This window comes from Glossina fuscipes, unplaced genomic scaffold (genome assembly GCF_014805625.2).
Source record: "Glossina fuscipes isolate IAEA_lab_2018 unplaced genomic scaffold, Yale_Gfus_2 3, whole genome shotgun sequence".
Taxonomy (NCBI): Eukaryota; Metazoa; Arthropoda; class Insecta; order Diptera; family Glossinidae; genus Glossina; species Glossina fuscipes.
In genome coordinates this window covers 13,895,538-14,036,960 of record NW_023998417.1, presented here as the reverse complement: position 1 = coordinate 14,036,960, position 141,423 = coordinate 13,895,538, and the positions used below count along the sequence as shown (strand labels likewise).

General features: G+C 34.5%; 17 protein-coding genes across 23 annotated transcripts in view; 8 read left to right on the top strand and 9 right to left on the bottom strand.

Moving 5' to 3' along the window:
• Positions 1 to 2,316, bottom strand: part of LOC119634829 — a 6,024-nt gene extending 3,708 nt beyond the window's left edge. Inside the window, exons 1-5 of the mRNA XM_038029229.1 lie at positions 2,036 to 2,316; positions 1,646 to 1,966; positions 1,405 to 1,582; positions 235 to 1,341; positions 86 to 179 (exon numbers count right to left, since the gene is read on the bottom strand). Of these exons, the coding sequence (XP_037885157.1) occupies positions 86 to 179; positions 235 to 1,341; positions 1,405 to 1,582; positions 1,646 to 1,966; positions 2,036 to 2,220 (1,885 nt within the window). The 5' untranslated portion in view covers positions 2,221 to 2,316. The remainder of the gene's footprint in view (positions 1 to 85; positions 180 to 234; positions 1,342 to 1,404; positions 1,583 to 1,645; positions 1,967 to 2,035) is intronic.
• A 180-nt stretch (positions 2,317 to 2,496) lies between these two features.
• LOC119634830 (uncharacterized protein F21D5.5) lies at positions 2,497 to 4,206 on the top strand. The gene is made up of 2 exons (XM_038029230.1): positions 2,497 to 3,671; positions 3,721 to 4,206. The coding sequence occupies exons 1-2, from the start codon at positions 2,606 to 2,608 to the stop codon at positions 4,161 to 4,163; spliced, it is 1,509 nt and encodes a 502-aa protein (XP_037885158.1). The 5' UTR covers positions 2,497 to 2,605; the 3' UTR covers positions 4,164 to 4,206.
• On the bottom strand, positions 4,098 to 5,037 carry LOC119634831 (ADP-ribosylation factor-like protein 2). Its single transcript, XM_038029231.1, has 3 exons — positions 4,819 to 5,037; positions 4,409 to 4,763; positions 4,098 to 4,358 (listed from the first exon to the last, which is right to left on the bottom strand). The coding sequence occupies exons 1-3, from the start codon at positions 4,881 to 4,883 to the stop codon at positions 4,224 to 4,226; spliced, it is 555 nt and encodes a 184-aa protein (XP_037885159.1). The 5' UTR covers positions 4,884 to 5,037; the 3' UTR covers positions 4,098 to 4,223.
• A 552-nt stretch (positions 5,038 to 5,589) lies between these two features.
• Positions 5,590 to 6,447, top strand: LOC119634925 (cytochrome c oxidase subunit 7A, mitochondrial). The gene is made up of 2 exons (XM_038029360.1): positions 5,590 to 5,748; positions 5,907 to 6,447. The coding sequence occupies exons 1-2, from the start codon at positions 5,731 to 5,733 to the stop codon at positions 6,153 to 6,155; spliced, it is 267 nt and encodes an 88-aa protein (XP_037885288.1). The 5' UTR covers positions 5,590 to 5,730; the 3' UTR covers positions 6,156 to 6,447.
• Positions 6,448 to 6,616: 169 nt separating this feature from the next.
• LOC119634679 (probable Dol-P-Man:Man(7)GlcNAc(2)-PP-Dol alpha-1,6-mannosyltransferase) lies at positions 6,617 to 9,561 on the bottom strand. 2 transcript variants are annotated; one of them, XM_038028974.1, is made up of 8 exons: positions 9,148 to 9,561; positions 8,959 to 9,091; positions 8,715 to 8,888; positions 8,496 to 8,649; positions 8,300 to 8,444; positions 7,977 to 8,203; positions 7,679 to 7,924; positions 6,617 to 7,617 (listed from the first exon to the last, which is right to left on the bottom strand). In XM_038028974.1, exons 1-8 carry the CDS (start codon positions 9,271 to 9,273, stop codon positions 6,684 to 6,686), a joined length of 2,139 nt encoding a protein of 712 aa, XP_037884902.1. In that variant the 5' UTR covers positions 9,274 to 9,561; the 3' UTR covers positions 6,617 to 6,683. The 2 variants fall into 2 exon arrangements, with proteins under 2 accessions (XP_037884902.1, XP_037884903.1); XM_038028975.1 differs by lacking the exon at positions 9,148 to 9,561 and having other exon boundaries at positions 6,643 to 7,617; positions 8,963 to 9,051.
• Positions 9,562 to 27,360: 17,799 nt separating this feature from the next.
• LOC119634757 (paired box pox-meso protein) lies at positions 27,361 to 54,084 on the top strand. Its single transcript, XM_038029106.1, has 2 exons — positions 27,361 to 28,066; positions 52,986 to 54,084. Exons 1-2 carry the CDS (start codon positions 28,054 to 28,056, stop codon positions 54,068 to 54,070), a joined length of 1,098 nt encoding a protein of 365 aa, XP_037885034.1. The 5' UTR covers positions 27,361 to 28,053; the 3' UTR covers positions 54,071 to 54,084.
• Positions 48,087 to 49,695, bottom strand: LOC119634759. Its single transcript, XM_038029109.1, has 3 exons — positions 49,562 to 49,695; positions 48,402 to 48,492; positions 48,087 to 48,340 (listed from the first exon to the last, which is right to left on the bottom strand). Exons 1-3 carry the CDS (start codon positions 49,655 to 49,657, stop codon positions 48,189 to 48,191), a joined length of 339 nt encoding a protein of 112 aa, XP_037885037.1. The 5' UTR covers positions 49,658 to 49,695; the 3' UTR covers positions 48,087 to 48,188.
• A 1,823-nt stretch (positions 54,085 to 55,907) lies between the features above and the next one.
• On the bottom strand, positions 55,908 to 59,335 carry LOC119634758 (high affinity copper uptake protein 1). Its single transcript, XM_038029108.1, has 2 exons — positions 58,935 to 59,335; positions 55,908 to 56,460 (listed from the first exon to the last, which is right to left on the bottom strand). Exons 1-2 carry the CDS (start codon positions 58,998 to 59,000, stop codon positions 55,987 to 55,989), a joined length of 540 nt encoding a protein of 179 aa, XP_037885036.1. The 5' UTR covers positions 59,001 to 59,335; the 3' UTR covers positions 55,908 to 55,986.
• A 5,949-nt stretch (positions 59,336 to 65,284) lies between these two features.
• LOC119634686 (4-hydroxybenzoate polyprenyltransferase, mitochondrial) lies at positions 65,285 to 66,948 on the top strand. Of its 2 annotated transcripts, none has more exons than XM_038028986.1 (3): positions 65,285 to 65,562; positions 65,676 to 66,662; positions 66,715 to 66,948. In XM_038028986.1, the coding sequence occupies exons 2-3, from the start codon at positions 65,697 to 65,699 to the stop codon at positions 66,931 to 66,933; spliced, it is 1,185 nt and encodes a 394-aa protein (XP_037884914.1). In that variant the 5' UTR covers positions 65,285 to 65,562; positions 65,676 to 65,696; the 3' UTR covers positions 66,934 to 66,948. The 2 variants fall into 2 exon arrangements, with proteins under 2 accessions (XP_037884914.1, XP_037884915.1); XM_038028987.1 differs by having other exon boundaries at positions 65,664 to 66,662.
• An 860-nt stretch (positions 66,949 to 67,808) lies between these two features.
• Positions 67,809 to 69,332, top strand: LOC119634685 (eukaryotic initiation factor 4A-III). The gene is made up of 3 exons (XM_038028985.1): positions 67,809 to 68,067; positions 68,122 to 68,680; positions 68,748 to 69,332. Exons 1-3 carry the CDS (start codon positions 67,932 to 67,934, stop codon positions 69,253 to 69,255), a joined length of 1,203 nt encoding a protein of 400 aa, XP_037884913.1. The 5' UTR covers positions 67,809 to 67,931; the 3' UTR covers positions 69,256 to 69,332.
• Positions 69,333 to 71,039: 1,707 nt separating this feature from the next.
• Positions 71,040 to 74,298, bottom strand: LOC119634684. The gene is made up of 3 exons (XM_038028984.1): positions 74,112 to 74,298; positions 72,623 to 73,426; positions 71,040 to 72,562 (listed from the first exon to the last, which is right to left on the bottom strand). Exons 1-3 carry the CDS (start codon positions 74,131 to 74,133, stop codon positions 72,027 to 72,029), a joined length of 1,362 nt encoding a protein of 453 aa, XP_037884912.1. The 5' UTR covers positions 74,134 to 74,298; the 3' UTR covers positions 71,040 to 72,026.
• A 1,318-nt stretch (positions 74,299 to 75,616) lies between these two features.
• Positions 75,617 to 90,422, top strand: LOC119634678. Of its 5 annotated transcripts, XM_038028970.1 has the most exons (7): positions 77,630 to 78,493; positions 78,561 to 78,566; positions 84,372 to 84,782; positions 86,943 to 88,636; positions 88,703 to 89,715; positions 89,789 to 89,890; positions 89,966 to 90,422. In XM_038028970.1, the coding sequence occupies exons 3-7, from the start codon at positions 84,570 to 84,572 to the stop codon at positions 90,241 to 90,243; spliced, it is 3,300 nt and encodes a 1,099-aa protein (XP_037884898.1). In that variant the 5' UTR covers positions 77,630 to 78,493; positions 78,561 to 78,566; positions 84,372 to 84,569; the 3' UTR covers positions 90,244 to 90,422. The 5 variants fall into 5 exon arrangements, with proteins under 5 accessions (XP_037884896.1, XP_037884899.1, XP_037884901.1 ...); XM_038028968.1 differs by lacking the exons at positions 77,630 to 78,493; positions 78,561 to 78,566 and adding an exon at positions 75,617 to 75,915; XM_038028971.1 differs by lacking the exons at positions 77,630 to 78,493; positions 78,561 to 78,566 and adding an exon at positions 75,617 to 75,981.
• A 5,337-nt stretch (positions 90,423 to 95,759) lies between these two features.
• Positions 95,760 to 103,256, bottom strand: LOC119634924 (cadherin-23). Its single transcript, XM_038029359.1, has 15 exons — positions 102,957 to 103,256; positions 102,721 to 102,872; positions 102,436 to 102,654; positions 101,886 to 102,365; positions 101,219 to 101,787; positions 100,076 to 100,871; positions 99,848 to 100,010; positions 98,887 to 99,787; positions 98,620 to 98,804; positions 98,148 to 98,560; positions 97,831 to 97,963; positions 96,879 to 97,776; positions 96,425 to 96,819; positions 96,196 to 96,337; positions 95,760 to 96,078 (listed from the first exon to the last, which is right to left on the bottom strand). The coding sequence occupies exons 1-15, from the start codon at positions 103,213 to 103,215 to the stop codon at positions 95,889 to 95,891; spliced, it is 5,895 nt and encodes a 1,964-aa protein (XP_037885287.1). The 5' UTR covers positions 103,216 to 103,256; the 3' UTR covers positions 95,760 to 95,888.
• A 9,355-nt stretch (positions 103,257 to 112,611) lies between these two features.
• LOC119634952 (protein Cep78 homolog) lies at positions 112,612 to 116,538 on the top strand. Its single transcript, XM_038029397.1, has 7 exons — positions 112,612 to 112,897; positions 112,984 to 113,171; positions 113,841 to 114,017; positions 114,129 to 114,303; positions 114,358 to 114,805; positions 114,883 to 115,252; positions 115,791 to 116,538. Exons 1-7 carry the CDS (start codon positions 112,612 to 112,614, stop codon positions 116,295 to 116,297), a joined length of 2,151 nt encoding a protein of 716 aa, XP_037885325.1. The 3' UTR covers positions 116,298 to 116,538.
• Positions 116,539 to 117,645: 1,107 nt separating this feature from the next.
• On the bottom strand, positions 117,646 to 118,564 carry LOC119634743 (histone H4). The gene is made up of 3 exons (XM_038029086.1): positions 118,474 to 118,564; positions 118,083 to 118,323; positions 117,646 to 118,013 (listed from the first exon to the last, which is right to left on the bottom strand). Exons 2-3 carry the CDS (start codon positions 118,260 to 118,262, stop codon positions 117,882 to 117,884), a joined length of 312 nt encoding a protein of 103 aa, XP_037885014.1. The 5' UTR covers positions 118,263 to 118,323; positions 118,474 to 118,564; the 3' UTR covers positions 117,646 to 117,881.
• A 1,049-nt stretch (positions 118,565 to 119,613) lies between these two features.
• Positions 119,614 to 125,095, bottom strand: LOC119634445 (protein polybromo-1). Its single transcript, XM_038028637.1, has 2 exons — positions 120,881 to 125,095; positions 119,614 to 120,823 (listed from the first exon to the last, which is right to left on the bottom strand). Exons 1-2 carry the CDS (start codon positions 124,950 to 124,952, stop codon positions 119,880 to 119,882), a joined length of 5,016 nt encoding a protein of 1,671 aa, XP_037884565.1. The 5' UTR covers positions 124,953 to 125,095; the 3' UTR covers positions 119,614 to 119,879.
• Positions 125,096 to 125,677: 582 nt separating this feature from the next.
• LOC119634446 (activin receptor type-2A) lies at positions 125,678 to 137,877 on the top strand. The gene is made up of 9 exons (XM_038028638.1): positions 125,678 to 126,524; positions 131,848 to 132,048; positions 132,881 to 133,054; positions 134,767 to 134,912; positions 134,987 to 135,172; positions 135,276 to 135,615; positions 135,683 to 135,885; positions 135,961 to 136,053; positions 136,517 to 137,877. Exons 1-9 carry the CDS (start codon positions 126,488 to 126,490, stop codon positions 136,694 to 136,696), a joined length of 1,560 nt encoding a protein of 519 aa, XP_037884566.1. The 5' UTR covers positions 125,678 to 126,487; the 3' UTR covers positions 136,697 to 137,877.
• Positions 137,878 to 141,423: the final 3,546 nt, after the last annotated feature.

Sequence of the window (141,423 nt, the reverse complement as noted above, 5' to 3'; positions counted from 1 at the left end):
AATGTCCGTCTACTATTACTACTTTGAATAATCATAATGAAACGATTTGATTTAACCTTCAAAAAATTAAAAAAAGTTTATTTACCTTGCGCTTCATCATCCGAATCAATGTTTTGAGTACGTATTTCAATCCCAGATTCGTACAGCCCAGGAGTGCGGTCCACAAGCCAATTTGCTGACTGAAGAAAAAATTCCTAATAAAATGAAAAACGTTCGTTTAAGTTACCCACGAACCTTATCAGCACGGATATGCTCTAAATTATCCGGTTCCAAAGCCAAGCACCAATGTCTATCATTCAGTAACTCTTCTATAAGTTGTGAAACTAAATTCAAATTATTAGAATGAACCGATTTTTCCTCGACCATTCCTAACCAAAGTATCACCAATATAATCGCATTCATAGCTTCGTTATTGTGAGTTAACATCTCCATGAGATAGTCCATTAACAGTTGATTCAAAATCTCTGTTCTACCCAAAATGCCACAAATGCTTTGTAAAATACTAACACAGCGCGTCGAGGTTAAATTCTTAAATTTGCGCCAACATAATTGTGAGTGGCTTTCAAAATCAAAATTAGAAGATATACGGTTCAAAAAATATTCATCCTCATCCTCCAAAAAATCAAAAGACATTTGCAAAGCTAGGGCTTCCAACAGACATGCGCAAAATATTTCCATGTGTCTAGGCACAGTCAGCAGCGAATACAACCTTTTTGGCGTTAGACTATTAAAAAAGCCTTTGACAAACGAAAATTCGGCAAACTGTTCATTGTCATCACATCGACTTATAATACGTGGCATTTTCGTTAAATGTGCTTCAAAAAGAAGCTCAGCATTTTCGTCAAATAGTTCTTTAATACCATAAGTATTCTGCATTTCATCTATGCTTTGCCTGCAAAGATGTCTGATAGAGTAGTCTAGATCTTCCGTCAACGCTAAAACACTCTCTAATATTATAATAATGTTATCTTTTAAGTTATGGGCACATCTCCGCATTAGTAAGCAGCACATATTCGCATATTCTCCGCGTATTCTTATCGAGGTGTGTGAGCGCAAAACCACCATTGCTTTGAAAATGAATTGCAATTTACTAGAGGATACTTGAATCCAAATTTGCGAACGTCCTTCGTTTTGAAGTTCTTTTAGTTGAACTTCTGGCTGTGCAGGAACTTTTTTAGCCGCCAATTTATTAAGCAATGAATGGTGTCCATTAAGTTGGTTAGATAAAGCAATCGCGAGCAACTCTTTAAATGCTGCAGCGTCATGACTGACGTGAATTAAATTTTCAGTTGTTTCTTCAAAAACTACGGTTAATATGCGACCTAAAGCTTTTATAGAGACCTAAAACGATTGAAATGTAAGAGGACAGGCAAACGTACGCAATACATAACAACTTCTACTAACCACTTTTATGATTTCGTTCAACTTTTCATCGCCCAGTGCCATTTTATACAAAATAGTTACAACTTTTGGTAGAAATATAAATATCGTATTGGCCACTTGATTGCGCATAACAACGTCCATTTGATCAGCGTCGTCGTAAACGTAGAAGACAACCATTAAACATTCCAAAGCTATAATACTATCTTAAAAACGCTAAGTAGCACATGAACAACTTAAATAATAATGTATTTGAAATGCTTACACTAGCTGTTTGTATTTCTCGTATTCAATAAATTCCACTAACGTGAGCAGAGTTTGTCCTAAAATAACTATGCATTCTTTAGAATAAAATTGTTCTAATACATCGGAAGTCGAGCGCTTTAAACAGGCGATAATACATTTAATGGCCGCAAGTTTGATTTCCTCAGACAAATCGGGCCGAATAGATGTTTGTGGCCAATGCCTTATTTGCTTTAAGGTGACAACTAGCACTGTACGAATAGCAGACAATTGTTTTAAATAAGTCTTGGATAAGACCATTGTAATGCATTCCAAACAGGCTGTCCGCAGGTCCTGATCATCGCTACAAGTATGTCAAAATGTTTATTTTTATATTAGGCCAATGTAGTCGCCATGCAAAATTTGCACTAACTTGCTCAGTTCATCCAATTTTATTACTAATGGAATCAAAACTTGTGCGTCAAACAAATTTATGCAAATCCAATTACTTTTCTCCATCTCATTTTCCAAAGTTTTGAGATTTGATATAGTAGGAGACCTCAAGAAACTTTCCAACGCCGGCTTAATCCTTAACACATATGATTCTATCGAAGACATTGCCAATTCAGCTTTGAACACTTTCAAAATAGAAGGTGCGCCAACCCACACACTTAACGTTCAAAATTGATGCTCTATCAAAAAATTTCACCGTGTATAAGAATCTGTAATCTGTAAGGCACACTTTGCGCGGTTTGATGTGTTAAATCGTAAATAAAGAACATATGTTTTTTCTTTCGTACGAAATGCAAAAAGTGATGCAGCTTTTCGCTACAAATGTATCATATGAGCATGCCTGTGAGTAAATAACGAGCTGGCTAAAAATTTTTAATTTGAATGAAAACATTTTGGGAAAAATTACTGCGTTTGTTCTACGGCAAGACTAAGATAATTACTTTTTATAAAGATAATTGATATTTAAAAACTTGGTTGATTTGTAACAAATATGGCTCACACTACGGCAAAAGTGTTAAATCGAATTTGTCTGTTAAAACCATTAGGAGCGGATCATCAAATAATCCATCTCGTCTCAGGCGAAAATGTGCTAGGTCGCAGTAGGGAAACCGGTGTACGTGATACTAAATGTTCTAAAAAACAATTGAAATTAGATGTAGATATGATTGAAGCTCGCATAAAATTAAAAATTTTGGGTGTCAACCCAAGCGGGGTGAACGGGTTCATGGCCACAAAAAATACCGAATGTGTTTTGGAGAATGGAGATGTATTAGATATGGTTTATGGAAGGCACTCGTTTAAAATAATGTTTAAACCACCACCTGAAGTAAAACGAAAATTCGTCGCAGACGATTCTTGGATTTCCTTAGACGACGGTCAACTATTAGTATTTACTAGTAAAGGTGTGGAAGCTTCGACGAAAATAGCCGCTTATGACGTCGACGGAACAATCATTAAAACCAAATCCGGTTTAGTATTTCCAAAATCATCTGACGACTGGATGCTTAACTATGACGACGAACCCAAGAAATTAAAACAGTTTTTTAATAATGGCTTCAAAATATGCTTTTTCACTAATCAAGGCGGTATAGCGAAAGGAAAAGTAAACATAAGTGAATTTAAGGCAAAAATGCAATCAATTGTTCATAAATTGGATGTACCCGTCCAAATATTCGTAGCTACTGGCGAAGGTTATTATAGGAAACCATTGCCTGGGATGTGGGAATATCTACAAAAGGAAGCGAACGAAGGTGTGGGCATTGATAAAGCTCAAAGTTTTTTTGTAGGAGATGCAGCCGGGCGACCTGAAGTTGCCAAAGGTGTACATAAAAGGCGCAAAGATCATTCATTGGCTGATCGTTTGTTTGCTAAAAATGTAAATATAACTTTTTATACGCCTGAAGAACATTTCTTGGGAAGCAAACAAGAGCATTGGCTTAGACCTGAATTCGAGCCTACGAAGTATGATGAAAATTGTTCCCTTTTCAGTCCCCCAAATACAAAATTACCTATAACCCCTTGCGAAATGATCATAATGTTTGGTTTGCCGGGTTCAGGTAACTTATGCCTACAATATTTACACATCGCTAACATGTTTCCTTTTAGGGAAATCATACTTTTGTGAAAACCATTTGATACCTATGGGTTACATCATAGCGAACGCAGACACCTTAAGAGGCACAAAAGCTTGTTTTGAAGCCTGTGAACGTGCTCTCCGCAACGCAAAATCTTGTGTTGTGGACAACACTAATATTGATGCTGAGTCGCGAAAGAAATTTATTGAACTGGCCAAAAATTATAACACTCCATGCCGTTGTTTTATGATGAGTACGTCCATAGCACATATTAAACACAACTTAGCATACCGTCACCTAACCGATAAAAAACACTCTAAAATAAACGATATGATATTCAATACAATGAAAAAAAAGTGTACGGTACCTAGTAAGACGGAAGGCTTCGTCGAAATTGTTACGGTAAACTTAAAACTTAAATTCGATAGTGACTACAATGAATCGCTGTATAAATTGTATTTGTTGGAGAAGTAATAAAAACCGAAAGAACGTATACATGGAATTATATGAAGTTCAATTGTGAATAGTACTACTTTAGTCCAAGGTAAAAATCCGCTTAGCTATGTCATCTATGAGCCAATCTACGGCTCCAAGCAGCTTTTCGCCGGTTACAGCGCTAACTCCAAGTACGAGCCAGTGATGTGTAGTGATATTATCCAATTGTAGAGCCTTCAATAACATTGTATTTTATTGCATGAGTGCAGTACTTAATATGTTACCTCTTTAATTTCGTTAGCGGTTAGGGATCCAGGTAAATCTTGCTTATTAGCTAAAACTAATAACGTCGCACCTGCCAAACGTTCTTCTTGCAATAAAATATCCATTTCGTGTTTGCACGTCTCCAAGCGCATACGATCAGCACTGTCAACTACCCACACTAAACCGTCCGTGCATTCAAAGTAATTGCGCCAATAGGATCTTAATGATTTTTGACCTCCAACATCCCACATATTCAGAGTGTAGCCATTGTGCTCCAAGGTTTTAATATTAAATCCCAAAGTAGGAGAAATAGTATCGATCGGCTCTCCATTGAAACGTTTAAGTATTGTTGTCTTACCGGCATTATCCAAACCTCTGGATACAGCCATAAAGAATGAACAGATTTTACTTTAGCCAAGTATATACTCACAGCAACAATATACGCATTTCTTTTTCTTTTTGTCTCATTTTTTTCAATACGGTCAGAAATCCCATAATGCAGTAAAATTTCTTCGTTCAATATTTTATAATGAAAATCCTGTTCAACTATAAATATAATATAAAAACCAAGGAATTTTTAAATATTTTCGATTTAATGCAAATGTTCCCAATTTACGCTAATTTTTTATGTACGTCCAGTGTTGCCACGAAATTAATGTTATTTTTATGAAGTAAATCACACTGTCTTGTAAAATTGAAAGATTTGAAAGATTGATCTCTAAATAGTTATAACGAATATAAGAACTAATTCAAATTTTTTTTTTTTATTATGATGCGAATTGTGCGGCGTTTTCAGAATTATTTATCAACTTGAATATTGAATAACAATTCCTCACATTTAGGAATTTTGCTTAAGGATCTTACTTAGAAATATGCTCTCGAAAATGTGAATTTTTCCGATAAAACTGCTGCAACCGATGGTTCGTTTCCTGTACATTGTACAAACTCTGTCTAGATATGATGTGTCTACAATCGAATTCATTCGATAACCGAAATTTTTCTGGGTGATAATCACCTATGGCGCACAAACTTTAAAATCTATAGTTCTATGAAGTGTCTTCCTCATTTACTTCTCGCAATATGAAAAGCATAGGAAAATGAAAGAGTTAAAATGGGAAATTAAAAAAATCCAAAAAATTTTCATACGCATTCCCTTTGAAATAAAAATATTTGGTCGCCTTACTTATGGGATTAATTTTGGAGAATATTTGGAAACTCTAAAATTCTCCAGCACGTAGAAAACACTTTTTGGAATTTTCATTCTGCAAAAAATCAGAAATTAAAATACTTTTGAGATCATTGATTAAAATATTAACATAAGAATAAGCATAAATACGCAAGAATGTTGAATTTTTCCAGGGTAAGCATAAAAGCTCTTTTAAATATTTTTTTTTATTTTTTATATCAACATTGAATTTACATTTAAATGGATATTATTGGTGCCGGTTATGTAATATATAGTAAATAAATGTGGAATTAATAGTGACGAAAATCTATAATATTGGATCTTTTTTATAGGTCGTTGTACGAAGCTTTAGTAATTCGAGTAATCGCTTTGCTGTTGCGAAAGGTGAAATTGAGAAAGGTTACTTTGAAATTAAAAAGATTCAGGAGCATTTCCAGAAGAAGGATGGTAAGCCAGTCTTTTTGAAAGGCTCTGCCATGGATCAAGTACTATATCGCATCACTATGGCTCTCAGCTTGGTGGGCATAGGTGGTATGGGAAAATTGTTCTATGAACTTGCTGTGCCTCAACCCCCGGAATAAATGTCAATATTTATACGCCAAAGAAATGGAAACTTCAACTAGCAATATAGTTCTACATAACTGAATTTTCTGTTCAAACCGAAGAAAAATTATTTGATAACATCCTTCGTATTCCCTTTTAGATATGCTTTTCGTTATATTATTGCAGAATTTTCTTTCTTTTTTGAATCTTTCCTTTTTCCTATAAAGTATAAATATAAGCTTAATATTAATTTGCGTTATTTCCAACTAAAAAAAAAGAATATGAAAATAAATACACAAACACTATTGCTATTGTTGTGATCAAATCAGATTTCGTGTGTATGTATACATATATATATATATATATATATATATATATTGCGTATAGCGGAGAAGGGTTTGGCGAATCCTCAAATTTACTTGTGATTTTATGTGTAATAAAAAGGATGTACAAAGGGGTAGGATAAATTTAAATAATGTTTATTTACCCTAATGTCAAGGACTTAAAAACTAAACGATTCTTTAAATTAGGTGTATTTAATAGAAATTCAAATAGATTTAGTTTCCTTAACTTTCTTCCTCAATTTCATCGATAATCATTTTTAGACATGCTTTCCTTGAAATTTTATCCAAGTTGCATAATTGCGATAGGTCCATCGAAGATATTTCTTCAATTATTTGTTTCATATGTTCTGTTTTCATCGTAGCTTCCATAGACTGTTGTGCTGTTAAAGACTTCTCTTCCATTGTTTCCAAATCACCTTTCTTCGTTTGTCGACCTTTGGAGCGATAATATTCTTCAATTATAGCGCGTAGTTTAAGCTTTGTTGTTTTAGCTTTACGAGTCGCTTCGCCAACATCCTCAAAATTAATTTGATTCGTATCGAACGACTTTTGCTTAGCGAGTCGAAATTCTTTACGAGAATCCACTCCTCCAGTGTTCCCATCATCGAGTGGTGTACTCAATTTCTTTCTGATTGGCTTCTTGTGTTTAATATCTTTTAAATGCTTATAAATGTCGGTTCGGATTCCTTTTCTCTGGTGGACTAAGCTTTCTAGATTATCCACTTCTCGGCTCAGCGTCTCAACATAATCAGATCTATTGTGCATTGTTCCCTTTAACTTTTCATATTCACTATTACGCGCTTTATCTGTTTTAGTTTCTGTACGCTCTTTTCGCAAAGAAATTCCTTCATCATTAGAAATTTGTTCCTGAGAATTATGCAGTTCAATTTCCTCTGAAGGTGCGTTGTCTTCTTCAATTGGATTACCAAAATCGTAAAATTTTCTTCTTACAATTAGTAAGCAAGGCCTCGTCTTAATGCGCACTGGTGTAAACGAGTTATATTGGATACCGATACTATGAAAACATTCGACAAACTCCAATGTCTCAAAATCCTCCTGCAGATGGGTATTGTGTTTATTCTTAGCTTCTACCAATAAATGCGAAAATGGACTTAATTCCACGCGCGTGTAATTCAAGTACTCGTTCTTACAATACCTACATGTAAATTAAAAATTCGATATATTTAACATGTTGTTTGCATAATGGAAAGTGTTACCGCCAATTTGTACGCATTTGCAAGAAGCGAGACACTCCGCTTTGGGCCGCGAGATTCGCTATATGAACGGTGACATTCGAAAACTCTGGCTCTAGAGAATGTAAGCGGCTTAAAGCTGCACCTCCAGGATAATTCGTACTTGACACTGTTAATAAAAACAATGTCATGAGGATATTTAACAATAAATGTCCGCCCGCACAAAATGCCAAAAATTTGTGTATCAGGGATTTTGAAGCATTTAACCAACTAAAATCTAGAAATGCTTATTTAGGGCCTTAATTATTTCAGTTCAACTTACAAGCGGGCACAGGTTGCGGCTGCCGTAAGATTAAAAACTGGAAGAACATAGATTATAAAACGCAATTCCTTATGTGGCATTATAGAATAAATGAGTACGTAACCAAGCGCAGCAAATGTTAAAGGTCTGACGCGAGGCTCCATAATCAAACCAAAGGGAACAAACATCAATGAACAACTCATAGATCTTGGTAAAGCTGAATAAAAATACCATAAAAATGGCGAAGTCTGTGGTTCGTTATTTTAAAAATAGGTTAAGGAAAAATCAGGTGATGTTTATTACAATCTCTATCTAAGTTCTAATGATATTTTCGAAAAGGATACGCCCCAATTTGAACTTTTATTCAAAACTGTATTATACCACAGAACTTCACCCTCAGGCCAAAGGACGCGTTGCCAAAAGAAAGAATCGATGACAACGGATGTGATTAAAACTAAAACAGCCGTCGGCGTAGCAATTTTTAATATTCTAAAATGAAAGAAATTAAATTTTCCCGATTAAAGTGATCTACTAGCAAACCTCTGTACAGTGAGTCTTTTAAAGACTACATCAATCAACAACAGAAGTCCCAAAAATATCGAGAGCTCAGAACGAAATATTAATATTGCGACACCAGAATAGATAATAAAGGGCTTCGTTTGACGAGCTATCCAGCAAGTCAGAGCGTAAATGACTTTAATTGTAAAAAATAAAATGATTATAATGACTTTATTCATTCATAAGGATGTTGTAAATTACCTATAGGCAGCACCATAATGTTTGGCAAAGTTCTGCTCATGTAGAACATTAGATGAAATTGCGTTAAAGTTATTAAATTCAACCACAAGCTTACATGCGAACCATAAAGATTGCAGACTACTTGTCTCCATTTACTCCAAGCAACTGATACGATCAGGGCTAACATTGCACGCACTATTATTACAAATGCAAAACAGACTACTTAAGTGTTTTATTTGTATTAAATTTTAAAAATTTATTTTACCTACATATTGGGTCCAGAATTTGTTAATTTGTAACGTTTCGAAAAGCATCACAAACGGACTGGAAAGTATAGCTATGAATAAGGGTCCCAAGAATGTGCGTGGAACGACACCGGGAAATTCGTGATGATCATACTATTCAATGAAAAACTAACTTTAAAAACGATAACAGTACTAAAAGAATCCCTTACCTGTGTAAAATTATGTCTTAAATATAAAATATCATGCATAGCCTGCAAATTGAAACTTTCCTCCACTTTAGTAAATGGAGTATAGCAAAGATGTAAAGTTGCCGTTAAAAATAACAGTAAATCCATATTCGAAAATGCAAAGAATATAATGGAATTTGCTTAATACTCCAGAATGTTTTTACAAAGATTGCGTAATATTTTTTGATATTGTATCTATTTTTATCCAACTTTTCCACGCTTTCAGTCCAATACGACGAGCCAAAGATAGCCAAAAATAAATGGAAATTTCTCGTAAGCATTGAATGAATCTAACGCCGTCGACTTTGCGAGTTTATTGACACATGCTTCTTATTTTCGGTAGGCGGCTTTTATCAAAAGTTGATTTATTTTACTTTACATTATTAATTGCAAGTAAATATATAAACATATTTTTAGCCCACGTATAATCAGTTTCTTTTACTACCTCTTCTTCTTTTTTTGAAAACGTTCAGGGAATCAACAACAACAGTGTTATATTGCAAAATGTTGAGGGCCTTAACAAAATCAAGCATCGGGCTGAACACAATGAAGCTTCATTTGTATTCCCACATCGGAGGGAGGCATTTAGTTTTTAAATTTTGCAACTAATTTAATATATTATATATATACATATGTATATATAGACTGCATTGCAAGATGAAAAAAAATGCTTATGAAAAAAAAGCGATAAAAAAAATTAATGTAAAGATATATAAATAAGCTTTTCGATTGCTTAGTGGAATAAAGGGTTAAGAAAAGAGAAACAAAGGAAGGACCAAGGAGGTGTACTTCACTGACGCAGCTAAACAAAGCAAAAGAATCGCTTCAACCTTTTTGATTTGAAAAGCGGATTTTAAATTGAAAGCAGATCATCCTTTTCGTTTTGCTTTCATTTCATATAGGATATTGTGTATTATAAATTAAAATTCAAATCGTATATATTGACATAGCAGATTTTTTTTCAAACCTTTTTACATGGAAAGTGGCGTAAAAAAATTTGGGGAAATGTGAACTTTTTGCTCACCTACCGTCACAAATTATACAAAAAACGATTACGTGGAACGGAGATCGGATATTTAACACAGTAACATACAGACCGAATTATTATTTTGGATCTATTTATTGGACTTATTTTTTTGTACGCATGACTATATGCGGAGGAGAATATATCAAGTGAATGGAGGTTCGCTCTACTTTATGATCAAGTAAAATTATTGCACCGGTCTTCTTCTTGCTGCTCATATTAGCTTCGTGTTTCGAAATACTACTCATCATCAAACCTTTGTCCAAGAATATTAAAAACAGTAAATTTTTTTTTAAACCACAGCAAGTAAGTAAATTATATTCGGTGTTGACCGAGCGTTTTATACCCATCCACTATCCTTATCCCTTAAAAAAGCGGACCGAGAACAAAAAAACGGAGAACATACCTAAATTCCATTCCATCCGAAGGTTTTCGTATCATTTCAATATGGTTCTCACCATACATTTCCAAGCCAAATTCTATCCGTGTCGAGCATAGAAAATCTTTTCCTAAATTTTACGTATAATTGTTTTTCGCTTCTTCACTTTTATTTCACTCATTTTATACTTATACTAAATGGAAGCAGTTTGTATATACGATGGGCATATATATTCATTTATGCGCTTTTTCAGAGCGTTTACAACACCCAGAAGAAAACTTCAGCGATTTAAAGAGATCCATATATGCCTGGTCGTTACTAAACCCTGAACTGATCTAAGCGTATTTGTTTACCCGTCACGAAATAGCGCCAGCCAGAAGCTAAAAAAATTTTTAATTTTTCACTCATTCAATCTTTCGAATGCATCTAACTTTACAAAACGACTTGCTTTAAGCAAGAAAAGTTTGCGAAAAACCTTCAGAACAGATTCGCCCAAAGTTAAGTAAATGCTTCATAATCAGATAAATTCGACAAATTTGTGTGAAGTTGTGGGCATCGAACACTCGTCCCTAAATGATTATAAATTTTATACTTGATTATATTCTAGTCTCTCCTTTGAGTCGATATGTGACTTATTTTGTTGAGAGACATGTAATAAACGTGAAAAAAACGAATTGTTTCGATAACAAATATGATGAAAAGAATTCTCGGCCAGAAAAGGGAAGGAGATCACCTCGGTGGGTTTTTGTATGATCATCCCAGAAGTGATGCTAGACTTATTTATGTATGCTATAGATACCTTAAAGATAAAAAAAAAACTTGCTTTTTATTTTTGAATTACAATACCAAGTAGCCGAACTTTTGACTGCCATCTGATAAAATAAACCAAAACATCTTTGTGTTTTATTTCAATATTAAAGGAAAATCAAAAATTGTCTGCTAACGAAAATATTAAAATTTATTAACTATCGGGAAACGTTAATTCTACAGCAGATCAATGCTAAATATCCTGAAGGTGAGTAAAGAGAAATATATATGCATATGTTTGTACGTATTGACATTAGACGTTTATAGCCCGCGTTGCGAGCTAGTCTCAGTCAACAGCACTTAAAAATTATTCGGTACTACGTTGGTCCGGCAGGTGGAGGTCCTCTAACTAAAAAATCTCTCGGGGTATCACCAAAGATATTACGTTTACAAAAGCATTTCCAGAAAAAGAACGACGTGCCTGTGTTCCTGAAGGGTGGCAAAAACGATGTTATACTTTATTACACAACATTGGGATTGGCTGGGCTCGGTTTAATCATGAATTTCGCTTTTTACATTGGTTACATTATCGACTAGGCTGTTCGCGAAAAAGCCAATGGCAAAAATGTCTTTTGTATTCGAATGAAATTTATTTGAAAATAAACCTGTCCCTTATTTATTATATATTAATGATTGAAAAGGGACTTTCAAGTTCCGCTTTTGAAGAGATCAAAAAAATTTTGGCGATTAAAACAATTCGAAACCTCGGCAATTCGAAAGCTTCCAAAAAATTTTTTTTTACCCAGAAGAAGTGCGTGCATGCATTTAGGAAAAGCACAAAAACTTGCCAAGGTCATGCGTAATTTAAATAATTATTCCCGATGGTGTGGGTAAGAAGGATATCCCGCAGTATACGATTCATTATATAATGATTTCTGATAAAAGTTATTCTTTCTTTTTATCGTACAAGTACGCGTTGCGGAGTCTACGGCGTGCATATCCCTTACTGTTACGAACGGAGAGACAAATTTAAAATAACCAGCGCCAAGATCTAACAGTAGAGCTGTTCAGGTTCCAGTGTTTCTTCGATATCTTGCGCGAAATTTTTTAGACGTGTGTACGCCGCGTACACACACGTAAAATAAAGTGTTAATAGCAGCGGTGGCGGCGGTCTTAAGTTCATTTAATGATTTCGCGGGAGCATTACAAATTTAAATGTTGCGTAACGTTGTAATATTTGAAAGTGTATTTTTTACAAAAAATGAAAAGAAAATTGAAACGACTATATACACATATGCACAAATATAGGTAAATGAAAACGTTGAGTATGAAATGAAATAACTTTAAAAATTTTTGCGCTTTCGTATTCATCTCACTTCATTTTGTATGTCGGTATTTTAAGTTATTTTTGCATGCATACGAATGTAATGTGCGAGTGAGCGAGTGCTCGTCTATAAAGATGAATATTTTAATGAATGTTTTTATTTTGATCATTTTAGGTGAACAAGTATGCAATCCTCATCACCACACTTACCAATCTTTGAAATTTTCATAAATATATGTTGCACATAGGTCCGACAGTCGGTTCTATGAAAATTTTCCAAACGGTTACTAGGAATTCTTTCTTGGCCTAAATGATTTCTTAAATATTCGAGAATATGATATAGAAAGATAATCATGGACGCGAGAAAATTTTAAATTGTTGAAAAACACACTTTGAACACGACTTTCCAAAACGGCTTGCAGCCACAATAACTAACAAGACAGAAAAATCAATCAATCAATGCACCTCGCGGGCGACGCTACAGTGTTGCAATTTATTAATATTTCTCTCAAAATTTATTTTCTTTCCATGTTTGAAACTTGCTTAAATTTTATTATTCTATCACTATATCTTTCACCCAAAAGAGGAGAACGTTCACTTAAGCCGTTATAGCCGTCTTAAGCTTGTCATGTATAATTTTAAATTTCCAATTCGCCCTTAAAGGTAATAAAGGATCAACGAGGTAGAATAAGTAACGGATCGTGGCAAACTTTCTTCATAGTATAGGCCGATATTCCACGGTGAAAGGAAGAATGGAAGAAGTATTGTTTAAAAGTTTGCGTAAGTAAAAATGCATGTATATATATGTATGCTTTACATATTCATAGAGACGATCAATATGCATGGATTAATGTACGTTTCAGAACTGCATTCGGAAGAACAAAGTTTATTTATTTTAACTTAAAATAAACAATAATCTGACAAAAAAGTTACATAAATAAAAGAGACATATTCCGCTCGATTTATAATACTTTTTAAAGCCGCTACCGCGAAATATTGCTGCTCTTTGATTCAATTTTTTTACTTATGTTCTTGTTTGTGATATATGCTACTTTCGTTGTTCTGTTTGCAACATGTCGAAGCTCAGTGCAGCGGATGAATAGATTCTTTAAAAACTATTGTATACAAAGCACAATATGTAAAGGGTAAAGTGTTTATCCTCCAACTGGACATGTGATCTAATGCGTTCGCATGTATGGCTGATGGCAATTTCCATGTATTTCGAAAATGTGTACTCACGATATTAATTATTTAACTGATAGGCAAAGTAAACGGCAAAGCTCGAGATAAGGTGCGATTTGTATTCGATTATCTTAAGTACCTACAGATAGACGATTGGCTGGATTGCAAAGCAGTCATTGCAGAAGTTCCGCTAAGATAATTTTTGGCTTTTATTTCGGTAAGAACGAACAATATGCCTAGAAATTATTAGATACAATCAATCTGGAACATAGTTGACAAGTGAAAAGATGGCCCTGTTCCGCCTACTACCACGTTCACCTACCAACAAATTATAACTTACCATCTATATCAAGTATTGATCTGAAATTCAGTACAACTTCTTACGAGGGCCATCTAATATTTTAACAGAAAAATAGAAAAATCGGTGTGTAATCCACTTATGAATGCGCTGACAATAGCTAATAGACCGTAATTTGTGACCTATAAAATACTTTTGGATAAAATCTTTTGCAAGTTTTTGTTCGGATCGCTCAAGAGGTAAACGCGAAAAAAATAATTGACGAGTTTTACGCATCAAGTTATGTAATAGGTTATTACTCTTAACAATGCGTTCATAATATTTGATCCAGGTTGACTTGAAAGCGATGCGAATGCATAAAATTTGCTGAAGTTGACACTGTTTCTTTATCAAATTGCAGAGCTTAGCAACTTGAAAAAGGATACGAAAAAAAATTACAACATAGCCCTTTAATGAATGGGGCCTTACATGTGATATCTGAAACTTATATCCGAGTTTTATAAATAAACAAAAAAATATTTTGTGCAACCTTTGATGGCGAGTGTGTGGTAAAAGCGCAGAACTAATGGCTCTAACGTGAGGCGCTCAGAAACCCTCTTTCCATGCCATGGCAAATCATCAGTCATACAGCCAAAAAGAAAGATTGTCGAGCATTTGTTGAAATGAGAAAACAAAAAAACAAAAAAAAAAAAAGGAGAAGAAAACAGCAAAAGAAGCAAAAGAAAACAAAACTAAACGGAATCTCTTTCTAGCAATCTGAACTAAATAATAGAGCAGCGGTGAAATAAGTTTACTTCACGTTCGATGCACTTGAATGAATGAACGCTTCAACGGAATTCTGATTTGTGGTTGCATATGTTTTGTATACGCCTGAACCAGGAATAGCACTGGAAAAGGCAGTTGTGGCAACTCATACCAATGCAATACGCACAACGCATACATGTGGATACGTAACGAAGCTCGATTATGCAGACGTAGCTCGTTGCCAGAATTTTTCACGTGAAATTTTTCTCATAAAGTTATTATTAAAATAAAAGAAAACAATATTTGTTTTCATTCTTGAAACAAAAAACAAAAGAAAAGGCTTCACCTTCTTTCTGAATATATTTTCCGTTGTCGTACGTTTTTTAAAATTATGTTCTTAATTTAAATTGATTTTAATTTCCAACAATCATTTACGTCATATTTTAGTTAATGTAACATATATGCGTGTGTGTGTGTTTGTGTGTGTGTGAAGGGTTCTTGTTTCTTTTGACGTTATAGGCATCTTTTTTGCTTTTTGAGTTATTATATGTAATTTGGCGGAGTTAGGCCAACCGTAACATGTTTTATTATATACGCAATTTTCACTTTGGACTCAATCACTGTGTGAGTACGTGAGCACTTTAATCTTATAAAAAAAGAACATCTACGCTGACAGACATTTTGTGAATTTCTGTTTTGATTTTTCATTACACGATGCATGTAGTGACATAGGCCAGGAGTGGCGAATTTCGCGTTTCATGTGGTCGCTTTTACCTAACTATCTCCCTTTGCTTTGGCTTCTTCTGTCATTCATTTCGTATAAGAGACACGTATGCTTCATTTTATTCACATCATTACTGTGACTGTCTGGCCTGTCGGCCAATGTTGACCAAGCGACGCTCATCCGCCGCTCTCGGTCCCTTGGCTATCTCTGCTGTAGACAGGCAAGTACTCGTTTAAATATTTCACAGTCTATAAGAAATAATAAGTTTGCGACATATGCTTGTTCTCATTAAAATTGCTCCTCTCTATAGGGAACGCTAAAGATAAACTTCTAGAACACCGTTAGTAAATGCATGAAATTATTTTAATTGAGACTTTGTTTTGAAGAACTTGTCATAAGTAAATAAGTGTTACATCACAATATTACATCTAGTTTAAAGATAAATTACCGTTATTTTACAATCTTAGGGGTCTTTGAATGTACATACAGTGAAGAGGTGCTTTTTTCTCGCTAAAGTGAATAAAAAAATTGAAGAAATTAATTAGTAATCGATACAAAGGAAGGAATTGAGTACAACTGTTGGTACAAAATAGAACTCGCGTGACTTGGACAAAGTATTCAAATATTTGGAGAAGAACATTAAGCTAATAAATTATACTTTAAGCCGAAAAACTTCTACAATTGAAATAAGATAAACTTTCCACTTCAACTTCTTCACTACTACGATGAAAGCACTTCTCTGTGTTGTACTATTGTCTTTGACATCTCTGTAGAGTTTCATGTCAATATACTTAGTTGCTGTTGAGTTACACGTGTATCTGTCAACATCCAAGAATGAGTTTTTCAATGTTCACTACGTCTGCTAATTCAGTCTATCAGGATGTTAAGCAAAAAACATCATTGCCGTAGATGGGACGCCTTCGAACTATACGTAGGCGCGAAAGCGATCGTTCAATCGCTCGAATATCGTGCAAAAGGCGCCAAAGTCGCTCAAAAATCGCGGGGATATTAACAGTTTTCTTCGCGTTACCGTGACGCGATGCACTACGAATTCCTTCCGATACACAGCACATACTGTTAATGAGGAACGCAATTTGAATTTTGTGAAGGCGCTGAAGGCAATGACAGCGATTTGGACGAATGCATAAAGATTTTTCATTTTATAAACAAGACCAGTTTATTTTTTTTGGTCGCAGGAAACAGGAAAACGTGAAAACATTGTTTCCTTTAACCCTTTCTGGAGAGTAAACCCATTCTCCTTATTTATTTTTATTTTTTGCGAACACACAAACAAGCAGTAGCATCACAATCATTTCAGTTTCAAAATGAATTGATCTAATTGGAACGAAGTTTTAGTAGGTTCAGGCGCATCGACCTGCAAGGGGCTGGACAGGGACCAGACGGAGAGAAAAATTGGTAGAAATTGCATACAAATGCGTAAGACACATGCAGTAGAGCGTAACTATATGTGGCGCTGGCTCTTCTGTGTAAAGTAGAGCAATGTGTGTTTGTGAGAGCACAATTCAACGGAAAACTTTCCAAAAAGCATAAAATCAGTAGAAAGAGCGCCTTAATTGGTCAGTTACGAGGGCGACAAAGCATGCATTCCAAGAAATAATAGCCAGATGGCGTTATCCTTCGACGGGGGCCGCAACATTATCTGGTATCGAGTTCGAGAGGTGATCTTTTTGGAAATTCTATCTACTGAAGTTTTAGACGTACGATAAATCAATTTTTTGCTTTCATTCGAAATCAACGACTCCTTACACATTTACGTTCCTGCCAAGCAATCTCCCCACGTTGTGCCTTTGAGTCACTTTTGAACTTTCTTGGGAGTTTTTTCCTGGTACGCTCCTTTACAAAGAAGGGCGGTTATAGTTGTGCTTGAAGTTTCCGCTGTTTACGTGTCCGTCCATAGATGTATAATTATCTGATTTATGCTACTTGGACAGTTGCGCAACTTGTTTACGCCTTCATAGCCGCTCAAAGGTAAATATTAAGTTTACCTCCATTTCTTACAAATTTTGTGCAGGCGCAGTTGCCAATAATGGGATGGTAAAAATCGATCAGATTATCATCTTCCACGGTAGTGCACGAATTTTTCCCAACGCTTTACGCCTTGCTCTTGCATTTTATACATTCTTGCCAAATCTCAAATTCAGTTTATAGACATCAAAAGTAACTGAGTTTTTATGCGAGCAAGCTTTTCTTACCCAAGAGTCCGCTTATTTACGTTATTCTTCATATGGAAATCGAGATTATCAACCGATATCTGAACGTGTTGTTCCGTTCGAAATGTTAAACTTTGTTAAGCTTTTTGTGAAGCATATTGCGCTTTAAATGTGAACACAATATAAAATTTCATTTAAAGATTTTTTTGCTTGTGTACACAGTAGACCACCCATAAAGCGTAATTTGAAGTTGAAGAAGTTGCGTCAACATCGAGAAATCAGTTTGTTTTGGTAAAGTGTAAATATTCATGCATACGTAGCAAAGTTTACAGCGCACAGCAAAACTGTTGCTAAACTGCTTCTTATTTATGGTTTTCCGATGCTTCTCAAATGCAAACGCTTTCCAGTTATCACGAAAGTTGATAGGTAATCGCATGACTTTGCGAATTAAACGCGATTCGCAGGAAAACCCTATAAGCTAAAGAGGGCATATTCTCTAAGCTATAAATCCCGTCCAGTGGAACGGTAAGCAAAAGAAAACACGGGTTAAATGGCACCAGACTCAAAATGCAAGCACAAGTAAACAATGCTTCTTTCGCATAAAAGATATAAGAGAGATGAAAGGCAGCTAAACGTGATAAGAAGTTCAGAATAAAAGCCGAAAACCGGAAAAATGATCTATTTCGACATTTTCTTCGAATGGGAAATTTCGAAAGCTAAGAATAGTCCGTAGCAGAATAAATCTCTTCAGCATATAGCTGCAGAAAGTGCGCTAATTAGTTCTCTTAAATCGGCAATAATTTCGTCGTTGGCTCCATATTAATTTGTAAATCATTACTCTCCGCCTTCAAGACTTGAAGACTTTCTTTTAGTAACATAATTCGCTCTGACCTATGAAACTATTCGAAATTTGCTTCTCCTAGAAGGACTTCGCAATTTTGTTATGTTCATCTAAATAGCAAAAAAAAAAAGAGACAACAAAAACGTATTTCAGAGATGGGTAATGAAAATCAAATTTGTGCGTGGATTAACTAGCACCACGTTCAACGTCGCTTCCAAGCTAAGAAGTAAAGTAAGTTGAAAAAAGTCGATATTTACATGCAGTCACTGCTAGTGTTAGTTCAAAGAGAAGTCGAAAATGTTTCGTCACAAACTGTATGCGCCAAAGAAACGTTTAACTAATTATCATGAAAGAAAACAATAACAATAATAATCATTAAATAAGAAAATAAAAGCTTGAATGAAAATTGACAAGAAATAATAATGGCTTTCTTTGCAAAGGCCGCCGAAAGAAAGAAACGTTGGCAACGCGCTTTCTTATTGTTCTGTTGTAGCCAGCCCTACGTAAGCAGAAAATTTTCCTTTTATCAAAAAAATCCCATGAAACCACTTATATAAAATTACAATTATGTATATGTTAAAGGAAAAATTAATTGAATTAACTACGAGGAGGAAATATTCAAAAGTCTTCAAGAAGCTGCAGCCACAGGGCAACGTTGGATCACATTGTAAGAACACTTGCGATCGAAATTTTTAACGGGCAAAGTTGAAATTTTTCGGACCAGTTTTTCAGTTATACAACCAAACATGTCATGGGGACCCGCGCATTCATTTACTGCACCCTCTCTTTAAGTCCCGATCAAAAATTTTGCATCACCAGATTTTTAATTTTGCCAATGTCCACATCATTCATGTAAGGAGGAGCTAAGGAGGCAAGTCAACTATCCTTTTTCTAAATCAGGGCATTTATGTACTGCAAATCTTAACTGATGCCCGAAAGTTGGTTTGCAAACATAAAGCCTAGGCTCGTGGGCTATTAAAATAATTGTTTCAACATAGCCACGACAGAGAAAGGGTTAGAAGTTGTTAACAACTGACTTCAAATTACGCGTCGCAAGTCAACGATGAGGATGGGTTTATGATGCTTGTTAAAGTGATAAATTTGAACTTGGACTCATCAAAGCGAGCAGTGAAAGGAAAATAATTCTCTTATCGCAGAATCACTTGCTGTGTTACTCTACGTCAAGTGCCGTCAGTTAATCGACTAAGCTTTGATTTAATGAATGAATTTTTTTCTTAATGAATTCGCTAAAAGTATGAAGACGCGCCTCTTTCAAATTAAATCGTTTAACAAATGGTATGAAAAAAAAGCACTAAGCCATGAAATTAATGGTGCGTTGACTACGACCAACTAAATATTTGAGCGAATAACGAAAGCATTTTTGGGTTAATCCAAATGATCGTGTGTGCGTTTCAAAAATGCCTAAATACCTGAATGAATAAAAGAAATGAACTCAAGTGAATCAATGAATGAATTTTGCTCTCCTCACAGATTGGTGAATTTATTTTTTGATCTACAATACTTTGCCTTTTTTTCAAAGTGTTCTTCTTTACGCTGCAAACTCCTGACCGGAATTCTTGTAAATTTCAATCTTCAACTTACAGCACAAGCAAATCGGCAACGGTTTCGATGGTTTCACAAACCAAATGCATTTTGAGGTAAACTTCAGATCTTATATTATATAATGAAAGTTCATATAGCTCCCAAAGTAATTTTCTCAGGAAGTAGGGATAATACAAAATAAAAACACGAGTTAATTCGATATACGCATAAGTTGTATTAGTCCCTCTCAAATTGAGTGCAAAATATGAAGGCTCGTTTTTTTTTTTTTTTTTTTTTAAATAATTATCCCGGATAGCAATTATTTTCATAAATTTAAGACTCGACAAAAACAATAACAAATTGGTTGACATGCCTTTGAAGAAGCCGAATGAAATGTTCTTCTCCCATAAAAAATATTTAAAAAAAAAAAAAGCCCAAAATAAGTAACAAAAGGACAAGCATAACAAATTAATATTATTTTTATTGTGTTAAACGACATATTTTGGATTTGTATCTTTTTGAAAATGAAGGAAAGAAGAGCTGCATATGTCTCCATGCATAACGTGAGTGCTCGTATACTGAAAATTGAGTTGGAGGAAGCACTTAAAATAACAAAATGCGCGTGTACTGCTCCAGTCTCAAAGAAAGCAAAACGCGTACACTCGTACGTACATGCATTATTCGCCTTGTTATGTATGCTTTGTTCACACATTGCTTATATTTATATTTTTCCAAACATATATATATATATGTATGTGTATCTGTGGGTATAATATGTATGCATATACATTAATATATATTTCTATATATATAGTGTAGATATGTATATACGTATACATATATGTATTCATACATACACATTAATATATGTATCCTTCAAGCTCTTCCATAATGTGCAGATTGCGCAAAGTCCACATCACCAGGTGGACAATATACTCCGATAAAATGATAGTATATTAACTTTCTTACTTCACGTTCCACAACTGTGCCTCACCCTGATTTTGGGTTGAGTGTCGGGATTCGCAACAGGTCTATTTGCAACCCTAAGATGTTAATATTAACTTTTTTTAACGCCCCTTTTGTTAGAATGTTGTTTACACTTTTAGGTTTAGCTGCAATAATGGTTTTCAGTTTTTGTTTGCTTCCTTGACGTTGCGTCATAAAATTTCTTCCTTTCATCATCATATTGACGGAGATGACAATTACGTGAAAATATTTCTCGCGATTATAATGGCTTTTGGATAATACTTTCTGAATTAAATGAATTAATCATAAACATCAATTCTTGCTCCGAATCAGCCAAAGACCGAAGCCTTATATTAAATTGCTTTGATGTCGAGGTCGTTGTCTTTTTTTTCAAAGTTTAGTTATGGACACTGTTAGGGAAACTTCTCATGAATTGTCATCCTGCCTTAGATTGCGCAACTCTGAACTTTTTCATAAGAAATCGTTGTCGATGGTCGATAACAGCTGTCTCTTCGAGCTCTTGAAGGCTACTACAATTTTTTGCGATAACCATTTGCTTTCATTACTTGAAGTGGAACAACTTGGAATTAAAATGTTATCATCAATTGTGGGCGTATTAGTAAACGGATCGAGACCATGGTTAGAACACACTCTCTATTCTCTAATAACTAAAAGTTATTTTAATTTCAGATCAATGATTGCTATAACTTCTTATTTCTGAACGGATATATCTTAAAGAGTATTTTAGTGATTACTGTATTTCCAGGTATATGAGCATGAAAATCATCGACTCAAGTCAATTCTGGTTCTCTTATGTTAACTTGGATTGTACATGTTTTTAAAAACCTTTATTTATCCATGCACATCTATGTACGTATGTAAGTATTGTATATAATATGTAAGTAATATTGCATTAAAGTATTTCAGATAAGGTTCGGACTCACACTTGTGAGTACATGTAAATGTAAAACTATCCTTTAATATTCTGCTTTAGTGTTTAGCAGGCGTGCTAGACATGCGGAAGCGTCAAATTGTCTACGCACGCTTATCTGCTTATCTTCGCACAAGAAACTAAATGGGCGTAAAGGAGTCACTTGAAAACTATGACAGAAGAATTCACATATACTCATAAAGTTACCGATGAGCACTCTATTACGTTGCATAACATCGAATGCCTGCACTTACTAACCTTTTCTATTTCTCTTTAAAGAAGACTTTGCGTTAGCGTCATCACATGTTCCTTTTAACGATGATTTATAATAATTGTAAACTAAAACCGCTTAAGTGGCTGTGAATCCTGACACCTTATACTCGCACAGACGCACACCTAAATGCACACCTACACACCAATATATATATATATATATATATATATAGGTTTATGAAAACCACATAATTGTATGACTTGTACTTATACTCTTTTCTTCCCAAGTTTTTACAGTGGGTTTTTTAAAAATTTTTTTTTCCCCATTTCTGATATTCTTTTGCAAGTAGCTGTGTTACTCGAAACATGTGTTTTGCTTTATTACTCTTTCCAAAAAAAGAAAAAAGAAAACTCTTTATATGCTATTTTTTATATCATCTTCATTGCTTTTCCTTTTCATTGCATTATTTTACGAATTGTTGGTTCTGCTCTTACACTAACAATCCCCCAGGAGCTTAATGGTCCATTAAATGTCTGCCTGAATTTTAGGTTTTATTTATGCAAGAGGAAGAAAAGGAAACACTTGCACTTGCATAACTTGAAATTGCAAAATTTTTTTTCAAACCATAAATAAATAACCGAATAATTTTACAGCAGGAGCAAAAGAGTCCGAAAAAGAATTTCATTCTTCGAAACCAAAAATATACAGATATATTAAATACAATAGCTATGCAACTAATTAAGTATCCAATGTACTCTATTTTTTATAAAGAGAAGATTATAAAAACGCCAACAACAGAACTTCGAGCGTCAAGGAAATGCGATGTGACCAGCGCATAGATGCATAATGATTGCATAATGATTGCAAACACTTTGATGAAGCCATCGCTATCTGTAATTTCTTTGGCGTTTAACGATATGATTTTTACCCTGAATTTCTTATACACTCTTATAAACAGATGGTTTCTTCTCTGCCCTAAACTACCCTAACCTACTCCTTTGGAAAATGATTTTTCGAGAGAAACGCGTCTTAAGTTTTACAATTGCATTGTCGACATTCATTGCAATGGCCGGCAACTTCAGGACCTTTCACATTCTTTGTGTCCCGCTTTTAGCGCTTTCGTTTTTAGCCATTTAGCTGTGTCGACCTCGTTAACGATGGCGAGTAAACTTGTGAAACTCTATCTAAACTAAATTGTGAGGAAACGACTCGACAAAATGACAAAAATATTTTCTAAAATACATTGTAATTCCGGGTGGACGGATCATGACGTATATGTTCCATTATAAATACTGCGGTTAACAGATTAATACATGAATTCATTCACAACTAACACATCAAAATTTGTATTGGGCGCTTCCAAATTCTTGGCACTAGCACTGACTCCTTTCGAATTTTTCTCGTCCTCGTATATTTGCTTGAAAAACTCTATAATGTTTCGTCCATCCATCTGTCCGTTTATGTGCTTGTCTGTCACTTGTTGGTTATATACAGTGAACTTCGCTCACGATCACTCATTGGGCAATTTGTGGCAGACAATAATCTAGAATTTTAAGCAAATTCATGGAAACCTTGAGAAAAATTGTGATATTATGGATATCAAGAAATTTTTCACTAACAATTAATAGGTGACATTGGATTAACACTTGGTAAATATTTTTTTCATACATTGTAAGAGTTTAGGCAATAGGCGCCTAAAGCGGAGCTCAATTCTGGCGAAGAAGATGTTTTTTCCATTTGCTCAGAAAATCTTATTATTATTATTATTCAAGATTAAGTATTTATAAGTTTTGGACCTGTAATCAAATTCGCTCACCCATATTATTATGCATAACGCTTATTATATTAATGCGAATGCACCTAATCGTGTACATTCGAATACCTACAACAACAACAAAAATTAGAGATCTTTCATAATTAAAGGCTACCAAGCGTAACATGACGGCTCAGTGACATCGGAAATGCAGCACCACCAACAATACCGTCTTGCTGTAATATCTATACATAGTTACATGGATTCACGTACAAATAAATCTACATCTATATATATATGTGTATTTATATATACATGCAATCATTTTACATATTTACATACTCTATACATTGTCCTATGAATTTTGCATTGAAAGTTTGTAACGCTTCGAGCCACTTCGTTTAAAATGACTTAATTATCACAAAGTAACGCAGTAAAACTGAAACTATTAATGCGCGCGCAACTGCAATAACATAAATACTAACATATTTATCTTAAGAGCAATGAAATTAAATTTTTATTTTTTATTTTTTTTCGTATATTAATGAAATTAAAATTTCTCCTAATTACATACATAGCTATGATACAAGAACAATTCGCTCGTTCATTACATATTTTCAGTTCAATCAATATTTTTATTGACAAATAATTTCTGTCCCGCCTATAAGTAAACATTTCATTTATTGACACAATGCCGTCACAGATCCTCATGCAAGAGATCGCATAGAAGTCATGACATATCGCACACATGCATACAAGCGTACACATAAATAAAAAGTGCTTTACGGATACGCTCGCTGGCTTTAGATTGGCCATTCATGCATTCAAAAATTAACTCCGCCCGGTTGAAATTTTGTTGTGTGCCTGCAGTTTACCATTCAATCAACAGCTAAATCATAAAGATGTGTGCAAGATATGGATATATAACGTATATGAGTGAGCATTGTTAGTAAATAAATGCGAGCAATATGAGAGAGGTAGTAGCGAGTAATAAGATATATGTGCTTGTGTGTGCAATATGAATGTAAATGCATTCAACTATTCAGAGTAATTTATATGATTTAAGAAAAGCCTCTAAACACATCTATGTATGTGTGTGCGCTAGCCTCTTAACACGAATCCTTTACATACCCTACCATTAGGCCAAAGAAGTAAAATTTTTAACAAATAATAATAAAAAATATATATATATTTAATTTATCTAACGTACATATAATACGAGGTGTGTGTAAAGCAACATTAAACGCTCAAGTGATAAAAATTCGTATATTAATTTTATTCGTCTAAAACATGAATAGACCTTTGAAGGTCACTTATGTTATCGCTGCTATCGGACTTATTGTTTTTTCGATTAGAAGAAGAACAATTTTCAATGAAAGTTATAGAGTAGTGGTCTTGACGTTTTTATTAAAGTGGTCTCGGATAAGTCTATTTGTCTTATTTTTCTGAATCCTTTTGCTTTGCTCAACGCTGCACAAACTGATTCAGCAAGAGAAAGAGAAACTAGACGAAAGTCTGAATTTCTTTCTTTAGTGGAATTTTAATCAACGAATTTGAAAATAAATTTCATATCCACGTAAAAGTCATGAGTTAAACAAAGACATGAGACAAAGACAAAAGATCTTCGTCTTCTCTTTACATTGCGATGATGAGATGCATATCGAATATTCTCCTTAAAATGATGAGAGCGTTTTCTTTATTTTTGGACCAAGAAAAAAATCACCCCGAAGCATATGTTGTCATTTATTCAATATTTTAAGAATGCGGCGCTTTCTTTAGAAATTATCTGTCAAATGCTTTCAGATCGTTTTAATCTTGTGGCCGGCTTGAACGAACAGTATCTACTAAAGGGCTAAAAATAGTTTACCCGTGCAAGCGGATATGTTACTTAAATACAATCATCTAATGCTACATTATTCATATTAAGACTTGAGGGACATTACAAAATGCACATGTTCTTGGCAAGCGAAGGGAATTAGATTTAATTATATGTGTTCACGGCAAAGTTGAGCAGAAGTTAGGTTGATGAGAGTCCCATAGAAGTTTTATATTTGTTACGGGATCATGCCAGGTAACTAGCTAGGTAAAAAGTGAAATTTTCGCGTCAATTTAATATACAACTTTGCCAACTCCTGGCATATAATCGATGAAGCTGACATAAAAGCAAAAGTGGGAATAGGAAGTCAAATGATTCGCTTCCATAGGTCGATTGGAAGCAGACATCATCGATACAAAAGCCTTGCTCTTTAAATGTACAACATTTTTAATAAAAAAGGAGGTAAGGAACCTAAATAACTAATAAAAAAACTTTTGAGGAACGCTATATGTCTACAATCCATTTTTCCATAGTCGCGTCAAAATTAACCTACGCGGACTTATTTTCCTTGTGGTGATGGCAGAAAATGTAAATGAATGAAAGTTACCGTGGACCATGGACAATATACCATGCTTTCTACTTGGAATATTATTGTTACGTAAGCTTAGCTGGATCTGCAGTTTCACGCAGTGATCATTTCGCTTGTGGATAGTAAGCCTAGTCAATGTTATCTTCGAAGAAGGGGAGTGAGTGAAAGATTAGATTGACAGTTTCTCTTGCCCAGAGGTTCACTAAAGGAATTCGTTTACAAAAAAAATATCCACTTTATTACAGTTACATTGACTCGCCGAACTTCCAAGCGAGTCATCCATTGAAAACGCGAAAAATATTAGGCGAAACGTTTCAGTATTAAGGTGTCTATCCTATTACGCTTGTCAATTGTAAATTTGATCATTTTTATACATTTTCCGATATTCTCTTCGCGTAACGTATTGGGCGATTTTCTCAAGTGGCTCATTTTGCTCTCATCGACCCCGGCCTCTGTTTGTTTCATATAAGATAAAATATCAAAGCTATTCATTTTGTTGTTAAGATTTTCACTTGCTCTCTCTCTTATGTGAGTACAAAAAACATTCTCATATTCGTTTTTACGCATACTATGATAAAAATAACGCCATTAAGGGCTCCCATACACATGAACACATCAAACAAGTATCTTGAATGCGATCAGCCAAACAGAAGGAACCATATAACTCATACATTCGCGTGAACACGGATACAAATAAGCATTGATGTGGTGCAAAGCACCGCAATACATTCAAGAGTTACTTGTATTGCGTAGCGTAGCATCGCACAGTGAGTTGAATTTTAAATGCTAGCTGATCTTAAACGACGACAACAAGCAGATGCATGAGATTTTCGTACGTGTACGTGAATGTCTGACTGGGTGGCGTTGGTTACGGTTTGTATGGGTTACTGATCGATCAACATCAATGCTAACAGAGCGCGATCGCTACGCCTTAAATTAGTCGCAACAAGTACGGTTGACGAACAACAACAAGTCGGAACGGCAAGACAAGAGCGCAGGGCCTTGAAATTAAATAAATAAATACATAGAATGTAAATAAATTAAGTAAACGTTCTAAGCTAATTAAATAAAAAATGTGCACGCAACGGGATTTAAAGTACATATGGCAAAATTTTCCTTAGAACGAAATCTTTTTTTAATAAAATGATATTTTTTCTCGCGATATATAATAAAATCTATTACCAATCATTCGTTATATGGCATAAAAGCAAACCTACGAAGTAGAAAATATTCGTAAACTTCTTAGAACTAACTCAGTTGAAACACATCTTTAACCCGAACAACAATCTAACATAACGCTATCTGGCAACAAAAAAAAAATGGTTAACTAATCAAAAGTTTAATGATCAAGTGTGATCTAGATTCCAACAGAGTAAACGAACTGTAACAGGTGTTAAAAAGAAACCCCTAAAGTAGTATTTTTCAACTGCGAAAAATTATTACAAAATTTCAATTTGTGAAATTCAACTCGACGCACCTGTAAGAAAATTGTTGTTCCTCCGCTCGAAATATTCAAAGTGCCGCTGTGTTAGATGTTCTGTGACTTCAGGGTTTCAATTATAGCTTCGAGATTTACTTTGTTGCCCGTAACGTGAGCTGTTTGCAAACCTTGCGATAATTAGATCGGTGGCAATCCATCAACGATGATGGATCCAGGTTGGTATTTAACTTTTTAAATAAAATAAATAAGAGGTTTTCCTAATTAAACTTAAACTTAAAGAAAAACTCTGTTACCAAATTGTCACGGGCCGTATGGCGGTGGGCGAGGTAAAAGTTTGCCTGGAATTTAATAACGATTATATTGTTATATGCACTGGGATTATTTCTTCTTCTTTTTTTCAAGTGAGCATCGACAATGCTCTCCTGTCTATGCCGTATATAGCTGCGAAGCTATTATTAATTATGCAAAATGTGTTTGATTAACAGAGCGAAAGACTGCCTTGAATTAGGACATTGTTTGTCCATTAGAGAGGTATTAAACTCTCTTGAATAGCATTAGTGTAAATAAATCGTCCTTATGATTTCGTAAGCACATCATAAATCGCTGTGCTTAGTTAATATTGGACTCTCACACACACAAAACAATTTAACTTCATTCATAACGTGTTTCCGAAACTTTGAATCATTCTGTAAAGCTTGTAGTGCAAGTATTGTAAGTGCAAAAATTACTACGCTCTAGCGTCCATTGTGAAGCGAGCACTTTATTGAGCATATATCGTAGTCTCTTCGTAACATACGTAACGATTAAAAATGGCTTCCATATTCCGTATGCGTTAATGATTGGGCATTCAATTATCTGTCTTCACGTATACGCAATGTAAAACATAGGCAAAAGTTTCTCTATAAACCTTAAAAGATTAAACGTTCACAGGCAGCCAACATGTTCTCTTCCGTGCTGTCGTCTTATAGAAAAGAACACCTTTTGAAGTGAGACAACGCGCTAAAGGGATTAGGAATGAAAAAAGGAAAAATGGTAGCGCTTCACAGGACACTCCGCTCAAGTTTATGAGTTAAAAGACAGATTTTAGTTTCGTCAAAAACTTCTACTACAACTAGTATCAGAGACACTTTAGTTAGAGCTATGAGAACAAAGACTATTCTAATTCTATAGCAAAGCACTCGGTAGACTTTTTCATCATCTCTTAACAATCGAATTCATCAAAACGGTTTAGTTGAAACAATCGTAAGTTCTATAAACGAGGTCAAGAGTCTTATAGAGGGAGAAAGAAGCAAGTTTTCAAAAGGAGTTTATTCTCTTTAGCAATGTTTTGAAGTTGCAATCGTAATTTTAACGTCAGGATCCTGCTCTCCATGCTGATCGAAAGCGATACGTAGCTTCTAGAAATTGTGAGATAAGCTAATAATAATTAAAATATCTTAACTTTGCTTGGAGAGTATAAGATTTTCAATCTTTACTGTAATTCGTTTAAGCATAGTGACATATAACTCGCGGTATTTCTCAGCATTTTTTTTTTCGCAATCTTTGATAAAACGCATTATTGTGTATTCGTCCACCTAACCGGGGAGAGGTCTATCTACTATTTAGTATACCGTTTTGAATTATATTGCATCAGCGAATAGTTGATGCCGAAGACGGTTATTTCATTTTTTGTTCGACGAAAGTTGTTTTCGCTTACTGTAGATAACTTCAATTGTCCACGATCGGCGCCTTGAATTCAATACAAACTAAACCGTCGGCTTCTGGCAAAATAAAGTATAAAAAAAAAAAAACATAAGAATATAAAACTATTCATTGCAATGATATATGTGAAGTGCTCGGAGCATATTAAATAAAGTCATCAAGAAAGGACAACACGAATCTTTAATACATTTCAACGCGTTTAATATTTTTCAATAAAACCGTAACGGTTTGCACAACCTCTTGGGGCTTGAACTTTCTTACAGCAATCTTTTGAGGCGACCGAAAAAATTAGTAGATGCGTAGAAAGGCATGCATGTCTAGACTCCAAGGCACAAATTAGCCCAGCTTACGTATACACGTCTTAAACTTCCGATATACGTTTTAGTCAACCATTGAAACGTTCACGATTCCTCAGCGTGACGCTTTTATTACATTTCATTATAATTCTCTCTCTGGATATTGATTTTAGTATAAACTCACGTATCTGAAATAAAAATTCAGTTTTCACACGAACACACACACAAAAGGGCCTGTAGTATAAATTTGCAGAAACCGAGCACAGGAATAAAAAATATTGGGCCATAAATTTCGTGGCGCCTGCATTGCAGTCAGTACAAGCAAACAAGATTTTGCTAAGAAAAATGAATTTGACTCGACTCAAGCACTGACTTCCTTCTGGAAATTAAAACCACAACCAGGTCTATAGTTTTCATTGCCCACCGTATGAAGTTTTGTACTCTTTTTCATTCTCATATTTAACGATTGATATTTGAAAAGAAGTTAATGAGAAAAACTTATTATATCTCAAATACATTAGCGACAGTCGGTCGTCTTTTACTTCTTTGGAAGTATTGAATGTGTTCTGGATGATAAACGGCGCGGGGTGATTCCGAAAAGTTTCAATTTTTCAAGATCGAATTTATGGGACAGTCGAACATACAACAACCACAACAACAACAAGGTTAAAATGTATTCATACCACTCTTTAGATGGTCATTTATTCACTTCATGCTCATAAGCAATAGCCTTTCAATCTAAATATCAGAAGAGGAGTATATGAACTGTGACGGTTGCTGGTACCTTCTTGCAAGAATGTATTCTAAGAGGTTTTAAAACATATCTTTCTTATGGTGGGAGTAAACTACAATTTTTTCACTTCTTTTTTTTTTTTTTCTTTCATACGTTGAAGTAATCCTTTAACGCATAGATCCTGTACTAAGTATGCGCTCTAAAAGTAACCCTATACAATACGAGTACATACGGGTGAATGATGCGTATATACAGTTTGTATGTTTTTCCATTAGCATATGCATACATTGGCGCGACTTTATCAAGTATTTGTAGTTTTTTCCATTTCTTTTCTGCACAAGATTTTTGTGTTCAGCTATAAAAATACAGAAATACAGAAATCTATACGGAGTTAATAGTAACACAGCCATAAAACCTTATATTTTAACTTTTGTCCATTTATATCTATATATACGTGCAAGTTGGCTGTGCTTACAAGCCAATATCTATAAATGTACGATGTATGTTATATGCAACTGTATTCGAATGCATAGGTCAGAAAATGTATGCGTTTGTTTGCCCACTGCATACACTATACTTGATTAATGATTGACTACCGAAGTAGAGTGTGTTTGTCGTAGGAATAAAAAAAAAAAAAAAAGAAAAGAAAATGTACATAAATGCACACGCATACACTCGCACATCATGTACAACATGTTAATGGCCACTACAGAACTTTAGTCACGCATTTTTATTTCTGTTTCTCTCATATTTTGTTATTTGGCGACTCAGCTTCATTAAAGTATGTTGCTGGCGGTTCTAATTACAAAAGCCCCATACGTGCATGTACCGTGTGTATAATGGCCATACAGTATTGTAGACTGCGTTTGTGTGTATGTGTGTGTGTGTGTGTGTGCACAATACTTTTTACAAACACTATCATTTATAAAAAGTTTATTATTTCCTGAAGAGTTGAGCAGGGATTGTATTCAATATTTTTTTTCCCATATCATAAGACGACTTCAATTTGTCTTAAGCTATTGATGTCACACATTATTATTGAAATATAATCCACTTTTGGTTGCGGGTTTTATAAGCTCTTTGACACGCAGATTTAAGTAGAAAACAAGTCTTCATTGTTTTATTATTTCTTTGGCTGCTTGAGAATTTCAGCAAATAACGGTTTGATAATCGGATCTAACTGAAAAATGTCATACCAGTTAACACTTCAACAAATGATTTTAAAGATAACTAAAGATTACCGACGGACTTTTTTAAATCCTTAAACAACTGATAGAAATGATGAATCTTGTCTTATAATGGCGCGATTCCACGCGTACTATTTAAGCTCAAGGATCCACACTTTCTTTGTTTTTCAGCCTTGTGCTTTACCAAATTCGTCAATAAGTTTTTTACAACAAACGGATAAGAATGCTTTTAATACTGACTTCGCCAACAATACGCACACAAACTTCAAAGCGTTGTGCAAACTGAAAAACGCAGAGAAAACTGTATGAACTCTATAAAGATTTCGAAAATTTCAATTAATGTTTAGAGCCTTACATTTACTAAAATAGATATCGTTTAAGAGAAATTTTTGCAAAATTATATTAAAATCAAATAAAATACTTTTTAACTTAATTTTAATATTTTTGTTTAAATTTAGAAAATATTTAAGAGTTTATTTAGTTTATTTGAAAAATACGTACACACAGACATATCATAAAATGTAACCACTAGCTATTCATAAACAGAAGTAAGCGACAACATTTTTGTCTGTCAACAAAAATTAATGACATAATAAATCAATGTAACAGGCAATGAGTGCGACAAATACAGACGATCGTGCAGTTATGGCGACAATAGTTGCAAACACGAATATCCAAAATTTTTGACTTGGAACGTCAACTATGTAAAGAAAACAACATAACCGGCCAATCGCATGGAACGCAGCACATCACCAACCTCGAGCGATTCATCATCGAGCCATGTATAAAATTTATTAGTAAATATGTAACATTTGGAGACAGAGGCGCTTGGTATCAGAGATTTCAAAATTATTTTTGATGCGTTTTACATCTTAAACTTACTTGGCAATGGGCTCATGCCTTTATATCTCAGATCCGATTGTCCGTTTCTCGGTGTATGTAGGGCAAGAAAGGTTTTTCTTTAAGGACTGCCTTCACATCAAATTGAATATTCAACGGCATGGTATGTTGCGTTTTCTTGTTGCAACCCCACCTTCAATATTTCCAATTGGAATAAATTGCGAGATACTTCCCTACTAATCAATTCAAACGATAATCGGCAGAACGAAAAATTCGGTTCAATTAGAGACATATCTTCTTAAAAGGTTCAGGTCAAAACTTTGCGAACTTTTGAAAAATGCGATCATTTTTTGCTTTGACGTGACGTTAGCATAGTTAGTGGTATTGTTACGTAATTAATGAATTTGGGCGAGTTGTAAAAGCATCATGTGCAGCTTAGATCGGTATCTACTACACCGAGTTGAACTGTTCAAGCAATGGTATTTATTGCGGGCGAATTTGGGAATGCTTGAAGCCTACCTTCGAAACCGATCTATGCAAGTCATTGCGTATTGCCAAGACGGAAAAAGCTCTGTTTTGACTGACGACACAAACGAAATCTGAAATCTAGTCTGCCTAGAGTTGGCAAAGTATGCAATTGTAGTTATGGTAATCACTTATACGATGCGGCGGCAACTTATAGTGCATGTGTTGACACTTGTATGTGACACTAATGGGTATGAATGGATTCTCTTCTTGTCATTCTATGTAAACGTGGTGGTGTTGTAAAAGGAAGCACATGTCACGCATACGAGCAACTATTGCTTTATAAGTCATCACAGGGTAGCGCATCTTTCGCTCCTCTTTTTGCCGTAACAGTAACAGAAGAACGTAGATTTAATGCGGAAGTCTTCTTAACCGCTGGGAATTAAGGGTTAATGAAAAAGAGCGAATTCGAATAAAAGTTCAAGAGGAGTTGCTCTTTACACGTACACTCTTAATCCCCAAATCTCTAAGCATTGATGAACTCATAAATATTCCATAACTAGAAGAAGCATTTGAATATTCGAGAGAAACCCCCCTTTTGAGATTGCAAGCACTGAATAGATAGATAGACGTTCATAAATAACGATTTGACATCATGGTATTTGTTTTCTTTTTGACATTGCATTCGAAAAGGAAAGGGTGGAAGACATCAAAAAAACAAAAAAAAAAACGCGTGCCATGGAGCCTTATTTACTTTGTAATGAATCTATTAGAATCTCATTAAAGCTAATAAGACAAACGCGATGTGAATAGAGAACACAACCGAAAACATGCATTTACAGCAATCGTACACTTGTCAATGTCATCATGAGTTCTTTACAAGAAGTTAAGGAAATTATTTGATATTGAGACACTTTTATTGCCCGATTCGGCTCGTATTTTATTCACCCACCAACAAAAGATATACTGCTATATACTGACCGTAACCGACAATAAATCCAAAATGCGAAACTACAGAAAATTCCTCCCCACTAAATGTAAGAAAAAGTTCAAAAACAAGGAACGCTCGTTATAATGATAATAATATTTTGATATAAACTTGTGATCGATCTAATCTCACCGAAGCTTTGTACGCGTTGCGCATATATATTATATCAGAAAGCAGAGGAGAGTAAAACCGATTTCCGTTTCCCTTCGTTTATAAAATTTATTAAATTTCAGGATGAAGTGAACAAACAGTTCTCTGCCGCAATCACTGTGACAACGACTAGTAGCAAGTCTGTAGGTCTTTTAGGAAGATTGATGTTAATTTCTTGTAATAGTTAAGTGAAGAGATGCATTCACATAAGGTTTCTTTTCATTTTTTTTCTTGTTTTTTTTCTTTTAAATTAGAGATATTGAGATCTTCGTACTCATTAGATGTGATCCAACTTCATATTCTTGTCGCGTGTGGCATGTAGGCTTCATGTAAAACAGACAAATTACTATGAAATTAGACATTTATAATATGCGAGTGGGATTACCTCGGATTGTGTTTATGTTCTAAAAAATGAATTTAAGTAATTTATTCTACAATAAATGTGTGCTTAGTTAAAACTCCATTATATTTATAGCAGCCACAGCAGCAAAGGGGCACACTACTACACATTACTACATACCACTACGTACTGTGCAGTACTAAGATATCTGTTTAACTGAAAATTCTACAAGTGATTACAGCCAAATCCTGCGTTCCATCCTTCCGCTTGTTGCCGATGAGCAACAAAGTTGCACGAATTCAAAGACGAAAACTTGCTCGATTGATTAGTATTGTTAAGAATATCCGCCTAGAGTGCGCCTATTAATTGCATACGTTATCCTTGTTATCCAATTTGTTTTTGTTTTTTGAACTACAATCCGATTGTGATCCTTGTAACTGGCACAACCATCGAGAAATCGGTCGGATCGAATGTTAGCGACAAGTACATGCCACAATTGCAAGGTGAACTTCACTTTCCTTTACTTAACAACAACATCAGCATCTAAGAATGATCACAAGCCGAGCACTGTGTTTCTTGCTGTAAGATTAAATGTTTTTAAGTTCGAAGCATTCCCCCTCTTTTTTTTATATATATTATATATTTCTTATAATTTTCCTCTGTAACAAAAATTCATTGACCTACAGTTTTGTCAGTTTATTGTATGAGCATTATTATTATTATTATTATTATTATTATTATTATTATTATTATATTTGCTCGTTTTCATAATTCAATATATAATGTAATATAATCCCTTGTTCTTTTCAATATGAACTTTTCATCGATTATCTGCTATACGCTGATAATTTTTCGCTTCCTGCAATTGATGGCCAGCTTATGCATAGACCATCCAATAATAAAATGCTTATTTCGTTGCATTTGAAGCAACTTCACAACAAAACCGAAACCAAATTATGTGATGATAGCAGACGTTTCAATTCAGATTTATTTATAAAATTTGTTATCATGACCCGTTAAACATTATCGAGACCCTGGAACTCTCTACGCCTTATATTTATATGCAAATATTCATTGCGTGTAGGTTGAGAGTATGTAATGAAATACAATTATAATTGTTAGTAAAGGCATATGAAGTGAACTAAGAGGCACTATGAAATAGAGACACGGAGACGAACGGAGACACAAGCAGAACAAAAGAACGTCCAAGACGGCGAAGAAGCAAAGGGAAAGAAGAAACAAATTCCAGAAGATATTTTAACATCGAAAATAATAACTATTTAACTAATATCTCCTTCTCAAGTTTAAATATGTTAAATACGTTTGTAGTTTTGCCATTTTATGAACCTTCATTTGTACGTCTGTTTGAAGCTGTCTTCTCAGCGCAAGGATAAATTTAGCTATAGGGTTGTAATGGATTGAGCACGATATGGGAAAAGCTTCAATTTTTAGGTCACTTCAAGGTTATACTCCTAACATCTTTGCATTGCGTACCTTGTGCAGATAAACCGAATATTCTTTGTATGTAAACAAATCGAATGTTTGTGCTCCAATGTTCATATCTTTTAAGGTATTTTTTTTGGTCTTTATTATTATTAAGACGTATTCAGAAATAAGATATAAAAATGCGTATGTGATAGAAGGCCCAGTAAATGAGGTGGATGTACTATTATCAACGCGAGCAACGACTTAAGTATGTTCTGTTTCCCTCTGTCTACTAAAATCCTGATTGCGTCCGCAATACGTAATCTAAGAAAGCGAGTTTCCTCGCAAAAATTTGCCAATGACTGTTGTCAGATTGGCGTGCAACATATAGCTTTTCTCTCTTGTTTTCGAAATTAGTATTTTTCACTTAATCTTTTTTTTGATTTCATTAATAAGTTGCATTTTATTTTTTATGTAATTATTGCATGTTTTTATTTTTTTTCAATTCATTTTAACGCATTTTCTCAACGAAAGCGCCATCCTATGTGGCCGCCCGTTATGTGTACCCAAGCAGTACTTCTCATTTAATAGTGCATTTTTAATGGGCGAATTTCATTTAATTTGTGTAGAGCACTCGAATTTGCACGATATGCAAAAATTGATTTAGAAGTAATTAGTGTAGTGGAACAAAGCCGATGAGTGCTCTACAGTTGAAAGATTTAATTGAAAAAACTCGATTTAAATTACGCTCTTCATCGATTTTCTTTGATTTATTGTAGATGCAATAAGTCGATTAGTAGGTCCGATTATTTTCAAGAACTGCAGCGGAACGTGGACACTTCAATTCTAATTATAAGTATACCGCCTTCTGCAATCTGTATGCTTGAATATAAGAGCGCGTATCAGTACCGCATTCCAGTACCCACGCATTTCGTCGTAGGTTTCGAAGGACAGTTTAAATAGAAAGCCAAGGCCATCGTTGCGCACACTTTCACTTGGGACGTCTAAGCAATGGGCGCTAAAGATTGATCAAAAAAGCTCAAACACGGGTATCTAAGATTCGCCTCGAAGAAGATGACTACGGTTTGCTTTTTTACTTTATTAAGTTTGTATAAAATTTTGCATTGTTGCTCTGACATACACCTATAGATGCGTATATGAAAGCGATGTTTAAAAATACATACGCATCAGTTTATTGTACGTTTTCGTGTTCTTTTCTTTCCCTTACACAACGGCCAAAGATTTGTCTTCATAAGAAGAAGAAGAAGAAGAAGATTATAAATATTCAGCCTTAAAGATTTTGCCTGCAATTGCTTGACGAGATTTCTGGTTGATTTTCCCTTGAATTTTTATTCTTGATTTAATACATAATATAAAGCATATCCATATGTACGAATGAATATACGTTGCAAACAAAATACATTTTATATAAATTAATGGTGGAAATTATATGTTTGTTTATATTATTTTTCTGTCGTCGTCTCTTGATGATGAATTTATATCTGTATGTGCATACTTATGTAATTTAGTTAAAATTAATTAAACAGCACAGTTGACTTGATTTGTGCCTAAGCGCGTCACTGCATTCTTATTTAGCTAAATATGCTTAACGCGAAAAACAATTTGATTGAAAACCGATCTTTGGTTCCCAAAAAACGAAAAATTTGACGAAAAACTAAATTTATAAAAGTAAATAGCTTTGGAGGAACCTTTGCTAAAAAACGCAAAGCTTTTTAAAAAACGCAAGAAACAATAATTCAATATACGAACTGTTCAAGAATATTCACCATTTCCTCGATATTTTACGATATTCATGAAAACTAACATGTGAACATTTTACTAAAACCTTTCGGAGATTCAAACCTTCTTGGTGTTCTAAAATATAGCCTGATTCCAAACTTTTTAGAGCAAAATGCAAAGGATAATTATTGTCTTCGAAATCTTGCTTGCACTCGGAATTATTCCTAACAAAACAAAATGGAAATTGTGTGCTCTTTAGATAACGGTAATTGCTGCATATCTATGTACGAGTATGTTATGTCCCTATCTTTCGTTTTATCGATTTACATCCCATATCATGCGTGTACAAGAAACTGCACTAAAGTCCTTTGCGTGCGCTGCCTGAAACTATTGTTGCATGCTCCGCCTTGCCTATGTATGATTTTCGGCAGAAAATTATCAACACTTTTGCTAATGGATGCGAAGACCATTGTGGTTTTAATCCTAAGCGTGAGAGTGAGAGAGAGAGAGAGAGAGAGAGAGAGAGAGAGAGGTTATAAACACAAAGTTAATAAACATTCGCTTTCAACGAATAGTGAAGTAGAGAGGCCAAGTCGCATCTTAATCGAGAATGTGAACGCTTGCTAAGAACCCAATGGGTGGGTTCGGTAGGGTTTTCAATAGAGCCGAATGCCTTGGCTTTAAGATTTCAGTCTTAGAATTTCTTCTTCTTCTACGAGTCAGCAAGTGAACAACAGATGATTAACTGAGTTGAGTAAAAAAAAGTCTTCGAATTTAATTCTCTTGCTAATGCCCGCACTTTACAGGGTCTGCGCGTGCATTAACGCAATACATATATTTGACGAATTTGAATTCTAACGCTTGTAACATTCGGCATATCCCTATAAATATGTAACACGATCAGATGCCCTGATCTAATACGATTTTCTATATTCGTATTTCATTGGTGGCTATGTTGAAAGCAAATTCCTTTCAAGTAAGTAAAATGAATTTTACCCAAACAATTTTTCTAAAAAATTCAAAATCGTCTTAGAATCTCAAAATCACATATGAAATGTCAGTTTAGTTTGTGTTTTGCTCTGTACAATTTGGTTAGACTTTAGATAGACTTCCTTTGCAATGCAATTAGTAAAAGAAATGGACGTTCATTCAGAATTGAAATGCGAGAATTAATGTATTTTCAAGTAATTTTTAGTTTTGTTCGCTTGGATTTAATTAACATTTTATACATTACACGCTACATTTATAAACGAATGTGTAAAAGAAAAGAAGAATTTTTACATTTATTTCATTTAAATAAAATAAATGCATACATTGTCTTACATAAGGCCTTCTTATCTTCTTTACGATTGTCTTTTTTTATATATTTATTTGTATAATAAAAGTACATATGGGTAGTATTGCACCCCTCAATTCATTCCACATTTTATTACGTATATCCCAAGAAGCCTATTTAAGGTGTTTCTACAAATAAGTTGCGGACGAACGTTTGATGCACTTTCCAGAAGATCAAGCTTGTCGCTCAAGAGGGCTACCTTGACCGAGTTATGTAGATTACCAAGCAAAGAATTTTCTAAAGTTTTTCAGAGTCAAAAAATTTTGTAATGACGTATATAAAACGCTCTACTTGCGCAACACTTGTAGCGCAAATGGATAAAGGGCTTTCCAAATCGACATTTGCACACACATCCTTCACAAAGAAAGTATAATAAAACACTAAAGACATTATGAGGGCGTGAGTATGAGTGTAATCTGTATTATAATTTAGACTATACATCTGAGGAAATAAAGAATGCCATTAGAACCTATATGTAGAGAATGAAATACAAATGAGTTGCATTAGCGTTGATAGGCGTTCACATTTTTACAAACATTTGCAATATCTTATTGTAAAGCTTAGGCATTATACTTTCACTCACAAGCATTGCTAGGGTGAAATCTATCAAAACATCTTGCTTATTTAGAACCGAAAATGTTATATTCTTGATGAATGAACTTTAGACGATTTCTTAATCTCCGTCGATATTAAAATAAGTTTCAGATTATCTTTGATTTCAAAAAGCAGCTCAACATATCGATAGCAGATCGATGCCTGTGTGTATAGGGTGTTCCAAAATTTCCGCAAAATTTGAAATTAATAGAAAGCAGATTTTTTTTTTTAATTTAAATTTGTTTATTGAAACATTATTGATATAGGATAGGGTTGTGTGTGGAACAGCACATAGGGCAAATGGCCTCGACCAGGCACCAACGCACTCTTTTAGTAGCATTTTGGTCATTGAAACGAGAGCGTACATGACTGAGAAATGTCTTATGCACGTTGAAACCACATGTCGTTCCCATCAATATTACTCAAGCAGAAATTAATGGGTTATCATAGCGGGACTTCGAGCACTAGTAAGAGTGATTGATTGACCAGTGCCGCTTTCGAGAAGCTATGGCCAAACTTTCATTGTTTTTGAAAAAGGCATTTATTGTGGAAAACAGGCACGCCGATCTGATAACTCTGCGTTTGGCAGAACGAGCTGCAACAAGGCATCCTGTTCAACTCTTGCAACAAGAGCCAAAAATTGCATTTTCAGCCAATTCGTGTCGCCGCTTTTAAAGCCTCGGAACCAAGATACAATATAGAGAAACGTTCGTGCACTTAAAGATCCGCTCAACTCAATTATCAATAGTTTGAAATATTCTTTTCTAAGAGAGGTCTATACGGGGTGCAATAAATCATTGAATTATTTATTAATTGTTTAATGCCTGCATTCTTATCTTATAATCAAGCCATTATTCTCTTATTTCTTTCATCTCCAGGCAAATACTGTTCGTACATGAAAACTTTAAAAGAGTATTATTGCCTTTATCAGTAGGACGTTTTTTCAATGTATTTTCGGGTGTAATTGTATTTTTAAAAACTTTTCCATCATCTACAAAAAATGAACAAATAACTTTACTTGGAAAAATAAGCATAGAACGGCAAGTGTTGATGAATTTGAATGTCAAACCTCGTATGTGAAATATGTCTGTTTGATTATGTAAATAATTTGTAAAATTAATTAAGCATATGATTAAATCAGTATACATATTACGTGTTGAACACGCACGTACACGCACGCACACGCGCATGTAAATCTATATACACGCATTTATACATATATATATATATATATATATGTATATTCTTTTTTAAAAACAAAAATCAATCCTACAATTTCATCTATTTTCTAAATGAATCGTTAAATATTTACTGAGTTTAGAATTGAAAGAAATTACAATAAAATTTATGACACAGCTTTCCTTTAAATAGAAGAAATAAAATCTAAAATTTTTTGTGATTCTTCTACACGTACATATATATATATATATATATTGATGACTTATAAAAGTTGAGGAAGGTGTACGATTGTGTGATAAAATATTACACTTTAGCAGATTGAACGATCAAAAGAGAGTGAAAGTGAATTAAATGTCCGAACATAACCTCAAAATTATCAAAATAGTAATTAGATGCACTCCTTTACAGAGTATTCCTTTTTTGATGTGTGGTTATCGTTTTAGTTTTCCATTCTTTTCTTTTCATCGAAAGAAGTCCAGTAAGCAAGGAAGAAGGTCAAGCCTGCGACGAAAAGATAGATAAAAAGATGTCTTTTTTTACGAATCCTAGAAAAGAAGAAGAACAAGAATCCGATCATGTTGCTTTCTGCAATAAATTTCTGGTACTTTCTGACTTTTTCAAACTAAAATTACATACATCAGTGATAGGAAATGAGAAGTCAACGAGTCCGGATGCAGGACATAAATAAGCGTAACAAGATTACACGTACAATGCAAGCAATTCAAAGCAAGGACTATCACTTTTCACCCTTAGATTCTAAATTAATCTCATATGCTCTCAAATGCTCGGGGACGGCGGACAAACGCACATACACATAAGCAGGGATTACTGTATGTAACGCATACAAAGGCAAAAAATTTATGTCATAGAAAAAAAAAAAAAAAAAAAGCAAAGAAAAAAGTGCTCCCAGACGTAATATTTTCGCTGTTCCTATATTCGCAATATCAACTAAACAAAATTCTAAAATTAATTATAAAAAATTAGTTGCAGTTTTTGTTTTTGTTCTATTGTTGCTTTTATTGTTGTTGTTGTTGTTTTTCGGTTTCTAATCTATTTAGTTTCAATACGATATTTATAATAAATAAATTGGTTCTAGTTAGTTAACAATTGTTAATTGCCTTTGTAATTGGTTTCGAACGCATCAGCGATTTTGTGAACTTGCATTTCTATTAAAAAAAAAAAAAAAAAAAAAAAAAAAATGTTAAAATATTTTTTCACACAGACACACACACATATACATATATAATATGCATATTTTGTATTTGTCTTATATAGAAATTTGCTGAAATATGATTATTATAATTATTGTCGTTTTTAAAAATTTTTAATGTTAGTTTCATTTAAATATAAGAAAAAAGTGCTTTCAAATGTTAAACATGATCGTTTGTATAATTTCTGGTCGGTTTTAAATCAAAGCTTCAATTTCTTGGAAACATGATGGCGGGTTACGCATTTCTTGTAAATTGTTTTTCCTTTTCGCTTGCATTTGTTTATCGCATGTCGTCTACATATGTATTATCTATACATATATGAGCGTTTGTTGTGTTTCCTTGCAAATCGAGATTTATGTTGACGAGAAGTGTATTAAGTTTGATACGACGATTGCAACGTGAAGAACTTATGCAAATCAACGGCTCAACCGAAGATTCACATAAGACGAGTCCAAGCATAGACGGCGGCTGGGCGTAGTATGCATGCAAGTAATGAGCACAAGGGAAGCAAGCAACAACATAGTCAACTATAACGAGCAAATCTAGAATTACATCTTAGAGAACCATTCGGCTCAGCTACCCCATTATGAATCGGATTCTTCATAATCCGTCTTCACTTAAAACGTAAACATGGCCAATGAAAATATGGATAAGCTATGCGTGACGTTCAACATAGACGACTGCTGCTAATCTAAAAAATATTGACTTTTCCGAAAGTCAAAATTTATGTATTGATCTCATTTGTACAATCGATCCCTTGACATTTGAAACTAATTAATCTTCTCTTGTTTTCGGAAATAGTTTAGACTGGCTAATATGTATATACACCCGTGCGTGTGTCCATTACTTTGCGCTTTACATTATTTTCTTTAAAAACAAATTATAAAGTAATTCCGTTCAGAAATGTATTTGGATTGAGTGACAACAACGGTGTAAGCACAAGTTGCGACCTCTGCCGAACATGGTATTCATACATCTTTGTTACACTGTACTGTTGACGTCCATTTCATTTGAACAATGATAGTCTTTGTCTTCGTCAATTTCCCAGAATTTATAGTTTATAATTTCGCTTTTTAAAGACAATATTAATTAGCCTTTTAATGGCAATCTTCTCTATGAGATTTACATAAGTTCTACTAGATTTAATGGCTGCATTAGGCGTTCGCTTATAAACTACATTGAAGAATGAAGCTTTAGGAAATGCATTTACAGATAAAGTTCGTACGCGTTCGTAGAAAAAATTTAAAAACATTCTCTCGGTCGAACTATAAAGAAAATGTTATCGATGGGCCGTACATATTGGTACGAGAGACTGCGATTTTTTTTTTAAATCCGAACACTTTTCCATTCCCAAAACAGAAAGCAAGACTCGAAACTATCCGATAAGTGTAGTCCATATGTCAAACTTTAAAGATGCAATTTTCAACCGTCGGCTAGCTGAGCTTAGCCACAAACTTCCTAGCAAGAAAATAATCGATGCGAAAGAAGTGAGATGCAATTACCGTTTTTGAAAGATGATACGAGCAATTGATTATTACTAATCACTAATCATTGAAAACGGAACGGCATGTGCGGAGGGATTAAAAGGCGCTGCGTCTTACCATTTTGTTCTCCACAAACTTGACCGTCCTGGTGGATATGCACTCGCAATAGACGATGAAACCAAATAAATTAAAGCCCCTTAGAGAGAGAGAGAGAGAGAGAAAGAGAGAGAAAGAGAGATCATATCTTCCACAAAGCTTTCACAGAATGCTTTGTAGTCATATTACCATTAGTTTAGAAATTTGTGTTCGTTATATTTATGGCTGTGTGTGCTAAGAGCCCTCATAGACTTTGAATTTCCGATTAAGGCTGTTAAAAATGCCGGATAATACTTTTCCCTTTTTCGTCCAAGCAACTCAAATTACTAAATAAATAGTCATGTCCGGATGCATAAGTATGCCTTTTGGAAGAGCAAGCACATCCTAATAAAAAATCCCTTAAAAGAATTGGAACAAATCATTTGGCAAACAAAGCTGGCGATTACAAATTAGAAGAAAATATCTACGACTTTCTATAAATATTAATGAAAATTAAGCGTTTAGTAAATTTAAAAAAAATATATATATGTACACTTTTATTTAAAATATCGGATTTCCAGTGCGTGTTCTATGCACATACTCATGCATGCGTATATGGGTACATGCGTATCACACAACACACAACACACAACACACATCACACCAGCATACATCAAGGTTTATTTGCCAAACACAGGATTAATATTTGATTTGCATTAAGCTTAAGTAAATTTTATAAACCTTAAACAGAAAAGCAAAAAAAAAAATAATAAATAAATAAAAGAATTGAAAAACAATATATTCGGATCTAGCAAGATCAAGAATAAACAGAACATAAAATCAAGTGTAAAAGGCCAAAAAACCCTTGAAGCTATTAATGGCAAAATGCTTCTTGAGAAAACATAAAGAAATACCGGCGGCTTTCAATAGTGTTTGTTTAAAGTTTAAACAAAACACAATGAAAAGGGATTTTTTATGCTGCCTTCTTACAACAGCTAACGATGAACGATATATTAACAGCGTCATTTTGCTTGTAACAGCAACAGCAAGCGAGGAAACGCATATCGATCGTCGACTTAAGATGACTTTCGCAATATTGCAGAAGATACGCAAAGTGAAAAGGTTAAGTTTTTCACTTTTGCCCTTAATTTAAAAAATTGACGAAATAAATTTGAAATTGCTCTCATTGTAAATGTATGTGTAAAATAGAAGGAAACCAATCGATACATTGCTGTGTAGTGAAAAGAATTGAAAAATGTCGATCTCATCTTCGACGATGGTAGGTGATCAAAATTCACTGCAATGTGAATATAACTTGTTTACAACTTGCTTTTCAACTGGTAATGGTAATGGTGTGTGCTCAACTTAAAAACTTCACAGTGGCTTGTTTACACCACTAATAAGTGCACTTATACATACACATAAACAACAATGGTGGTAAAGAACACTTAATTTATCATTGACTTACTGCTTCACATTTCTTGCTTATACATATATATATATATATATATGTGTGTGTCTATAACGCCGTCTACCAACTGGTTAAATTAACACTTGAACATGCCCAACATCAATGTCAATTATTTAATTATAGCTACTGTTCACAGGTACATGTTTAGCGCTGCGGCGGATTTTATTAGATTTTCCTTCAATTAGTTCTTACCTCTGCATGGAAGTATATTAAATAGATGCATGCATTCGTAACATATATATAACAGTTATAAGGCAGCATTCAAACTTAAACTGGTTTGAATTATAGGGAGTTTGGATAGAAGAACTCTTCGGCTACAATATGAAAACTGATCTGACAAATATTTATTCGACTTTATTGTGAAATTTAACTTACATAGCGGAGCGAAATAACTGATTAATGATACTTGAACTTGAGAATTCTCTATAAACCTTGAAGACCTTGAAAAAGCCTGTGGGATGTTTAGCGCGATAATTTAACGCATTGTCGAACCATCCAAGTTTTACCAGAAAACTCCTTTGTTAATATCAAACAAAACTAACGCAACGTAATATTCATAAGAAGACGGTAATAAAAATGTGTTTTATTTTTTTCTTTTGTACGAATGACCTTTGACGAATGACCAAGAAGTGAGAAACCGATAAGCATTATGTCTTCATCGACTAAGCATTCCCTATAGCTTTAACGAAATAAAATCTATACCGAGCTGAGATTTAAAGCAACTTGGCGGTGAGACGCGATTTTTAGCGACCCGGCCACTCATGCTCTAAAGCACAGACATCTTTCATCAACAAAACTTATACCCAGCTACATGCATCCAGTTAACGGCTGTACCTAATTTTCGTTCTCCAAGAGCTCTTTACTGGCACAATGGTATGGCGTAATGAGAAAACTTTAACCCAAAATTATATTCGAACAATATTTTGCTCGCAAATGGATAATAGCTAGCGTATGAAGAAAAATATTTTTTTCTTAATTGGTAGGAAGTATCACCATGATAGCAAGCAACGGACCTTAGATCTTAAATGAATATGCAAATAAGCTCGTGTTGTGATCAGTTTTAAAAAATGTTTCATATGTAGGATGCAATTAGTTCTATACGGAAAGAAGGTATTTGCTCAACCTATGAAAAGGTGTTTTTTTCTGATTGTGGGCGAGTTAATGAACTGATCAGGCATTTAAAAGTTCGTTTATTCTAGGACGTAGAAGTCATATAAAGAATTTCGTGAAAACCTTTATAGACATTTAATAAAAAAGTTTGAATTTGAAATGTTTATACCGCGCGAGTCCGAGTACAACTCATTTCCGTAACATTTTCCGTTTCTTTCGCGATGTTTCGAGTAAGATTTAACTTCCATGCCGCGTGACTTTAAGAACATGTCCTTGATTGGCCTTAAGCCTTTAACTGGACGAGAGGACAAACTAGATAACGAAATTAGTTTATCACGTTCTGCGCTCTCCGACAGATATTTACGTGTAAGCCCACACGCATTTCTTAAACTTATTTATTTTGTCTGCACCTCTTCACAATGGCTAGAGACGGGTTTATTGATGTTTGCTAATACATTAACACACACTACTGGTAGTGATAGTGATACATACCGGTTTCGCTGATAGATTTCATTAAATAATTTTCATGCTTTCGCTACGATTTCCCTAAATTGGTCCCACATTTATGCGATCAAAGATTTCAAATCAATTGCAATTTATTTCGTATTAAAACAAATAATTTCTTGAAAATTTCTCGCGCAATCATCTCTAATACCGAAATATTGCCGTCGCTCTAATAGCTAGAAGCATTCATAAATAAATATAAAAATGTATTCTCAAATGCACGGTGGTTTTCATTCAGTAAATTAAAAGAAGCCAGACGACAACAGTTTGTGAACAAATTTAAAACATATTTTAGTGACAGCCCAGCCAGCCACATACAAAGAGACCACTTCACCAAGAGCAACATTTCGTAGCTGCAAATGTCGCGATACACATGCTCGTGTGTGTGTGTGTGTGTGTGTGTAAGCACGTAGAAGAGGAACGCCACTTATTTGTTGAGTTTGTAGACATGTAAATCCAAGTTGACATAATATTTGACATTTGTAATCTTTGGATCGTTAATTATTCGGGAATTGAGCTACACCCGATTACAGCAATGGGAGTTGTATTGCCGCACACCACACACACAATTATTTAGTGGAAAGAAAAATTGTCCAATTTTTTTCTGCAACCCCCCCCCCCCCCCTCTCACCCGTTCACCAAAGAGACAGAAGCGTACAATTTTAACAAACCTCACGAGTGACAGAATCACAATTAGTCGCAATGACAATAGTCCAACACATCGCAATATTTCGTAAATTAATAAAAAAGACTGTTCGCTCTTCTTTCCTGAAAGGGAAACAATTTTAAATTAACCGATAAAACAAACCCAATAAAACTCATTCCAAACTTTTGGATACTGTGCAATCAATTTCTATCAATTTCTGCATTTCATGCCCTGCAGGAATACAAGAATGCAAAATGAATCGGGTAATCAGGACCCCGGGAGTTTTTCTCTGCGTTCTTTTGCATTAGTTGCAGCGATTTTCGACTAAAATCGCTTCACAATTCCCACAGATATCTAAAACAACTTCCAAGTTGTTCTCTCTTTTTAAGATTATTTCTCCTTGTAGCTATTTTCGGTGGTTTACGTCTGCTTCGAAACCGAAATTGGTATCTTTATGGATTAGTTACAATTAAGTTCGGATGGAATCTATTTTCAAGCAAAACACTAACGCTTACTCGAATCTTACGATCAGTGTACGATTTGTATAAAGAGTTCGTAGGGGAAAGAAAAACATTGAGAAAATAATTTTCTTTTAGAAAAACTCCAATTTGTTCACACGAAGTGTGTGAAGTTATTGCTTTTGTGTTTCTTTGTCTTCTCAATTTTTGTAGCTATCGATCGTAACTTTTGCCTTTAATGACCTTAAAGCCGTAAATAAATTCAGTCAAACACAAATTTTTTTGTAAGCTATGACTTGAGCTAGAAAATACATATACATAAAAGTAATATACAAATTTTGAACAACACGATCCCCTTAGCTGAAATGATGCGTATATTCGCGACGTTAATGTGGTGCTTTGCTTTACTCGCCTTCTTCCTTTTTCGGATCTTGTAATGCTTCTGTGGTATCGAGTTCCATAGGCTTAGTTGTTGTATTCTTGTAGATGACAATCCCATCCTTATGGGCAACGTCTTCAGAAGCGGCGACAATTACCTCACAATTGCGGCAAATTACTGCAGCAAAAGAATGAACAAACGGTTTCAGATGAAATATTTAAATTTTTTCATTACTCACAATACTTCTCATCGGTTTTCGCATTGTCAGATGTTTCCTCGGAATCGTCAAATAAATAAGTGAAAAAATCAAACCACTCGTTTAAGGAACGCTGCAAAAAACGAGAGAAACACATTCGCCTTGTATAGAGTCTGAAGTACCCACCACTTCAAGAAAAAATCTTTCAAATCTAAACCATTTCTGCAAATTTTATGCGCATTGCTTAAGCAATCGACCAATTTTTCCCCGAATTTATAAAATGTAAAGAATTATTAGTACGGAATCTCAGTACGAAGATTGCTTCAACTAGAAATACTTGAAAAATTCAGCTCAGCGATATTGGTGGACGACGTTGCGTTTTCGCCCATCGGTTCAAAAATAGACAATCCAAGGCAACTCTTTTGCCTATGGGGTTGCAAACCGAGAATTGGAAAAAACGTTAGCATAAGTGAGGGGAATGACTTTTGAGCAATTAAAAAAGATCAAATTAAATTGGTCTTAGTTTTTGAACACAGTAAAATTGAAATCGTTGCGAAACGAAATTTTTTAATTTCCTATAAAAATTTCCACAAGAAGAGATGCCACTGTGAATTTTCCAGAAACAAAATTTCTCTTTTCTATTGATTGACGTGAATTCTTAACCAATCAAGAATGACATACAGAAACGATTGTGAGCGTAGCAAAGTTTTAAATAACCCCAAAATTTGTTTTCCCGCAGTTGCGCAGTCATATGACGAACTAAAACGACACGCAATGCAACTCGAAAACTGTTCAGTTCTTTCGTTCGAATATTGAACTTGTTCACGCTAATACTCTCGCCAAAATCAATATCACACATAAAGCAACAAGTTTAAAATCTCGTTGCGATCAAAATATATGAGTTAATTGTTCGCGTTTAGATTCAGCTACGTTCCACGCCGCAAGTTATCTTAAAGCAAGAATGCCTCGTCCAAATGGATCTCTTCGGTGTTGCCATTTTCTAATATTTATTTGCAATTTTTCCTTCCTCTTCGTCCAGAAAATATTGTCAAAAAAACACTGTTCCTTCCCTAACGTTCTCGCCTTAGCTCAGACTTTTCAAATATCGGGTGATAAGTCTTTAAAGACGGAATTGGATTTTTTCGTCTTCTATTTGTTTAGATTTTCTCCATTTGTACGCTTTTTATATGCCGGAAATTTACCTGCCTTTCGCTAGGGAAACCGGACGTATCCACAATTAATAAACAGCCAAATATTGAAAGATTTAATATTACATGTAAACTGGAACTGGCAGTCATTTCAGTTTGATGATCAATGCTCTCAAGTTGTTTCAAAAGAAGAATACTTACGACTTGCTTTGAATGCAAAGCTTTTATACTGAGGGTGAGACGACTACATAGACAAATTTTTACTGTGTTAGTAAGAAAGCAAAAAAAAAAAAAAATATTAACACATTACTGCTTTTTTTTTTTAGGTTTAGCATATTTAAAAATCAAGAATGAAAATTTATTCTAAAATCAGGTTTGGCCAACAACTAGAACGCGATTGCCTAAACCGACTGGCAATGGTTTTCATAGTCAAGTTCATACAAATTCAATCACACTTCTTGCTTATTATTCTTCTTCTCGTCTATTTGTGTATGTGTAAAATATCCTAAAAGTCGAACAGCTCGAAATATTTGCAAATGTGGAAATGTGGAAAGGGAAGGTGCTCAACACGATAGTGTTCACGGTATACCTTTAGGATAGATCTCCATGGATTTATTTAATAGATTCTCCTTTCTTTTCCTTCTGCTCCGCCTCCTCCACCTACTGTTTCCCTTCCCTTTATTATCCTCTGCATCTGGAGCAAACCGATGGCATATAGACATAAAAATGTAGACAATATCACTTACATGTAATGCTTAACGTATTTCCACTTTATGGATAGCTTGGAGTACTAAGGTGGACTCGTGATTTCCCCATTTCAAGAAGAGGCAATAGTCAGACAGGGCTAAATTTTACCTACTGAGGCTTCTGACGCATTGGAAAAGTGATTACACTGTCATTTAACAATAGGTTTAAGGATTTTTTGTACGGAACATTTCCCTGAAGAGAGACGAACGAGTATGCAAATGTGTGTGACCCTCTCTATCATTCTGCTTGGATTGCATCCATGTACACCTGTTATGTATTTACATTGTTCGACAATAAATTGAATATTGCTGCCAAATGTGATCGATCTACTAGGATGCGCATCGCTAATGTAAAGATTGGCCCGCTCTGGCATTTTATTAAAAAGTTTTTATAGACATTTCTAACTGAGAAATTTTCCAAATATTTATGCAGCTGCACATATTCGTACATAAAAAAAACAATATAAATATTCATTTTCATTGGGCACACACAAACACACACAAGTAATTATAATATTTAATAAAATTTTTTTAATCTACAAGTATTCCATTACTCTGAGCGAATACTTACATGTATTCGTAATCGATGAATAATCGTAAAATAAACAATTGTAATATTCATAAGTATTAGTGTTTCTGTTTAAAAGATTAAAAATTCTTTTTTCTGAAATTTTTTTTATGATTTTCATGTTAATGCCACTAAAATAGAAAAGAAAAAATTAAAAAAAAATACATGAAAACAAAAAACAAAGTAGGAAGAAAACATTAAACACCATAAAGTTTGCAAATTGAAACTGAACATCTGTGTAAAGCGCTCAAAGCGAATTCTGCTCACAACAATACTCTGGTCTACTTTACACGTGCTTTTCGCCTTTACAGCACTCTCTAATGGTATTATTACAAGTCTTACCGATTTGATGGTTCGGATGCATAAAGTAGCCTCGTAACTTCTCCTCCCTATAGAACATGTAAAGAGATCTAATATTTTTCCATTTATGAAAAAAAAATTTACACGATACGCTTGTAAGCACGTACTAGTTAAAAATCTATATATTATGTGTTTATGTGTACGTGTATTCATGCATCTATCGAAAGGTAAAGCATAATATCTTTGTCATTAGGTTTGTAACTCTTTAACTGAAATAAATCGAAAGCATTTTCCATCAGTTGAAGACTTGAATTTAATTTAAGAATGGCTTCAAAGGAGACACTCAAGACGTGGCATAATTGATATGGAAAGTCTTTATATTTGATAGATTTATTTGCTGTGTGCATAGGGATATAACATTAGTCATTTTTTCTCCACCATCTCTTCTCAATCCTAAAAGAGTCGTAATAAAAATTTCCTATAAATTATCTCAGATTCGCGTCAAACTCAAGGCAATCCTATTATAATTATTATTGAACGACATCTTATTCTGGTTAGCTACTGGAAAAATTTCTACTGTCCTTCGTAGGTAAAGAAGAAGAAGATTGATGCCGACTGTGAATCACAGTAAGTTCTGAGTCTTCCTTGCGATTAAAAAACCGATTGAACAAAAATTTTACCATATTTAACTTTTCGTTACTTGGAATTCTTCTCCTTCTTCAGTATAGAAAACATCTTTTTTAAAATAAAAAAAAAAAACAAGAAATTCCAAACATATTTCTAAAACTACGCAAAATTCACTACATTTGGGTCATGACTACAAGTTTACATCGCAAAGAAATTAAATGTCCTCAAGAGGTCTAAGGCAGATCTTCTCGCTTGTAAATGTGAATTCATTTTGAAACAGATTCCATGTCCTCTCTGAATAGAGAAACCAGATTTCAAAAGATATTTCATCATTTCAACCGATCTAGAAATGCATTTCAAGTCGATCGATATTAAAGTTTAGATTAGGAAGAATGTTTGGTAGAGAAGGACTCTTCACGACGAGTTGCCTGTTAGGACTGGACTATGTCGTCATTTTAAAGAGAAACATTAACGTCAACTATCCCCTAATATCTTCAAAGTTGCTTTCAGTCGTACATCGAGGAGGTTGGTTTCTTCTTAACTCTTTCTTTTTTCGATTTTGTTGGTTGCGTGTACTAGCTATCAACCCTTTTCACCGTAGACTGTGCCGAAAGCTCATTATTGGTAAAACATTAACTCGAAACTGAACGATGCCCCAAAATGTTTGCAAAAACCAAAGCTTCCACAGAGTAGGGTATCGCTGCTGCTGTTTAATAACGTTCGCATTTCTTAAACACTTGTTAAGCAGTTGCAGTCAATTCAGGCAACTCACTCAGTGGCCAGTCATCGTAGTGCACAAGCACTTGAGATTGCACACAATTCAAATGGGATTTTAATTTCAATATTTCTATTCAATTTATGTGTTTGTTTTTTATGTTCTGTAAGCCATCAATGATGTAATTCCAGGGTGACAATGATCTTTGTGTGTGAATGGATTTTCGGAAAAAGGCACGTTTTTCATATTTACACAGATGGACGTTGATATGCAAAAGCACATTGGAAACACATTGACTCAGGTCGTTGTTTATGGGAATACTTCAGAAATACTATATAATTTGAAATGAATAAAGACTAGTTAATTATATATGGGAGCGCAATTGTAAACATTTCTTGCAGGGACACAATACATGGAACACATATATTTGCAAGCTAACACGGAACTGGAAACTGTAACTGTTTTTTCTTCTTCTTCTTTCGATAAAATTCTTCTTTTTTTTATTCTTCTACTTATTTGCAGAGAACCAATACCCTCAATACGGGGAAGTTAATCAGTTGGGCGGGGTGTTTGTTAATGGACGGCCGCTGCCAACTAAAACACGAGAGCGCATCGTCGATTTGGCTCGCTTGGGTATACGACCTTGTGACATTAGTCGTCAGTTGCGGGTCAGTCATGGCTGCGTATCAAAAATTTTGGCCCGCTTTCACGAAACCGGCTCAATTATGCCAGGTGCCATAGGAGGTTCAAAGCCGCGTGTAACCACACCGAAAGTAGTGAACTATATACGGGAGTTGAAACAGCGCGATCCCGGCATTTTCGCCTGGGAAATACGTGATCGTTTGTTAAGCGAGGGTATTTGTGATAAAACTAACGTACCCAGCGTTAGCTCCATTTCACGAATTTTACGCAATAAACTGGGCGCAATTAGTCACCACCATCATCATCATCACAATAGCGGCGGTGTGGTAGTTTCGCCCGCTTCAAATTCAAACAGTTCTCTGCAGCAAACGCATGCGCATGCTCATGCGCATGCTCATCATCATCACCACCATACAGCGACGCATGCAGCAGGTTTGGCCGCAGCTAGCGCCCATCATAGTCATGCAGCAGTCGCTGCTGCGGCTCATGCTCATCATTCTCATCTCTATTATCAGCCTTATGGCGCTTACAATATGAAATCGGCTGTAGCATGTGGCAGTCCATCACCACCCCATCAAGTTGGAAATTCACAAGCGCACCAATTTCGATCTGCTGCTGCAGCAGCGGCTGCTTGTTGGCCATCTTCGCATACGGTTAGCGATATTTTGGCACATCATCAAGCAGTTGCTCTACGAGCCAGTTGCCAAGTTGGTAACGCTGTAGGAGTTCCCATGTCACCCTCACCGATCAGTGCAACTGGCAGCACCTCAACTCAACAATTACTTGATTGCGAAGCCGCCACCAGTCCGGTAGCTGCGGTAGCTCAGCATCAAGTCGCTGCCACTCAAGTAGCAGTCGCAGCAGCTGCCGCTTCACAGCAACCCTATAACTATTACATGTATTTTCAAAATGGCGGTATGCACCACCATCACCATCACCACCCGGTCGGTGCTACAAGCTTATGAGAATGGCGATAAGCACTACGTGTAGATATCCACTAACTTTAAAAGTAAATTTACAGAAAATGTTACACAAACAAATTGTGGTAGGAAAGATTTAAGAATTTGGTCGCAAAAATTCATTTAATTGTTTTTTTTTTTTTTATGCATAAGCATAATGTACATATAAATATATATATATATATATACACTTTGATTTTGCCGTAAAATTGATATTTATTCAGTGTCTGAAGAATGGTCACCTTTTTAGAATTTTTTTCTTTTTGTTTACTATTTATTAATGTATGTATACGATAAACTTTAGTATTTCTATGTATTATAAAATATTATCCTGTTTATCTTTTTTTATTTCCTGAATAACTGTACAAGTATTCCTTTGATAATTATGAAATAACATCCGAATAAACATTTGATTATTTAATTTATATATGAAATTTTCCAGTTTAATAACCGCAACATTAGCAAAGTTCGTTTGACATTAATTTCGAAAGCATTAAAACAGTAACTTTAGCAATTACTTACTTACTCTGTCGTGTATGTAAGCGGTTTTGTCAACAATTACAATCGAGCTGTCTCTTCGAATCCAACCACATTAGAAAAATGAGAATAAGAAATTCGATCGTAAATCGACCTCAATGCATACATCCGATACTTATTTCTACGCCTAATAGCTGCTGATGCTCATGATATAATATAATCTCGAATTAACGAAAGCGAAACAAACGAAAATCATTCGTTCCACGTAAAAATCTTATGCACATACATATGTGTACATATACAAGGGAAATTAGACGACCAAACATTTTGCCGACTAAACACATCGTCGATTAAAATGCCTATCGTTTGCTTAGCAGATCCCATAGGCTCCGGTCCATAAATATGTCTTCGGTATTTGGAAGGACAACACGGCTAAACGGGGTAAAGTAATTGTGTTTTGGTTGAATAATGCCGTACGCCATGGCTTTCTTTCGCAGCACCAATGCATCGAAACGTCGGCACTTGAAATTAAATATAATCCACCGGAGGAGCGTAAATGAATTTTTCTATGCTTCGCTACTGTAACGTAAACACAATGCAACTGAATTTTTAACCGGAATTATGTAATCCCAACCAAGCTCTATTACGGTGTTGTATTGTAAGACCTTCGGTTTTGATACCGTCTTAACAAGCGTCTATTATATATAGCCAATCAATCGTTATTCCTTCGAGTTCAATAAGCGATCTTTGGGATAATATAGATCTGGCGCAGATCCATCGATACAATCGAGAGCTAATCAATTGACTGTCAAATTTCACGAGTCATAGCACTCAACATATTTTAGAAAAACCGAACTGTTGCTCGTATTGTTCATCGTACGCTTAGTTTTTTCAGGCTTAAAGTTTAGAAAATTCTAATTACTCACCGATTTTGAGAAATCAGTCAGTGTCAATCGGATCGCAGCGACTATTTCCAATACAGAAGCTTGTCGACATCATCGTTTTAAAATTTGCAGAAAAGTTTTTCTGCGCTAAGAAAGTTTTTAACGCCGACAGCCTTAGATGTTAGTGCTAGTGCTTTAACACTTTGGTCTTAGAATTTATTCTTTGGCTAAATTAATAACAATAATAATAATAATAATAATATATACCATCTACAGAATTGCAGCTCCTAAAAACAACCCCAAAACATCCAATGAAGAAAAAAAACTATTTAGTACAGAGAACAACATTCAAGTTCAAGCCAGCCTTTGAACTGAGGGCACAAGACGAATCATTTGGCCGCTGTTTTTACGTTTTTTTTTATATATATATTAGTGAAAAAATTAAGAAAGAAATTTTTGCATTCCATGCTGCTTACATTAATAAGAAAATTGATTAAAATAATACTTAAATGAAACCAATTTCTTATTATTTACAAAATCATGCATAACCTAATTAAGTTATCATTGACAACACTCAGACTCGTAAACTTCCTGCTTAATCCATCCGAAGAAGAAGTAACCAACGCCTAAGCCCAAGACCACAGCTAGGCACAACCAATAATTGAATGTCATAAAGATTAACATTAATAGGTAAGAAATGAATATTTGTATAGCGTTTAGAATCGTTTGTATTAGATGCGGGGTTGAAAAAACACGCTGAGCGTAACTTTTCTCCTGTATTTCGGCCATTGTCGATCTCGGGCAACCACCACCACTGGTATGAGCGGGCGGATTGGTTGTTTTAGCTTGCATTTCCAGGGCAACCCGTTCTGCTTCCTTGCGCACCGTTTGACGCAAAATGTATTCTCTGAGGTATTTTAAAGTTTCGTAGCAAAACGCCATTAAGAATATGGCTAAAGCAGAGAAAACAAATTCAGCCACAGTGCTCGCAACCCAGCCATTCCAAAGAATACGTTCGCAGTGACCGCCATGGAACTGAAAATTTAAGAATAACGAAATATATAAAGAAATCAATTATTAATGCCTTCTATGACATATCGTCTCGATATATAAACATTCAACAATTTATTCACTATAAATGGGCGGTTCATTCAGGATTCAAACTGTGCCACTGGTAAGTCCTTGAAAGCTGAAAGCTGACTGGTGTCTGGAGATAAAATTTAAAGCTTCATATTATCCTTTAATTATTACCTAAGCGCTTTAAGAATTGGACTCTGTTTTAAAAATACCAGCAGCAAATAAATGTTAGATAATAGTACCCTGGAAATGATCTCTTCAAAGAAAGACCAATTAATTGATCTCGAGGTAAAATCAAAAAAGTTCTTAATTTATACCATTCGCAGCATGAAAGCCGCTTGCAAATCGATCTGTTTCCGTCAGAGTGACTTGTTCTCAAGTTCGAAGGGTTTGCTGCCATTTCTAACTTTCGAGTAAAACCAATTCCCTGCGGTCTTTTTGATAGATTATGTGATATATTTGAAATTTTAAGATTTTTGTTGAAAAAATACGCAGTCAAGAAATTTAAAACATGTTAAGCAATCAATATATTTTATCCTATCTATGGATCTCTCTTCTCTGATGTATGAAAATTCATCCTCCTATTTCCGCGTTTCCTTAGCACTCATTTTTGTTAGTTTACTTAACGGAAAATATGTGAAGTCTTTATCAAGTTTATAACCTGCAACAAAGTAACACAAACGCCTGCAATAATTATAAGATAACGCGAATGATAAGACTTTTATTTATGTCGGAATGCGATGTATTTGTTATTCTGCCCTGTCCATCGATACGCATTATTAATAAAAATGAGATTGTGGAGGAAAATGTCAAAAAAAGTCGCATGATTTTTTTGAAAAATATCAAGAGGAGTTTAAAAGAAAATAAAAGAAGAATGAAAATTATATTCGGCACGGCCCGATTCTTTTGTATCCATCAGCATACTTTTTACGATACCGATATCAACCACTTCCCACCGCCGCGTGATAAAATTAGGAAATGTCAGCCTTCTATCTTTCATAATTTACAAGTAGTAACCAAGGAACACAAAAATTTTTCCTTGGAGAAACAGAAATGCTTTCAGTGGAGGTGCCTTTCGCATTTTCAACAGATGCCAGAATTTCCAATCTTTCTACCAAGAGTTTTTTCGCGCACATCCGCACGAACGCACAGACAGGCAGTCATGACTAAATCGGTCAAAGTTTGACGCTAGCCAAGAAGATATATTTTTTATTAGATCCCTGAAGCTTTTTTTTGGCTCGTTGCAAAGATTATGGCAAAATGGCGGATGACGATACACCCCATCCTTTAGGCGACGGGTATAAAAAATAAAGGAAATATCTACAATTTGCAATCTACTGCACTTATCCAATTGTGTGCGAATTAGTGAAGTGATCAGGGTTAGATCACTTTTATCTTCTTTCATAAAAAGATGCTTGCAATTGATTATAAACAACTTTTGGATAACAACACTGTCGAAGAGTGGGTTACTTTCGTTAGCGCGAAGCCCGTTTTATAATGGCCACGATCATAATTGCAATATTTCAAGGGTTGTACACCATATATCGGACTTCATTTTCAACCAAATTTTTGCAAAGATCGTCGAGATTCCTTTCTTTCTGCCTCTTTTATAAAGAACATCATGTTGAAGAAAACAGCAAATACACGATCTCGTTATTGCTCTTCATTTTTGATCAACGTCATGTACGAATTCCCCCACGCTTCTTTTATTCTCTTTATTGGATACTATAAACGATTCTCATCTCACTTGGCTCTCTTTATATATCTCAAAGCCACAAGCCATAAACTTGTATTATAATACATATTATTATGATTATTTGGGGGCACACATAAACACAAAGAATTATATTTGCACTAAATTAAATTGACTGAGAGAACTACGGCAACCGCAATAATACCCTATAATCGATGCGATACAAGTAGTGACCAGATAAGTAAGTCAATTAGTATGTGAATTATGTATGTATGTTTCGATGGTTCTTAACGCAAACATATAGCTATCAAGCGGGTTACATTCAGGCTTGAAGATAATTTCGTTACGTATTTAAAGGGAAATAATGAAACGTGAACTGTACCCGAGTTTCAAGTTATTGAAACATTGACAACTTATTAGTAGAAGTATTTTGAAATTTTCGTTTTCTTAAGAAGTCTTCCCAATTTCTCCATGCATCACACCTACTCTGAACGGTTGAGTTCCTGATTGAATATTGCAGCTGTGAAGATCGCAACAATTAAAGTCTCCATGAACGGTAAGGTTTAAAAAATTTATTCAATGCGATCGATCTAAATAAGTTTGGTATGGTTAGAGATTTTGGCACAAATTTTATAACCTCTTTTGCTCGCTCTCGCTCTCGCTCTCTCTTCCTCTCTTTGCCACACACCCAAAACAATTATTACAATAAATTGCATAAATGTAAGAAATCAAAACTCACCGTCATAATCATTGGACAAGATGCGGCATCATCTGGCCCATGATTATGGTCATGATCATGATCCATCACTTGGCTTAGTAATTATTTCTCTTCAGTTCTGAATCTTTTTACCGGTATTGCATACAATTTTTAATTAAATTTAATAAAACAAAGCAACAAACACCTGTTTGTGGAAAAAGTCAATTCATTACTGACTCTCTTTGATAACCTGTCGTCTTCTTTTTAAAGTTAGCGACACACAAAATATGAAAATGTGTTCACTTCAAAAACACGTACCACATTACCAGCGAGTAGATAAGACATAATTTCATATACTTATGTCTAGGTACGATGTTTGTTGTTATTTAATTTAAACGCAAAAAATTGTCGAGTACACAATTAAAGAAATTGTTATCACAATATATATATATATATATATATGTTGGGCTCTCAAGTGAGCTTACATGCATACAGGAGTGTACAGATATGTGTAATCTACAGATAAACGACAAGCACAACTTGAAGAACTTGAAGATCTAACGATGACTGATTCACGATATGAGCAAAGAGAAACGTAATTAAATAAATTGAGTACAGAAAGTTCTTTTTACCCATTTTCTCTTAGAAAATCACACCCAATTCAACTCTTCGCGCATAAATACATCAAGAAAATTATATTCGGCCACGACCGAATCTTTTATACCCATCACCGTTATTCTAAAAAGGACTAAAACAAAGGGAACAGGAAAACATGGAATTTTCATATTCTATAATATTGCATAGGCGTGGCTAATCTTTCCTATTTTTGAAGAATGAAAGTCGAAATTTATATCGCGTACCCGTTATAGTTTACGGCTCAAGAAAGTTAGAAAGCCGCGATCCACTCAATTCGTCCACAAACCAATATAAGAGCAAGTCATTTTATCACGACCCCTTTACATTGGCCATTTATATTGGCCCATTTTCAATATCAACCGGCGTGCAACGACTTCCAATGCTTTTGCCAAATATAAAGCAGTATGTAGCAGAAGTATTTCCATTTCACGATTCAGACTAATCGGTAATACAAAAACTTTATGTGATCTCTGAAGACTTTATATGGTAACTCTTAATATTCTATAGTATTGAGCAGGTGGGGCCGAATTTGTCTATTTTTGTACAGGTACTGCAAAACCTTCCTTAAAATATAATTGCAACTTTATATCGTTGTGGGTGATAAGTAAGGAACACTTTTTTTTAGTTTTAAAATTAGAGATGATTTCAGGTTACGTTACATTGTGATGCTGGCCTTCGACATATTCGTGTCAATAGAGAATCTTGTGTCGATTACTGCTAGGAGAATAACCACTCCAGAAATTACACAGACAGGCACACAGTGCTGTGAACATATCCCTCATTCTTCGGTCATGGGTATAAAGATTGCATTATCGTTTCCTTCGGATCAATTAATATATTAGAGGGTTACGAGAACTTTAGTTAAGTTTCAAATTATCGCTAAAATAAACACTAATGTTTTTCAAATATCGGATCTACTAATGAAAAAAAAAATTCATGCCACTAGACAGCGTCATTATAAACATTTACGCCGAGATTCCGCGATTGGATTACAAAACGTTGTCTGCTTATCTGCTCGTAGGACTCTTACATGTCCTTTTTCGGAAAATTCCGATACAAATCATCGAGTACGTATACCGATTGGTAACCGTCCACGAATCTACTAACAACGTAATTGACATGCCTACATCTTATTCGTAGGCAAGAATGAAATGAACGGCCCAAAGATCCGAAGGAATCAATCCGTCAAAGAACATGTTTTTATATTCACCACCTCCAATATGCACGTTTGCTCTAATTTTCAATCTGTTTGTAATAACGAATCGCATAATTTTTACATATAATTTTTATATGATTTTCAGAGTTTTGGTCACTTTATACTCATAGCGAGCTCTCTGCAGAAATTGAGTTGTGAACATTTATGAAACTAAGAATGTATGCGAACAGATAGGGATAAAATTTATACCTTGAAACATGGACATGTCGCGCGATAGTAGGCGCAACTAAAAACCGCTTTAAAACTTTCATCAACTTCTAAAGGACGGTTCTGCTCTAAAAAGGATACTTTAGGACTATCATCAACCCCTAAAGTAACTATTTAGAGCCCACACATTTACAATTTAAATGGGTTTAAAAAGTTAAGTATTGAAATTTTATGTGAATCTCGGACTCTTAGTAAGTTCGCAGCCAAAGGGAGCTGCCTACGCAAATTAACCAGAACATTTATGAGTCTGAGACGGACGGTTAGTCAGGCGTTATGAAATTGAGGCATTATACACAATTTGTAGTTTTCCACATGTGCACTTTGTAGAATGGTGAATATAAACAAGAAACGCTTTAAAACTCTCATCAACTTTTAAAGTACGCTTCTGCTCTAAAATGAACACTTTGGAACTGTCATCAACCTCTAAAATATCTATTTAGAGCCTACAGGTTCATAATTTAAACGGATGTAAGATTTGTTAGCGGAATTGCTGATAAAAATATAAAACTTTAAACCCCTTAATAAAACATCACTTACCTATTTTCCGACGGGACATTATATCTGTTTATATTTATTTTGAAGACGTTTTCATTAATTCCCTGTTAATTATCATTCATGACTTAAGATATTGCTTTTTTCATTCTTACTCTTTCACTAATTACTTTCTCATATTCTTCTTCCAATTTACTGAAAAAACACTCAATAACTGATCTCTCATTGCTTAAAACACAATCTGCATTGCTTGTACAACCCGACGAGAAAATATCATCCAAACGCGCACAATCAGCATTGATTTTGAGACAATCTTCGGCGTATTAAAAAAATAAACGCAAGTTATATGTCCACCTTTACAACCTTACAGTTAGGCGACTATGAAAACTACTTTTTTTCGCTACGGGGCTTAAATTTCTTAATATTCGGCAATTTTCGCAAGGAGAACTTGAAACTAAAAAACCGCAAGATAATGCAAAATGTGCAATGATTTTCCCTTTAATTTTCACATTTTTTACAATTTTTCACTGACAAAATTTCATAAATTTGCAACAATTTTTATTTTCACACAAAACTCACCAAATTTCGTCACAAACAAGCTCGATCAAGTAATGATGCTAAGAGAAAAACAGTGCTGACATACTGTATTACAAGCATTAATCGAATTGGCGGTTTATTTATTCCAGGCTGATATAGTAATTGACTATTTGGCGGCTTACAGAAACTTACATACACAAACACACAAAACACAAACATGAGGAAACAGGTTATTTAACATGGCCTGCTTGCTTTTTATAACATATATAAAATTTGATTTGTCAATGTGTCCATATGTGTATGATTTTGGACACAAGCCGAGAAGGATTGTGGGCACGAACCAAGCAGAAGTATAATAATAAAGTCGTATAATTGTCGGTACCTAGCGTCTTTAATGTCTCGAATTTTATTTCGTATATTTTTAATTACGCTTTTATAGCAATACTGAGAAAAGCCTTAGAAACTATACTGAAAGCTCCAAATAATGACTATTTGAAGGGGATTATTAAAACGGCAAATGATTTTTTTTGGTTTGGCGTGACGAAATTGTTAGAAAAGAACTTGGATTAACCACAATAGCTAGCTTAGTTTTGTCGCCTGTGAAAATCATGGGTTTTAATAATAACTTTAAATATTAATTAATTCGTTAATCTGCCTATTCAACTTGCCACTTGTTCGTCCCAAAGTATTTTCATTATACTTCACAGTTAAAGATCAAGAATGCTTGTAATTTTTTAATGACTGCCTTAAGTAGCTGATATCAAGGATTCACTCCAGTTAAAAATTTATTTTTAATTACAATTAGTATCGAAGCATATGTGGATATTAGATCCATCCGTCCGTCTGCGATTCATCAGATAAATCTAAACGCCAAAATATAAGTTCCAGTAGTTGCAGATCACATATGAGCAAACATGTTTGGAATTAATTGATAAATATTATGCGGTTATTAATCAAAAATTCTTTTGCTATTTTTTCTTCTTCTCTTATTAGAAATAATTTATTGTCACTTTAACTCTCTTTATATCTCTCAAGTAGAAAAAGACCTAAACATGTAGACTCAGAGCCAAAGAAGAATACTTCTCTTTGCTTTGCAAATTTAAATGCAAAAATGTATTGTTATCATTGATCCTAAAACACACAAAACATCCATACTCTTGTCGCTATATCGATGTGTAATTTAATTTAATGATTGCTAATCGCAGTCGTTATAAAAAAATATTAAAATACTAATACATGCAGACACGAGCAATATTTGTATTCAAAGTTCGCCAAAATTCGAAGTTAGAAGCAATTAACTTTATATCCCCGTTTTCATTCTTATTTCTCTATAATATATGTTACTTTTAGTTATAAAATGCGTTTAATAAATTGGAACTTCAAATGCCTTGGTTGTTTCCGGAACAGCCTGAAACTTTAGTTTGGTGTAGCGAAATTGCTCTGAAGTTTTTCATTTTTACAAACGTAACTAATGCAAAAAATGTATGCTTTCGAAAAAGAGAACTACGAATTTTCCTGCGAAACACAATAAAAACACCAGTTTGAGGTGAATCTCTAGAAATAATCAAAATACATCAAGTATGCCGGCAATTTGCAAAAGGCTAAACGTTTCTTACCTACTATTAATTTTTTGTAAATTTTCTAATGATTTTTACTGCTTCCGCCTATTAGCAACACAAATAAAAACACTCCAATAATTGTTAAATAGAGAAATGAAAGAAAGACCTCAAATCATTTTAAATACTAATATCAATGACGATATGTCATTGATTCCATACTTTGGTGTTATTCGCTAAACTTTATTCTTATCAATCCGTGCGCAAAAATAAAATTAAAGTTTAAGTTTATATTAAGTTGTAGGGCAGTGCGCAAAAATGGCTTATGAATTTTAACTTATACGCAACGTGTGCAAAATTGTATGTAGGAAGTAAGGTGAGAGCGCTGAGTAAGCGCCGTTTTTATTTCCTATTGTTTAGGAGAAGACCTTATCACTATGAGAATAACTTTTACTTAAAAATGTTATTTATTCTATATACTCGGAAAGATATTTATTCGCTTCTTTTTTATAAACTTTCTCATATAATTCACAGCAGGAGAAACAAAGCAAGCTAAAAATGTCTTATTTATTGTTGGGACAATTCCACGGCGATAAAAATATTGTTATATTCCTTCATCAAGGCCTATGTATCGTGAAATACGTAATTCATTTCAATTTTAAAATTTTACTAACGATCAGAATCGAGAGACATTTTTCTCGTCGTTACGATGCGCTGTAACAGTTTTTTATTGTTATTCTCCGTTCACTTAGAAAAGCATACCCTTTAAATGTACGAGACAGATTTTACAGATAAAAAAGTACACGAAATTTAGAATGAGGAACACATGCGAAGAAAAGTTTCTTTTCAGCTCAAACTATATGAAAACGATTAGAACGTAGCAACTTTTGTAAAGACTTCCCATTGCTCCAAAATATTTTCAAAATGTTAACGATATGTTCCATTACTGGTAACTACAAACTATTGCGTATCTTACAAATCAAATCTTGGCGATGGGAAATATAATGATGAATATTTTATTAAATGCCGCTGGCCAGTCTGATATCAATTCTGTTGAATTCAGAGGCATAACAGTAATATATAATTGGCTGAGAAAATATTTGTAAAATTTTTATAACTGCTTTGAATATTTATTATAAGAAAGATTTAAAGTAACAAATAGATCATATTGAATTCTTCTTCTTTTTTTTCTTTTTATAACATACGTTTTTATGTGAAGTGCTGAATATGTAGAGTGCTGAATGCAACGGAACCTATAAAATATAAAAACGCGAATGCGTTCATTTTGAATTCAACAATAAAGCGTTTTTAACGGAGTTAACAGGAATTGCGAGATGAACGCTGAGCTTTCATCCTTAAAGTTTTTAAATTGGCAACACTACTACTTTGCTGTTACTGCCAAATGTCATCCACGATTTTTTGCAAAGTGAATTATCCTAGAAGTTTATGCCGCTTTGGCTCAACCTAAACAAAAAATCACTACTGGCTAATATATTGCGTTAAATTTTTCCAAAATACCACGCGTTTTGTCATGCAAATAAAGGAAGTGAAAAAAAAGAAAACAAAAAGTTTTCTTTAAAATCATAAATCGTTTGGCCATTTTCTGTTAAAACGGTCAATCTGTTAGAAAACCTTCAAAAAATCTATTAAAGAAAACAAATAAACAAAAAGAAGAAGAAAAAAGTAAAAAAGCACAGAGTCAATTAAATATTTTCAATACAAAAGCTCACTTTTTTTTCGTTTATTCTTCATGTCAGCTGTTTTTCAATGTTTATAATTGGAAAAAAGTTGGATGAAATATGAAATTCTACAACATCCACAACAACGTATTAAAATATACAGTGTTAAGTGCTGTCTTGACTTAATCTGCTAAAAAGATCAAGGTGAAGAAATCTAAAATTTCAAATGGTTTAAAAAAAAAACTCGTCAACGTAACGCTCGCAATAATTCTTGCCGTCATTTAGGAAACAGATTCCGAGTAATCCATTGTGCGGAAAAATACACCAATTGCCTGCCACTCAACCGGGTAAAAAATAGCAATAGAAATAATATTTTCGTATATTTTCTTTATTTGTGTATTCGTAGATCTGCTTAACTTTTGATTTATTTTCACATTTTATTAATAACACTTTCTTACAGCATCATACTATTCTATTCATTATGTTCATCTTGAGAAGACGTGTAACGTGTCTGCGCTTCAACGGCTATTCTGCTATTGCTTTAAGCAGTTATGTGCCGAATACTTTGGTTAGAAATCCTTCCTACAATTTAAGACAGAGTAATTGCAAAAATATTCACAGATCAGCTGCATTAAGCATCCAACCATCTGGGAATGAGAAAAATAATTTGAAGACTACATCAATCAAAAGTGAAGTTATTAGAAATATATTACCGTACATACGTTTAATGCGTGTAGATCGTCCGATTGGCAGTTTTTTATTGTTTTGGCCTTGCGGATGGAGTATCGCGTTAAGTGCAAATGCGGGATGTTGGCCAGATTGGTATATGTTAAGTCTCTTTGCTACCGGGGCTTTTGTAATGCGTGGGGCAGGTTGCACCATTAACGACTTATGGGACAGAAATATAGATAAAAAGGTAGAAAGAACAAGAAACCGGCCTTTGGCTTGTGGAGATATTTCCCAACTTGACGCTGTTATATTTCTGTCTGCTCAATTAAGTTTTGGCCTTTTAATATTGATACAACTCAACTGGGAATCTATACTTCTAGGAGCTAGTTCATTAGGCCTTGTAGTGACTTATCCACTTATGAAACGCATAACATATTGGCCCCAATTAGTTTTGGGAATGGCGTTCAATTGGGGTGCTCTTTTAGGCTGGTGTGCAACAAAAGGATTGGTCGATTGGTCTGCTTGTTTACCGTTATATTTATCTGGTATTTGTTGGACCATAATCTACGATACCATTTATGCCCATCAAGATAAAAAAGATGATTTACAAATCGGCGTTAAATCAACGGCCCTACGCTTTGGCGATGATACTAAAGTGTGGTTATCGGCCTTCACTGTTGCAATGTTGTCTGGCTTAACATTAGTTGGTTTAGTCTGCGATCAAACGTTACCTTATTATGCATCCGTTAGCTTAGTAGGAGCCCACATAGTCCATCAGGCAAGTTTTTATTAAAAGATTGTAATTTATGTACTAAAATATTTCGTCACAGATTTCTTCGTTAAATATAGATAATCCAACCGATTGTGCGAAAAAATTCATCTCTAATCATCAAGTTGGTTTGATTTTATTTATTGGCATTGTGCTGGGTACTCTAATGAAAACAAACGACAGTTCGGATATTACTCTAACGCAAAAAAGCGATACCCCTAACAACTTTGATAATAGTACTGTTAAAAATTTCGTGCCATTACCCACCACCAATCTATAGTTTGTATTAAACTAATAAATTAGTACCCTTTCATTTTCAATAATTTTTAGATTACAAAACCAAAGTAAAAGAATTTGCCTTTTATTTTTAAGAAAATTAAAAAATGATAAATGTGAAATTATGAAAATAAAAATTGTTTTGTTATTATGAAGCTTTATGCTTTTAGTTATCAATGTGTTCTTCAGCATTCGCTTAGAATAAAATAATTAAATGAAGAGCATAATATAATTTTTATCCATGTACAGAAATTTCGACAAATATTGCGTAGTCCAACGGGACATACAAGAAAAAAACGTACGACCAAACCATACCGCACTCCCGGAAATTCATTTCATTTCATAGTAACAAGAATAGAATGAAGCGGAAACACTAAAAGGGTTGTAATCGATATGTCTACATGTGTATATGTATACAAACGAAAGAAATTACTTGAGAGAAATAAATATTAAATTTATTTAAAGTCGTCTTTAGGCATTTTCCCAATCGTACAAATATTGCGTAGAGCAGCACAAACGTGTACAAAATTTTCACAGATTTTATTGCAGCAATTGCACAAAGTTGTAAAAACTTTTTCCAACTAGAAAATCCAAATAGAAAATCCTTATGATTCGAAAGATATCGTAATTCCGTTCCGATACGTAAATGCACTGGTGGTCGAATGTGGTTTTGCAACAGGTAAGAAATACAGATGGCTTGATCAATTATTTGTTTAAGCGTGGAATTTAAATTCATTATTTTCATTTAAGTTTAATTTCAAGATTAAAAAAACAAATCAGGTCCCATTGTATTTTCTCCTTCGCCAAAATATCGTAATATCGTAAAGTGAAATAGTTGGTGTTGGCAATCATAAAGTTGACAAGTAATTAAAAGAATATGTCAAAAATTCTGCACCGCATTCCAAAATAGTTTTTCCTGCCGCTTGGTGCAAGTTTTTATTATAAAGTAAAATAATTCGATATTGGAACTCAAATCCGAACTAAAATAATTGCTTGGGAGATATGGCGCGAAAAGGTGGAGCACCAGCTGAGGACCTATCAAATGTAGAGTTCGAAACTAGCGAAGATGTTGAAGTCATACCCAGTTTTAACGCAATGAATTTAAAGGAAGAATTGCTGAGAGGGATCTATGCATATGGTGGGTGTTTTTTTGAAAGGGAAATAAACATTTATTTACCATGGTATTCATTAGGTTTTGAGAAACCATCGGCTATACAACAGCGCAGCATAAAACCAATCGTCAAAGGTCGTGATGTTATTGCTCAAGCCCAATCAGGCACTGGCAAAACGGCTACCTTTTCAATAGCAATTCTGCAGAGTTTGGATACTTCTTTAAGGGAAACACAAGTGTTATGCTTATCACCCACCCGTGAATTGGCAGTACAAATACAAAAGGTAATTTTGGCGTTAGGCGATTTGATGAACGTTCAATGCCATGTGTGCATTGGTGGTACTAACCTGGGAGAAGACATACGAAAATTAGACTATGGTCAGCACATTGTAAGCGGCACTCCTGGAAGAGTTTTTGATATGATCAAGCGCCGTGTATTGCGTACCAGAGCCATTAAGATGTTGGTTTTGGATGAGGCTGATGAAATGTTGAATAAAGGTTTTAAAGAGCAAATTTATGACGTTTATCGGTATTTACCGCCAGCCACTCAAGTGGTGCTTATCTCTGCTACATTGCCCCACGAAATATTGGAAATGACTTCAAAATTTATGACAGATCCTATCAGAATTTTAGTTAAACGGTAAGTAATAATAAGGTTTATGTACTGATTATACCATTGTATTTATTAATTAATATAATTTTTAAAGCGATGAATTGACGTTGGAAGGCATAAAACAGTTTTTCGTGGCAGTCGAACGTGAGGAATGGAAATTTGATACTCTTTGCGATTTATATGATACTCTGACAATAACACAAGCAGTAATCTTCTGTAATACTAAACGTAAAGTGGATTGGTTAACGGAAAAAATGCGCGAGGCAAATTTCACCGTAAGTTCTATGCATGGCGATATGCCGCAAAAGGAACGCGATGAAATTATGAAAGAATTCCGGGCCGGTCAATCACGTGTACTAATTACTACCGATGTGTGGGCGCGTGGAATTGATGTGCAACAGGTTTCACTTGTCATTAATTACGATCTGCCCAATAATCGAGAGCTGTACATTCATCGTATTGGGCGTTCGGGTCGTTTCGGACGAAAAGGTGTAGCTATTAATTTCGTAAAATCAGACGACATACGTATATTGCGTGATATTGAACAGTACTATTCTACACAAATTGATGAAATGCCGATGAATGTCGCCGATTTAATTTAAATGGAAGCAATCCCATTATTGTAATAATGTCGTAAATTTAATTTTTATGCAATTAAATATTTTTTAAATAAACTTTACCATTCTTCAAGAGAAGCTCGAGATTTTGCTTTGTGCTTTTGGGGGATCAACAAATTAGTTCATATTCCTTTTCGTGGAATTATTAGCAATATATTCTATTTATTTTTATTATTAACTGAAAAATTGATTCTCGTCTTCTTTTAATATAATGTGGTTGTCATTTTATTCTTCCGTTATAAATACAATTTACATAAAACAGAAGCTCATTAAATATACATACAAAATATTTATGTATGTAAACATATACTTTTAACTACCACTACGTTTTTTATTACTACTATACAAACAAACACATATGTTTATTTAAAATAACATTATAAAAGAAGATTAAATAAAATGAAATGTTTTAAAAGAGTCTTCAAAAACTTTTCAGTTATAAAATTGTCTTTTCTTTGTTTTTGTTTTTTTTTTTTGTTTTTAAGCCAAACGAACAGTTTCTTATTTAAACCTGTGTGTTTTATCCAAAAATATCACATTTTAAAAGTAATAAATTTTTATAAAAAATTTTTACGATTTTTCTGTTTATCTTTTTTTTTTTTGCTTTACCGTAACATTACTAACGAAAAGTTTTCTCCACTGCTTTCAAACGTCGGGAAAAAAACATAAAAAATTGAAATAAAAAGATAATGATGGTGGTGGTGGGCAGGTAAAGGGTTGTGTATTTGCATTACATTTAACGTGTGAATGCATGCATGCATGCATGCGTGCATGCTTAAGTTAAGCTTAATACGACTTTCAATGTCTTATGATGAGATTGTAGGCTGACTTATTTCATAATCTATAACGTTTTCTCTCACTAAGTGATGTTTTATATGTCATTATATATCGTAGGGTTGTTTGCATGTTCTGTTATAAATTATTTCGAAATAATTTAAATTTTATTGTGATGTTTTACATTGCACACACACACACACACACACACACACACACACACATATGCACGCGCGCACACGCACTCCTATATATATAGGTTTAAAATGAAAATATAAAACAACAAAACTTATATAAATGAAGAAATTTGTACGCCTTTGTGTGCAATTGCATTGTTTACTAGTTTTATGTGAATGAAGAATGTGTTTTAATAACATGTGTAAATTCATTTGCCTTTCTACAAGGCAATTTCTATATACGTATTATATTATTTATAAAGGATGTAGTTACTTAAATGATTTAAAGAGAAAAAAAAAAAAAAAACGTCCAAAAACTCTTAATATATTCCTAGAATTTAGTCATAAGAGAAATTTTATTGTTTTTGTACCCAGCACCAGAAAAAATTAATATAAAGAAAAGTGTAGGAAAGTCGAAATTCAACTCCCATTTTAATTCATCTAATCTTACGTTTTCTGGGATTCTTCTTAGATTTAAAAAACTAAAAAGTGATTCAACGGATGCTTGCTAAAGTTTTAAGAAATAAATAACAGAATGTCCTTGTAATTTTGTATCCCGATAACAAAGAACATTCAAGAACATACAAGCACGCGCGCATATTCATTTATTCATGCATATTGTGCACTTCCTTTTCCAATTATTTGTTAAAATTGTTAAAATGTTTTTGAACAAATTAATTTGCGCTCCTTTTTTTTTAATCGATTTCTTGAATGAAATTTTCAAACTTTGAACATCGAACCAGTCAACATAAAATTTATATATATATATATATTCTCATATTGAGCTGCTTCCGTATTCGAAATTTTCAATTTTCACACCACGAAAAATAGATTAGGTAAAAAAAAAAACATTACGAACACAAATTCGTTAAAAAATATTTTAAATATATAGATGCATCTAAATACGCCTTCAGCGATTGCATATATATGTGTACGATTATGTATTTATCATATATACTCAATATATACATACATGGCTTTCATATAGAATTGTTTCGGGAAATATAAGAAATATGCACGAAATGCACAAATGAAGTTAGCATTATCTTTCATTCTCGCTAGCCGCCTTATCTTAATCTACCCTTCACAGGCGTAGATTAATATATACGCGCTGGAGTGGCGCTAGTTTAATATTTACTTAGAATATGTTAAGTCCACGAGACAGAGGACAAAAGTCAGCTCGTACTGGGTACCAAGGTTTATCATAATCGATATAAATCCTTAAATTGAATCTTACGATTTAATATTTGTGCATATTAAATATATTTATAGCACTGACTACCGTATCTAGTGAAGTACTTCTTAACGATAGTTGATGTCTCTATCAGCAATTTTTTTTTATTTTTTTTTTAAAGTGTGTCCATTAATGTATCGGTTTTATATATACAATCCAATTGTCTTTCAGGTTTTCTTCAAATGTTATACGCGTAGCACAGATTAAAATAAATTATAACAATATTCCTTAATTACATGAAGGACAGAACTATTGTATACGATTGCAAGGAAAATATAAAAAAAAAAAAAAATTAAATATTTATCAGTTTCTTTTTAGTTAAACGAACAGGTAAGTATTTACCTTAATTTTGTAAATAAAAATTTTGAAAAAAAAAATTCGAAAATGTTATAAAAGTTGTGTAAAACAATGAATAAAAAATATAAAGGGAGGAATCGATTATTTCTCTCCTAACAAACGAAAAAAGTTAGTTTTACTTTTCTGTTTTCTGTTTCTGCTCAACAAATTAAAAATCGAAGAGAAAAAACGTTATATATTGACAATGAAATACGAGTACCTATGCATGTAAGAGATTATGGCATTGTCGATTTTGGCAAACCTTCAACAATATTAATTTCACCGCAATCGTGGGTCTGTTCGTGCATTCGGTATTGCTCTTGGGAAGGTGAATTCGGTGCAGAACGGAAGCGTTCCGGTATGTCGTCATAATCATCTTCCACATCAGCTTCAAGTAGGATGTGTTGTCGTTCAAACGCCATCACATGACCACGTTTGTAATTAGCAGCATTATCATGGATAAGCTGCTCGTTCATGTTGAGAATTTGTTCGTTTACTTGCTCTTGTTCTTTCATATAATTATTCTCAATGTACTCTTGAAACTCTTGTGGAGAGTCGGGTGAAGAAGAAAAACTGTGTCGTCGCCGAGGATTTTCAGCACTATTGTTTGATGATGATGATGATGATGATGAGCTTGAGGTAGAACTATCGCTTTCGCTGTCCTCGCTATTTGAATCCATTGGTTGGCAAGCCGAGCCAGCAGGAGCCGCAGCCGAAGGGGGTGAAGCTGCAGCAGCAGTCGTTGTTGACCGCATTAGTTGACAACGTAAATCTAAGGGTAAATAAATTTTTTTTTATTTATTACAACTTTTTTTCAATTTTATTAATTTACTATGGTTTTCTCTCGACAATTCTTTAATTTTCTCCTCCAGCATACGTATTTTAGACATATATTCTGTTGCAATGCGTTGCATGTTCAATTGCTGCTGACGTTGTGTACCCTGTATCTTGGAATAGCGGTCCTCGAATTGCAAACATTCATCAATCAATTCTTGTTTGCTAAGACTTTCTAAGCGTTCGACTCTAGCCTTTTCATACACGTTTGCAAACTCTTTAGTTAGGAATTCTTCTTCATCTTCTGGCAACGAAAAGAAATAATTATCTTCAGAATCCATTGAAAAGCTAGAGTCTCGAGTGCGTCCGGTAGGTGTTAAAACAGCACTCGGTATATCAGCTAAATGTTCTTCCATTAGAAATTTGTTTGTATTGTACGGTACCAACGAACGCGAGCGGGGTATTTTGTTACCCGAGCGAGGAGCACCACTATTTCCACACCCGTGACCTCTGATGATGCCACCACCCCCATTAGCACCACCATTAATATAGTTCAGTCGTGGCATTTGGAATTTCCAGTTGGTCTTTTTGTAGGGCTTATTGCCATTTTTAGATTTCGGTTTTCCACGACGATGCTTGCGCTTAGTCTTTGATTGCTGCTGTTGCTGCTGCAGTAATTGGACTTGCCCTTGTTGTGGACCAGAAGATAAAGGTTGCTGTGATTTCTGGCCTTGCTGTTGCAACGGTTGCAGCAATTGTTTTTGACACCTTTCTGATGCATTGTTGTCAACACCACTTTTTATTCCGAGCACTGATTCATCGCAAGCTTTCTGCAGCTGTGTAACTTTCTCAGATAAATTTTCTGCAAGAAATGACGAAATGAGAATACGTAACGCATAACAACTTCAACGAAGTATGTATGTATGAAGATTCCTTAAGAAACTTTATGCAATGCACATAATTATGTTTTACAATAAAGTGCTAGTTATTGAAGTATATACACTTTATCTAATTAAGTTTAATTTTAATTATTAAGAAATTGGCATGTTCAGACACGATCCAGAATATACCCGCAAGGAGATCTACATGCTTGGCACATTGCTTTAGACGATTAATTAAATTAAGGAGACAAAAAGATCAACATTCTTCAAAGGATTGTTTGTCCTATAACTAAATGGAGGGAAGCGCAATATTTATGGGGTGAGAGTTCTTTTTCCAAAATTTAAAAACCATCTTTCAAAACGGATGCCTGACATAAAGCATCATAACTTTTCTAACTTGTATGTAACGTGTTTAATCCATTACAACTCTATGTGCGCCTTCATAATTTTACTCCATAACAATGCAACCTTTTTCTAAATGAAATCCTGGCAACACTCAATCACTGAAACTTCCAACAACTATATACTACACAGCTACAAAGCAACATAGAAAAAAAGAGCAAAACAAAAAAATAGTAATCTACATATTCTCGGTAGTCGCCATTTGTCGTGTCGTTTCGTGCAGGAGGTCTTTTTCGGGCTGGGTGGAAAATTAATTTTATTTACCTGTACTTATCTGAATATTCATCGCTTTTTGAAATAAATTCAAAATTTAAACACTTTAGCTATGCCTTAAAACGTTCGTAATGCAATTTGGTTCACTTTTCCACTTTAATTAATTCACTGAAATTATCCGCTACGCATCCGAACTGTTTGAATTCTATCGCCATTTTCTCAGTAATAAAGTTTCTCAACGCTAGCCAAGTAAAAAAATACAAAGATACAATTTTTTGTAGTGTCAATGGTAGAGTTGCAAATATTTTGGATAAACATTTTGATTGATTTCATAGTTGGGAATGTATGTTGAGCGCTTTTGAATAACGTCTTACACTTGAAGCACTTCAAGAAATCCCCATAGGAAAAAAAGCAAAACGTATGAAGAAAAGTGATATACACATCAATTAGCAAATTGGGGGACTTTTGCCGACGGCTTTGAAATTAGCATAAGTATTACAGGTCGGTTGAAAGCTTTGCTAACTTGAAAATAATTAAAATATAGACAATTCAATATTAAAATTGATCATGGTGACCCCAGTGCAAACATACAATTAAAACCCTCTCGCTTGTTTTCTTATGTAATCTTATGTAAAATCACACTTAAATGTTTCAATGTGTATGAGAACAATTGAAAAATAATATTTTTTTAAGAGAAAAAAAAAAAACTGCAACAACCAAATGATTTGTTAATCATTGCATAGTTATGTATTTATAACATAACGTTGTATTTATATGTATTTATAACATATAGTTGATGGTAACATGTTTTCATGGTTCACTTAATAGACTTTCTATCTTAAGGAATTACGGGAATTATAAAATTCATGTTTTTGAAATCATCCGCAAAGTAGGCAACATGTTTTTAAATTTGGCGGTATTCAAAAAATGATTTAAAATGACAACTCCATGAAAAAAGGAAAGGGGTTTTTAAATGCAACAAAAAGAAAAAATAAACTACGGTGACAGATCTCTGTAGACTTCGTAAGACCGATTTCTCTGAATTACTGTGTATTAAGTAGACGAATAGATTGATGCGGTTATTATCTGTAAACTTTACGTAATTAGTTACTAAGAGCAAGCAGAGCATTTACATACGATTGGGGTTAGGGGGAATTACAGGCAGAGGAGAAGAAAAATAGCTAACATAGTGTACAAGAAGAATTGGACGGCTTATTTGTAAAAGTCTGCAAAAAGTTAAAGTTGTTTCGATTGTTTAACAGGCGCTGATGTCAGCCACACCGGCAAAATGCATACATGAATGCAGAAAAGTGCAGTTAATAAATACAGTTATAATTTGAAAAGTTCTTAGATAATTTGAAAGGTTGTATTTGCAAAAAGACCTCGTAGCTTGAATAGCAAACACAGCGAACATTGAGATAGTATTAGAGCGACAGAAAAACAGCTGATACGTTACGCGCCAGCACGTTGTCGAATAATGAACGCTTACTGATTTTTCATTGGACGAGGGCAACGATTGGCAACAATGTCCATAGACGTGAGAGATATCATTCAAATCAAATGAACTGTCGGCCATTTTAGTTGCGCAGTGTCATTTCTCAATTAATGTTAACTTATTAACAAAGATTTAAATTTGTTTGCAAAAAGGAAAACGCAGAAAGAAATGAAAAAATAAAAACTGAAACACAATCATAAGATTCACATACTAAAGTGAGAAAGAAATTAACCGAAATTACGTTTGTTTTCTAAAGGAATTTGAACATTAAATAAAGTTGTGCAGTTGCGAACATTTTTCTCTGAAAACGAAAAAAAAGAATCCAAAGGGAAGGAGTGAAAAGAAACAAGAAATTCCCAGGTCTGTTTTGTCTGCAGAAAATAAATAAATATACATACTAAGAAGAGAGGTTAAAAAACGCAATGTGTATGTACGGAGAACATTTTTTTTTTTTTTTTTTAATGAAGTATATTGTGTTTGTGTATAAAATAGTTTCAATGCAAAATTGGCGCAAAAATTTCGTTAATTTAGCTCACTCTGACTTATCCTTCATTTGAACAAAAAAAAAAAAAACAAAAAAACACTTCTCAACGGGATTATCGAAAAGTAGGAGAGAGAATTAATGGTTTTTTTCGGGGAGTACTGTATTAGAGACTTTTGATGATTCATTTATTTGGTTTAGCTTTACAATTAAAAGGTAAAAACGGAAAGCAATATTTGGAGAGGGTTTTTACTTCCATTTGCTCATACCTTTTAATATTGTTTTCTTTTTGCTTCTTTTTTTTTGTTGAAAAAGTTAAAAATTTGAAAATGTCTACTCTTGGGAGCGTTCAAGTTGCTTCTTATATTGAACTTGTGTAGCATTACCTTTTCTTATTACTTAATGGATAAACTCCGTTAGTCATCTTTCGGTGGTATTCAAAAATATTAAGAAGCTTGAATTGCTTGCTGCCTTTTACAACAACTACGTGGGTTAATAAGCTTTAACCAACTTTCTCGATTTGTTTGTTATGCAAATCAAAGCAGCGATAACGTTCGGACAAACATCTCCTAAAAACTTGCTTGTTAAATGTTTGAAAAAAGAAATTAACACAAATTCTCTTTAAGCTTCGCTTAACTTGCACGGTTAACTCTGCAAGATGTGTTTTATGTTTCAGTACAATTTTTTAATTTCTTTTTGTAAAAAGTTTGCGAACAATGAGCTGATTGCAACAAACAAATAATCAGGAGATATTCGCGCCAAAGGTGTTATAAACGCTGTAACATTACTTTTTAGGAATGGTAGTTCTTTTGATCTTTCTGATCGTCGCGATATCATGAGTTGACGTAGACGTTTGTACTTGCTTGGGAAATCTTAATAGATCGCCTATATTATCGTATAGAGAAAAAACTAATTTGCACGCATAGTTAACGCTCGCACACCATCAGGGCAGAAAGCGCTTATGTCTCGCCGACAGTTTAGCTACATACGGAAACAACAATGTGAAGCCAAAATTTCAACAAGCAATCTAGTATCGAATCAGAAAGTGGGAAAAAAATTTCCACAAATCTGGACTGAAATTAAATATGAGCATATAACTAATTAACTTACTTTCTAAGACAATTTTCTAATTGATTTAGTTTTTAAAATATTGCTCGTCTGAGAGATGTTGACGGCAAAAGATTTGAAATGTCATCATTTAATAAATATTTGTCTAGCAAATGTGAAATTCGCCTATAATGTTGAAAAATTTGAAAAATATTTACAATATAATAAAGCAGTAAAAATCGTCTAGCAGTAAAGTCCTTCCACGTGCTCTATATTGTTTGAAATTATCGCTAGGGACCGTGGAATATGTTTTTTATTGAGAACACTTTACTGGAGATATGCGATATTCATTAACATTATAATACACTGCTGGCGCAAATCTTTTCAAAGATCGTTATAATTATTTTCACATCTGTATCTGCAAAATGTCTATGAGAATATGCGAGAATTCTTCGAGAAGTGGAGCATGCCTGTTGTAGGCTAGAAGTTACTATTATAGAGTGAATTGACGCAGAATTTTTATCGAGACATATTACAGGGTTTTCTTTGTTTATTTTAGTGCAACGCGAAAGGGACATATTTTTCATAGCTGGTTTAAGGCGAGAAATCCAACCCTTCTTGTCTTTGACTTTCGGCGTGGCTGGTTATAGAAAGAATTGTTTCGAGATCTTTGCAAAGTCATTAAGTCATTTTTGTTAAGTCATTAACTGTTTGTTATATAATTGATATGCGGAATCTGTGTGAGTTAGTAAACTTAAGTGTAGATTCAAAATGTAGTTCATGGTAAAAGGTTGAAGTCGTTGAAAAAACTTTATAATTAGTCAGACGTATTTGCGTACCAATTGCATGTAGCTACACTTCCCCCTGTGAAGCATTTCTTTTTAAATTCTCTATGTTCGATTGCGTACTCTCGATTTCGCTCTCAATCTCTTGCCTTTGTTTTTCAACATAACGCATATGTAAGAGCAGCTTTGTGAATTTGTTTTTGCTTTTACTTTTGCTACAATATCTCAATTTCGTCTACAGTTTGACTTTATTCTCTGAGATGTTCGTTTGCTCCGTCGGATGGATGAGATTATTGAGTGTTGTTTAGTAAACAATAATTTTTTGTGTTGGTATTATTTATTGTATTGTTTTTTTCTTCGCTCTAAAGTGCAAACAAATGAATGTGTATAAAAAATATCTGCACTCACACATTAATGCAAAATAAGGAAGAACTTAATAGAATGTATATACACGAACATATATGAAATATATGGAATTAGAGAAGAAAAAAAAAAAAAGTGTTTTACGGATATCTATGAAGTGAAAAAAGTAGCCAGACAAATTTCGTTTTATAACTCTTTGAAAGCCATAAAAAGCACCATTGAAATTCGAAGCAAAGAGAAAAGGGCGACACTAAAACAATAAGTAAATATATATAGATATATAGATATATATTCATGTTGATATATACATATGTATCGTCTATTTGCAGAAATGTGTACGTAGTTATTTACAGCATAAGTAAATGTAAATGACGATAAAAGGTCGGCCGGTTGTACGGATGGTTGTTGTGGTTCTATGTATTTTTGTTTATTGTTGGCGGCATGTGTGGGGGACTGTGCATGTATGTAAGCTGCTTTGTGCACTTTGAAAAAAGCGTACACGCTTATGCACAATAATTTATGCTGTTGCGGTTAATGAATATCAATGAGTCAGTTCGCCAGTCAATTACCTCTTCTGGTTGAACTGATGATTGGAATGAATTGTAGTGCTATGAGAAGTTTTGCCGTTTTTTTTTTTTTTTTTTTTCAATTGAAGAAAATCCACATGTTTATATCAACCAATATATATGTGGCAACAGGAAGAGCATTCATAAAACTTTGTGTAGTGTTATGCCATGAAATCAAACACATTGTAGAGTCGTAATGAATTAATTTTGTTGAGCGTTTTTTAACGGATTTTCTTATATTTGTGAAGACTCCGTGTATGTAACATCACTTGTGCATGAGATCTCAACGATGGATGTAAAATGAACGTTGTAAATGTGTATATGTGTATCCTGCTAAGGGTTTTAATGTATGTTGGAGCAGCAACTTGCAGCTGTCGCAGATGTTAAACGAAACAAAAGAACATAAGTAAAATCGTAAAAAAAGGAAAAAAACATGTTTATACATGCGTACATGTGTATAGCTACCAACACTTATATACTGAAAAAATATTACGCATATACTTAGACATTTAGGCAGTTGTATATAGAAGATGATCTGCAACTTCTACGTAAATATTCAAATTAGTATTTAACGCCGGTGATAACAATCGAAAGCTCGTACCTAAGTGTATTTCTCCGCAAGTATATGCTTCCTTTAACAAAGTAAATTTGTTTTTGCGTATGTCAAATGTATATATACAAGTATCGTTATATAAATATATTCCTTTTTTCTTAAATATATCAAGTTCAGAGTTCTAAAGCGGAAGTGCAACTGTTGTTGATTATTTAGCGTTCATTTTATATTAGCGAAGCTACTGGTCAAGCCTTTCACGCTTTTCGATTTTCATTAAATGCTGTACTTCCTATTCGACATATTGAACGTACCGAATTCATCCAAATTATTGCATAATTGGGTCGTACATTTGGCGTACTATCCGTCGACGATATGAAATAACTGAATATACATTCACGGCCGACAGGTGTTTATGAATCCTTTTAACAATATCCGTGTGTGGATGGAAAAAGCCCTTATTGGGGTCTAGCGGTCATCGCAGGTTTCCCATCAGAGTTGGAAAATGCATTCCAAGTAAATACCTTGCCCAGAAGGACTTGAGATGGAATCAACTTTTAGTATGCCGATCGATTCAGAAAGTAATTCTAAATCTAAGCATATATGCACGTCTGTCCGTACGTCCGCCCATCTTGTTTTCTTGTGCTCAGTCTACATTTCCCCAAGATGTTTTGCTAAAATTTTCTTACACTTCTCTATTTTGTCCCAAGGGTGGACGCCACTGAATATGATTCGGATCGGATCGCTTTTTTTGGGATCATATGAGGGAATTTAGTGGCTCACTATAGTATGGTTACCCATCTTTATTTACGAGTTCAACTTTTTCTCCAAGACATCTTTAATAAAGACCTATATGTTTCAAGGTAAAAATTCTGTTTTAATTTTACTCTTCTACTCGTTCTTAGCAAGATATCATCGTTCGTCATTTCGGCAGTCGATTGTGTTATACTTTTCTTTCTTTTATCCTTTGCTAATATTCAGTTTGCGAGTTTGTTTTCGTTTCGAAAATTTACGAGAGTTTAAACAAATGGTATTAATATTTACCTTTGTTAACTAATTCCAAGCAGGAAAAAAAAAACAAGATATCTGAATACAAATAAACACATGGCAACATTTTGTTCGATACAAAAACCACAGAAACCGCAAAAAGCCATCATCCATAAAGCCATTTTATTCAATATGATAACACTCAGCCAAGCAAAGCTGTTTTATTTTCATATTAAGTCTTTATACAAGTGCGTACATCAACTTTACTATTCCACTTGTAACGTAAGCTATGGTAGGGCCATGAGACGCCTTATTCGCTCTCGGATATGAGGCTGACTCGAATCCAAGTGTTGTTTGGCACCGCTGTGTCCCTCAATCTAAATCATGTTCTAGGTCTTTTCGTTTTACGATAACCGATTCAATGGATCGAGTGATTGAATATACCGAAACTTGCACGCTTTTGCCTTTCTCTGCATATAGTCGCGTGTGTCCACAACAACACTCATAGCATATTGAATGGATAAATAAATATAAAATGAAAGCCCTTAAAACAAACACAGAGAGATTGAGTGTGTGAGTCACTCAACAAATGCCGACGCACTTCATAATTATCTTTAAGGAAGAGTTTTAAACTCTATCCGGCCAAAGTTCATATATTTCGACGGGGAATGTGAGAAAGGCTAACTTATTCATAATTAAAAGCTCACAGTTGAATCTTAAAAAAATAAAGAAATAAAACATTTAGACAATAATTAGATAGAAATATTTTGAATCGCCTTCTACGACGAGTAAGGTTTTTGTGAATTTAAATTGTGAAAAACACTTAATATTTATTTCCTAAATATGATTGCCAGTTTAGATATCCATATTAGCGCTGATAGCATTCATTTTCACGATTTGTACTTAATGATGGCATTAAAATGACAATTTGAAATATCAAAAAAAAAAAAAAAAAAAAAAAAGTTTCAGAACACAATACTATCGCTTATGTAAATGAATGCAAGCAATACTTGTTTCAATACAACAACAACACTCTCGCAAGTATACTCTCATTAATTTTTATGACGTATATCTATTTATATGTATATATATATATATATATATATATATATATACGGCAATCGTTCACACATACATGCATAAAAATGTTGTCAATGTCAATATGATTATTAAGTTCGTAATAATTTTTTTTAGTGTCATCGTGTTTTAATACGTGTTCTCCCGTTTGCTGCGTATGCACATAAAAACCGTCGTACTCACATCATCACCATACCTGATTCTCTTGTTAATTTCAATTATTTTCATTCTTTCAATTTATATAATATGTGTACGTTGTTGTTGTTATAGAAGAGTAAGTATTCTTATCATTTACAGTTTGTTTCTTCTTTGTCCGCAATCTATTGTAAGAATCAAAGTCTTTTGGATTTGTTTGCTTTGGCTTTCTAAGCTTCAGTTTACCCGACTCACTATTCGGTTGGCTGACTGTCAAAGCAGCCAATTAACTGGCTCTCCAGCTGACCGTAGTACAACCGGTTATATGAATGTGGGAATTGTTTTTTTTTTTTTCTTTTTTTTTCCTTTGTTTTCTTCTTTATCGAGTTCATTTTATAAACACATTTTCTCAATAGATTACACACTTTAATGATCCATAGTTAGCGCATTGCGTTTCACGGGCCAGTTCAAAGAACTGATTTTCTCACACGGCTTGACCTGCATTATTCGCTAACTACTACCAGTGAAAGGTCAAATACCCTTAATGGCATAATTTTTTCTTAACATCTAAACAAACCAAGACGACGAAATGATCGTTTATGCTAGACTGTAACTCCTTTTTGGTACATATATATATATAGAGTTACATTCGCATTAGAGAAAACTTGATTGCAGATATTTGAATAAAAGGCTCGATCTACGCGGGTTTTCCGCTCTTAAATAGTTCTACTCAAACCATTTGACTTGAAGGTTAGTCCAAGTTTGTCCCAACTGTTCGTGTAACATAAAGGAAGTTGTGTATCCGCTTCATCGCCATTTCACCTTTAAGAGAATGCAATCGTACACTTTCTTCGAAATTGTGCTCTGGTATATCATTTCGCGGTGCCTAACGATGTCCGGCGAGCTTGCTCGCATAGAGCCGGTCTGAATTTTTTTCACACCCGTATTGCCCTTAATGTCGGCAAATCTGTTCGCTTAAAGTTTTCGCGTACAATTGCAAAACTATTGAGGCAATTTCACGTACGTTGGCGACTTGTGTTCGTAACAAGTTTTCCATCTATTGCATATAACGTATATTACACTTCTGTTAGGTATTGTTTGTGTTTCGGTTAAGAATTTTTTATGGCTTCACATTACGACCATCGAAAGTCAGTGGAATCCACGCTTAAGTCTTGATAGTTTGATAAGTGCAAACTCTTCTCAGCAGGTCCCAATTGAACAGAACGGTGTGGGCTGTGTAAGCGTAGTAGCAAGCAACCTTAGGCCACATTTTCGTTTCTTATTTTTAACCTTGAAAGCAACTTTATGACGAATTCAAGATATGCATAAAAAGAATCACGTCATTAGATAAATATAAACGTACAAGAAGAATTAATATTTGTTTCCTTTTTCGGGGAGTGCACGAAAGTTGTCGTGTTGGTTACACAGTTCGCCAGTTCTCTTCAATTAATTTACATTCAAAATTTGTAAATTTCTGTTTTTCGTTGCGTTCACGTAAAACATGTGTAAGGAAATTAAATTCATTGACTTTGAACAGAACACTCTGAAGGCATTAAAGGCAAACATTTATTAGCTGTATTCTATTTAATTGATTTATTATTGCGCTATTTGTTATTTGTTTCATAGGCTCTTTACTTTATCACTTTGTTTACGTGCAGCTGCGGACGTAAATGTTTTTCCCCAGGGCTATGGGTGATTGTCAGAGTTGCATTGGAACGAAAAAATCAAAAATAAAAAAATAATTAATAAGTAATTAGCTAAGCGCAATCTAAAAAGAGAGCGTTGCGTGTGTAGCGAGTGTCCAAGATTCGACCTGAAGCGCGAATGCAATCCTACTTAGTTTTACTCAAGTATACTATAACAATGCATTCATATGCATAAGTACGTCATTCTCATTCATAGTCGTGCATTGTTGTTGTTATGCGTCGTTTCTTTCCTATCAATAGAACGCTATGTTCGACAGTTGGTGTTTTTGTAAACTCTATCAGAGCGGAGAGTATGTTAATTTTGATAATTCATTTATGGCACACACAGAGATCGCACACCTTTGCACCCGCAACGAACGGGAGACTCTAAGCTTTGGTCCCTTCCATCTATCCTTTATCTCGCTTGTTCGCATTCCCCAATGCCCCCATTGTTCCGTCGTCCTCTTTCCCCAAAAAAGCGGAGATTATGCAATAATGGTGGGTGTTCGAAATTCGTGCAAGATCACAGAATATATGATTCACATTTCTTCCTTCGCTTCGAGTCTGTGTTATTTTCCCATAGCGTTTTCTTCTTTGTATTTTTGTTTACGTTTACAATAACTAACTTTTTTTGTCTTTCTCTCTCTCTCTCTCTCTCTCTCTCTTTCCGGCTCGTTTTACGATAGCTGTGCACATTTCTATTTACATGCGTTTGAGTATTTGTATCTGGGTTTTAACCTACTGGCGAGTAAGCGCATTTCACTCGCTCTTCGTTTAGTTTATTCCGACAAACGAACGCTAGGAAAGTGTAGGTGGCTTTTTTACATTTTTTTTTTTTATCAATGTTTGCAGAGAGAAAGAAGTAAACAAAAAACAAATAAAACCAAACAACCAAACAACACTTGAGTGAATTTAATGAGAATATATTGAAATAGATGTGTGTGCGAGTATACGGACGTGTACGATAGATATGTACATTTATGTATGCGGACATTAAATCTTTTCATTTTATTTGGAAAAAAAAGCAAAAAAGAAAAAGAGAAGAAAACAAAGAATAGGTATTGCGTGCCTTTGTATTTGTAACCAAAAATATGAAAATTATTTTCGTTTTGTTTTTATTTGTTTCTTTTTGTGTTTCAGATACACTACTAGTATAAATATTTAGATGATATTGTGTTGAATATATGCTGCTGCGTTAAAAGAGTTTTTATATCTACTTAAGAAAAGCAGAGGGAAACGTTAATGAATTCGAAGAAACGCAACAACAATAATATACAGTAAAGAGAAAAAGAAAGACGTAAATTAATTAAAATTAAAATATTGTTAGCCATTTTGGACATGTCATGTCAGCAAGCTTCCAGATTTATAACCAACAAGTCTAATCGCATCAACAACAATACTGGCATAAGAATTAACAGCAGTGACGTCATTAATAATAATAAAAACAACGTTGAAAATACTACAAAGCAATCATCGGCTATCGTAGCTGATGATCCATATGTGTTCACAGAAACTGTGCCAAACCTACCGCCCGTTTTATTTAATATACAGGTGAGAATTCTTGGAAGCTTTAAACTTCAACCAATCCATTTATCTATCGAATCATTGAGCAATCATTTTTAATAGCTTTTTAGAACAACTTCTTCTTCTCTTTGTTTTCGTCTTTATTTCGTTGCAATTGAGGCAAACCACTTTTCAAAATATCTACGAAAATGCAAGTTGGTTTGGTCTGCAGTCAATCACTAATCGTTGCGCGATGATTAATGTCAGCTCTTTGATAGGGCCAAGAGAGTGTGCGTCTTATCATTCTATCAAAATTGAGCGAAAAAGTTATGAGACTCTTTATGTTTTCGTGGAGGCTTTTGTCGTTTTAAACAGTTCAGACCGAGTCGTATTTATTGCGACAATGCAAACAAATGGTTTATCTTTATCTTATTAGCTTTCAGTTTTCAAGTCTTTGCTCACTGCACTTATGGGCGCTTCCCATAAGTGCATAAGTTGTCTTAGTTGACAACTTCAAATGCCTTAAAGCTCAAATTTATCTTCGTTTTCACTAACACCAAGATCAACTTGACGAAAGCGGTCATAATTGGTGTCTGTAAAATTTGTCAATTTGTTTGTTTTACGGTGGATTACGCAACCAAATAACACACATTGAATTTTATATCTCTAAGCATACAGTTCCCTAATCTTTCTTTTAATTCCTTTGATCCTTTGCAATTAAAAGTTTCGTGAAATATCGTGAGTCTGTTATCGTTTCTTCTGCTCTGATACCAATACTGAATCATGATATATCTTGAAAGAACCGAAATTTGTCAGGAGTTCAGTTATAATAAATGATTCAGGTCACGTTTCATGAGAAAATATCAATCAAATCTAATCTTGCGATTTTCTCTCCTTCATTATCTGGCCTTTATTTTAATCTGATATTATTTTTGTCTACGCATATGCAATAAACTTCAAGAGGAATGTGAAGTAGACTCTTAAAAATATATCTTACGCTGAATAATTCGTCTTCAATTTGTGAAGTATGTAAATTAAAGAACAAGACAAAGAGAACGAAATCCAAATAAAAGAACAAAAGGGAAAGGAAGCATGTTCGGATAGATACTGGCATGCAATGCGAATCTGAATTACAAGTGCAACCACTAAACCATCATAAACATGTCAAATGCTCGGCAACCGACAATAGCGAACATATTAAGCTTTATACTTCCGAATCATATCACCGACATGGGCAAGGCACTCACACTAAGGATTGTTCCTTCTGCCTTGACGTTGATTATAGATGCTGTTCGTAATTTTGCAACGCTAAAGCCTATACCCCATTTCTCTCTATTCGTTTGTTCTTCCGGGCATACGTAAACCAGACTAGAAGAACCTGTTGAAAAGTCCATTACTATATACACACTGGCTGAGTTTTACGAAAATTAAATTTCCAGAAGAAGCTTAGGAACATATATATATATATATATATATATATATATAAAAGTTCCTTATTCGCGGTTTCACTATTCGCGGATAAAAAAAATGCGACCAATTCCCATATTCGCGGCTATAAATTTCTTTATTCGCGGTTTTCGAGAATGTAAACAAACAGAATGAAAGGAACGAATAAAGTATTGTTGCGAAAATCCCAAATCTAGTTCATTTCAGCTAAGTAATTTCCCCAAATAACAAATTGCCTAAAGGGGGAAAACCTAAATGCGCATTCGCATTCGCATTCAATTAAATTGATTCTTTTATATATTTGATTTTTTTTTATTTTGTCACCTACGTATCCCGTATAATCCCATATAAATTATCGTTCCGTATTCACGGTTTCTGTATTCGCGGCATCGTATCCCCCGCGAATAAGGAACTTTTACTGTATATATATATATATATAGTATAGCGTATATATTATACATATTTCTGGTTAGGGCGATTCGTTGGAGTCTATTATTTCCCTTCATTTTCGTCCTTTATTGGAAGCTCGTAGTTAGTAAGATTAACGCAGAATGCTGAAACAATATCACGTTCGCAAAGTTCTTAATTTCTTCTTCTTTACTATAACGATTTCGGATCTGGCGTATTTTTTAGGGCAATTGTAATTTTATTCGCGATTAAAATTGTATCAGTCATTGGTCATATTTGAGCAGTCATACGTTTGTACATTTTTGTAATCTTATCGACGTGATCCGTTTCATTCGTTTACCTATTTGTTTATAGAAATCGCGTACCAGGTTAAGTGATCTAAATGGTTCATCTGCTAGCATAATAACGGTGCCGACGTCGAACATAGTTGCGGCAAAATCTCCAATAACAAATCAACAAGAAAAGTTACCATTAACACGTTATGCAAATATTAAGGTAGCAGCAACTGCAGCAGTTTCCTCAGCCGAGCGAACGCAAGCTCAGCAAGCATTTGTGGTAGCGCCTGTTAACGCCAACACAATTGCAACCTTACCTGTAGTTAAAACACTGACAACCACATCAGCAACAATAGTAGACTTTAACAACTTTAACAAAGGTGTAATAAGACAAGCACCACAGGCAGCGGCAAAAACAACAGCTCAGCTTTCAAACGGTAATAAAAAGTTAACGAACATATGCATTGTTAGACCGCAGCAGCAGCAGCAGCAGCCGCAGCAGCAGCATCAGCAATTGTATCAGACACAGCAGCAATATAGTTATGGGAACTCGCCCGTGACAGAAGAAATCAAATCGATAATATCACCACCGCCGCCACCATCTCTTCAACCACCACCACTTTATACACCTACACCGTCGTTATGGCAGACTCCATTGCTATTAGATACGGCATCATCGATGACGACTTGTGGAAGCGCGCCCGTCTCGTCGCCCATATTAACGGTAAGTTTACCACCCACTTCGCAGAGTACTGGTGGTGGCTCTTCCGGTACTACAGCGATGGCTAAAGTGGCTCCGATTGTGGTGCACACATCTCCACTCCCGCCAGCAAGCCTTAACGCAAAATTGCCGCCCTCAAAATTCCATCAGAACACGACGGCTCAGCAACTGAACAAGATCGAATGTCTGAAGAAGCCCAAAAAAATAACAACAAGTTCGAAAAATCCACATCCTCCACCACTACAAGCTTTCGACAATCCCTTGAAACATTCCAATAGTGAAAGTTTGAACAAAATACCGGTTAATGTGATATTTCGGATGTCAGCAGCCGCTGGTCAGGTTTCGGAAGAAAAATCAGATAAAGCTTCGCTGTCAAGCAATGCAAAAGCTGTGGCGCCATCGGCTGCTTTGCCCCCAGCAAACAAACAGATCAAAGAAATGAAAAATGTACCCGCCTCGAATGATATTTTAGCCAGCATGGCACAGGATACAAAGTCTTCCACTAAAGCAGAGCACACAGCACAGGCTCTCAATGCTGAAACTGAAATTGCAGCCGCAATTATCTCCAACCGTATTCAAATGGCGGTAACTACGAAAACGCCACCGCAAGGCACACCGTCGTCAGCCGTACTTCCAGCCTCGCAAAAGAAAGCACGAAAAGTACTCAATCTGGATTATCCAACTTGGCAGACAGGAAGTACTTTAAAAGGGGCTGTGGCCGTAATAAAAATGTCGCAAGAAGAAGTGAACAACGATATCAGTTTGCTGGCCACCGATACTGGTTTGCCGTATTGCCTGCAAAATAATTGGTTGCTGCAAGTGCCAAAGTATGTCGCCTCCTCGGTCGATGAATGTGATCTGAAAAATGCTCAATTAAATCACTCTCTCGCTCGAGAAGAACGCCTTGGCTTGTACAAGCAGCAGCTGAGACGTCAGGCAATGCAATTGCTGTCCATAAGATCGCTGCAAGGATTACCTATGCAATTGGCTAAGAGACGTCTGCTATGTGTCGATCGTCTTTTGAGAAAATATAATAATCAGGAGATGCAAGAGTAAGTATACCGTACCTATTTGGACCAATTCTACCGCATTTTAATTCATTTCTCACAATTCTGTAGACCGTTTAAACATCTCAAACTTTGTTGTGTAAACGGTTGCAAAGCATGGAGTCTTGAAATGGGCTCGCACTGCCCTAAACATATTGTACATAATGGAGTTCAGCAAATTTTTGCCCCGTGTACAGCAAAGTTTGCTGATAACACACAATGCAAAATGCCTGCTTTTGATGTAACGCACAACTTGCCGTTATGTTCTGTACATGCTCGAAAACGAATCGCATACAATCGTTTCGTAGATGAACGAAAACTTCAGCGGATATCGCCGACCCGAGTCTTAATGCCGGAACCACGAATGAAATTCCAAGGAAAGCCACAGCATCAAAGTCAGCTTCAGCTGCAGTCTAACGTGAAACGCACAATTTTGCAAACAGATGCAACGGCTGCGCGAAAGCGTAAGTTATCTGGCAGTCATAGCGGCGCATCTGCCCGACCTCAGAAGAGGAGTAAAAAAGCTGCGCCGACAAATCTCATAGTATCGCCGGCGAATGTAACGCAATTGCCGCCATTATCGACGGTGTTGAAGAGGAAGAGTAGCACGACATCTTTGGAATCCATAGCCAGTAACTCGCATCAGTCGTCATCGTCGTCGTGTAGTAATTCTCAAATTGTGAATGCCGTACAACAGCAATACACTAATACATTAGCACCGCCTGCATTAGTACCACTTTGTGGTAGTATTAACGGCAGCACCCTGCAGTTGTCGCAAACTTTACTGAATTTTGGTTTGAGTAATCAAAAAAACTGCTCCCCTTTTATTTCCCACGAAATGAGCGAATTGGCGACACAATTTTGCATGACAACGTCGCAAAATCAGTTGAACTATTTCAATACTAATTCCAATTCAAATTTTACGTCATCCGGTATGGGATCCACTACATCTTTGCCAACGGCCGATGATTTCATTTCTCAAGACATGTTAAGTATGTGCGAAAATAGTTCTGCTAGCTCGGAAGATACCGGTTTGGGTGGATTAAGCGACCCGGAATTAATGCTGGGAACTGGTACAGATCCAGGTAAATTAGTTTTTCTGCAAAACCCAATAAAAAAGCCTAAGCTTATCCTTATTTGTCTTTCCCATTTTCGTAGATGATATACCGTTGGGTGACGCACCACTGCTCGAAGAACATGATTTAGCTAATGTGTTGAATTCTTTACCAGAAGATGCATTTAAGGAATTATTTACTACCGGTAAGTCTTTCTAAAAAAAAAAAACCAAACTAATTTCAAATATATTGTTGTTGTATTTATTGTCTGTTTTTTTAGTACATCAAGATGAAAGCGACGAAATTGAACGTGCTATTGAAATAGCTGATAAAAATCTAAAAACTTTGCAGCAAACAATTGGATCCGGTTTGGGGGATTTTTTGAATTTCGGTGACGACATCTTGGCGGACACGACGGGTGATTTTTCAAGCGTTAATGTAAGTAATGTAAGCCCTTCGTTAACTACGGGCTTTACCGATAGTTCAGTTCTGTTCATGGATAGCACAAACAATAGTTGTCACAATCTAAATGATATACGCGGATTAGTGCAAACCTAGATAAGCACAGGATCGGTGAGCTTTTCGTAAATTAATTTATATGAATTTCTTTTTAATAATGAACGAGCTCTTTGTTCATTCGAAATGAACTTTGCGGAACAGGATTCGAATTTTTTTCAATTTGATGTTTCTATTTCTCTTCTTGATTCATTTTAAAATCATAATTATCTACGGAGAAAAACGCTTATTTTTTATATAATAACATAAGCATTTTTATTTTTGTTTTTTATTATTATTATTTTTTTTAAAACCCCTAATAATACATTATTGAATGAACTTTTTTTACACAAAATTATGTTAACTGAAACATAAAAATAAATTGAAAATTAGATTTATATAAAGGAATCATTTCTTATTGCTAATCAGAGAATGCTCAAGTTGTTGACCTAGGCAAAGTATAAGAACACTTTGCTGCGTATATATGGTTTTTAGGGCTTTAACGTGATGATAAAAAATCTTCTCAAAAATCAGCGAAATTAGCGAAAAAAAAAAATCTAATATTAAACATAAAATAATGTACGCGTATGAATATGAAAAGCGATTTTTTTCACATTCAATTACAAAAAAAAAGAAAATTATCAGACAAACAAGGGATAAATTTTAATTTTAATTTAATCTTAGTAAAACTAAAACTTTCTTGTGATTATTTATATACTTTTTATTTTTTGCATACTCTTACCGGATGAAAGGCCGTAGCAAGTTTTCCATTTCGCTTGAAAAAATTTAAAAAAAAAAGTAGACACTATGTCGGTCCGTACAAAGCTTAAAAACTTGTTGCATCAAACGTTCTAAATTACACTAATAATTATTAAAGAGTATCCCCAAATTCGCCTAAGAAGTTATCTCAATAGAAAACACATGCATGAGTGGGACCGGGTGGGGAGGAGTTAGATTATGTATGGAATAAAAATTGGATAAAAGGCTTTGCCGACACATGTCTATATGTTTATTGAAATTTGATTAGCCTCTTCTAAGGCGTGGGAGGTTCGCGTGTCTGTTGATGCAAACCTTACACCCTAAAAAGCTCGGAAAAAAAGTCCAATGGCGCTGAACCCTATAATCTAATAATTTTGATCACTAAAACGGGAAACCACAACGACGAGAAAATGACTCATGCAGTAACTGAATTGGTTCTCAGTCTATGTGATACGCAGCATTGTCTTCTTCAGATATAAAAAAAAAGCCAATAATGCTGGTGCTTTAAGACTTTAGTGTTAGAATTGATTTCTCCGTCTAAATTAATAATAGTAACAATTATCACTTCACTTCTCGTCTGAAACAACATTTTCTAAGAAAAATGGTTCGATGATGCCTCAAGTTCAACATCCTTCACATACAACGAAACGTTGTGGAAGCATTTGTTTTTTATCACTTGTGGATTTCTTGAACGCTAAATTCGACAATTTCTTGTCGGCTAATCTAATCTTTTAGGTCAAGATGAGGCTCGTGGCTGAGTCAATGTAGCCATCCAAACCAAAACCAAAACATTGCTGAGCAGGGAAAGTATCTGTTGCGTAGCGCTTCCATTTCGTTGGTAACACTTACGCTCTCTTTTATAATTCTAATGTTTAGAAATATTTATTGGAGACGGCATTCTGTATGCCATAAAACTGTCCGTCGTCCTCCTAAAATCACCATTAAAATCCGACAACCATCGAATTTAATTTTAATTTCTTACTCTTATGCTTTTTATATCAAGCTCGAAAAATTCTTGAATTGTTCGATACAGAGTTCTGCTTATATTCAGTTTGTCAACAACTTTGCATTATCGAAAAAGAAGCGTCAGAGACTTTCCACAGATTCTGAATCGACGTAAGCATGTTCTTGCGTTCGCTGCTCCCGGACGCAAAAAGTGAGATATTAATTTCGAATTTGGTAAGAACGACGGAACTTCTTGCATGCAGATTAGTATTCAGCACTGAGCAAAATAGTCAAGGTATACGACTATAGAACAACATAAACTGCGAAAACGTATTTTAAAACAGGAAAAAATTGAGTTATCCGCGTATATGCCGGGGAGGTTTCTAACCGTAGGTGACCGCGTCCACCTAGTACTATCAAGTATCAAACCTTAATTTTGTATCTTTTTTTTTTTGTTTTTTTTGAGCATGAAGATGGTGGACATAAAAGATTCGGCTAGAGTCGTGCGTGATAACCTTATATTCTTCGTGTTTACAATTATGGTTATGGGAACAGGTTAAACTTCCCAATGCGAATGCTGGAAGCGAGTTAGACCCGACTGTTCATATGAGTGTCGATCGCCAGTCAAATGAAAACACAACGCTTCCCTGGAAGAATGAATTTGTTTTCAAAACTTTTTATAAATCTCTATAAAAAGTTTTCACACTTTTTTTTTAAATTATGACTTTCAAAGTATAGAATTTTTGATCAAAAAGTTCAAGGTGTCTAAAAAGTGGAAACTTCTTGAACCTACTAGGTCAACATATTCCACGGACGATGCTGTAGTACCTGCACAAAAATGCAAACAGTTGACCACGCCTACTCAATATTATAGTGTATAAAAAACAAGTTTTTTTTTAATACCATTATAACGCGCAGAAACAACCTTTGAAAGCCTAATCATCTGTCCGTCCGGTCTATTTATTCATCTATCCGTATGGTCAACTATGAAGTATCTGTGATAAATATTCTCCCATTAGCGAAAATGCAAATGAGTTTGAAAGTGATCTAAATTTTTCAAAGGACATGCCCACGAAACTTTTATTTTAAAAATAAAAAAAATCAATCTCGCGCGCGCACTCTATGTTGTAGGGTATGAAAATGCATTTCTTTTACTTTTTTTGTCTTTTTAAGATAGCCGTGATGCGTATAAAAGATTCGGTCACGTCGGAGCATAAATTTCTTACTTGTTTTAGTTTACTTATATTATATCTGTTAATTAATTGAAATTTACATAGCTATTGAACACTACAAAAATTTAAATTGCTCCGAACGAAAGGGAAGGAAGCACATTTTACTAAGATTAATTTAGTTTAGTTGAATTTAGTTTTTTTACTTTTTATTACTAATTTCCTTATATATATTTTTCAAATTTTCCATTACCGTAAAATAAAATCAATTCACAAGCGGAATTTTGAACGAAATTGTGTCTAACAATTATGTTGAAATGTATTTTCACATATTTTACGATTAGAAAAATAAAATAATTAAGAAAATAACATTCGGGTGTGATTGAATTTTTTATACCCACCAAGATGAAGGTTCACCGATAATTACTACTACTGGGATTGGTCGGCTATGCACAGGTTTTCTGTGTCGACTATAAATACCCTCTCCTCTTATTTGAAGATTGAAAATATTCATTAGAAAATTTTTACTTACATCTACAATAGAAGTTCACAAAGAACGCAGCATAAATATTTTAACGATTGTAATTGTTGCCTACTGCTTCTTGATTGATTAACTTATAATATCATAAGTATTATTAGAAAAGTTGATTTAAAATAAGTATCAATTCATTATGTATATATCATTTCTTACATATACAAATATACCCATACAAAAAAATTGGTAAGATTTTTTTTTTTAAATGTTAAAATATTTTAATTTGTAACCAGCTAAGTTTTCATGTGTAAATGTTGTCTTTTTATGTGTGAAATTAAGATAAGATAAAAAAATTGTAAAAAAAAATCTCAAATTTTTTAAGTAAATAGCAGAAAAGTGTATTATGTAACACGACACAAAAAATACAATTAACGTAGGTTATATGTATCTTTTTTTTTTTTTTAAGAAAACTATATAAAAAAAACTTGATTTTGGCAAATTATTATTATTATTTTTTAACATCTTCAAAATTATCAATAAAATAAACTGAGAAAAATTATATTTTTATAAAAAAACAACCAAACACTAAAGACGCTAATAAATATCGACTATTGTTTCATTGCGCTCATTCAAAATCAATCAGAGCAATCAGAACGTAACGTACGAAGCAAAAGAAAAATAAATTCAAGTTTAATGAACTCCATGTTTTCATCATTTACAAGCGGTAAAAATATTCTTTTTTCTATTAAAACTTTTCTGTATTTAGGCTTCGTCCATTGCAAAACCATCAATTAGTCAATTACGATATCAGTCATAATCAAATAAACCGCTAATTCGATTAATAGTTGTGATACGATTTGGCAGCACTGTTTTGTCTCCTAGCATCATTTAAATATTATTCATTTGAAATCATTTGTCGCGTATTTTCTGTTCATCTTGGAGTTGTCTGTTAAAGCTCCAAGTTCCCTTGTAAACCATTATATAATATTTTCTGTTAAATAATCTCGAAAATTTATTAAAGTAAAGGAATTCACAAAAAGACGAAAAATTACTTTATTTACATGATCGATTGGGTTTGTTTGTGAAAGAATTTGCTGAGTTTTGTGTGAAAATAAAAATTGCTGCAAATTAATGAAATTTTGTCAATGGAAACTTGTAAAAAATGTGAAAATGTGTGCGGTTTTTTAGTTTCAAGTTCTCCTTGCGAAAATTTTCCCCGTAGCGAAAAAAAAAGTAGTTTTCATAGTCGCCTAACCGTAAGTGGGTAAAGGTGGACATATAATTTGCGTTAATTTTTTTGTTGCGCCGAAGATTGTCTTAAAATCAATGCTGATTGTGCGCGTTTGGATGAGATTGCCACACCGGGTTGTACAAGCAATGCAGATTGTGTTTTAAGCAATGAGAGATCAGTTATTGAGTGTTTTTTCAGTAAATTAGAAGAACAATATGAGAAAGTAATTAGTGAAAGAGTAAGAATGAAAAAAGCAATATCTTAAGTCATGAGTGATAATTAACAGGAAATTAATGAAAACGTCTTCAAAATAAATATAAACTGATATAATGTCCAGTCGGAAAATAGGTAAGTGATGTTTTATTAAGGGGTATAAATTTTTATACTTTTATCAGCAATTTCGCTAACAAATCTTACATCCGTTTAAATTATGAACCTGTAGGCTCTAAATAGATATTTTAGAGGTTGATGACAGTTCCAAAATGTTCATTTTAGAGCAGAAGCGTACTTTAAAAGTTGATGAGAGTTTTAAAGCGTTTCTTGTTTATATTCACCATTCTACAAAGTGCACATGTGGAAAACTACAAATTGTGTATAATGCCTCAATTTCATAACGCCTGACTAACCGTCCGTCTCAGACTCATAAATGTTCTGGTTAATTTGCGTAGGCAGCTTCCTTTGGCTGCGAACTTGCTAAGAGTCCGAAATTCACATAAAATTTCAATACTTAACTTTTTAAACCCATTTAAATTGTAAATGTGTGGGCTCTAAATAGTTACTTGAGGGATTGATGATAGTCCTAAAGTATCCTTTTTAGAGCAGAACCGTCCAAAAGATCGAAGATCATATAAAAAATGTGTGTAAGAATTACGTTAGTTAAAGGTTCCCAGTTATTGATGGGTCAGTTGACGCCTTTTCGTTGCCTTTAATAAATCTATTCGTTGATTACAGTTCTTTTAATTGTTAATCCAAGAATTTCCCTTAAAGGTTCACAGTGTTCTTCCCTTGCTTGTAATAAAAAGCAAAGTCGACCTTCTTCTTATTTAATTAGTTTTATATTTACATTTACAACGTATGTTAACTTAAAAATTTCAAATACTCATTCGAACGCGATAGTACGAGTCTTGAATCATAATTCAGTGGTTTCTAATTTCTTAGCTAACAAGTGAGCATTATTTGTTAACTTATCGATATGATTGCAAACGTTAAAGTGACGATTTAAATCGTTGGTTTGTTGAAATAATTTTGCACTCGCACAGCCATTATCCTGATTGGCAATCGCCAAAAAGTTATCATCCAAGGAATCGCGATCGCTGCGGCTGTGGAAAGTAAACCCGTAATGTAAAGTAAAAAGTAAAGTAAATCCGAAAAAATGCCAAATAAATACGATTTTTACTCATTAAGTGTTCTTGGGGAGGGTAACTTGTGAAGCTTACCTTAAATTCTCCTCGGTTTTGAACCATTCGTTTTCATATCCTTTCAACCACATCGGATTAGATCCTTGAAGACTGTGCTTATTCGTGTTGGGCACTCGAGTTATAGTCGCCGCAGTGTTTCGCAAAGACAAAGAAGAGTTACCTAAATTTTAATTATTAGGACGGAGCATAAAATTGTCTAAAATTAATGTGTTTCAGTGTTTGAAGTAAAGTAAGAAAAAACGCTTACGGAAAATATTAACTTCAGCTGCCCTCAGTTGTCTTTTATAGTCAGTCCTTTGCGAGATGCATAATATCAAGATAACGACTAATAAAGTGGCCAAAAATAGATTCGTAAATACTAGCCATACAAACATCGCGTTTGCCTGAAGTTCCGATGTCAATAGCTGAGCTTCGGCTGCTTGTGTATCCAAAACATTGAGATCCTTAAATAGTTTATCTAAACTTTCAATATGGCCATCGATTAAATTCAGAACTTCCGCTACTTCATATATAGAATTATCCATTTTACTGACTAAATGCATATACAAATCGGTTTTTGTTTTATCCACCGAGCCGTCCCTGTTCTCATGCACTTTAATCTCGTCTATGTTCACTATAGCAGCCGTGATATTGCTAAGTGTTCTACAAATTGGGGAAAACGAATTCAAAAATAATTTGGCGAAAAAATTTTCAGCGCTTACTCCTTAAATTCATGAACTCTATCTCTTAATTCGTCCGTTTGCAGTCTAAATACAAATCTGACTTTTTGATCCTCCCTTAAGAGATATATAAAAACACGAGCTACATCCTTCATCCCGACGCTGTCGTTAGCCAAAACCATAAAGTCAAAGTAGCCCTTCATATCCTTTTGCGGGTCAAAATTTAATTGTATTTCTCCCGTTTCTCGGTCAACCAGAAATGGCGAGGTCCTGACATTTTCCAAACCCTCCGACAATGTTTGCCGTATTTCGCCAACCTGATAGTAGGTTATTTTAGCATTTTCACCTTCATCCAAATCAGTTGCCTCCACGCGCATAAAACGTGCACCAAAGTCTGCGTTCGTCGTAATGCCGCCAGTAAATATTTTTGATTGAAACTTTGGTGGATTATCGTTGATATCCACGATATGTATCTCAACTTTAACAACTGTACTGTCTGCTTTGAACAACTCTCTAACGGAAGCATTGTTAAAAGCTGCAGCCTCCTCATCCCGAAGAGATCGGATAGTTCGCGAATGTTTATAACGGTTATAAATCTCAGGTTTATACACAGAAGCCTGTTGTGTGCGATAATGTGTTTTCTCCGATTTTTGATCAATTTCAATTTCTATCTTATTTTGCTTGTTTTTTAAAATATTTTCGCCTGAAGTGCAGCTCGTTGAAGCTTTCACATATAAAGAGTAATTTGACTGCAATTCACGATCCAGTTCTTTCGTGGTAACTAAAATATGAGTTTCTGGATCTAAATGAAAATATTCCTCTTCATTGCCGTATATTATGGAGTAACAAACGTGACTTGGTGGATCATCCAAATCATCGGCTTCATCTTTATCTATTGTAGCAGGTAGTTCAACACGTTCCACACCGGGATCGGTGTGCTCTAGATAGATAGCGTTGCAAATAGAGAAACTCTTCAAATGTATTTACAACTCACCTGTGAAGTTAACATAAATTTCGTCTACAATAAATTGCGGTTCATATTCGTTAACTTTGCGTACATAAACGATTAGATCTAAATCTGTAGTCAAAGAAGTCGGTAAACCCTGATCGTAAGCTTCGATACGTATCTATAATGTGAAAAAGGAAATCCATTATTTTACTACTATATGCTACGGTGTGAACCTCGTGTCAGATATGTTCAATTTTGGAAAATTCACAATATGTCTTGTTAATGTGACATATATCATCAGTAACTATTTTCATTTCAAATTAACATAAAAATGTGAACAGAATCAACATTTACAAATGCACCTCATGAATTTTCTGCTTATTGCGATCCAGAGGTTGTTTTATGTACAAATTTCCAGTCTCGCTATCCAGTTCGAAAAGCTTATAACTTCCCAATGGATCCGGTTTTAAGCGGTATTTGATTAAAGCATTCAGGCCAATATCATCATCAGTGGCCAGTACTTGTAACACTAAAGAACCGATGGTTATATTTTCGGGTATTCTCACTGTGCTATTACGCAAAGGTTGTACGAATGTCGGCGCGTGATCATTATAATCGGATATGCAAATATCCAAAGTTTTGCTGATGTAATTAGACGGGACGCCCAAGTCGTGGATTCGGATGAGCATGGAATGATTGCCGTAACGGTTACGTAAAGAGAACCGTGCATATATGTCAGCGGTCCAGGCATCAATTTGTCGCAACTCAAACAGTTCTGAGGGAAAAACTTTATTAAAACTGTCAAGATGTTAAAGAACTACGCGGACTGCTTACCTTCCGTATTGCCTTTAGCTATATGAAACTCTAAACGTCCATTTGGTGTTTGTGGATCATCGTTATCAGATCCTTTAATAGTAACTATCTTCTCATTTAATTCATGATATTCGGTTATAAATACACATTCAGAAAAGTCCTTATCGATCTGTGGAGCATTATCGTTTTCGTCTAAAATAGTTACACTTCAAGATATATGCAAGATATATGCGCATAAGATTAATCATTAAAGAGTTGTTATCTCAAAGAAAATTAAAAAATACTTACAAAACCTGTTTGAAAGCGTTACGACTTTCGCCAGCTGAGAAACCAAATTGATAATTGTCCCAAGCTTCTATAACTAACATATAGAAGTCTTTCGTTTCTCGATCCAGTTTGTCAACTACACTCAAAACTCCGGTGTCGGCGTCTATGGAGAATTTGCCCTGAGAACTTATACGATCCAAAAGGAAAGTAATTTTGCCAAAATCGCCGGAATCAGAGTCACCCGCATATACGGTTCCAACTCTCGTACCGATATTGGCCGATTCGCTAATTGTGTAATTCTTGGAGCCGCTTAAAAAATAAGGATTATTATCATTTTCATCAAGTACCGTTACGTAGATATCTACTAAAGTCGATCGTGGAGGCAAGCCCGAATCTGTGGCTCGTATAGAAAAGTTTAACCATTGAAATTGTTCATGATCGATTTTACTCCCTACCACCAGCTCTCCGCTTTGTGCGTTCAGATGTACTAATTGAGTAATCAAGGGATTGCCCTCTAAACTGTAAGTTATTGTACGATTTTTATCGTTGTCGTAAGCATTAAGCTGAGCAATTTGGACCCCGTTTTTACTATTCTCAGCGATGGATCGTTTGTAGAATGGTTCCTTAAACTTTGGATTGTTATCGTTCTCATCCAGGATATGTAAGCTTAAAATACCTTCGGCTAATTGTTGGCCGTTGGCTGCCGCCAAATCTTCCACCATTATAGCCAATTTAATGTGTTCCACCTTCTCACGATCTATTAATTTTGCGGTTTGCAAGCGGCCATTGATCGGATCTAAATCAAAAACTGACACATAATCATATTCGCTTTGTTGTATAAAGATCCCGTCCTCATTTCTTGCTTCTGAGTTGCGGGCGTTGATTTTATATCGCAATATTGGATTCTCGTCTAGGTCATAAGCTTAAATGAGAGATAATACGTTAGAGATATTTCCATGTAAAACAAAACAACGAAAAACACCTTGAATACGATAGAGTTCGGTGCCTACAGCAACATTTTCACCGGTGCGCAAAAGCGGTAATTCACCTAAAACAGGCACTTTGTTGTTGACGTCTTTAATTGTGATATTGATGGTGGCAGAGTTCATTAATTGCGAGTTGCCGATGCCGCCGTCAATCGCTAACTGAAAGAATTTTTTTTTCGATAATCGTTCTAAAAAATAAAAGTTGTCCGCAGGTTATCACTTACCACTGTTATGGTGTAGTGGGTGGTTTTCGCTTCCGTTAAATCGGGATCTAAGCTCGCTCCATGAGCAACTGATAGCACTCCAGTTTCCGAATTAATGACAAATTTGTCACCAGCCCCCGCTTGAATACGATAGACGATTACATTATTTGGAGCAGAGCCGTCTCGGTCTATAGCCGAAACTTGCAGTATCGAACTACCACTCGGTAAATCCTCGACTATACTTCTTGAGTAGAACTTCTTTTGAAATATTGGTGGATTGTCGTTGATGTCCTTTACGTATATCATAACAGGTACGACCGTCGACAGCATCGGTATACCGGAGTCACGTGCCCTCACCAGTAAATGCGTTTCTAATAATCCTTCACCCATTATACGGCTCTGCCGGCTTTTATGCTCAACCAATTCTTCGTAATCGAAGGCTTTCAAAAGTTTTATCGAACCTTTGACTGGATCGATGTAGAAATGCGACATGTACATCCCTTCAACAATTTCATAAGTAATTTGACTATTTTCAGTATCATTTAAGTCTATATCACGAGACTCCAACTGCAAAGGATGTTCAAAATCACGTTTATTTTCGAATAGAGTTGTTTCGTATTGTCTATGCAAAAATATTGGAGCATTATCGTTAACGTCCTCTATATTTATAATTAATTGGGCGGTATTACGATTGCCATTGCCCAAATTATCAATAGCTTCCACAGTTAGGTAATGTTGACTCATAAACTCTCTATCGAATGCTGAGCCGCCCGCTTTTTTAACTGTTATCACACCAGTTATAGGGTCCAAATGTAATCTGTAATAGCACAGTTGAGAAGAAATGAAGACAAAATGAATGAATGAATGAAAAGGAAATAGGCGTCGGTACGTTAACACCAGGGCAAAGCGAACCTTTCATTTGAAACTCTTCAATTTTCATATTTTAACAAAATTCGCGTAAGATACACGAAAAAAGATTTTTGCACGTCTACATTTAATTCAAATAAAATGTTTTTAATGGACAGACAGCAGACTAAGCAAAATGTAGGCAATGCTTTCTTCGTGCAGGAACATATCAATGTCCTTGCCATCCGTTATGGTTTCAGGAGAGAAGGCATTATGCTAATAATGTTGAAAATGCGTTAAAAGGAATTTTTTACTTACAAGTGTGCGACACCTCCCCTTAGGTGTCGGTAACGTATACCGCATGTACCAAAATCTTGAGAATCCTTGTCTGTTGCTTGTATTTTAATAATTGCTGTACCAATTTCGCTATTTTCCATTAAAGACACGCTGTAAATGGCGTGTGAAAATTCGGGAAAATTGTCATTTTGATCGCGTATAGTTATTTGCACGTGAGCCGAACTATACCGAGTCGGTTCGTCCATTTCTCGAGCAAATATAGTGAAATTAATTTCTTTCATGATTTCAAAATCCAAAGCTTTCGAGTTTTTCACTCTTAACATAAAATTGGCTTCGTTAACCGCTACAGCCGGTACAATCTCGAAAAGATCGTTTTGTGGATCCAAAAATAAACGGAACGTACCATTATTGCCTACATCATGATCGTGTATAAAATTTTTAGCCTCGGCATCTAAAAAATTAAGAGGTGTATTCGCCTGTGAATTCTCATTGATTTCACACCGATAGAAGCTTTGTCCAAAAGTGGGTATTTCGTCATTCACATCGGATATAATAACGGTTACTTCGGTTCTAACCTGAGATGAGGGCAACTGAGGTGGAAAAGTTGTTCCAGTTACTCCAGAAAATTCGTGACCCTGAATTAGACGAATTATTATTACATTTTCTTGATGTTATCTTCGAACACAACCTTTATAAGTTCGCTGGCGGTAATTTTCAATATATAAGCACCGTCGACCTGATTGTTGATATTCTCCCGATCCAGCAATTGTGTTGTATAAATCCAGCCCGTATAGCGTTCAATAGCAAATAATTCGTTATCTTCCAATTCATATACTATAGGATTATTTATGCCGCGATCTCCGTCGATACATAGCACCCGCATAACTTTCGTGCCAACAGCGGCGTCTTCAGGTATTCGTGCGACAGGTTGAACTTTAACGAATTCGGGCGGTTGATCTTCTATATCTTTTATTTTGATTAATATGGCGGCTGTGCCCGTGTTAACAGGGCCATAATTGGCGCGATCTATCGCTAATATTCGTAATTGATATAAACTTTTGCTTTCATAATCTAAAGCACCTGTCAACCTCAATATACCTTTTCCCTGATAAGTACTAATCGCAAAGACATCATTATCACCTTCCAATTCTTGCAGGTAATAAACTACCTGAAATTAGACAATTTCCCTAAAAGTGTGAAGTACAAAGAAAAGCGTTTTCTACGCTTTCGTTTTTTACCTGACCGTAGGCCCCCTCGTCTGCATCTACTGCCTCGAGAGCAGTAAGTATATCCGGCTGAGAGTCCTCAGGTATTTCGATAGTGCTTTGGTAGGGTAAAAATACTGGGGAATTATCATTGATGTCTTCTACTAACAAAAGGAAACTTTGCGTTACATAATTGTAATCGTTGAAATGGTTATCACTTAAAGTTAAAACTATAGAGTATTCATCCTGCGTCTGTAAAGGCGAAAGAGAGACGAGCGCTTGTCATAGTTTGCTTTTATATATAGGGGAAAAAAGTACCTCTCTATCCAATTCTTTGGCTAAGTAAACTAGGGCTTCAGTAGTGCCATTATTTTCAATGCGTATCACGCCACTATCTGCTGTTGCCCGCTTATCGAAGGTCAAAGTATCATTGTCAGGATCATAACCTTTCAAGGTGTAAATGAGATTACCTTTGCATAAAAAACAAAGAACGAAGAAGAGCGTTTAAAAAGTTTACCCACGAGAAAAATTTACGAGATTTATGCATAACTCACCGACTTGCGTCTCTGGACTTTCTTTCAAGCGCAAAACTATTTCCGACTGACCGTCCGTAACAAATCTGGGAGGTTTATTGCTGTAGGCTGAGGTGATAATGGTTATTATCACTGAAAACATAAGCACTGACTGCATTCGTTCCCACGTTGAACACTTGTCGCTTTTTAAACGTACTCTGTGTCGCTTTGTATCAGGCACCAAGGTATGAGGTAATTTTTTACAACTTTCAAGTTCTCGCACTTCGTATGAATCCATCATATAATAAATAAAAGTTTTTCGAGGTAATGTATAAGAATAAGAATGTAACATGTTTCTCTTTAATTTCCTGAAATGATATGAAAAACGAAAAGCTATTAAAATACATACCTACGAACGAATTACAAGAAAAAATCGAGATATAAATCGAAAATTCTATTTCTAGTTCTTCTCAAGTTACGATCATCTACTCCCACCAAAACTCCCCTGTCAAGTTTCGAAATATCCTAAACCGATTACCGAACATGAAAATAATCACGAAAAAACATACGTAAATGCATATATATATCAAGCAACTAAGAAAATCATAATCAGTTGTGATCGAATCTTTTATACCCATCACGGCTAGCGGTGAAAAAGGAGAAAAACTAAATTTTTCTATTTTTTAGAGTAAAAGTTGAGATTTATATCGTGGATGCGTTTTTGCTTATAAGTAACGAGCAAAAGGCACGGAAAGCAAAGATGTGCAGAGTTCTTATTGCATAGGCGGGTGGCCGTGTCCTCTAACCGGTTTAAATCATTTTCCCATTCTCTTGGAGGCGATATCTTTATTTTTGCGACTGGAAGAAAGTTTAGCACAGATACTACACTGTTGGGCAGTCAGCTGGATGAACCGACAAACAAACAAACATGCACTCCGAAGCTCCGACACATGCAAGGAACATGTATACCTGATGGGGTTTTTGAAGGTTGTTTTCGCGCATTCTAAAGGCATTTTAATACACCATAACAATGGCTAAGCGTCCTCAACTTCTCCCATGAATACAACTCTGTTCACTGACTGCAGGATACAAGAATTAGAAGGCGCCGCCAAAAAGTACGAGACTCTAAGTTGATAAATGTACGTTATATGTGATATACTATGGATCAGACAATCAGGCAATATGAATCATTTCCTTTTTCCTGGTTAGGTCTATGTAACAGAGCTCGTGAAGCTTTCCCTCACTTAGTACTTGTGTACCAACTAATCGTGGTTGTCGCAAAATTCAGCTTAAACCGTTTATAAGTACGGTCATGCATGCTCCGTATACGACTTCCCTTTAAAGTGTTACGCGCTGTCTTCATAATATAAAACTTGAATTTGCTACTCGTGGTGCGTTGTATTTGTATGAGATTTCCGTCAGCGTTAGTTGTGTTGTTGTTTCCTACTTTCAAAGTTTGCTTTTAATGGTTAATTTTACTATTGCGACTGTAAAGAAACGCATGTTTCAGACGCTTATTCTTAGAATTTCGTCAAGCGTTACAGTTACACTCCATGTATGAAGCAAGTATGAGAAGATTACTATAATTTCTTTTGATGTTAATTAAAAAGCATTTTAGAGGACATATGTATTTTGACGGCAATATTTCAAGAGCATAACTAATTTACGAAATAAGTAACAAATCATCATGTCACGCAATATGTTTAGAAAAATGTTTTAGAAATGTACTCATTCCCGATCCATACTATAGATAGCGTGTTAAAAAATTCTTAAAAATTGCTTGACCATATCGGATAAGGGGCGAGACACTATGATTGTATGTGCACTATGAATAACTGCGTAAACTAAATTTCGCGTTCATTTGGCTGACTATATTTGAGATTCGATAACGTTGTCACACGCACTGCCATTGACGAATCTCACAAATATGTGAGCAGCGGTTTCTCCGAAATAGATTCACGGATTCGAAAGTTGTGTAGACGAAAGTATGAGGAAAGTGCTGAGGTATTTTCGAGAGCGTGTATGCGGGCAGATAGTAAACATTTTTTAAACTTTGCTTCTTAATCGCTTAAGAAATATTTTTGCCAAATTGTAGATACTTGGCGTCCGTTAAGCGACTGTGACATCCTTGATCCTTTTGTAAGTAATTAAAAGTCTTCTCATATAAATGAAAATAACTGCAAAATTTGGAACTATTCTCTTTAAGCTCGAACATTGAAAAATTTCTAAACGATTTACTCGGTAGCTTCAGGGTTAAATGAGGGAGTGCTCGAGAAAAAAGAAAAAAAGAGCTATTTGCATCTCACTAATACAACGTTGCATAACAATACGATTAAGAAAGCGATGACTCAAACTAAGAGAAAGCCTTCTCGGTAGATTGCTACGCCTGGAATAGTACGAAGAATACGCTTCGGTGCAAGCCAAGTGGACGCCTTACTTAACATATAAAAATTATATCATTCGAATTGTACAATAAACTATTGCTAACATGAGTGTGTTTGTGTGTGTGTGTGCACATATTAAAAAACTCGCACAAATGCAAAGCAATGTTTATGTTTATTTTCTGAAATTTTCTCACATCAATACAATCGGTATAATAGGGTAACTAAACGCACACACATACCCAGGCACGCATGCACTTATATAAACCTATATGAGTATCAATGAAAGGTAATTGCTATGTTCAGTACTTGCAGGCTGCATATGAACTCAAAATTAAATAAATGCAATCGTAATAATTTAGCAATAATTTAATTTAATCGCGTGAAAAGTTCGATTTTGCGATAAAAATGTAAAAACTTGTGCACTTACACCACCAACATCAAGCAACATCAAAACAGTCAAATCATTGAAGAGATGTCATAACTGTCTTTTTTCTTTAATAATTCATTGCACACTGCACGTTCAAAACGAACGAGTCGGCATAAAGCATCTTTTTCACGTGCACCTATTCGTTTTCATTGTGTGTGGAAACTTTTCGTCACACGGCTATAAAGAAATATTTGACATTTTCTTACATAAGCCAAATGAGAGAAATTTTGCAAATTTTACATCACTTGCTTGGCAAAAAACGATAAAATTGCAAACAAGAAAATATCTTCCACTATTTTATTGAACTCTTTAAAAAATAGTGATTGAGTGAATAAAATAAGACATGTATTATTTTTTATTAATTATCATCCATAAGAAGCTACACGAATGTACGTATGCAACGCGTCTGCAATATTTGCATGCTTGCAACATAAAGAGAAACACATTTTAATTAATTTACCATTTTTATCATTTTCGAAAAGAGGCAAGCGACAAGGAATTTTTTAAATTTGGATGAAATTGAATTCGAAATGGGGAGGCAAGTGGGAAACATAAACTACATGCATACAAATCTTATCTTCAGGTTTTGAAACCTTATTATTATTATTAAAATGGAGACTAAAGGAGTAAATTCTGTTCCGAATGCGATTAACTCTTCTAATAAAGGAGAAGCTTAGCCAGTGCTTCATTGAAATGTTGAAAACTTATACTATTAGAAAAAAAGTAAGAACACATCCTACTCTACCCTACAATGAATCATATATCGACTTTTTAAAATAGATTGTTATATGGCAACTGGTGCAATCCGAACCATTTTCAATAGCGTTCGTCCTGAAACCAAAACAAAATATCTCAAAAATTGTTGCCTGTACGTTGAACACAAGAAAACGAAGCAGACAGACAGACCGACAAGCTTAGTTCGATGTAAAAAGTGATTCTGAATCGAACGGAAAACTAACAAAGGCCAGGTCTACCATAAAGAAATGCAAAAGTGCTTACAACATTTTAAAAGGTGTTCAGAAAATCATAAGCATTTTATACAGACTTTTATTCCGGTTATTCAAGACGTCTGAGCGTTGCTTTAATTTTACAACATGTAATCACGGCTCGTTTTGGAACTGTAACTTTTAAAGCCACAAAACTGTTGTGAGAGGTTCGATATGGTTAGAACTTATTGTAATACGATTAATTATTTAGGAGATGCCCCCTATATGCGTAAGGGGAAAATAAAGCGTAGCTGCTGCTGATAAGTCAAGTCCAGATAGTAGAGAGCAAAAATTTAACGTTTCGATTAACCAATTAATTAACTGTTTATGACGAGCATATGTTTCATGATCCAAACTAATTGCATGTTCTAATCCGTGTTTAACGAGCATGCTCGTCATCGCTAAAGAAGTCAAAACAGTTAACTGATTGAAGCACTAGGCATGACGCCGTGACACTATCCGGCTGAAAAACTGCATATAGAAGAAGAAGATTTCTGATAATCTTTCTTCGATTCATTTTAACTGGACTAGCGAGATGATCTGAGAATTCGTATATACCGTAGCGTAATAGAGGTGTTAAATTTGCATATTCCCATCTGCTGGAATAAATGTATTTTAGAAAGAAACATTCTCAAGTTATATAACAGAAACATTCTCAAGTAATAATAACAGAAATTCCCCGTTTTTACGGAATTATTCCAGTTCCCCATTTTCATAGGCGGGTTCTTTGCTTTTAAATCATGTTCAGCGGTCCAGATATCATAAATGACAAACTTTGTTTGTTAGGGGGTATTCAACCTAAATTCTTACGCTTGGCGTCTGTGACACACATATATATATATATATGTTTGGATATCGTCAACGAAGCGAAAAAGTTGCATTTTTGTAAGGAAAAGAACATTTGCTTAATTTGCAAAATTTGATGCATAGTTTTTCGGAAATCGAAGCAAAACTTGGGAAATAGAAGGAAAACGTTCTCCACAATTACTTTCGATGCATGTGGGTGTACACTCTATATATGCACGTGGGAAACGAAATTGCTCGGTACGAAACTTTTATGTCAGTTTCAAATTCCGGTTCCTCGTCAAAATGCAATTCTTTCATATGCGTATTGTTTCATTAATTCTTTCATAACTATACGGCAAGATTGCCGATAGTGGTTATTGCTCTCTCGCTTTTATCACTTAATTTAATGGCATAATCTATCGTTATAGCTTCTTTTTTGTGTGTATTTAACAATTCAAGTTCAACGTGTCATGTAATATGTAAATAAAAGAGAAACAAAAACTAAAAAAAAAAAAAAAAGAAACCAAAATAATAAATAATTCAAAAAGAAAATTTGTTTATATTAACAACATAACGTGGACGGCAGCATTTATGAACGCTACAATCGACTTAGAAGTCCACTCTCTGCGATAAGCAATAAGTGATTTTATTAGTTCATCGACATCCACATAAACGAAGTATTCGCAGACAGTCCGTCCCGGCTTACAACATTAATGCTCTGTTTCAAAATCATACGTAAAGGCCGTTGCACTTGTGAGTTATTTGTTCAGTGACCAACTTAATATGACGTCCAACCTTACTGTGCCAGAAGCAGTCAATGTAAATAAAACAGATATGTGTACTTAAACATATATTCAGAGTTGTGGAAAAATGGTTCGTCGCGCTACAATGATTTTCATATCCACCACTATATTCGTCGTATATTAATTTTGTTATCCAACATGTCCAATCTGTATTATATTTGGGAAAAGAGCTGGGAAGAGACGACGTCTCCTAGTACTTATGTTAACTTTTGAATTTCTTTGGCAAACAGAATCTTTAAAAGTCAAATAAAAAAAATAATAATAATAATAAAAAAAAATAGGAGTCGGAAAGGGGAACTAGATAAGTGGATCGTGTAAGAGGTAGAGCGTGCTCAAGGTTCGCTTCGGGATGTCCTAGTAGACCCTCTTCAGGTATTCACTTTATTCAACGAATTCCATAATGCACCACCACCACCAGAGTTAAACACGAACACTTACACCTACAAACACGTACAACTTCAACCACGAATAATCATTTGTTACACTTGACATATTTTAACATTTTTTCTCCTTTTTTTTTAACACTTTCGCATAATTAGTGTATCAGCATTCCTCGGCTGGATAGTTGCTTTGTATTTATTAATACATTTTTTCAATATTCACATCATTTGCACCGATAATGTTAAGTAAATATGTACTTTGCATAAAATATTCACCGTAAAATTAATTTCTCTTCGTTGTGCAATATTCACTTAAACATAACATAAATATCCTGCAAACTGCAAGTAATGTTATTTACATTACTACGTAAATATCCAAAGAAATATCAGAATATTATAATCTTCCAAACGGCTTAAATTTCCCGCAGAGAATGGTAATGCAATCGTAATTATGAGGCAGGGGCCGAGTTGTAGGCAAAGGATATCGACTAACAATTCAATGGTCGTTGGTTTCAATGTCAATTGCAATAGTCTTAGAGGCAAGCGCTTTACGACTTTAGTCTTCGAATTCGTTTATCTGGGTCAATTAATAATAATAATAATAATAATAGAAGAAGTTCATTCCGGTGTTGTGACCGGTCACAAGTCGTATAAGAACGCGATGCGTATAGTAGTTATGATTTTTTTTTTTTTTGATTTCGTATCAATACAGGTAGGTATTCCAAGGATATGGTCGCACACAGGAAACTCTCCAATAATTGCAATATAATTTCCGTGAAGTTACCCGCAAGTCGGCTATAGGTTCCATACGTTTCACGTTCGGGACCAAACTCTACTTTCGACTCTAAATCCCGGGCATATTCGTCCTTGATCTGCAACACGTCTCAACTGTCTATGTTAATTTTTCGTGAACAGGAGAATGCCACACGAACAAGAGGACGGACTGACATGGCTTAATTATCAAGATAAGACGTAAGCATTATTGTTATACCCTGAATAAGGTCTCATGGATTCTTAAGCTAATAAGGAATGCCATAGAACACGTTAGCGCTCATACCTTGGTAAATATAGCGTGGCTTGGTATTTTGTTTGCTTTTGCAGAATAACAAATATAATTGATTCAAAAAGAAAAGAAATATATATCATACCTATCCCGCCGCTTCGCTAAGAAAGCAAAGGTTAACCATACGGGCAAATGTGTCTTCAATTCTCCGCTAGGTCTCGTTGTAACACGTTTTTGCAAGAATTTCGAGAATCATTTTTTTCACTTTCAAAATTGAATTTACCGTTCAACTGCCTTTTTCTTCTTTAGTAGAAATTATATTTAACCTGGCAATCACTTAACACACATTTCATTGCATTATGCCAGAAAAGTTAGTTAAATGAGGATTTTAATGTAAAACGTTAATGAGAAGAAAAGAATGAATGAACATTTAAATACTACGCCCATCAACCGTGACTCTGTACGCGTAGCGACTATTCTTAGACTTTCTTTATCTTACCACTAGCCACGTTAATTACTTAAAAAAAAAAAAAAATGAAAAACGGAACGTGCCAAGGGAAAAGCGGCTTGAAATTTTCGAAATTATATGAATACCATCTAATTGGAATCTCATTTAAAATTCAATAAGAATCACTTTATTTATCAATCACGTCTTTATGCTACGCCAAAGGTGTTCGACTAAACTCTATTAGCGATTCAATCACGATTGCTTTAATTATTTGTTCAAGAAAAGAAAACAAAAAAGTCGACCGCTCTAAGACAAGCCATGTTAAAAACTGAAATTTCAAAACTCTTTCAAGTACCGCAAGACCAAACTTATTTGAAGCGTTAATGGAAACATACTCGGAGTGGAATTGAAACGCTGCAACATATGTAACAATAAAACAAGCAACACAATTACGTTATCTTTTTTGTACACAATATAATATAACATTGAATTGAGTTATAATTACACGCGCGTACGTACACACACACGTATATATATGTATATATACATGCAAATAACAAAAAGCAATATGCCCACAAGAGGGGAGTTGCGCAGCGAAGCGTACCTTTTAGCCATTCATTCATTTCGACATCATTTTAACCAAAAACAAATGATGACGACAAAGTTTGGGCCAAGTTCAGCTTTTGCATTTTATGTTCTTCACAAACGTTTACATTCATTCACATATACAATTTGCTTACATTTTGTTTTCCTTCAGAGCCGGCTTTATGACTACACTCTGCTTGTAAACTATATGCCTATCCCCCGCCTTTACTTGTGTGTAACATGATTCCGAGCGTATGTGAGGAAATGATTGCACATATTGCACAGGCTGTAGACAGGAAGTGGACGACGAAGTAAAACGCAAAACACAATCAAAATGAAAAAATCATTCTTATAATCACCAACGACACAGATAGGGGAGATCCTCGATTTGTTTAGCATTCATTTAAAGGTCGTCGTTTTAAGTGTACGAAACTCTACCGCACCTGAGATTTGAAGCCGCGCGACACTGACTTTGCAATTGCGAAACTATCACACACACGTCAAATTAACAATGTTGGAAATCTAAACTTTCGCAATAAAAGAGAGTTTTGAGGAATGCATGTAAACCTTCTGGTCTCAAAGTTCGGAAAAGTAGAATAATAGTTGGTGACCCTTAATTCGAATACTACATTGTCACAATTGCGTCTTAGATGATCAGTATGCCTCATTTATGCCAATGACGATATAGCCCTCTTATTTTTTGCTCTTTTTTTCTGCTTTAAGTTGTACTGGCTTCAATTGCTTTCACAGATTAAGTCATTGAAATTTTCCCCCAACGCCACTCTGAACATTGGTGGACAGATGTGCGCCTTAATAAATGCATCGTCCTCTATATGTATATATATATATATATATATATATGTATATCTTATATATCTTATAAAATTCACGCAAATGTAATACGGAAGTACGGTATGGTAGGATGAAGGATAGGAAGGAAGGTGACTGTTGTTTGCCAAAGTGTTTAATTAAAGAAGAAATTCATTAAGTGCGTTAATATCGCTCGGTCATAAGGCATCTGCCTCTCATATGAGAAAAATTTGCAGAGTGCGTCCACTGGAGAAGTAAAATTAACCAATGCATTAGCTGCAACGTTAGGTGTGCGACATTCGCGTTTGGATAATTTTCCCCTACTTGTGTTATCGTTTAAAATTTTCACAATATATTCATATCGTTTTCTTTCATTTTTCAATATAAACGAAACGATAGAGAAAAATTTTTTGAAATTCTTGAAACAGTCGTAACATATATTAGGAAATTGTAGGGAAGAAATGGACACTTACGTGCATACATGCATAATAACAAAGGCATTTATTCTACGAAACAAAAGATTTGCAAATATAAGCCTCAATTACGAATACATTCAGTTATCGAATTCGCCTCGACTGGAGTAAACGTTGCATTATCGCTCAAACATGTCCAGAAATCAACCGTTTATTTACGAAAAAACCACAATAATAAAATAGTAAACTTTAAAAATTCCTTCAAGACATATACATATTCAAAAGAAAAAAAAAAAACAAAAGACAAAAATATATATTAAAAAAATACCCTGACTTTTTCTATCAATTCGTTCATAAATAAAAATTTCAAAATTATTTTCAACGTTTATATATATTTGAAATACAACTGTCAAACGTCGCTCTCCAAACAACGGCTTGTCGCACGATCTGATTACGAGAAGCCCGATAGAAAATAGTTATAATTAAAGTGTTAAAACAGGAAAGTCCATAGATAAAATATAGATAGCATAATACAACCAACCGTAAGTGTGAATTTGTACATGGCTCGTAGCTAGCCATCATTGTTGATTGTACTCTGGATTAATCCAATACGCAAGATATCCTAGACATATAGAATAAGAATAATCCGGAGACAAAGGGCGTGAAACGAACATGCACAAATTCAATAATTTGGAATTACGGGAGGTAGCTAGTGGTACTACCTCGACGAAAAAAATTAATAGATGTCGTTCATTTCACTTTCGTTATCTGGAATTGTGTCGGGCCAAAAATCTGACACCAGTACCGGATATAAAGGCAAAAAATAATGCGACATCGGTATTGGATTTTTTCGGCGATAAACTAGCAGTGAACGACTGGCTATTGATTGTTGAGGCGTTGTATTATGATCAAGTGTTACAAAATGTGGGCATACGCATGCGCAAAGCATTCGGAATGGGTAAGTCATCGTAAATATATAATTATAACTATAACTATAACGATCGCTATACACGATTCAATTTGATTGATGCATTCATTCAGCAGTTTTAGATCATTTGGATACTGAGAAAAAGGCGAAATTATTTCGCCAAAGACCGGTGATCTACACGAAGTTTGTGTTTTCCGGCGTTGTGGAGGCGATTTCAAATTGCATTGAATTCAACAAGAATTTGCGAATACTAAATCTCGAAGGTTTACCATTAAGCGATAAATACGTGGAATCAATAGCGAAGGTACGAATGCGACAACATCATTCTTGTGAGTTCGATATTCCCAATTAAAAGTTGTGCAACATTTTCTGACCAGCCGCGCCAATCTCCCGAAGATGAAGCACGCAAATTGGCCATGGCGCAAAGCAAAATTTTTACATTTGTCTTTTTTAAAGTTGTCCGACATTTGAAAGTGGGAAGAGATAGCACAATTGTTATAAATAATGTTTTGCAGAGAGAAATTCTAGTTTTCATGGTACCTTTCCCACGTATCTTTAGAGATATTTCGCTTAAAAGCAGACACATTTTCTCCGCAACATCAAATTTTTGCATTAAAGAGAATTTTAATTAACGCGTTAACCTTCTACTGAGTGAAATAACTTGCTTCTAAGTATCATTGCAAGATCCGTTTATGAAACTTTAAGACGAACGTAAAGTTCCTGAAGCTTCGAAAGTAACGACATTTAGCCTGAAGGCTGCTAAGTAGATAGGAAGCGTTTCGGGGGCACATATCGCACTTGCAATTGTCCGTATCCTCAATGTTGGAAACTTTCCTATTTTAAGCAGACAAGATGATCCTTGTTTCAATTGGATAGAATCCATTCTCTAAACTAGAGAAGAGGAGCGCAATAGTGATGATAATAATCGTTCATATATAAAATACTTTCTCTTCTTCTTTTATTTGCTCTTAAGGCCGTTTCGACAAACGAAAGCCTAAAGGAAATAAGTTTTCAACGCTCATATATTTATGATAAAGGATGCGAAGCCATATGCAATACGATTAAATATTTAGAACATGTTGAAAAATTAAATTTATCTGAATGTGAATTGACTACGAAGGGTGCCGAATGTGTAGCAGATATGATTAAGGTAATCTATGAGACTTATTTAAACTGTGTTCACGTGCTTTGTTAGCGAAAGGTTTTATTTATTTAAATACATGTTATTTGTTTTTTTTTTTTTTGCTTTTATTCTAAAAAGATACAAAAAATAAGTCGTTATACCGAGGGCTGGCAAAAATCTTTGCGTTACCGGGATGTGGATCCCGACACTATTCCTGGATTACGTAACATTGCATTATCGGGCAACACTCAAATTGGAGATGATGGCCTTAAATGTATTGTGGAAGTTCTTAAAGAAGATGTATGGATTAAAGGTATGCTATGTTCTGCTGTAGTTAATAAGATTGCTTATGATTTTACATTATAAGTAATCGATATGGAGCAATGCGGGCTAACTGATCGTGCGGCAAATATGATTCTCGATTGTTTGGAGATTAACAATTACATAATAGATTTTAATGTGCGTAACAATAACGGAATTAGTAAGTTCCTGCAGCGCAGCATACGCGATCAATTGGGTAAAGACGACGAAGATCAAAAGCTAATGGATGGCCAAACTGAATTGGTCGCCGGTCCAAATGGCGTAGTCGTAAAACGAGCGAAAGGCACACTGACAAATCTTAAAGAGCAACTAAAAACACTCGAAGAGCAATTGGCGTTTGAAAGAATGTTACGCAAGAAAGCTGAACTGCTTAATGAGAAACTCAATCAACAAATAATAGCTTACGAGAATCAATTGGAAAATGAATCGAAAGCCAACGTACCCGACGGCTACGTGGTGGTTAAAAATGAATCTTTGCAATCGATCATTAAGGAGTATGTGTTCAAATTAAACGAAAAAAGGATTTTCTCTTTTCCTTTTTACTTTTTAATATTTATTTATTTACCCATAGACGCAATGATTTTCAAAAAATTATCAAACCAAGCAGTGCTGCTTCTACACCACGAAAGAATATCAATATATGTTTGAATAAGGAAGCTACTCTAGGTCACCATCAGCAGACCTATATCAATGTTCATGACGACGACGACGACGGTGAGGAAACTGAAAACGAATCAAACGATCCGGAACGTCAAGTGCATCTCAATTCGCCGGTAAACGGTGTAACAGCAAATCTGATTATAACACAAAAAGAAACACGAAAAGCGTTAAAAGTACGTAAAGTGAAGAGCGAAATGAAATATGCTGAGCCCCCCACAGTTAAGGAGTCAGCGAAAAAGAAAGAATCCAAATCTGATCACGAGCTTACCAACGAAACTGATGTAAGTGCATTACCCTTCCCTATGCAAGTATATGAAATTTTGAAATCATACTTAAGTTAAATGATTGGACTCAAGCCAGCTTAGTTTTATTAATTGAATTATTTATTCCATAGATCACACACAGATATTTTTTGTATTTCTTTTTCTGTTTTGTTCTCTCTTTTGCTCTCTTTTTTTTTTTTTACCAAGTTTACAAAATACAAATATTTTGAATCGGTTTTCAAAGGACATTTTTTCTTTCTTTATTATTATTATTAACCTTTCGCCAAGAAGGAAAAACTAAGAGACTTTTATGCATAGCTATATGTAATAATTACCTCGAGCTTTACCTCGAAAATGCAACATTTTGAATAGCAAAATAAACGAAAGCAAGAAGTTGTATGTAGTTCGGCTTTAGTTATCGCACGAGAGAATCGATCCATAAGAAAAATCTTTTTTGAATGGGACCGAATAATAATAGACGCATAATTTTTACATTTGAAAATCATATAATAGTTTCTTGCTTTTCATGCAATCATCGTTTTTCGTTTTTTTACAGTTCCAGTTATCGGCTGTACATTTTGAAACGAATATCGGCGATACTATGAGCAATAGCATTACTGATAGCAGCCGCAGTCAGAATTCTTCGAAAACACTGACAAATGCTCCGGTGCAACCCCACAAAGACAAAAGGGCTAATTACGTTCATAGTAATAATACGAATAACAGTAATAATAATAGTAACAATAACGCCATCAATAATAACGTTGCGAATGGTAAAAACAATCTTTTTGAAAGTCTTACCAAATTCGAATTGGATGAGATCTCGATACCAACAACACGCAGCATTAGCAGTGATATATGTTCCAGTGATTCAGACACCTTGCGCGACGATAACGAATATCAGCCAATGAAAGTGTTTATACGACGTGCGAAACCGATGCCCTTGACACCGATGCCACAGAATCAACATCATGATATTTTTGACCCGAATTTTGATGAGGCAGAGTTTACTAAAAGCGTCAAGTCTCCGCGTTCATTGTTTCTCGGATTGTGCAATGAATAGTACGAAAATTACATATATAGGACGGTTGTGTGTGTTTCTTATATAGGATCATTTCGTGTCCGTCTACCCTTTATTTTTCTATAGAAACTTAGCTTAAATTACTTTCTTATATATCTATTTTTTTCTTTCCCCCACTTTCCTTTCTATCAGCTTGAGGGTTACGCGATTATTTGCAATAATTATCAGAAGTTTCCTAAATTCTTCGTCGTAGAAAGGAACCTACTCATCTACATATACATATATAAATATATTCTATCTATTTTTTATCATAGTTTTTTTTTCCCCCAATCTTTTATATAAATATATTTCTCTAGTGCTACTTTTACTTTCGACACATGAACCATATCCGTACACACACATACGAACTTACACCGAACGCAATAACATCCTAGGTACATGCACATATTATAATGAGAGGTTAATTTAACATAAACCTTGGGTTTCTCATCCACCGTCGCCGTACATACCATAATAAACCATTGCACCGTGCGTAGAATAACATACACTTTAAGTTTGTAATTCCTATATATTTGAAGATCTAACGATCGTAACGTATACTTACATATGCACATATGTATGGAAATATGTATGTGTGTACATGGAACTCTATGAATGTAATTTTGTAAAAAAACTTTATTTTTTAAATGTACTTTTATAGTAAAGTTTAGTAAAAAAAAAAAAGCAAAATTAAGTGCTTTCTTAAATTAATGGTAAGTAAGAGACGCTTATGATCACCAGCTAGGATTTAAAATAATGGTTCCAACAGCGCACGATCCATCATCATCCCTTTTGCAAAATCTGAACATTCAGTCCGCAACATTTTAACAAGTAATAAAATCTTTATATAAGCTGCAGATGTACACAGAAGATCAAGGAGAAACGGTAGTCTTGGAAAAAGTGTGGCATTTTAAAATGCGATTTCCTCTCTGTCTATTTCTGGAAGTTTCTGACTACCGTTTCGTGTCGTTTTTAAGCGGGGGCTCAATAAAGAATTGGCTATGATACACATATGTAGATACCTGCACGACAGATTTTCTGCGTACATATATAGAGTTGGCTAATAAATCATTAGGCTGAGAAAGTGAAACACAAGAATAATCCCTTTAATAGCTTAATGATGAATATAGTTCGTTAAAGCCGCCTGATTGTAATTCCAGCGATATCTTAAGGGCATACCCAAAAACCAAAGAGAAGATATTCCTCTAAACGATGACCCAATCCCCTATCCTGGACCTTATTTGTTACGTAAATCACTCCTAACTAAAAACCAACTAAATAAAATTGATTTTATTAGTCTGTCTTCAGTTAATCATCCCTCCGTTAAATAATTTCATTTGCTATTCAAATATTATCGTTTTGGACAAATTGCAATTTATTTCCTTAGCGAAAGTTCTACTACATTAAATTGAATTATTGGTTGCAAATGTATTAGTCAAGTGGAAATATTCGAATCTGTCATAAATACATATGTATTACTGGTAAATATATAAGACGAAAAACCTGTAATTATATATAAGAAGATAAATAAATGGAAAAATACTCTTCGTGCCCAAATATTGAATTGTGCTGATGACAATCTGCTCATTAACCGCCAAAACCGTACAAAGTGCGCCCTTGACGCTTCAAGGCATAAACAACATCCATAGCGGTGACAGTTTTACGTTTAGCGTGTTCAGTATAGGTTACTGCATCACGAATGACGTTTTCCAAAAATACCTGTAAAAATAAATTATTGGTATAGAGAAAATTTTTGTAACTAACGTGTAATTATGTGTATATCCATACTTTTAAGACGCCACGGGTTTCTTCATATATAAGACCCGATATACGTTTGACACCACCTCGCCTTGCTAAACGTCTAATTGCCGGTTTGGTGATACCTTGAATGTTATCACGCAAAACTTTACGATGGCGTTTTGCACCACCTTTTCCTAAACCCTTTCCTCCTTTTCCACGGCCAGTCATTATTAATCCTCTCTACTCTTGTTTTAGATACGAACGCGAAAATACTATTTGGAAACTAAGGCTGAAATTTCAAATTATAAATAATTATAAATAACTTTTCACTCTCTCTTTTTACTGCTAACATATTAACGGAAATTTTTTAATTGTAGATTATAACTAAGGTCATTGCAATATTAATTTTTGTTTAAATAAATAATGAAAAAGGACAAACCTGCAGCTGCTGTTAAAAAATGGCGACTTGTTTTTCCGATATGCTGAAGAAGCCAAATACAATTAAAAAAATCTTGCATACATACCAATAGCTACATACTATGAACCAGCATTGCCAGAGCAGTGTGTATAGTTTGCGGAATTGCTTAATTATTCTAAATATATGAATATGATTACCATCGGCAATTATTTACTAAGATAATTCACTTAATTTTTTTTTACTAGCAAAAAACATTATTTTCAAAGGAAGCTATATACAAAGGTAATTTTTCAAAATTGTTAGATTATATGGAAGGTAAACTCCTGTTGTGTGTCCTGTTATTTCAAGTTCATTTCAAATTTGCCTTCTTTAATCTTTTAATAAATGCAAATTCAAACATCCCCGACTATGAAAATTATCCAGACCATAAATTTCCCCGACCAAATATATATATAATTCATATGCATGTATGCCTTCTTTCTTTTATTTTTTCTACATTTGTTTTCTTTATTTAATTTTTTGAGAAGTGTAATGCTTTGACGTCCAAGATGGCATAATCAAACGGGGCTAGACAAGTGATGCTAAATTATGTGAAGCATTTGCTCAAATCTTTCTCATACAATAAGCCCTTGAAGACTTTTTTCTGCTTTTCAAAAGCTTCAGGTCCTATTTACCATTTATATGTACGTATGAAGATTGCAAATTAATTTTGTATGCATTTAAGGATTCACTACAAAAAAGAATATCGTCGTTAAAATAAACATTCTCAGTACGCGAATCGTAGATATCAAAATTCATTTTTTATGTTTTTAACCGTTTTGTTTAATTAATATTTGACGATTAGAAGTTATCATTTTTGGAAAAATTGTTATAAGACTAAATTGGTTTTAATAATCGGTAAATTAAAATATCAAAACTTTTATAAACTATACTTAAACTTTCGGAAAAGAATACATATTGAAAAGTTGCTACCCTTGTGAAATCTCATAATCGAAACGTTGAATCTCTTGAAGCAGTCAACCCGTTCAATCGTTGAGTTGGGTGAGTTAAAACATGCTCGAGCTAGCTCGTGATGTCTGTGCGTGATGCCTGGCTACAGCTAAATAGGTAAGTTATACGACCGACTCCACACTCCTTCAAGCAACACTGCCGAATGAAAAAAACATACTGGTGAAGCCGAAATTTTGGCGCATATATTCCTAATGTGAGAGACCACAGACAAATTTTCGAACATATATATTTAACAGTCTTCGGTTTTGTAATCATAAGAAATTATTTTGGCGATAGAGGCGAAACTTCATCCGTTCTGAATTAAACTTTGCTCATTTATTTTATTTTAGTAATTTTCTTGTATATCCAACAGTAGATAGCACATGTATTGGTGTATAACAAAAATTGATGGGATTTTATGAAGTCAAATTATTGTCTTAGAAGTAATTGCGTTGTATTTGCAGGACATCATCCATCATAAAATTTCGCAAATGGCACAAGGCTTTAACCACATCTTCGCCATTTGTATTGGCATATTTGCCTAACCATTGTGAGGGTAAACTTGTGTGAGGTTTGGTAATAGCAGACGGTGTCAGTGGGGTAAGAGCTCGCTTCCAGTTTGCCGAGTTTTGAGCGTTCATCTGAGCGGTCGTGCCTTGCAAAGACGAAATATACTTGATGTAAGCCTCAGAGTGTAAAACCCTTTGAGGCCTAGGAGGAACAGTTACAAACATTGGTTCTGGTGGTGGTCCCAACACTTGCGGTTGAAACTGAATTTGATTGCCTTCTGTTTGCGTGCCTCCGACTACACCTCTCGGCAACAGAGAATTAGGAGCAACATTTATGCCGGTATTGGTGGTTATCTGTTGGGAAATTATTGCACCCACTTTAGCTTTGCGGGGCACAAAATTCTTGCTGCGTTCGTTTGGATGCACAACTTTACCCGGTTTGCTCAAATGCACTTCGCGGACATGTTTAATAAGGCGCAGCAGAGTCGGAAATGCTTGCATATTCTTTCTTACACGAATGCAATTGCGCCACAAGCACACATATTCTGAATCATTTGCTTGCGCTGTGCGCTGCACATGGCCTGTTCCATCCGCCAAACAGTGCTCCATGCAATCAACCGAATCTTCGAACTGAAAGTCACATTTATCCCATAAGCATTCGTAGGTGAGACTTGTTTGTTGTTCATTATTAGGCCCCGGACTTGAACAGTTAAGTGTTTCATCGAGCTCACGTCTAGCAGCAGATTCTTCATTGATACGTGAAGCTCGGTCTTCCCAGTTTTGCTTCACACTAGCCGGTAAGTTTTTCCATTCATTACCCACCATTCGTGATATATCTCCGAAAGAAGCGTCCGGATTAGCAGTACATATACCTTTAAGGAATATTCTTCATTAGTTGCTTTATAGTATTGCAAAAGTTACAAACTCACCCTTTCGTACTTCACTAGAATATAAAATGTAACCCGTTAAACTTTTCTTTGTCGTTTTGGGTTTTTTTGATGACAATGGGGTAGATGAAACTGAAGGTGCTGGCGACGACGTAGTGGCTATGTCAGAATTTACCGAGGGAGGATTTCCGTCCAATGAGTCCTCCATCATTATCAAACTTTCAGTGTAATCTGAGCATTTTCCTTCCTTGATTGGTTTAATAACTGCTTTAAAAAAGAATATTTCGTCCTGAGTAACGTCAGCACTGTGCAGGAATTTCTTCAGAATTCCACCCGGAGACTGAAATTTTCGTAAGGCTTTTTTCAACTCATCATAGGCGGCTTCGCAAATGTAAACGTCAGATTCCGGAAATTCGGTTGGACGGCAAGTGATATATTCTTGATATTCGAGCACGGCACAACGTCCTACGATTGCTATAACAGGCGTCATTTCTTCCACAGTGGAAACCAAAAGTTCTTGGCGGTAAAAAGGCTTACCCAGCGGTGGTTGAGACGGCAAAGGTGGGGTGATTTCATTGGGTGCTAAAAGCCAGGGCCCTTTGAAATAAGATTTATTATTTTGTTCCCATATCTGATGGATTTGGGCTATAGATTGTTTGCCCGACTGAGTAGCCACATAGACGAAATCTCCTGTCTTTACCACTCCGCTACAGATGGTATTGTATTGCTGATAATACACACTATTCGGTTCTGGATTGAACGGCGGATCACATGGGACATTGGGTTTCTCCTTTTCAATTAACGCTTCTTGCAATTTGAGCTCTTCTAATTCACCTTTATGTTTTTCTATCCGTTCCTTAAAGACTGACATGACTCTTTTTATTTCAACAGGTTTCTCACGTAATATGAATTTGACATTGGGATCATTTTCTCTGACAAAAGGCCAATTTTTGAACTTTTTAAAGCTACGAGCTCGTACATTATAACGAGATTCGCACACGAATACGTCCTTTTCATCAAAATTTTCAGGTTTCATTTTAATATAGTCCTTGATATGCATGATGTAACATTTGCCGAGAACACGATCCATTGGTATGGTTTGGGATACGCTGCTTTTAAAAACTTCCTTTTCTAGAAATTTACGCGTCGTAACGTGAAAAGTTTCATGTGGCCTTAAGAATACAGCACCGTGCATCATTTTATTATTGTCTTCTGAAGTCCAAAGACGTTCTATGTATGCAATGCTTGGAATTTTATTTTCATTGTGCTGAAAGTACACGAAATCGCCGGCGGAGAACACCTTTTGATTGATAATCATGCTTTCACCGTGCATAGCAGCGGTGTCAACATCTTCCTTGTCTTCTTGATCTTGATCAGGCTCCTCCTGTGGTAATTTTTGTTGCTTCATAATTTCGACTTCAGACAGCATTTTATCCAACGTGTAATTCAGGGCGGGCGAGTTCAAGGTATCTGCGCAAATTTCATCGCGTTTCTTAATAAAGAAAATCTGCAATTCTATGGAATCTTGGAAAACGTCGGAATCAGTGCGTGACAAACGACGAGCACGTTCTAAACAAGCGAATACATCTTCCTGAAAGACGTCTAACCGTTTGTAAACACCCTTATCCAGCCTACGTTTGACCAAATCCAAAGAGATACCTCGAACTTTTTGATCACCAGGCAGCTCATCATATTCTGGTAATTCCTGCAATGAGTCGGAGTAACAGCGACCTGCCTCATCTTGATGGTTATACAGTGAAGTGAAGAGAGTTAACAAAAGCTCTTGAACAGCCAGGGAAACATCCGGCACAGATTCTCGATCATTACGCAAATTTTGTTTTAATTGCAGAGTTAGATGTTGCAGAACCAAGGCATCTTTATATATTTGAGAATCCGGTTCATTATATTTGCAGGCATTTTCCAGCATAAGTAAAAAGTCAGCTGCTAATTCATCTACGGACTCATACGAAGCCTGTTTCAATTTATTAGCTATTCGCTCCATATCCATGGGATCCTTGATAATGTCATAATAATCAGGATATTCCGTTTTTGATGGCAGTTTTGTAAAAATTAGCGAGAGTTGACGTTTACCCTTAGGTTCTTGATAATCACGTATAGCTTCATAAAATTGCCATAACTTATCAGTTACGGGTATATGATTGCCTCTACGGCGACCCAGTTTGTTTGATTTCTGCAAAGGTTTCTTAATTTCATTTAGACCCGGAAATTCCTTAAGTTTTTCATTCAAAGCTTTTTCTAAAATGTTAGCATCTTCGTATATGGTCGAACCTTCTTCGTTGTATTGGCGGCAGTTTGCAAACATTAGACGATAATCGGCCACCACGTCTTCCAAATCCTTGTATTTATCCGTTTTAATGTTATGTTCAATCGTGTTCATGTCGATAGGATTTTGTATTATGTCGTAATAATCGGGATAGACTTTACGAGGTGGTTTTTCCATAAATAACTCTATTGGACGACGATTGTTAACGGTGTAGTCGACCAAGTACTTTTGTATACTAAGGATCTTCTTTTTTAATGCAGCATTTATTGGTATTCGAGAAGATTTTGGTGAAATATTGGTAGCTGAAGTAATAGGAGTGGTGTTGCCAACCGAATTATGCTGAATTGGATTAAGGCGTGGCCTACCTTTTTTCTTTTTCTCTGGCTGCGGCTCAGTGCTGCCTGGACCAGTTAAATGCTCGACTTCTTCGTCGTCCTCATCTTCTTCGTCTTCTTCCATTTCACTGGTTTCTTGATCCAAGGACTCTTCAACTAATTTAGCATTCATTAGCTTTAGCATTTTGACGGCGTCTTTATGAGTTCGGTGTGTAGCAGCATATGCTTTCTTGGCATTGTCCAACATTAAATACAAATCTCCCGTGAGGTCGCTTATGTTGGCGTATTCACCCTTATTAAGTTTTGTATGAATTTGACACATAGAAATTGGACGCTTTATTAATTCAAAATATTCCGGGTGAAACCTACGTACAGGCAATTTCCATAACGAGGTACCTAAAGGCGGACCAGTCGCCCCTGGGTGCTCTGAATGGCCAGGCGCGTTATACAGATGATCAAATAAAGCCCACATAGGGCCTTCGCCTTTTTTACTGGTCTCATCGTCATCCGAACTATCTGCTTCTTCTTTTAATGCAGCTATTGCAGAACTGGATAGACCCTTTGACCTGCGCATAATTTTAGTTTTGCCTGAATCGAGTTCAATTCGTTTTTGCGTAAAGATTTTCTTCAAAGTCTTAGCATCTTTATAGATCTGAGAGCCGGGTTCGTTAAATTGACAAGCATTCTTGGTCATTTGAAGCAAATCACGTTCCATTTCTATTAAACTTGAATAAGCATTTGTTTGAATTTTGGTGGCTATTAACCTTAAGTCAATAGGATGTTCAATTACATCGTAATAATCGGGATATACCTTTTTGCTAGGTAACAACAGAAACATACGATGTAAAGGCCTGTCACTCATACTGGTATCCACAGAAGTCATGACAGAAGCAAACAGCTCCTCATAAGGGTTCATATCGTCATCTTTTAATTCTTCATCTCCTGTAGCGGTTAGCCTCCGGGCGCTTCGTGGTCCTTTTTTAAGCTTTGGCTCCTCTTCCGTTGCTATGCCCAAAGATTCCATCAACCTTTGCTTGTTGGCCACTACATAATGCCACAAGGTGACTGCATCTTGATACTCTGTGGAATCAGGCTTATAAAAAGCTTTTGCATTTTTAACTAACAATTCAAAGTCTTGCATTAATTCGTCCAAGTCATCGTAAACATCTGTTTTTAATTTTTGTTGTATCTTTAGCAAATCGATCGGATTATTGACCACATCATAATACGAAGGCTCTTGCCGTCTCTTCGGCGCACGTATAAAAGTGTCACACAGCATGGAACCATCTTCTTTTTTCAGATTTCGTATGGAATCGTAAAGACTTTGACATAATTCGGTTGGATCTAACTTGCGTTTTTTTCTAGCTGAAGTAATAATCACCGCAGATGTTGGTTGCATCACCGGCGAGTGCTCTGGAGTAGAGTCATCTAATTGTCCAAGGTCTTCATCCTGCTTACTTGATATCGAACTCGCACGACGTTTGCGATTTAACATTTTTTAGGCAAACTCAAAATTAATCTACTTTAATAATGGAAACTTTTGTTAAGATTAAGCCGATTGTTTCGTTTCGCAAAGAAATAGTATTGCCAGGAACAAAACTAATGACACAATATCAGCCATCTTTTCTATTCTCCATGGCTTGTAGTTTTCTGTACAGCTGTGATTGTAATTAGCGACTTATGACGATAGAATCAAATTCTGTAATTCAAAACAAACTGCTCCAATAAAAAACAAATATATGGATTTTAAATTTAAATAAGAAAAACAGAATAATTTTTTTTTATTTTATACTAAAAATTAGTGAATGCGGATTATGGTTTTCCTCAAATGTTCTTGTTCGAGCCGTGACTTTTCGTTGACCATGAAGACCTGTTGCCCACATGTTCTTTTACATACGCAAAGCGTACAACACTTTGCTATAAATTAAATAGCGATCATTTCATAATTACAACAGCAAGATGATTATAATGCAGTGTTAGTTAATAAACATCTTTGAGAGGACTTTAAATAGGGAATGGTCAGTGCTGATAACTACTCTTGTCGTAATATCGTAAAAACTTGTAAAAATTTATAAGTTATGCAAGAGAAATATGTATATTTTTCAGTGAAATCTTGATATATTTTCATCTCTTTCCAATAAATGTGCTCCGAGCAAGGAAATGGTAGCAAAGTTTCTATAAGCTAAAAAGTAATGTGAGTAATGTTAACTTTAGAAAACAAAAAATAATGCTTAAAAGCGTAAACTTAAATAAAAACACACAGAGTTGTTTAAAGAAGATGATACAAGTAATATGTATCTAAAATTTTGTAAAGTGGGTGTAAAAGTTGATAAACGTTTATGCCAAAAACCCATGTAGAATTAAATGAATGCAATGGCACCCTAAAATATTAGCGGATTTCAATTAACAAATCAACAGTTAATTAGCAGCAGAAGCACGTGTTAGCATCACTGGAAACGTACGAAAAATAACACGGGAGCAACAAATTCTGCGGAAAAATTTTAAGAAAACTTGGTAAAATGTTATATAGTTAATTTATTCTAAAGGAAGCAGTAAATGAATTCTTAATAAAGCTACAATGATGTAAGAAAAGGCAAAGTGTAAATGGTATGAGAAATAAAGTAAAATAAAATCGAACGTAAAAAAGGAAATGTGCAGAACAGTAACTAGCGCCAGTGAAGCGCCCAAGTTCTTCTCGGTCGATCGGAATAGAAAAAATAAAACCTTTATAAAATCGTATTTGAATTTACAATGTTTTTTGAAAATGTTTAAAGAAAATATACTTTGTAATAAGAGCAATTAAAAATTCTAGTTTGTTTGAAATTAAAAAAAAAGCAATCGTGCCAATATATACAATCAACACCAACACAACCAATTAACAAACAACCACCAATTTTTAACTAAAGAAAAGAAAAAATACCCGCCCACTCTCGGGACTTCTAATCCTGGATTTTATTTTAGCAAACCATGTTCTTCCATTAAATTGTTCTCCTACTTGTCTGCTCTCAAAGAATATGATTCCAAAATAAAATGCTGCAGTTTTATTCGAATTTTCTTGTGTATTTAGGTAAGTAACTATAAAATTCACTGTCGCTCTTTAATCTGGTTTCTATTCATTCATTATTTTAGTAGCGTCTTTGTTATTGCTAATGTTATCGTTTGTTTTTAATACATCTGTTTTTCGCCCACATTCTTTTCAATATTTATAATATTCAATTTCTCTCTATTTAATAAATGAAATAAATTAGGTTTTTATAATAGGATGTAGTGTGTGCGCGTATGTTTATTTGTATGATTAATTTTCGTATAATTCATATTTTAGGAGAAGTGTAATTCAATTATATACACGTTTCAAAAATGTATAAAGTGTAGCTTTTCCAACCATTGCAATACGAAAATTCATCCCAACATAAATCAATGTAAAAATGAACGGAATTATTCTATATTGTTCCAGATTTGCTTCAGATTTTGTAAATACCTGCAATTACGTATTTTAAAAGGATTCTGGCGTTTGCATAAAGTTTCCTTCACATATTTACGCTTGTTTCTCAATTATTAGAAATATTCACTAAAGGTTTTTAGTCAATTTTCTTCGTTGCATATTGATAAAAAATAGGTGTATGCACATTTGATCTTTCTAAAATAAGCGCAATTCTCTTTGGCAGCTACTTTTCAAGTTTGACTTGACTAACTAAACGCCCAAATTATCGGGGAGATAGAAAATTTTTCCCACATTTTCTATCAAATTGTTTGGCACTGTAGTAAAAGATCCTTGATTTTAGATAAATATTAAATGGTTTTAGGCATAGTATCACTATGACGATGAAATATTGTGTATACGGGATTTGTGGTTCTGATTTTAGCATACAAACAGAACATATCAGAGATCACATTAAAAATATTATCTTATTATTGCAGAAAAACACTTGTAAATAGTCCGCGACTTTAATAGGTATACGTATCACATATTCGTGATGTAAAATACTGTAGCAGGTAGGACATTGGTTTGCAATGTATTTTACTATAGAGGTTTTCAATCTAATTACATTGCACCGCGCTTTTGAAATTCAGTTCCTGGGCTGTTCGAGAGGCTGGTATGGTTTATTAACAATTGGCTTTCGTATTGCTTCCGACGAGCAAATATTTTATATATACAATTGTGATTCGTCATAATACGAATAAGCGACTTTCCTGATTGTGGAATTGTAAATTATTTGCTTCTTATTGGGTAGAAGTTTTCTGTTCCGCACCTCTAAAGCTCAAATCCTTTGGTGAAAATTTGTGAATTTATCCAAGTACAAAAGTGTATATTTTATTACGGGAAAGTGACCTGAATTATTCTTTCATTAAGTTCTAGCCTTTCAGTAAATAAGTAAAACTGTACCCATAGACTTGCATACAGTGGATGGAAAAACATTTGCATTGTCTTCGAACGCTTTATTCCATTTCAATTTACCTAAAATTTAACGTAATTTTGCCGATAACTGTATGCATATGAATAAAGATTTAGATAATTACTTTTTCGTAAAACTTTTGATGATATACCGTTTTCTAGGTTAATACATACATATAAGCATTCAAGCACATTTAAGCAAGTACATAAAACCCTTGTTTTTTTATTTTTCCTATTTTTTTTTTTTTTTTTTTTGACTTCAAAAGGGACAGCTCTAAAAAAAGATTTCTTTTTTTTTTATTATTTAAATGCATAGTAAATGCATGTTTGTGTGCATTTAGGCGTGTTCATCATGGTGAAAATAGTGAGCGAGTGATCTACTTTTTTCAATCGTTTACTGCATACGCTTTTTATATATTATGCTATTAGTTGGTAAATCGAAAACTCGCTTAATTAAGGGTTTGATATAAATCTAAGTTTTCAATATATAACGTAACTCTCCACAAACCTTCAATTTGGTAATCTCTAAAGACAGGAAAGCGCATTTTATAATATTATAACTTATGTGGCGAGTGCTTCATGTAACGATAAAAACCACCTTTGGTTAGTAATCTTCCTTGATTTTCAAACCATTAATTATCGTTCGATAATTATTCTTGACGAAATGTAAGGGGCAGGCCTATCTTCAAACTGAAAATTGGAGTCTTTATATCTATATGTTAACATCTATAATAACAATTTCGCATAATTTTCTAGCCTTCAGAATTACTATGCGGGAACAAAATGATCTCTATTTCTCGATTTATTGCGTTTTTATTTTGCACAGCCAGCCACTACCAACTGATCCAAATCTAACTAAAAAAAGGGTTCAAATATTATAACATCGTTCAAATTGCCACAATAGGTCGTCTTCCAAAAGTGAATCCCATCAATTCGCGATTTTGGACACTTTGTTTGCAAACTGTCGGCCAATTTCACCAATACTGCTTTTAATATTCGTTGATAGTGCATGAAACGAATCTTCTACTACTGTAGACTAACGATTTCAAATAGCGCTATAAGAATAATAATAAAGTTTAGTAGTTATGTTCATGTTAAACTAATTACAAAGAACAAGTAAGACATAAATTCGGTCATTATCGAATTTTTTATGCCCATTACCGTTATCCTAAAGAAGACAAAGAAAGGAAAAGAGCCAAATGTTTAATTTGTAATAGGGAGCGGGCGTTGCTGATTTTTTCTATTTTTGAAGTAAAAGTTTTTGGGAGAATGTTGTTGAATGTTATGAATGATATTAAGCAGTTTGGCACACGGACAGACGAACAGGAGGAAATGTTTAGGCAGCCAAGAAATTAAATTTTGATATACCATTATGTTAGGTAGGCGTGGCCACTTATTTCCATTTTTCTGCAGTTACTACAAAGTCGCCTAGAGAATATGCTTTCAAACCTTTGTACTTTTATCTGCTGCAGTTTTTATGAGTAACGAGCAAAAAACACAATTTTATTTCTTTTAAAAGGCCGAGTTGTTCTCATTTGTCAAGACCTCCTAATGTTTCTCCTAAATTTGAAGTCAACAGCTTCATTTTTGCGGCTAGGAAAATGTTTACGGTGACGGATTCGATTCAGAATTTGATATTGATCAAGAGTATATATACTTTCGAAGCTTCCTTATAGACGCTACAAACGTTTTGAGAAGAGGAGTACGCCCTTCACCCAAAAATATACAAACAAATTCGCATTTTGGGGCAAGTTTCACAAGTACACTTCACTCCTTTTATAATTTTTCATCAATTATCTAGTCGCAAACGGTTCACTTAAAATCACTTTTATCCGACGCCTTCAGAGACTAGTATGTAAACGCTTTCCTTTTATTTTTAATGTAAATATATTTTTGATAATTTTTTAAACTGATGTACCGATCTAATACATTAATACATGTGTCAACTTACAGTCCGCCACGATTGGCTTGTTTCAAAATCAGTATGGTGACCACGAACATATAATATTTTATACATGTAAGGGACTTATGTGCTTATTTCTCGACTTTCAAATCCTTCCAGATGCATCACAAATATAATTGTGCGGCAACAAGATCTATTGAGTAGACCTATGCGTGCGTATGTACGCAAAAATACATCTGTGCGCATGTGTGTATGAGTACTTATTCCATTCCTTGGCAGTGCCATTCAACGAAACAAAGGGCAAAGTCTACGCACTAATCATATCTTGAAGATTTCTTTCGAAATTATTTAAGCGTTCTATATCATCGATATCGTTCATACTTGTGCTCGAACTTGATGTATGAAATCGAGAAAGTAATGCGAAGTCAAACGAGTAAATCAGATTTTAAAAAATGCGAATTTTACAAAAAGGTCTATGCTGCAAATGGAAAGTAAGCGGAGACGAGCAGCATTTGCTGTCAATATCGTTTCGTCGTCGTGATCCTTTACGGATCGTGTGCTTATTAGGGGTATTATTATATTTGTTTCATTTTCATGAGGTGATCAAAGTTCTTTTATGTAGATTATTTTTCAAAGTCTTTCGTTCTCAGCCATGTAAATAGTAAAATAAATTTATTTAAACACTTTTTTCAATTCTTCGTTATACCGAGATAACCTACCCAAATTTAGTAATAAATGAAGGATTGGCGCCACAATCATTCAAACACTCAAACATATATACATATTCATAAAAATAGAAATATAAATAACAAAGTAAACACAAATCCATTGAGCATGTCCTTACTCAACTGAAAAACATATATATATATATATATATATATATATACGTGTACGTAAACGAAGCTTTGATACTCAATTTACACCGCCAACTATACTATAAGACAAATAAGCGCGCACACAGCACAGCAATGGATGAATAGTTAAAGCCCTCAATAGCAAGAGCAACAGCAACAGCAATAGCAAATGCAACAATAACAACAATAATGACAGCAACGATAAGAACTCTACACTATTACTATATATACGAAGATGATAGTGAAAATAAATGAGAAAATTACTTACGTCTTAGAGCGAACCCGGGAAGCTCCTCAATCAAAATAAATATATGAAAATGGAAAAAATTCCTTGTCGATGGTCCGTTTGGTCAATTTTCCTGGAAAGATTTTTCAACCCGACTGCTATTTACTATATAATTGATAAAATATTGATCGCAATCTATATTTGCAAACTATTAGCGGGAAAGATATCGATCTAGATAACATGCAAACCTTGCAGAATGTCATATAAATGTCGCAAACGAAACAAAAAATGTAAAATACTTCCTTACATCTGTGTTCGGTATGAAAAAGCAAGCGTGCAATTGATATGAGTACAAAGGAAAAATTTTCATCCTTTTTTTTTATACATGCAGAGAGTTCCATGCATACATGGATACATAAATACGTATATATATATGCATACAACTATATGTAAATATATATAAGCTAACTGTTTTGTATTTTATATTATACATAAAATACATACATAAATATGTAATGTTTATAATCTGCTACATATAAACCAACTCCCACCTTGTACGAATGCAATAATTGCTGTACAGAAGTAAAAATTTCAAGCAGGGTACAGAGAGAGAGAGAGAGAGAAGAGGAAATACGCGTGAATTAGAAATAAAAAATGGATGGCAAAAAAATGTTTATGTTTACGTATGTAGCCCCCGTAGTCGTAGTTTTCGCATTTTATAGTAAAGGAAGAGCAGTCGGTTCCTCATTCAATGATTTTACTTTTCCTCCTCTATGACTGAATATTTCTTTCGTGAGTGTTGATAGTGGCAAGCAAGTATAACCGAAAATATCCCTCCCGTGTGGAAATACATATTAACTTTCGATTTTCTTTATTTCCTCATTTCTTTTTATACTGTTTTGGTTTTTCGGCTTTCATTTTTACAATTTGTTTGGCTTCCTCTAATAATTTAGTTATTACGTTGCCGTTTTATTTTTATTTTTATTTATTTTTTTTGTTTTTTTTTTTTTTTAGGCATCTCGATGATGTTACGAATATTGAGCTTATCAGAGGCTTTCATTTTGCCGCCTGAAAGTCATAAAATCGACTGCGAATTTTTTAATGAGACTAATTGTACAGAAAAAGGCGATTGCGCTACCAAAGTGGAACACTGCGAAACTGAATCGGATAAATTATCGGATTGCTACGTATTATGGTCCATTGATAAAGTAACAGGTGAGTGCAATACGAAAATATTGTTGCTACGCACAACAGATTATTAATAAAAACATCACAAAAACATCAAGTTTCGCGAAAGGTTCTTAATGTTGCCGCCAAACGATTATTGATAAGCTTATCTACCTTAAGCATCTACCACAACGTATCGTATAATCTTACTTACTTTACAAAATGTTTTGTCTTCCGAGGCGTACTATTAATCTTCCATTGGTAGTGGTCAGATCAATTGGAAAGCGGAATACTTTGTTTCTTTTCGTTTGAAACTGTGAACTGTAGCAGAGCGGGATAGGGGGTTAGAGGCTGGGTCGACCAATCAACACAGTAAAATTAATGGAGATCTGCTGTGTGATCAGCTTCTTGATATCCGTTCTTATGGACATGTGCGTACCGAGGTGTAGTGACGGACATATGAGCGGATTTTGTAGAGAATGTAAAGTTCTTAGAATATCAAGTTCTTCGAGCTGCAAATATGTTCAATACTTTATTGAAGGTTTCCAAATTTTATTTTCATTCAATTCAGAAGATTTTGATTTTGAATTTGCAGAGATAGTTAAATGATATTACATGAGGAAATTGGCAACAATCAGATCGATATAAAGTTGAATTTCTTGAGTTGAACAATAAGTTAAATAAATAAAGCCTTTAATTTAAATTTACGAAAGTTAGCTTGAAGAAGGTCAATAAAATTCTTTTAAACACAAAGTGTGTATGATGTAGTTATTCTTCCCTTGCCTATTATAATATCACATTACTGCTGTTGTGTGCGCTGTTATTTTAAGTTCATTTCATATTTGCCATTCATTAATCTTTTCTTCTGCTTTAAATGCAGGTGAAGTCCATATTAAAATGAAGGGTTGCTTTACTCAGATAGATGATTGTAATCAAACTGAATGTGTTACAAATTACACACGATCGGGTAACTATTATTTTTGCTGCTGTAGAGGATCAATGTGCAATACGGACCAGAGATGGGAACCCCCTACCACCGAGGCAACAACACCAGGTACGTTCGATAAAGTTTTTATGCATAATCCTTTCGATTTGAGTATTGGCATCAATCCCCTAACTTAGCCACTAACACATAAGATACATAAATATTGTTAATATTATCCCAATGAAGCCGTTATGCGCCTGTGCTTTTCAACGTTACCTGCTGCATTTGTTTTTTTTATGTAATAGGGATTTCAGGACTAGGGTCTTTTTTTTTTTTTCTCTCTTTTCATTTTGCTGTTTTTCCTCTTGTTTTTTATGATTCAGCACGTGTGAATGAGCCACAATGCCATGTTTACCCCAATTTTTATGTATGTTTCCTATTCAAAGCAACAAAACGTATACAACGTTACGTTTATAAAGCAGCGATGGCAGCAGCATTAACAACAGCATCATCAGTATCAGCGGGTAGCAGCGGCATCAGTATCGACATAGGCATCGGCATCGGCATCGACATCGACAGCGGCAGTGTATCAGCACCAACAACAGTAGAGTTTTTGCTATAAACCTCATATACAACAAATTTTACGTATATGTGTACGTGTGTTAGCTTAAGCAAAAATAGCAAGGGATCATTTTAGTTGTTTGTTTATGTTCATCATACAATTTGCCAAGTTAACGAACTCTATCTACTGAGATTTTATAACGTTGCAAAGTCTCTGCAGCTCTACAGTCATATAGTTTTGCCTAGTGTGTGAGATGGTGATTGTGTGTGGGTTCATCTGCTCATGCTTAAATGAAAATAACAAAAAAGTGCATATATAAGTTAGGTTGTTTGCCCATATGTTGCAAGTACATACATTTTATTGGTTGTATTACACGTTCGTTTCATTGTTATGATTTTTGCTTGTTTTTGATTTTCTTCTTTTTTTTTTTTCATTTCATGTTGTTTCACATATGTATACTAATGTCCTTTAGACCGCCTGGTTGCCTCTACTTGCCTTACCTTGCCTTGTCGGCGTACATAGTAGCAAGTATACATATTTGCATATCCTTGTGCATTTTCTTTCCCATGCTGCTCATGAAAGCCTTGACGTAGATGATTTCACTGTTGCTACTACTGAGAGATCTGCCGCTACTGGCAGATCTGATTTGGGTGCATGAAGGATGATTGCACTGATGATTTCAATGATGCGGTTAGTTGTGTTAGTGCAGCTTAACTTTTTTCCGTTTTAGGCACGTTTCTTGTTGATTCACTTGTTATTTTTCAAATTGGGGGAACTTTCATTTTTCTTTTTATATCTTAAAAAAATAAAATGCAAATACTTTTGTGCCTAAGTTTTGTGCACCTCTCAGAACGCCATCAACATCATATTTGTGTGAGTTACTAGGTACAGGAGTTTATGTCTTCATGTCTTCGTACATTCATACATACATTTATATGTATTTGCATATGTTCATGTTATTTTGGTACTCATCTTCGAATTTCTTTTTTCATTTTTCATTTTTTATTTTTTTATTTTTAATATTTTTTTTTTTTGGCATCAAACTTTTTTCTTCTCTTTATTTGGCCACTTGAAATGTTGTTCACCTGTAGGTTTTTTTCATTCTATACTTTTTTGTGTGTCATATTATATCTTCTTCAACTATTTCTTTCATTTGAGTGTTCAAATACGGGGTTTTTTCCCAAAAAAAATACAAAACCAAACATTCCTGCTTGATGAGAATTCAGAATGCGCAACCCTCAGGACTTTTTCTAATCATATTTTCCATCTCATTCTTTAGTGCCAAAAGCAAAGACACCGGAAGATAATGATCTGATATACATCATTATTTGTTCAGTTATACTGGCAGTATTAATAATTATTACTGGCATCGGTTTATTTTTATACCGAAGGCGGAAACAAGCTCATTTTAATGAAATACCAACGGTAAGTGGACTTACATTTGCTTACCTGCATTGATTGTTTATAAATCGGAAATCGTATTTTCCCGAAAATGTTAGAATGAAGCTGAAGTAAACAGTTCGTCGCCTTTGCTAAGTAATCGGCCTATACAGCTACTGGAACTTAAGGCTAGCGGACGTTTCGGAGATGTTTGGCAGGCCAAGCTACACAATCAAGACGTGGCCGTTAAGATATTTCGCATGCAAGAAAAAGAATCTTGGAATACCGAATTGGAAATTTACAAAGTACATATATAAATGGAGGAATGGATCCTCAAATAACTCTCTTGCATCTCTACCCAGTCCTAACAGTTAATTAATACTTTTCTGTTTCTCATCTTCCCTTTAGTTGCCTCGTATGCATCATCCGAATATATTGGAATTTTTAGGTCATGAAAAGCATAAAGATAAAATGCAACCGGAATTCTGGTTAATTTCTGCCTATCAACACAATGGTTCGCTGTGTGATTACTTAAAATCGCACACAATCTCTTATAGCGAATTAAGTAAAATTGCCAAGACAATGGCTTGCGGTTTAGCTCACTTGCACGAGGAAATACCTGCCACGGATACTGAAGGTCTTAAACCGTCCATTGCTCATCGGGACTTTAAATCGAAAAATGTCTTACTAAAAGCGGATTTGACCGCATGTATAGCCGATTTTGGTTTGGCTATGATTTTTGAACCGGGTAATTGTGTAAATAGTGAAATTTTTCAGTAAATTTTTATCTATTATTTTACCTTGTTGTATGGTAGGAAAATCATGTGGCGATACTCACGGTCAAGTAGGCACAAGACGTTATATGGCTCCGGAAGTTTTAGAGGGTGCCATCAATTTCAATCGGGACGCTTTCTTGAAGATTGATGTTTATGCTTGCGGTTTGGTTTTATGGGAGATGGTTTCAAGGTGTGACGCTGTAGAGCCTCCTGCCGAATACTTGTTGCCATTTGAGGCTGAGGTGGGATTTTTCGTATTGATTAATAACGGTTTTGTGTATTAAATTTTCTTCTTTATTTGTTTTTTTTGATCGTAGCTTGGCCAAGGGCCGACCCTAGAGGAAGTACAAGAAAATGTTGTAATGAAGAAATTGCGTCCACAAATTTTAAATTCGTGGCGTTCACATTCGGTAAGGTTTGAAACGTTAATGTCGTCCTAGCATATATAAATTTCAATAACTTTCACCCATAATGTAGAAACTATGTACGAGTAAAACAATTTAATATTATGGAAGGGGTTTTACACCTTTTAAAGGCCGGGTTAATGATATTTTTCATTTTAAACGGAAGACTGCATATTTTCATATTCTATTGTATTTGCCATATACGCTTTCGTATACGTTTAGCTCTGTTTAAAGTATTTGAGGTCAACAGCTTATTCCATATTAATCCGTAATGTCCGCGTTGAAAAACCGTGTTCAGTCTTCACTAGCATTTTTCAAGAGTCAATACTCTGGATAAATTTAAAAACTTGTTTCGTCTGTATGTTGTAGTTTTGCTTAAAATGCCTTCAGCACAATCCTCTTTTAGGTCTTTTTTGTCCAATTATTTGCAAGGAGAGCGAACTTATTGTGTTTATTTTTTCTTATTTAGGGTATCAGTAACATATGTGATACTATGGAAGAATGTTGGGATCATGATGCAGAGGCTCGTTTATCCTCTTCGTGTGTAATGGAAAGGTTTTCACAACTCAATAAATATGCACTCACACAACTATTGATAGAAAACAATATAAACAGCGTCGATGCAAGAGATACAAGCAGCTGTTTATAGAAAAGGTATTAAATCACTCTTCCTGCCCTTTAAAAATAAGGGAAGACAAGCTGTGAAGGAAGAGTGATTTTCTTTGTTATTCTTACAAAGCGCGCCACCACTCATGCAAATTAAATCGTGAAAAAATAATCAATGATATGTGTTTCGACAAAATTCTTGAGTCCACACTTGAAACAGATTTTTAAAAATAATTTCTAGTATATATTAAGTTTAAATAAAGTTATTATTATTTTTATAGATTACTCTTAAGATCACGAGAAAGAAGGAGCTGAAGGATTATGAGAAAAAATGAAAACATATTTATTAAGCAAAAAGTTAAAGTAAGCGGAGTCGAAGCGAATTAATTTCAAATATATATATATAAAAATGTTTAGTATAGAGTTAGGAAAAGTGAGAAACATTTTAGAGAAGACAAATTCATTGACGGATATCCTCACGACTTACACCTACCCTACACCTTTAAAATAAAAGAAATCAGAAAAACAAATTCTCAAAAGCTCTCTCTGATAAGATTATGTCCAGTAAAAGAGAAAACAAAACTCCTGTTTCCTAAATAAATCATTTGCCATGTCTACCAGGCCCTTGCTTCACATTTTGTAAGGGCCTATCCATATAGCTAAAAACTACATACAACCGAATACGTTTTTTAAAAATTACTTTTGTTTTGTTTATTTCAAATTAAGTTTGATTTCTTATTCATTAAGTTATGTTTTGTGTAATTATTTTGTTTAGCGAGAAAGTTTATACTTTTTTCTAATTTGTTTTTAATAAATGATTTTAATTTTTTTCTTATACATTTATAATTAATTTCCTTTTGCCATTATTAGATTTGCCGTTAACATTATCTTATTTATAGTTTATGGGAGTGGAGTTTAAAGGAGTTTAGGGTGAGAATTCGTTCGTTCATTACGGCCGTTTCATACTGAAGAAGTGTGAAAAAATATTTGCCCTAATAAAAGTTCTCCTAAACCGCTTCTCGTTACATTTAAAAAAAAAAAAAAATTTCATATGTATGTATGTATGCTTTCTTTCTTTTATGTTTTCTACACCTTTTTTTTTTTTTCTTTATTTTCTTTAAATTTTTTCATTTCTTCGTCTACTGAAAGTACAATGTTTTAACTGTCACACATTTCTTAATTTGAAATTGTGTTTCAGTTAATTAACACATCAAATATTTAAAGTTTCTGATTTTATGATACAAACAAATAATGAAAATAAACAAAGTACCACATTTTATTAAAAAGTAAAGTTAAACACAAAATTAAAAAAAAAAAAAAAAAAAAAAGGTAGTTAAAACACAATTATTTAAACAATAACAGAGAATATCAGATAGTTTTTGTATATGTTTATATATGTAAGTGAATAGGTTTAAGTCTATTAGTAAATACAAAAGCATTTCTTAGTTTTACTTTTCATGTATATATATACCGAAAAGAAATTATTAAAACTTCATTTAGTCGAAAGTTAAAAATCAAAAAAAAAAAAAAAAACTTACCGTTAAAATGTTAAAAATTAATCCGTATGTCTTTTTGATAAGGAATTCGCTGGTAACAATTTCTCATACAATGACATTTGAGAATATCAACTATTTTAAAGGATTTTCATGCAAATGGAGACACAAAATATTCTCATCTCTTATTGATTCGTCGAATGACTTGCTTGAAAGTATATCATTATTGCCAGCTTTTTCTTTTAAAAACTAAAACAGCTTGAATATATAGTAATAAGTATTTACGTTAAAGTTCAATACAAGTATATTTTCAATATTTAGTTAAATTCGCGTAGAATTTATACGTTTTCAAGGTATAATCATGATCGTGCAAATCCCATTCCAATTATTTGATTCTTTCGCCGCCTTTGCGGCCCCCTTAAACAACTTATTTAAGAGAACCGATGAAGCTGCTGGGCTGAACTCCTCGATCACAGAGAAAAGATGTAGTTTATTAGTGCTGCCGCCTTGGAATGTATGTTCGTTAAATAATTAACTTTTGGAGAGCATAGCTTGCTTTAATGCAAGTTCGCTCTGCCAGTTTGATCGAATTGCAGCCAGCGTAACCACTCAGCCAGAACTTTCCAGCACAAAATGATTTTGCGAAGAAGTCACTTTTGCAAAGTACTCACTGAAGTTAATTTCGCTCCAGTTCTACGTGATCTTTGCGATAAATTGGTGACAAATTGTTAAACATTACAAAGCGTTCGCATCGATTCCGCATCGGAACGGCTGTAAATGCTCTCTGGTCAACCTAAAGGTACCGCTTCTATTTGGAAAATATCGAAATACTTTTTTACACTGTGCTGCGTTGCGTAGTGGACTTTGGCGTAACTACGCAAAAAACGAATGATAATGAATCCTGATATTCATGTTTATTGATAGACTTACATTTCGCTATTTCTTTTTCCAATGATTAATCTTGCGAAATTAGCAAAAAAATTTACGGGCCTTGGCCGGCTATAAAGTTATTTCCACTTGTTGGTAATAATAGATCGAGAATTATACATTGTTTTCATGAAAAGGCATGCTTTCCATGAAAGTCTGCATATTGAACGGAGAGGCGAACAAGCAGACTTAGGTCGATTATGAATCGATCGTTATAATAAAAGATGAGTCTCTCCTACACTCTTCTGGATGTTACGTATGTCCGCACGAACATAATATCTCTGTACCACGAGTGGTGTAGGGCTTTATGCCCTAGTTGTGAAAAGGGCATCAAAGATGCAAAGTACATTTTTTTTTTTTTTTGAACTGCAGAGAATTTGATTATATAAGCATTGGCCTCTGCTGGCTTTTTGCATATTACAAATAAAAAAGTAAAGAATAAAAACATGATTAGATAAAAAATATTAATCGTTACTAACAATCATGATCCATATTGTTGCCTAGAAGATAAGAGAGCAAAATCGGTTCTGAAAATACCTGTTAGAGATAACCCGAACAATTAACTTAGATAACATTAATAAACCAAGCAAAAAAAGATAACTCACATCCTTCTTCAGTTCATTCCCGAAGCAATTGTACATCTGCCCATGCAGTCGAATACTTTTATGTCATTCTAAACTATTGCAACAATATTTACGCACTGTGTAAAACAAGAAATAAGTAAAACTAGGTCAACAAGTGTCTGTTGCCTGATAGATATATTTTTGTGCTGAAATTTTGGATTGCTTTGATGAATATTTGCTCCAAGTTAAATCTCTTCTACGGTATTGGCAAAGGCATTGTGCAAACTCTCTTTCCCAAACGTTCTATTTTCATATTTATTTTTTCAACTTTGATTTTCGGGCCTAAGCTAAGAAAAAATGTGCTTTGTTTCAGTTCTTCACGCTATAAATATGGGAACAGATCGACAAAGCTAAGCTTTCTCACTGCTTTGCCAAACAACAATGCATGTAGAATAAGTTTCTTTGCTACTAAAGTTGAAAAAAGACAATGCGGTCGAGTTTTCAATGAAGCCGATAGCCTTATACGCTACTGCTTTAAGACCTTAGTCGTAGAATTTATTCTCTGGATAGTGTTGTAATAAAAAAATTTCTGAATCGTGCGAATGACTTCACGCAATGGAATAAGCATCGATGTGCGCCCATTCATAAAGTTTTCCAAATCTCCTAAATGTTTCACACACCTCTGTCTAAGAGCAGATCAACGAAATTGTTGAGTCACTGATGAGAATGGAAATTTTTGCACATTACGGCTTAGTGTCCACATATTGAAATTATTTTTTGTGTAATCATCTATCAGCCGATTTGATAAAATTGGATTTATGCCTGGGATTACGTTTCGAACTTATTGACACGATGTTGAATTATTCGATCCTCACGATAACGGCGATAGTAAATTGACGGTATTCCACTTGGTTTTTTTTGAAAAAAGCTGATATAACCGAAGAAAAGAAGTCTTATTACAGCACTAGCTCTTTATACGGGGCGAAGGATTTAAATCACATGTCACACAATACCTAGATATATATATTGATACAAGTTTTATTGTTTTTACTCTACGCAATTCGATTAAGGACGATGAACGTAAACCAGTTTTGAAATAGAGAAAAAATTTCGGTTTTAGATAAGAATACACATATATATGTAATTGTATATAAATGCATAAGTATAAGAAGAATAAGAATTTTAGGAAATATATGTCTGCTTATTTACCTGATTTTTTAACTTAGGTTGCAAGAATGTAATCGACAATGGCTAAGTTAGTTAATTTTTTAATTTTCATTTGTTCTTATAACATTTATAATACTGAACATATATCATTACCTGATTTATTGCATATTGTTTTAAAAAATGAAATAATTTTTTAATTATAATTATGGTGCTGATAAAACAAAAAAGAAAATTATAAAAACTTTTATGTTAAAAAGAAAATAAATGAATTAAACAAACAAAAAAAAAAAAAAAAAAACAAGCAGGATAGCGTTAGCCATTAAAAATATAAACGTAGTATTTTAGAGATTAATAAGCAAACAGTAAATATATGTAGACGTTATTATAGCAACATATCACAACACTACCCTTGCGATCTTGAGGTGAAAACCCGATTTGTACAGAATACTCATTACACGTGGACAAGAAAGCTAAAAGTGAGGTAATTAATTTTCTTCATTTTCATCCTCCCGAAGCATAGAATTTCGTCATTCCGTTTGTAATACTCACGAAATATGTGTACATATAAAACGTGACCTTTCAAGCCGTCTAATCTATTTCGTAATGTCCGTCTGTAGTCG

Excerpts from the sequence above, each read along its gene's own strand:
- LOC119634758 (XM_038029108.1), bottom strand. The coding sequence starts at position 59,000 with ATGGATCATGATCATGACCATAATCATGGGCCAGATGATGCCGCATCT. Across the intron at positions 56,461-58,934 it reads CTTGTCCAATGATTATGACG|TTCCATGGCGGTCACTGCGA; the intron begins GTGAGTTTTGAT and ends TTAAATTTTCAG.
- LOC119634831 (XM_038029231.1), bottom strand. The coding sequence starts at position 4,883 with ATGGGATTTCTGACCGTATTGAAAAAAATGAGACAAAAAGAAAAAGAA. Across the intron at positions 4,764-4,818 it reads GAAATGCGTATATTGTTGCT|AGGTTTGGATAATGCCGGTA; the intron begins GTGAGTATATAC and ends GGCTGTATCCAG. Across the intron at positions 4,359-4,408 it reads CCGCTAACGAAATTAAAGAG|GCTCTACAATTGGATAATAT; the intron begins GTAACATATTAA and ends ATGTTATTGAAG.
- LOC119634952 (XM_038029397.1), top strand. The coding sequence starts at position 112,612 with ATGCACAAATTCAATAATTTGGAATTACGGGAGGTAGCTAGTGGTACT. Across the intron at positions 114,304-114,357 it reads AGAAGATGTATGGATTAAAG|TAATCGATATGGAGCAATGC; the intron begins GTATGCTATGTT and ends TTACATTATAAG. Across the intron at positions 114,806-114,882 it reads TTGCAATCGATCATTAAGGA|ACGCAATGATTTTCAAAAAA; the intron begins GTATGTGTTCAA and ends ATTTACCCATAG.
- LOC119634759 (XM_038029109.1), bottom strand. The coding sequence starts at position 49,657 with ATGACTGCCAGTTCCAGTTTACATGTAATATTAAATCTTTCAATATTT. Across the intron at positions 48,493-49,561 it reads GTTTCCCTAGCGAAAGGCAG|CGTTCCTTAAACGAGTGGTT; the intron begins GTAAATTTCCGG and ends CGTTTTTTGCAG. Across the intron at positions 48,341-48,401 it reads GAAAACCGATGAGAAGTATT|TAATTTGCCGCAATTGTGAG; the intron begins GTGAGTAATGAA and ends CTTTTGCTGCAG.
- LOC119634446 (XM_038028638.1), top strand. The coding sequence starts at position 126,488 with ATGCTGCAGTTTTATTCGAATTTTCTTGTGTATTTAG. Across the intron at positions 133,055-134,766 it reads CACCGAGGCAACAACACCAG|TGCCAAAAGCAAAGACACCG; the intron begins GTACGTTCGATA and ends CTCATTCTTTAG. Across the intron at positions 135,886-135,960 it reads TGTTGCCATTTGAGGCTGAG|CTTGGCCAAGGGCCGACCCT; the intron begins GTGGGATTTTTC and ends TTTTGATCGTAG.
- LOC119634743 (XM_038029086.1), bottom strand. The coding sequence starts at position 118,262 with ATGACTGGCCGTGGAAAAGGAGGAAAGGGTTTAGGAAAAGGTGGTGCA. Across the intron at positions 118,014-118,082 it reads AAACCCGTGGCGTCTTAAAA|GTATTTTTGGAAAACGTCAT; the intron begins GTATGGATATAC and ends TTATTTTTACAG.
- LOC119634678 (XM_038028968.1), top strand. The coding sequence starts at position 84,570 with ATGTCATGTCAGCAAGCTTCCAGATTTATAACCAACAAGTCTAATCGC. Across the intron at positions 89,716-89,788 it reads GGGAACTGGTACAGATCCAG|ATGATATACCGTTGGGTGAC; the intron begins GTAAATTAGTTT and ends CCATTTTCGTAG. Across the intron at positions 89,891-89,965 it reads TAAGGAATTATTTACTACCG|TACATCAAGATGAAAGCGAC; the intron begins GTAAGTCTTTCT and ends CTGTTTTTTTAG.
- LOC119634924 (XM_038029359.1), bottom strand. The coding sequence starts at position 103,215 with ATGATGGATTCATACGAAGTGCGAGAACTTGAAAGTTGTAAAAAATTA. Across the intron at positions 97,964-98,147 it reads ATAAGCAGAAAATTCATGAG|ATACGTATCGAAGCTTACGA; the intron begins GTGCATTTGTAA and ends TTCACATTATAG. Across the intron at positions 96,820-96,878 it reads AGAGTTCATGAATTTAAGGA|AACACTTAGCAATATCACGG; the intron begins GTAAGCGCTGAA and ends CCCAATTTGTAG.
- LOC119634684 (XM_038028984.1), bottom strand. The coding sequence starts at position 74,133 with ATGAATATTCAGATAAGTACAG. Across the intron at positions 73,427-74,111 it reads GAATATTCAGATAAGTACAG|AAAATTTATCTGAGAAAGTT; the intron begins GTAAATAAAATT and ends CATTTCTTGCAG. Across the intron at positions 72,563-72,622 it reads ATTGTCGAGAGAAAACCATA|ATTTACGTTGTCAACTAATG; the intron begins GTAAATTAATAA and ends ATTTACCCTTAG.
- LOC119634685 (XM_038028985.1), top strand. The coding sequence starts at position 67,932 with ATGGCGCGAAAAGGTGGAGCACCAGCTGAGGACCTATCAAATGTAGAG. Across the intron at positions 68,068-68,121 it reads GAGAGGGATCTATGCATATG|GTTTTGAGAAACCATCGGCT; the intron begins GTGGGTGTTTTT and ends GGTATTCATTAG. Across the intron at positions 68,681-68,747 it reads ATCAGAATTTTAGTTAAACG|CGATGAATTGACGTTGGAAG; the intron begins GTAAGTAATAAT and ends TAATTTTTAAAG.
- LOC119634686 (XM_038028986.1), top strand. The coding sequence starts at position 65,697 with ATGTTCATCTTGAGAAGACGTGTAACGTGTCTGCGCTTCAACGGCTAT. Across the intron at positions 66,663-66,714 it reads GAGCCCACATAGTCCATCAG|ATTTCTTCGTTAAATATAGA; the intron begins GCAAGTTTTTAT and ends ATTTCGTCACAG.
- LOC119634679 (XM_038028974.1), bottom strand. The coding sequence starts at position 9,273 with ATGGATTTACTGTTATTTTTAACGGCAACTTTACATCTTTGCTATACT. Across the intron at positions 9,092-9,147 it reads TAAGACATAATTTTACACAG|TATGATCATCACGAATTTCC; the intron begins GTAAGGGATTCT and ends TTCATTGAATAG. Across the intron at positions 7,925-7,976 it reads GCCGCAACCTGTGCCCGCTT|TTGGTTAAATGCTTCAAAAT; the intron begins GTAAGTTGAACT and ends TCTAGATTTTAG.
- LOC119634830 (XM_038029230.1), top strand. The coding sequence starts at position 2,606 with ATGGCTCACACTACGGCAAAAGTGTTAAATCGAATTTGTCTGTTAAAA. Across the intron at positions 3,672-3,720 it reads GTTTGGTTTGCCGGGTTCAG|GGAAATCATACTTTTGTGAA; the intron begins GTAACTTATGCC and ends GTTTCCTTTTAG.
- LOC119634445 (XM_038028637.1), bottom strand. The coding sequence starts at position 124,952 with ATGTTAAATCGCAAACGTCGTGCGAGTTCGATATCAAGTAAGCAGGAT. Across the intron at positions 120,824-120,880 it reads TTCTAGTGAAGTACGAAAGG|GTATATGTACTGCTAATCCG; the intron begins GTGAGTTTGTAA and ends TATTCCTTAAAG.